General features: G+C 36.9%; 2 protein-coding genes and 1 long non-coding RNA gene across 16 annotated transcripts in view; 2 read left to right on the top strand and 1 right to left on the bottom strand.

Annotated features, from left to right (window-relative positions):
* Positions 1-8,883, top strand: part of LOC115215033 (dystrobrevin beta) — a 412,633-nt gene extending 403,750 nt beyond the window's left edge. For 6 of the 7 annotated variants that reach the window (XM_036505503.1, XM_036505500.1, XM_036505497.1 and 3 more), the window contains one exon: positions 8,017-8,883. In XM_036505503.1, the coding sequence (XP_036361396.1) occupies positions 8,017-8,151 (135 nt within the window). In that variant the 3' untranslated portion in view covers positions 8,152-8,883. Of the gene's footprint in view, positions 1-2,251; positions 2,330-8,016 lie in introns of all 7 variants that reach the window. The other variant, XM_036505502.1, reaches the window with a different exon arrangement.
* A 50,841-nt stretch (positions 8,884-59,724) lies between these two features.
* On the top strand, positions 59,725-127,246 carry LOC115215023 (protein AF-10). 8 transcript variants are annotated; one of them, XM_029784145.2, is made up of 17 exons: positions 59,725-59,979; positions 60,193-60,272; positions 79,093-79,147; positions 89,472-89,593; positions 92,051-92,154; positions 92,340-92,433; positions 95,711-95,851; positions 98,887-99,506; positions 108,493-108,687; positions 111,519-111,610; positions 114,975-115,067; positions 118,039-118,150; positions 122,175-122,266; positions 123,715-123,950; positions 124,063-124,156; positions 124,889-125,028; positions 126,045-127,246. In XM_029784145.2, exons 1-17 carry the CDS (start codon positions 59,871-59,873, stop codon positions 126,240-126,242), a joined length of 2,577 nt encoding a protein of 858 aa, XP_029640005.1. In that variant the 5' UTR covers positions 59,725-59,870; the 3' UTR covers positions 126,243-127,246. The 8 variants fall into 8 exon arrangements, with proteins under 8 accessions (XP_029640005.1, XP_029640006.1, XP_029640004.1 ...); XM_029784146.2 differs by having other exon boundaries at positions 79,081-79,147; positions 89,472-89,581; XM_029784144.2 differs by having other exon boundaries at positions 79,081-79,147.
* Positions 127,247-128,731: 1,485 nt separating this feature from the next.
* On the bottom strand, positions 128,732-141,185 carry LOC115214984. The gene is made up of 3 exons (XR_003881946.2): positions 141,174-141,185; positions 134,326-134,328; positions 128,732-128,868 (listed from the first exon to the last, which is right to left on the bottom strand). It is a non-coding gene; the product is annotated as an uncharacterized LOC115214984 (long non-coding RNA).
* Positions 141,186-144,179: the final 2,994 nt, after the last annotated feature.

The following is a 144,179-nucleotide window of genomic DNA, read 5'->3' as shown; positions in this document are numbered from 1 at the left end:
GTGTTTTATCTAAACCTCATTATTATTTTATCCAATCAATATATTATTTAATGATTTGCTTTTTAACAATTAAATGTATTTCTCTTCCTTGTATTATTATTATTATTATTAATAAGGTGGCAAGCTGGCAGAATCGTAAGCATGCCAGGCGAAATGCTTGGCGGTATTTCGTCTGCCGCTACGTTCTGAGTTCAAATTCCGCCGAGGTCAACTTTGCCTTTCGTCCTTTCAGGGTCAATTAAATAAGTACCACTTACGCACTGGGGACGATGTAATCGAATTAATCCGTTTGTATGTCCTTGTTTGTTCTCTCTGTGTTTAGCCCCTTGTGGGTAGTAAAGAAATAGGTATTTCATCTGCCGAGGTCGACTTTGCTTTTCATCCTTTCGAGGGTTGATAAATTAAGTACCAGTTGCATACTGGGGTTGATATAATTGATTGTTCCCCTCCCCCCAATTTCAGGCCTTGTGCCTATAGTAGAAAGGATTATTATTATGGCAGCAAGCTGGTAGAATCATTAGCATGCTGAGTGAAATGCTTAGTGGTATTTCACTCATTACTATGTTGAGTTAAAATTTTGCCGAGGTTGACTTCGCCTTTCATCCTTTTGGGATTGATAAATTAAGCACCAGTGAAACACTGGGGTCAATATAATCAACTAGTCCCCTCTTGCTAAAATTTCAGGCCTTGTGCCTAGAGTAGAAAGGATTATTATTATTAATGTACGTAAGTTGGTGAGCTGGCAGAAATCCCAGCTCATTGGACAAGATGCTTAACAGTTTTTCTTCTGTCTTTACATTCTGAGTTCAAATTCCACTGAGGTTGATTTTTGCATTTCATCCTTTCAGGGCTAAGAGCCAGTTGAGTAGAGGGGCTGATATAATGGACTTCATCCTCCCACTAAAATTTCAGGCCTTGTGCCTACAGTAGAAAGTGTTATTAACTAGCATGAGCCTTTGAGTGCTGGATTTTTTTTTTTTTTTTTAATAAAGGGACAGTGGTCTTGCAAAATTATTAGCACACCAAAGTGCTTCCAAATTCTGCCAAAATTGTACCAATTGAGTTCTGGATAGGAGTCAATTTAATTGACTGGTCCTCCTCCCTGCAAAATTTACTACTATTATTAAAGATGGCAAACTAGCAGAATCCTTCAGACATTGGACAAAATTTCTTCTGGTTTTGTATGTTCTGAGTTCAGATCTTACCAAGATCAACAAAATGGGTACCAGCTGAGCTCTGCAATCAATATTATCAATTAACTCCCTCCCCCCAAAAGTGCTGGCCTTGTGCCAAAATTTGAAGCCATTATTATTAGCAGTCGTACTATAACATCATTTAAGTCTATGTCTTTAGGTTCAGAACATCTGTTATCTCCCTCCAGGTATCCTTCATATATAGGATTCATGGGTTGAAAATAAAAAAAGAAAAATATTTCTAAAGCTGGTGTAAGCAGATATCAAAGTTATCTACTCCACACACCAACCTCTATCTTTTCTGCTACATTTCAATATTATTATTTCTCATAAGAAAGGTGGCGAGCTGGCAGAGTCGTTAATATGTTGGACGAAATGCTTAGTGGTATTTCACTTTCGGGGTCAATAAATTAAGTACCAGTAAAATATCAGGCCTTGTGCCAATAATAGAAAGGATTATTTCCCCATAAGGCAGTGTGAGATAGCAGAATTGTTACAGCACCAGAAACATGCTGAGTGCCATTTATTCTGAATTAAAATTCTGCCAAGGTCAACTTTACCTTTTATCTTTAATACTAGTTGAATGCTGGGGGGGGGGGTCAATGTAATTAACTTATTGCTTCCCCTGAAATTGCTGGCCTTGTGCCAAAATTTATCACCAATGTTATTTCTCACCCAACAATCAAGTTGTTTACAATATTTCTATTGCATTTCTACCGAGGTTGTCTTTGCCTTTCATCCTTTCGGGGTCAATAAATTAAGTATCAGTTGCATACTAGGATTGATCTAATCGATTGGCCCCCTTCTCCCCAAAAATTCGGGCCTTGTGCCTAGATTAGAAAAGAATATTTCTATTGCTTTATAGGGCTTAACATTGGACTAGCATTCTCCTCTTAAAATAATAAAATAAAATAATAATGAAATTATTGTATACAGTGCTCAGGTGCACCATTACATCACAATATCACACACACACACATACTATGTTCTCATGCAACCTTTAACAATTTTTGAACTGGAAACTCCTTATTCTGACACAAGCTCCCTGTCTCTTTCAGTGTCCCTCTATCAGTATCACAGAAGTGTCTTGAATGAAGGACACTTGCTGCTATGTCTACAATAACCAACAAATTACTGTAAGTCTTATCTCTGAGTCAGACTTTGCGCCTGAGACACCATCACATTTTTAGTTACCAATAATAATAATTATTATTATTATTATTATTATTATTTTGCCCTTACCACTTTTCTTTTGTTCTGTATTTGACACAATCCCTTCAGCCTTTGACACTAGGTTTCACTTAATTAGGTTCATTTCCACTTTGTTCTATTCTATTTAATAGATGTCGTTTCCCCCCACCCCTCTTTGTTCCACAGATATATATTCTCACCTGCAATCACTCCTTCTTTGTTTCAGACACATTGTCACCCATATACACACAGTCGGTCACCCTGTCTCATAGATATATCTATTGTTATTTATGGCACTTCTGGTCTCTAATAAACATTTCATTCACTTTGAAGATGATGTCAACCTCCAGTTCATTGAGAACTGCTTACCTGTCATGCATGTTTATGAATAATAATGATGACAATAATCTGTTTTTGCATGTTGATATAACCTTTTTGATGTTTTTTTTTCTTCTCAGATGTCTACAAATAACAGGAAACTGATTACACACACACACAATGCTACTGTTTGTTACTTCACATGTTATAGAGAATTTTCCTAAATATAAATAGGTGTATATATAATATACATATGAGTGTGTGTATATACTTGCACATATGACTATAAACCATGAAAATAGAATTTGAGAATTTTACTATACATATATACTCTCACACACACGTTGATATTAACCAAATGGGAGATAAGCTTTTTAGTAAATGTAGGAGAGTAAAATTGTATTTGATTGAAGACATGTTTGTCCACATGTGAATGCTTCTTCAGGTTACACAGCAAAAGAACACACACTTCGTTAAACAAGGCCTGTGATCTGGTTGCATAAGAAACTTTGAAAGCATTAGAGCAGGGGAAATAATTCCAAGATTACAACAAATAGCTTGAACAGAGATTAACTAATGAATGGAATAAAATCTCCCAAAAGATGAAGGCCAATATCATAGGGTGCTAGTTAAATAATAGTGAAGGTGTTGGATGCATGGGGTACCTTATATGTGTGGGAGGGTGGAGTTTGGTTAAGTGTATAAATTAAACATATTTAATTGAATAATACTTACTTGGTTGGTGATTAATAAACAACGCACAATAGAGAAGAGATCATCACAGTATGAGGTGATGTGGTTAGGAGTGACCGGAAAGTAAGGTTGACTCCATCATTTAATTGAAGATTTATTTACATAATAGAGTGGCTACCAGTGATTATTTTTCCGTTCTTGTTCCTATCTTTGGTGACAAATTTTGTCTTAGTCTACTGGCATTGAGTACACACTGATAATTTCCAATGACACAGAAATGCATTCAACATTACATTTACCTCTGCTAGAATGTGTTCTATCTCTCCCTGATGGATACATATATATATACACATAAGGGAGATTACCACTAAGTGGACACCCATTATGCTAGAAGGCGACCCTCTATGGTCTTACCACTGAGAAAGGGGGTTGACTTCTAGCATAATGGATGTCCACTTAGTGGTCATCCCTCTTATGTGTATGTAATATAATTTTTCTGAATCTTCAGATTTTTCTATATGCTAGACCATTGGTTTTAAATTGATATTAATCAAATTAATATTCAGTTTTTCACCCTTATTATTTTAAATTATACACACACTGTTTTTGAACAGCATGCCCATGTAGATGCTGTCTGCAGGTAAATACTGCTTATCAAGTATTTACATTGAGTATGATACACATTTCTTTTACTTGTTTCAATCATTAGATTATCCGTGTTGGGGCACTGGAATAGACCCCAGTACTTTGGGGGTTGGGGGGGTTCTTTCTGTGAAGCCCAGTATATTTCTTCTATCAATCTGTTTTACTGGGCTCTCAAGTTATTGGGGAGATAAACAAGCCAACGCCAGTTGCCAAGTGGCAGTGAAGACAAACACACACATTGACATATATATATATTTATATTACAAAATACAAAGTTATATCTTGAGATCGCTAGTGATATGTTTCATATTAATTGGCGCGTCTCCGAAACGGCCCATAGATGAACTTTTATGTATTTTTGTAAATTTATCTTTTCTGTATTTTCTCTGGAATTTTAATACGTCATTGTATGTTTTATTACCCCAAATTTTTAATTCAACAAATTTTTACCAAATGTTTTATGATTTTAAGCGTAAATTCAATGTGTTATATGTGCAACATTGATTCTTATATATTTATATGATGTTTATATATTTATATATTATTATATTTTTAAACGTCAGACTCTATATCTGTTCTGTAGCTATAAATAAATATATGTATGTGTTTGATCTTTCTGTGGATTTTGTAATGTTCCTTTAGTTGCTGCTCACATTGCCTCCCCACGGATTAATAAGTATATATACACACACACACGATAGGCTTCTTTCCCAGGGTGCCACACAATGAGGCTGAACACACACCCATGTAGTCGGGAAGGGCATCCAACTGTAGAAACACTGCCAGATCAGACTGGAGCCTGGTGCAGCTTCCTGGCTTCCCAGACCCCGGTCAAACCGTCCAACACATGATAGCATGGAAAACGGACGTTAAACGATGATGATGATGATGATGAATTCAGCAGAAATAAAGTTTTGTTAGAAAAAACATCAGTTACTTCCACACAGAATTCCACTTGCAGGCAACCTACTGAGCTAGCATTTTTTTTTTTCTCTTGAATTTTTCAAATTGTAAAATTAATTTAAGGATACCTCTGTACAGTGCTAATGGTGGATGGCTGAGAAGTGTCAGTATTCACACTGATATAATACCATAAGTTACATGGTTGTACTAAATTTATTTTCCCCTTTAAAAACTGGGCTGTGTGCTGAGTAGCTTGCTTACCAACCACATGGTTCTGGGTTCAGTCCCACTGTGTGGCAAGTGTCTTCTACTATAGTCTCGGGCCAACCAGAGCCTTGTGAGTGGATTTGGTAGACGGAAACTGAAAGAAGTCCATCATATATATATATATATATATATCCATCAGTGCTGTAGGCACATGACAAACACCATCCGATCGTGGCCGTTCGCCAGCCTCATCTAGCACCTGTGTCGGTGGCACATAAAAAACACATCCGAAGACCCGGCAAGACTAGTCAGGCCATAAACCCATGGCCCCTACCTGGGACGTAGTCAGTCCACCTGTGCATACCTTCCTTCTTGTGACACTTGTGAAGACCTGTTGCAGAGTGCAAGTGAAAATCAAAACAAATCAAAATAGATGAACATCAATGGAATTGTATCTTTTGGTGGCACGTGGCACACAAGGGGCTGTCCGAACGTGGCCGTAGCCGGTGCCGCATCACGACTGGCCTCCGTGCTGTGGGCACGTAGCAAGCACCATCCGATCGTGGCCGTTGCCAGCCTCATGGCATGGCTGCAGTGGCAGGTGGCAAAAAAACACCACGAGCGTGGCCGTCTGCCAGCACTCGTCTGGCACCTGTGGCGGTGGGCACATAAAATCCACCACTACACTCTCGAGTAGTGGTTGGCGTTAGGAAGGGGCATCCAGCTGTAGAAACCACTGCCAGATCTGATGGACTGGTGCAGTTTCGGGCTCCACCAGACACCAGTTGAACCGTCCAACCCATGCTGCATGGAAAGCGGAGTAAATAAATGATGATGAGATGATGATTTGTTGTGTGTTTGTCTCCCCAACATTGCTTGACAACTGATGATGGTGTGTTTACATCCCCCGTAACTTAGCAGTTCAGCAAAAGTGACCAATAGAATAAGTACTAGGCTTGCAAAGAATAAGTCCTGGGGTCGATTTGTTCAACTAAAAGGATATTGCACCAAGTGGTGCTACTAAGTTCGACATGGCCTGTGCCTATACTGGCTGAAACCTATCAAAGTTATTTGCTATAATCAGTGATAAAAATAACTATAATTAAGATCCTGTAAGTATTACATAAACAAATGAATAATAATAATAAATATATACTTTATATTTTCTCCCTTCCCATTGCTCACCACTTCCTGTGTCTCTAGGCATCTCTCCCCTGAGCATCATCTTAAGACTGCTATACTTCATCTCTAACACCTTCCCATTTTGCAGTCAACACCCCATTCCACGCATCTTCATCCCTCACTCATAGCCATCACTACATACCTCTGACCCTCATCTCTGTTTCTGTACATCTCTAATTACTCTCACCCGATTCTATGTAATGCAAAGTAGCCGTGTATCTCCTGCCTTAGCAACACACCTGTTTCTATCCTTCTCTCATACTTTAGCCAGGTAAAAAGTCATTTTCCCCTCACAAGGCAGCTGCTTCTTTGTCTTGCAAGTCACCTGGTACCCTTCACTTGTGCCAGTGTCACAAAAAAAAAAAAAAAAAAAAAAAAAAAAGGCACACAGTACATTCTATGAAGTGATTGGCATTAAGAATTGCATCTAGTCATAGAAACCATGCCTAACGAAACAAGTGAAGAACACCACTGCCAAATAATCCAACCCAGGCCAGCATGGAAAGCTGGATGTTAAATGGTGGTGCTAGTGATGATGAAGATGTCAGGCAAGGTTTTCTTCCTGCAAGGATAGACTTAAAATGGTTCGAATTTCTGTAAAACTATTGTATGTGCAAGTGATTTTAATATATATCAAAATGAAGATTTAGGTCAACTATTGTCTGGTTACTTGAACAAATATTCCAAGTTATTTGGAAATTGTAAGCTTGGACAGACTTTTTACCATGTAAAAAGCACTCTGTAAAGTAGCTGGCATTAGGAAGGGAATCCAGCTGTAGAAACTATATTAAAACAGACAACTGGAAGCTGGTGTGGCTCCTGCATGTCAAACCATCCAATCCTTGCCAGCATGAAGAACGGATGTTAAATGATGATGGCAGATTAAAATTAATCCAACAACCAGACATTTACACCTGAGTACATCAATGAAAGAAAGATTAAATATTTTGTGGTATAAGCCAATAATTATTTATCATATGAGGAGGTCAAAAATAATATTATTATAGAAATAATAATGGTATTATTGAATATAATAATATATAATGAAATTATTGTATACAGTGCTCGGGTGCACCACAACTTGTCAAAAGTGCATATAAAGCATATGCAGTAATGTACAAATGTCTGGGAAGTGAACAGTGTATGAGTCAGATACATGCTTGCGTGTGTATGGAGGGGAGAAAATCAGGTGTAGTGTTGGCGAATCTCAGGAAGCATGGAAGTTTTGAAGGATGCAGTGCTCCGACAACTAACAACTGATATATTGAATATAATAATAGTATTATTGAATTGGAATTACTATTATTGAAATTTCTCTAAATTGTGACTTTGATATGTTTATTGTTATTGAAAGCTTGTTTATATGTCAACTGTCTTCTAAAAATTCTAATTTTTAATGAATACTTATAATTTAATTATAACCAACTATTAATTAGTATTGGCATTGTTAATAACTGATATAGATTTTATGTTATTAATTTTACCGTTTATATTGGATTCTTCCAATGCTGAATTGTCTTTGAATTTCCATGCTTCTTTTGTTCAGCAACCATTTTCTTTTTTGTTTTACTTCAAGTCTCTGAAATATAAAACAAATAATTCGAATGTTATTCCAATCTGCCTTCATTTGCAGTGATAAGAAATTGTCTGACAAATTCTATGTTTAACATCTTGTATTTTTCAGGAATTGGTGAATCGTTATATGACGGATGACGAGAGCTACTTGCAGTCAGATGCAGAATCTTACATCCGAACTGATGATGAAGAGGGTGGCAACACCGAATGGGAGGAATCAATGCGACGCTGGGTGAACAGATGATAGGTCGTCAACTGCCACACCTGTTGCTGATTAAAGAAGCCAACAACAGCTTCTGACAGCTTTAATTCTGGAAATTTCTCTCTTTTCCACCTGGTATTTCTGTCAGTCTGTCAGTCTGCCTTTTTGCACCACCACCCCACAAAAATAAATAAATAAAACCAAATAAAACCATGCTGATTCCAGCAAGGCCACACTTTAGAGCAGCACTGCAGCCGAGATGGACGACTCCCAAAATGACCAGTCGCCAGTCAGTGGTAGCAGCACCAGTCTTGTTTTATTAATGGACATTTCTGTTCCCTTTGAAAATACCTCACAACATACAACTACCGTCATTTCTACTTGTCTCTACACTTTTTGTCAAATTATTTTAAGCCACCGTTATCTTTATCACAGTTTCAGTTGAAGGAGGGAAATAAATCTGTCAGAAGGCAAATTGTAAAATGTATCTATGACTGTTGCAGAATGGAATGTGAGATGGAAGCATAAATAGCAGTGACTGAGAAGAAAATTCTAAGACATTTTTTAATGTTAATGTATAGAGGAGACATGTCTGATGATAACAACACCACCATAATATTGTGTCATGCAGTTGGCATTGATGGCTGACCGTAAAAGAGAATGTTGGGAAAGACATTGAGGTCTTCGGTAAAGAATACATTAATATTTCTGAGACTAAGTCCATTGATTAAAAATGCTGAAATGTTAAAAAAAAAGAAAATCTTAATTTTAACGTTTGTCACCCTTGACAATACATTTTTAGTTACAATGACATCATCATATTAAATTATGGATACCTGAAATTAAGTTTATAACTTATGGTTAGCATCCAAATGGAATTCAGTGACATTTACATATATAGGGTTCAGAAAAGTAGTGTGTGTGTATATATATATATATTATACACATGCATACACAAATGATACTAAAGAAAAGGTCTTCACATACACACACACATATATATATATATATATAGATGTGTGTGGATTTATTAGATTTGAATGGCCTGATGCGATAAGTTTCATGTGAATATATACGTAGTTATTCAATTGTAGCTTAGGTAATGGATTATGACTGCTATTTAAACAGTTAAAATGGAAGTTGTCCATGATCCAGACTTTGAATAAAATTGGAATAAATTATTTATCCACAAATGACGAGATGTCAAAAACTCATTCTTCATGTGTGTGTGTGTGCAGATATATATAATAGATAGATAGATATCCAGTGGGTGACACATTTAAAAATAATTATGTCCAACCATTCAGGATAAAATATTTTAAGATAAGTCTGAGCGCGAATAAAATATTTAATCCATAATCATTAATTCAATAAAATATATTTTATTGGATCAATAATTACGGATGAAATATTTTATATATGTAATTATGTGCTAGTAGACAGAGTTATTTTCTCCTACCTAAAGGTTTCGTGCAGTTGGCATTAATCAACCATATTTATTCATAAGTCTGAAATATTTCAGATTTATCGTATGAAACCTTAAGCTACAAGGAATTAATTCTGTTTACTGATGCACAATTACAACAGGCTTTACACATTTCCAACACGAGCATCTATTGAGCACTTTGGGTTTTGCATAAAATAGACCCACTCATTTACGTGTGTGTGTGTGTGTGTGTATATATATATATATATATATATATATACACACATACATATATATATGTGCACACACATACAAATATTCTATAATTATAATCAGGGGTCAGCTAATCGCTTTGCCATGCACTGAATTTAGAAATAGTTAAAATGCCTCTTGTATAATTTTACTTAAAAAGGTTATTTTAACGTGCCGAACTACTTGGTAAAATTATTAATGAATTAATTTTACCCTTTATTATTATTATTATTATTATATATATATATATATATATATAGTACAAAGTAAGATAGGGGTTATGGGTGTAATCCACTATGGGATGTCACTTATCCAATATACTGTTGGTAAAGTACCCAGATTCTTAATACATAATGTTTTTAATTGGAATGCAATTAATTCATTTATTGTATTAAACAGGTGAAGGTAAAGAAATATTTTTACCATAAATTTATAATACAGATAAGAAAATGGAGAAACAAATTCAGTTTGTTTATCAACTTACGGATAACATTATAATATCCGTAAGTTGATGAACAAACTAAATTTGCTTCTCCATTTTCTTATCTGTATTATATATATATAACTTGAATTTCTAAGCTGAAGAATTATTTTACGCTCAGGCTAGTGTCCCTTCTTTGGTTGCTATACTTCTTCACAATGGTTTGGTCATTCTATTCTCAAGCTTTATTCCCTTGACTAATATATTCACTAATATTCTTGGAATTTCAAAGCTGACTCTTTACTAAATCCACAAGGGAAGAGACTTAAGATCCTTTTACTCAACCAGGGGATATTCTTCCTCTTGTATTATCCCTTGAACCAGAGAATGTATTGATTAACCCAAGGACTGAACTCACAATCCCCAGCTAATCTACTGAATTTAATACTTTAATCCCCAACAACCAATGAAAATTAGGAGCTTTAAATCTAACATTTCCATTACAGTTGTAATTTCAATGGGTTTTTCTTCTTGAAAGCCCCACCCACCATGGGGGGGGGCATCAGGCTTTCAAAGAATCAGCGAATGTGTTGGGCCCTGATAACCCCAGTTGGCCTGGCATAAGGTTAACATTTAAGGGGGAAAAAAATAAAAAATCAACTGCCATAACGAAAATGTTAGGTTTAAAGATAATTGACCAACAGGAAGACACTGGGAAAGTAAATATAAGCATTGATTAAGTGGTCTGTTTAGTATTTCAGCTGAGAGACATGGGTTCAATATCTGGGTCAGTCAATATATAAACTCTGTTTCAGGGTTTATTAAAATAAGGAGAATAGCTGTGGACTTAAAGGGTTAACTTCTAGATTCTTAAATTATTGAATGTGCCGGGGGGTGGGGGCAGAAGGTATAGAGACTGAAGCATTGTGACTAGAAACAACCAAAATCAAGATATTAGTGGGAATTACTCAGAATATAATATGTAAATGTGTGTGTATATGTAATATACATGTCTGTGTGTGTGTGTGTGTATATATATATATAGGCAGTGTGGGTGTGTGGTAAGTAGTTTGCTTACCAATCACATGGTTCCGAGTTCAGTCCCACTGCATGGCACCTTGGGCAAGTGTCTTCTACTATAGCCTCAGGTCACCCAAAGCCTTGTGAGTGGATTTGGCAGGCGGAAACTGAAAGAAGCCAATCGTATGTGTTTGTGTGTATATATATATATATATATGTATGTTTGTGTCTGTGTTTGTCCCCTCCAACATCGCTTGACAACCGATGCTGGTGTGTTTACGTCCCCATAACTTAGCGGTTTGGCGAAAAAGAGACCAATAGAATAAGTACCTGGCGTACAAAGAATAAGTCCTGGGACCGATTTGCTCAACTAAATGCAGTGCTCCATCATGGTCGCAGTCAAATGACTGAAACTAGTAAAAGAATAATATATATATATATATACACACACACACACACTTCCTTAATGGAACATGGCAAACGCCAGGCATCAAAAATAAATGTACCTGAAATTCTGGTCATTGATATGGTACATTTGCTACAAACGTGGAGATAATCCTTGGAATAAGATAATCTAAACAAATCATATCAGTATAGTAGACCTCCTTAATACGACAACAATTTCTTTTGGATCTAGGTGTCTTCCATAGAAACTTATTTTCTTCAAAAATTTTTTGGATGTTTTTGCTTCCATACATTTTATTTTTCTTTCAAATATCAATTCTAAAGAATTTCGGAGATGAACTTGGTTTGAGACCTTATGTTGAAATCCAAGCAATTACATCATAGAAGAGCTGATCCAGCCATTTAATAAACATAAAACTGCTAAATTAATTCCATTAGGTGCCAAAATTTTCATTGCACAACTGCAATTCTGGCCCCTGATATAGTTCTTTGTGTTACTAAATGGCTAGAATAGTTTTTCTAGGATGTAATTCTAAAGATTTTGTGAAGAGATTTGATTTGTAGTATTTATTGTAAGGTATTATACTTCTTTCATCAGTATTTACTATAAAGCACTACCAACTCACTTTCTATGTGTATTATATATATATATATATATATATATAAACTAATAAAGAGAAGAAAATGCACAATACTTTTGTATTGTTATTAAATTATTCCAAAACATTTACACTATTACATATTGCAAAATACATACAGGTTTCACTTCACATAACAGATAATCATTGTTAATGTATGTGTAATATATATATATATATATATGTACATATTAACTGAAGGCTATCAGTTAGACATTGTATATTCCAATGTACAATTTCAGAATTGAAGTGAAACTGGTTTTGAATATGAACTAATGGTATTTTGAATCAATTTGATTGTAATGATGTATTCTGGGATAATTTAAGTAATTACAAAAGATATGCATTTTATTGTCTTTTTCTCCTCAGTTTCCTGCTTTGTGTGGGATATATTTTACATACATGATACACATAGAGATGCATTTGTATATCTGCATATCTTTGAATAGAATCCTATGGACACTATTGTAAAGAATTAGTTGTCATATTGTGGCAGGATCTGCTATATTTAATAGGATCTCATTGACAGAGAGAAAAAGAGAGAGAGACAGACAGTTGTGAGCAACAGAGATAATTCTATAATTCATGTTCTACTGGCAGATTATTCTCCTCTTCTGATCAGTACCCTTTTCTTTTTTTTTTTTCTTTAATCCCTACTTCATGTCAGCACTGCAATTTATCTGTGATCAGTATTGATAGGTTATGATTCCTTTCTCTGATACGAAGCTATGGAATTTGCTACTTGTGGTCAATACTGTAATAACAACCTAATCTCATTTTCTCAACCTGTGTATCTATAATGTCAACTAAACTGATTTGCTGAGACACTCCCACTAGCAACACTTTGATTTTTTTTTTTTTTTTTTAATTGTTAGTTCAGTATTTCAATATCAGACTGGTCTTTCAATTCATCTTTACCACATTCAACCAATCTACATGTACGCATCCACTTTGATAGCGTTGCACTAATTTCTGGTAGTATTTTTGTTTTCTAGCTCCAGTCATCACAATTTTAATAGGGTCCTGGCTCGTCACACACAGATAACCAGGATAAGCACACACACACACACACACACACATACACACACACGCTCTCCTATTAAAATAACTCCCGTTGAAAGTGATATCCTTTTTTTCTCTCCCTTTTAGTCTTGTACTAATCCTTGTCACTGACTTTATCTGGGGTTCATTTCTTTACAATTACTAAAGGAACAGTTCCTCAAAAACCTGTCAAAACTATGTTGTCTGAAGAATAAAAGGTATTTAGACAAAAGAGAAAAAAATATGAAGACTTAAAAAAAAAAAAACTGAAAAATAACCCTCGAAAGTGGACTTTTTTTTTTTTTTCTGAATTCAAAAATTAGTTTTAAAATAAAAAAAAGACATTTTAAAATCTCAAATTTAGTTCCTTTGTAATGTATTTATAATTGGATAATTGTACATTGAAACAAAAATAATAATAATATTAAGAACAACCTGCGGAGGAGTCAACCACCCACTTGTAATGTTAATGCTCTCTGGTCATTGTATAATAAATATATATATATATGTTTATTTAAAATGATATTGCTTTGAATATCTGTGTTTGTGTGGAAGGGGTCCTTTCAATGACAGCAAACTGGGTTGGGACATGTCTTTGGTTTGTGCGATTCTAAAATAATGGGAGGCAACCCTTCCCTCGAATAAGGCAGTGGAGGCAGAAATGAACCCAACACGGCTAGACATAGAAACCCTTACCAAAAAAAGCAAAACAATGCTGCTGTTGATGGTTATACAAGTGAGCTGGTTCTAGCCGTCGTTGCTGTTTAACACCAGGCAATCCCCAACCAAGTCCACCTATGATTCAAGGTATTCCATCTGTGGCCATCTTACCATATTTTCCAGCATAATGTATCTAGTCTATCAACATTATCCATCATTTTATTTCCTTCCTTTTCTGAGGTGGTTAGATGCAATTTGAGGGAAGTTTGGCTGCTATTTTTATGATGGAGCAATTCTCAAAGGTGTAAGTGCCCTGAGAGAAAAGTTGGACTTAAGCATCAGATGTGGTATGCAAGGGAGACGACTGCGTTGGTATGGTCATGTAGTGAGAATGGATGAGGACAGCTGTGTGAAAAAGTGTCACACCCCAGTAGTTAAGGGAACCTGCAGAAGAGGTAGACCCAGGAAGGCTTGGGATGAGGTGGTGAAGCACGACCTTCGAACATTGGGCATCACCGAGGCAATGACAAGTGACTGAGACCTTTGGAGATATGTTGTGCTTGAGAAGACCCGGCAAGCCAAGTGAGACCATAACTATGGCCTATGCCAGTGCTGTATAACCAGCCCATTTAAGAGTACCCTTCAATCATTGGACAATAAACTATACTTGCGAAGATCTGTTAAGGCAAATAAAATTGCTGTCATGGCCAATGACAGTACTGCCTGATTGGCACCCATGCCAGTGGAACGTTAAAAGCACCATTCGAGCTTGGTCGTTGCCAGTATCGCTGGGCTGGCTCCTGTGCAGGTGGTACATAAAATGCACCATTTGAGAGTAGCCAATGCCAGTACCACCTGACTGGCCCTCGTGCCGGTGGTATATAAAAGCACCCATTACACTCTTGGAGTGGTTGGCGTTAGAAAGAGCATCCAGCTGTAGAAACTTTGCTAGATCAGATCGAGGACTGGTGCAGCCTTCTGGCTAGCCAGCCCCCTGCGATGATGGTATTTTCCAGCATATTTTCGGGCGGCGAGCTGGCAGAAACATTAGCACGCCAGGCGAAATGCTTAGCAGTACACTAGATCACATTGAAGAGTAAAAGAGTGGGGGGGGGGAGCAGCAATAAAGAGGAACAGCAATGCTGGCCAAAGGACATGCCCAGTCCACTGGATAAAACAAAAAGACAGCAGAAGAGGAGGAGAGGCTGACATAAGTACATCAGGAGTTTTACTGAATTTCAGAAAGTATGGAATTCTTGAAGGATATAAGTGAGACTGACATGTTCTTTTATCTTTTACTTGTTTCAGTCATTGGATTGTGGCCAGGCTGGAGCACTACTTTGAAGGCTTTAGCTGAACAAGCCAAGTCCAGTATTGGTCTCTTTTATTGAATTGCTAAGGTGACAGAAACAAACCAACACCAGCTGTCAAGCAGTGGGAGACAAACACACTACACGTCCCACACAGTTTTCTGTCAACCAAATTCAGTCACAAGGATTTGATCATCTCAGGACTATTACAAAAGACACTTGCCCAATGTACTGCACAGTGGGACTGAACCTGAAACCATGTGGTTGCAAAGCCAGCTTCTTAACCCACACGGCTATGCCTGTTGCCTATAAGAATAACATTTTGACAAATGACAGTTGTCTGTTATTCTTTTGAGTCTGCATCTTTTCTCTGTTACAAACATCTTAGGGTCCGAAAAGGTATTGTTATAGACACCTTACACAATTTTTTTCTCACCAGTTTCTACAGCTGGATGCTCTTTCTAACGCCAACCACTCCAGATTTTGTAAATGAAGAAAAATTTGATAGCGGAAGGATTCCTTCCTTCTATTAATTCCTATTAAAACGCTCACAAACAATAAAACAGATTTGGATCACAGTCTTTTGTATTATTATTATCATTATTATTATTATCATAATCATCATCATCTAAGGTGGCGAGCTGGCAGAAACGTTAGCATGTTAGGTGAAATACTTAGCGGTATTTCGTCTGTCTTTACGTTCCGAGTTCAAATTCCGCTGAGGTCAACTTTGCTTTTCATTCTTTTGGAATCGATAAATTAAGTACCAGTAGTGTACTGGGGTCAATCTAATCGACTGTCCCCCTCCCCAAAAATTTCAGGCCTTGTGCCTAGAGTATAAAAGATTATTATTATTATATAAGGTGACGAGCTGGCAGAATTGTTAGCATACTGGGCGAAATGCTTAGCAGTATTTCATCTGTTTTTGTATTCTGAGTTCAAATTCCACTGAGGTCAACTCTGTCTTTCATCCTTTTGGGGTCAGTAAAATAAATACGTCAAACACTGGGGGGTGTCAATGTAATCTATTCACCTCCCCCCTCTACTAAAATTGCTGCCCTTGTGGCAAAATTTGAAAGCATTATCATTAGTAGTAGTTTGTCCATTGTCAACAATAACCAAGGACAACACATGGGAGAAGGCAAGAGGGTGTGGTATGTCCAGCTGTGGTCAATCAGTTCAATGCATGTTTGGAGGGCTCTACTGCAGGTCAGGTACTGGTGCTCTGCTGGAACTGAAGACAAGGAGTTGGCATTAGTCTTGCATAGTTTTCTTTGAATACTTGTACTCCTGTTCCGTTCAGAGGAGATGGCACCACTGTTAGTGCATCTTCACCAGACAGCGCACTCTTGTACTTGCATTTCCCAGGATCACAGTTAATCATCATCATTTAACGTCCGTTTTCCATGCTAGCATGGGTTGGACAGTTCAACTGGGGTCTGGTAAACCATGGAGGCTGCACCAGGCTCTAGTCTGATTTGGCAGTGTTTCTACAGCTGGATGCCCTTCCTAACGCCAACCACTCTGTGAGTGTAGTGGGTGTTTTTTCCCTGCCACCAGCACAGTGGCCAGACCAGGTTGGCAAACGGCCACGATCGGTTGGTACTTTTATGTGTCACTGACACGGACGCCAGTCAGGTGGCACCGGCACCTGCCACGTTCGGATGGTGCTTTTTACATGTCACCAGCACGGGTGTCTTAACTACAATTTCCATTTGAATTTTTATTTTGATGTGGATGTACTTGACTCAATAGGTCTCCTCAAGAACAGCAGGTCACTCTACGATCCAAGGTTAGTTAGCACAGCAGGCCATCCTGCGAGTCATGAACTCACTTCATTTGTTGGGTCTTCGAAGTCACAGCATATCTCCAGAGGTTTCTGACTTTCGTCATAGCCTCTGTGAGACTCAAAGTACGAAGGTCATGCTTGACCACCTTGTCCCATGTCTTCCTGGGTCTACCTTTACCCCGGATTCCTTCAACAGTTTGGGAGTGGCACTTCTTCATGCATCTCTCCTCATCCATTCCTTAATTGAAACCCTGGTTAAGTTTTAAATAACATGTCTATTCATTCTCCAATAACATTCTGATGCATTCAAATGTGAATATCTGATTGTGGTCGTCGTTTCCTTTGCCACTGGCAAACGTCCCTTCCTATGAAGGACAACAAAGATCAGAACAATTGTTCTGCATAAGCCTCATGGATTATTATCTGTTTGGGGCAGACATCAGCAAATAATCTTTGTTGATTTCTGTAAACAACACTCAAGCATGGCTGGGTGGTAAGAAGTTGACTTCCCAACTACATGGTTCCAGGTTCAGTCACACTGCGTGGCACCTTGAGTAAGTATCTTCTACTATAGCCCCAGGAAGACCAAAGCTTTGAATGGGTTTGATAGATGGAAACTCAAGCCCATCGTGTGTGTGTATCTGTACCTACCACCACTGCTTGCTAACAAATACAGGTGTGTTTACATCCCTGGAACTTAGCAGTTCAGCAAGAGATTGACAGAATAAGTACTGGGCTTTAAAAAAATTAAACTACTAGGGTCAATTTGTTTGATTAAAATTCTTCAAAGCAGTGCCCCAGCATGGCCACAGTCTAATGACTAAAACAAGTAAAAGATAAACAAGCCAGTACTTTTGGTCTGGTGGGAGTAGCTTTCATTGAGGAGACTTAGAATAAAGTTGCAACAATAGAGTGTAACAAAATGCCCTTACACCAGTGGGGTATATGGGCCTTGAATACATATTGTCTAAACCAAGGGTTCCCAACTGAGGCCCATGAGTAAAAAATTGTAATTTGTGGATCCATATATACGTTTTGTTTACTAGGAGAGGTACCTGTATTTATTGAAATTTTCAAGATTTGTATTTGAAATTTATGTTATGAATATAACGAAATTGTTTCATTGTTAGTTTTTACTAACATCATCATCATCATCGTTTAACGTCCGTTTTCCATGCTAGCATGGGTTGGACGGTACAACTGGGATCTGGGAAGCCAGAAGGCTGCACCAGGTCCAGTCTGATCTGTCAGTATTTCTACAGCTGGATGCCCTTCCTAAAGCCAACCACTCCGTGAGTGTAGTGGGTGCTTTTTACGTGCCACCTGCACAGGTGCCAGACGAGTCTGGCAACGGCCACAATCGGATGGTGCCTTTTACGTGCCACCAGTACGGAGGCCAGTCGGGGCGGCGCTGGCAACGGCCATGTTCAGATGGTTCTCTTACGTGCCACCAGCACTGGTATCACAGCTACAATTTCCATTGATGTTGATCAATTTCGACAAACAAATATATAATTTTAAAAATATACATGTGCCTATATGGGGTCGACAGATGATAAGATAGCCCTCAGTGCGGCCCATAAGCAAAATAAAGCTGGGAACCCCTGGTCTAAACAGATGAGATCAGCAATCAGATATTTGTTTGAAATCTGCAAGAATATATTAAGAATGGAGAGCTATATTACTGTTTAAATTTTTGCTCTTTTACATGCATCTCGTGAGTTAATAAGTTTATGCAGCTCTAATTGTTTAAAAGTTTATAATGAGAGCAGAAAATAATCCTTTAGCATTCAGATTACTCTGTCAAATCTAATGTTTGTTTATTCTCATTGTTTTTTTTTTAATTAATCCTGCATTATCTCACAGCTTTGAGATTTCAATGACATATTTAACTTTAGGACACCATTGTAAGGTATGTTTGAAAGAGATCTGGCCATTTTTAAGCATAAAACAGATTGAATATTTGGGCTGGATGTGGCCAGCTTAGATACTAAAGGGTTAAGCAAAACAAATGGAGCTCAAAAAAAGAAGAATTGATGCAAATTAACAACAGTTTATCATTACTATTGAGGCTGGCAACTATTGCAGTTGTTTGCCATAGTTACTATCAAGAGACAATGTCCTAGTTATGAAGAATAGATGTCATCATTATCATCATTTAATGCTGACAGGAGTTCAGCAAAAGTTATGGAGGTAGATTCTCTACAGATGGAGGCCCTTTCTGTCACCAACGCTAATCTGCTTCCAAATAATGTAATAACAAGACATGTTTACACGGAAGATTAAGAGCAAAGAACACCACTTGGCAGATGGTATCATTTGTTTAGAACTATCACATGATATCAAGGTAACACACACACACACACACACACACACATACATACACATATATATATATATATATATAAAAATTAGAAAAAAAACCACCTTTTATCAATTCAAAATGAACAATTAAATTACACCATCTAGAAAATTACATATAATAGAAATATTAAAATAACAATAATACACCGATGATTAAGTAAATTGCAAAATAATAATAAAAGCATATATATTTGGTAGAATAACGACACACACACACATATATATATATACATACATACATACAAGGCTTCTTTCAGTTTCCATCTACAAAATCCACTCACAAGACATTGATCAGCCTAAGGCTATAGAAGACACTTGTCCAAGGTGTCACAGTGAGACTGAACCTCGGCCCATGTGGTTGGATAGCAAACTCCCTACCACATAGCCACATCTGCACCAGTGGAAAACTTTTTTATATATGGTTTTGTGATTAAGAAATTTGCTTCACAACCACATGGTTAAAGGTTCAGTTCCACTCTTGCTCCAGGTTGATCAATACTTTCATCATCATCATTTAACGTCCGTTTTCCATGCCGGCATGGGTTGGATGGTTTAAGAGGAGCTGGTCCGGCCGAAGGCTGCACCAGGCTTCACTGTCTGTTTTGGCATGGTGCTTATGGCTGGATGCCCTTACTAAAACCAACCACCTTACAGAGCAGACTGAGTGATTTTCACATGGCACCAACACTGGTGAGGTCTGTTTTGGTATTGTTTTTTTACAGCCGGATGACCTTCCAAATGCCATGTCTGTGTTTGTCCATACAGCTTGGCAACCAATGTAAGTTTTTTGTTTATTGTAACTGAGCAGTTCAACAAAAAGAAACTGAGGTACCAGACTTAAGATTATGAGAATGGTAGCAGGGAAAAGAGGTTGTTAAAGTCGAGGTAGCAGCAATCCTAAGATGTATCTCAGGGAGGCACAGAAAGGGGTGAAGAGGAACGATATTGATGATGAGGGAAGGATTTTGAAAGAAGCTATTCCAGGGAGGTAACTGGTAACAAAAAGGAACATGAAATATGTGCAGATTATTCTCATTATTATGGCAACTCAGTAGTGCCAGAGAAGAATGGCATAGAGATGGGTGTTAGGAAGATGAGGGATGGGGGCTTGAAAAGGGCAGATTGTGTGCAGGGATAGAGTTTATGAACATAAACCTACTTTTCGGACCTCACCTTCATTAAGCTGGACAGGTCCTCTCAAGTACAACAAATCACCAGTAATCTAATCCAGAAGGCTTAACATCTTGGAGATGTGCCTTCACTACGTTGTCCCATGTCTTCTTGGGTCTCGCTCTTCCACAAGTTCCATCCATATTTAGTGATCAGCACTTCATTACACAACTATCTTTATCCATACACGTCACATGGCTAGACCAGTGAAGTCTTCTGCTCTTTCACATTACAACTGATTCTACTGATGCTCAATATTTCTCTCATCACATTCACACTCTGTTGTACGTGCTGCACATCCAGCCAAGTATACAAGTATGCTGCATATCCAGCCAAGTATACTAGCTTCATTCCTTTCTGGTCTTCACATTTCCTCTCCATTCAGGACTCGTGTCTCAATACAAACACTGCTGAGCTCTGTTTCACTTCTACATCCAGCCTCTATCAAACCACTACTGTCTCTGCATCTATCAAATCATCTGACCATTGCTTCATCCCAATACCCAACCACATCAATGCCCCTCCTCCACCCCATTTCTTGGACTCAATAGCATTTCAGATCAGCTGACTGGTCAGAACTCCACCAGTTCTGTAGTGACCTATTTCGTTACTACCCACAAGGGGCTAAACACAGAGGGGACAAAAAAGGACAGACAAACGGATTAAGTTGATTACATCGACATCAGTGCGTAACTGGTACTTAATTTATCGACCCCGAAAGGACGAAAGGCAAAGTATACCTCGGCGGAATTTGAACTTGCTTCAATATATATGCTTCAGTCCCTGACTTGTCACAACCAGCTCAGGAAATGATTGAAACCTCTCTCTTAGGCATGTCCACCTGGGTCCCACACAACAAAATCTCACAGCCCTAAATTTCCAATTGTTTACTCAAAGAGCAACAGCTTGGATAAAACCACAACATACAACACATGGAAAAAACTGCCCACGTCTACAAGATGAGCAGTGACTTTTTATTTTTTGTCCCTGCACCACCACTCCTGTAAAACTCAATGGAATTGCGAAGGTTGTCACTGAGCATCACAAAGTCTTCAAATTTTCCTGTGGTCCAAAGTGCAGCTGATCCTTTTGATCTCTTGCCAAAAATTCCTTTTAACTTGCTTCATTCTGACTGTGACCATGCTAGGGCACTGCTTTGAAGGGCTTTTAGTTTGACAAATCAACCCCACTACTCTAAAGTTTGGTACTTATTCTACCTTTTGCCGAACCACTAAGTTATGAGGGATGCAAACAAAGTAACACCGGTCATCAAGCAGTGGTGTCAGTGAGGACAAACACACACAGACTTCCATAGTTTCTACCCTCCAAATTCACTCAGAAAGCATTGGCCAATGTGGGGTGATAAAAGATGTTTGCCCAAGATGTACAGTAGGATTGAACTTGAAATCACATGAAAACTGAGCTTCTTAACTATATAACCATGCGTCTGTCCCTTACTAGTTTTGTGGGACCCTCCTTTCCTCTGCTTTTCAAATTATTGACCTCAAAATTTTTTTCATTTGCAGCAAGTTAAGATTCATTCTTTAATTTCCTTTCATTCTGGACAAATAGGAAAAAAATAAGAAAACCTACTTTTGAAATTAAAGCAAAAATAAATGGAGACCAGTCACCTTCCAGAAGTATTTTTGGTGATACTAAGGTTTTTGTTTAGAAACAAGGACACCCTAAAGGCTAACGTAAATCCTCCAAAGGAAACAAAGAAAAAGAAAGATAATAGGGTGGCAGCGGAATAAGCAACAAAAGGTGCGGGAGAGGGAGTAAGAGGTTGTGCACCCCAGCCCAAACGATATGTTCAGCCACGCCTTGCAGACATAACGGTAAAGGCGTTGCAGCAGGGAATGGCCAGCAACACTTATTGCAATAGCTACCCCACCTTTCTCAGATGGACCGTTGTGCAGGGCTGAGAACACCTGAGATCTCAAAGGCAACCGACACAGATAGAGGCCAGTCAGGCCCCTGTATTTAACTTCCTCTCCATTATGGGTTTGCGGTCAACGCAGCAAGGCCGGAGACGGTGAACGTAGTATCACAGCATTTACCAACTCTCATAGGAAGAGGGTTATTCCCGTTTTGTTTGGGGTTTTATACTTTTTCAAATTATTTCCTTAAAAAAAGAGAGAACAATTCTCGCAGGTGCAGGTGTAGAAAGAAGTTTCCTTCTCAGCAACAGGGTTCTGGGCTCAATCCCACTGCAAGTGGCAAATGTCTTCTACTATAGCCTTAGGCCAAACAAAGCCTTGTCAGTGAATTTGTTAAACGGAAACTGTAAGAAGCTTGTCGGGTATATGTATGTGTATATATGCGTGTGTGAGTGTCTGTCCCTCATTATCGCTTGACAACTGGTGTTGGTACGTCGTTACGTCCCCATAACTTAGAGATTCGGCAGATGAGACCGATAGAATAAGAACCAAGCTTTAAAAAAATACTGGGGATGATTAATTCGACTAAAAAATTTTTCAAGGTGGCGCCCCAGCATGGCCAGTCTGGTAACTGAAAGTAGTAAAATGTCTAGACGTAGCCATAAAACAATTCCACTCGCTTCCTTTCTTAACATAGAATCGAAATACATTGTGCAAGGGAGGTAACTCTAGTTTCTTTATATTGCCAACGCCAATCCGTTCTAATGCCAAAGTGTTTTCGCGAGTAGCGTCGGACAAAATGCTTCTCTGCATTTCTACCGGCACTTCGTGTTCTGAGTTTAAATACCGCCGAGGTCAACTTTGCCTTTCAACGTTCAAGTTCGATGTAATCAGTTAATCCCCTCCCCGTAAAATGTATTTGGCTACTACTTGAGAAGAGTGGTCCCGGTGCGCGCACTCGCGTACTCGCGCATCCGCACTAGCTAGTCATGACTAGTCGATCCTTACTTTGTGTTTTTGTGTTTTATTTACTTTGTTTAACAAAAATTATTTACTTTGCGTAAAAAAAATATTTATTTTGTGTTTTATTTACTTTGCTTGGTAGTCGTTGTGGGATCGACTAGTCACGACTAGCTAGCGCGGATGCGCGAGTACGCAAGTGCGCGCACCGGGACCACTCTTCTTAAGTAGTACCATGTATTTGCTTTGTGTGCATCTATCGACTTCGCTACCTTTAAACTGTCTATTTTTTAAAAATGGATATTTCTTGAAATTTTCTGAAAATATGGTTCAGATGGTGTAGGTTACAATTATATTGAAATTTGTAGTAATTTTTTTTTCAGGGGGTGTGCAGTGTGTGCAAAGAGTTTCGTATAATTCACACATTTGTTTCCTCATATTTATTGTTGACGTTACAATTACGTTTGTAAAAAAAATTATTTTTGAGGACTATTCTACCTATTTCTTTTGGATCTTTTCGCTTTGACCGGCAGATTTTTTAAATAATTTCTTTGTAACTAAACACTTTTAAACTTCTTATACTGATAGAATGTGTTACATAAAACATCTTTTTCTCTTGGCTTTCTTGAGAAAATTCTGTAGTTTGTAAGCTATTTGTTGTTTAATTTCTTGCATTTCGGCAATTTCAACCAATCAATGACGTCTATTGAGGTGAATACAATATCTGTAGTATTTGCGGTGTTATATCAATTTGTCATTGTTATTTATGAAAAAAAAGATACCCTTCCCCCACTCCTAACCATAACCCTAACCCCACATATATAAAAAAAAAAAAAAATTTACGGAAAGTGACGAAACCAGTACACGAAGTTTAAAAGTGTTTAGTTACAAACTAATTATTTTTAAAATTATTTTTAAAATCTGCCGGTCAAAGCGAAAAGATCCTAAGAATTTGTTAAATGAACATTTTTTTTTTTTGGCCTTCTTTCACGCACACGATTCGCTTATGATTATTTGCTTTAATCTGCAGATAATGGCGTCATGTGTCGGGAAATCAGCTGACGTGAATTTGACACTTGCAATACTTAAAACGAAAGAATACCAAAAATATTCGTTTAACAAATTCTCAAGGGAAATGGTGGAATAACCCTCAAAAATTATCACATTCTACATCAACGAAAAGTATGAGGAAACAAAGATGAGATGTATGAATTATCCGAATTTCCTTTCATCTCCTCCACTGGAAAAGTTTTTCACCACACATTACGTTATACTTGTAATCACCAACATCTGAAACGTATTTGTAGAAATTTTCACTTAAGAATACCCGTTTTTTTCTGGAAGTTATGAGAAAAAGTTGGGTGGGGCACACTTGTCTTGAATTTGAATTTCTTAACCATGCAACCACTTCTGGCCTTTGAACTTTCAGGATTCTTCTTCTCTACTCTAGGTACAAGGAATGAAATTTTAGGAGAAGAGGCTAGTCGATTAGATCGACCTCAGTACGCAACTGGTACTTGATTTATCGACCCCGAAAGGACGAAAGGTCAAGTCAGTCTCGGTTGAATTTGAACTCAGAACATAAAAGAAAGACGAAATACCTATTTCTTTACTACCCACAAGGGGCTACACACAGAGGAGACAAACAAGGACAGACAAACGGATTAAGTCGATTATATCGACCCCAATGCGTAACTGGTACTTATTTAATCGACCCCGAAAGGATGAAAGGCAAAGTCGACCTCGGCGGAATTTGAACTCAGAACGTAGCGGCAGACGAAATACCAATTTCTTTACTACCCACCGGGGGCCAAACATAGAAATGGACAGAACAACTGAAGGGATCAGTGAAACGATATGATTTTACATATAATGTGACTTTAAAAATTTAAATACAATATATAAAAATCGAATGGAATTAACAATACAAAGACAATACAAATGAAGCGATGATCAGGCCACGCTCCGACCCCACAAGCCCCGATCTACCGCTGGTACCTTTTTTTCTTTTTTTCCGTCTATTCACACGGTTCCTTGCACGCACAACACTCGTGCAACATGCTTCCGTCTCTTTTGGAACGTACACTCCGACAGACACCTCTTCTCCAGCCAAGCTTCCTTTTCAAATGAAAAGAAAAAAAATGATCGTAAGTTGTGGCCAGAGATAAAGTTGCCTGTCTTAATTCCTTTTATCCTAGTCTTCCATACAGCCTCTTTTGCTATTGCTACAACCGTGAGAAAACATTCTTACCTTCGTTCGTTAGAACTCCCGGTGGGTTAATTTTTATAATTGACTCAGTCGACAGCTGTACTTTTCCTTCGCCGGACAACAGGTGTTCAGCATTTCAGTTATCTCCGGACACTGAACAATAGCGTGAGGGACGGTTTCCCTGCCCCCACTCCCCGCATCTTGGACAGGTCGGCGACTGACGTTTACTATGTCTTGCGAGCTTATCCCAAACGGGCAAGGCACCTCTGTAGCATTGCCAGGTTAATGACTCTTGGAAGTTGCTCAACGTTCTCAACCCAAATGTACGGTGAAACAGGCTGTCCAATTGAATAAATCCTAGACCTAGAGTCGACCCCAGGCCATCGTCGCATTCAGACTCTACCAACCCACTATATAAAATCCATGTGGAACCCCCACCGCTGGCGTTGCCCAAGCGCCGGAATAGCAAGAGAGCCTTACGGAACTCATTATGCCACTCACTCGACATCGGTCTACGAGAACACCAGGCTTCCTGTTCGCAAAAACTTTTGAACTCGGGGAACATTTTTCTGGCCAGCGGAGACCACACCCGTTCACTATCCAGGAGAATCCAGAGGTGCCTCAACCTCAACGCATGTCTGCGCATCATTAACCAAGGCATCCCTAAACCTCCCTTTAAAAGCTTTTGACGGCAGACAGAGCGTTTCACAAGTGGCGACCTGCCCTTCCACAAAAAGCGAAAGAGCTGTCTCTCAAACCTGATCAACCACGAATCCGGACAGGACACGACGGTCAGGCGGTAGGTAGTGACCGATGCGATAAACACATTGACCACCTCTGGCCTCCCTCTCAGGGATAGCCACCGCCAAGACCAGGTCTTGACTACTGCAGCAACCCTGCTCAATACCTCCGTCCAGTTCTTCTCTATTTGGAGACCTGGTCCAAACCAGACTCCCAGCAACTTAACCGGTCCCTCCGTCCAGCGCCCAACAACGCTGTCTGAAGGCATCGACTTGCCAACCCAGGTGCCGAGCTGCAAGCCGACCGACTTTTCCCGGTTAATCTTTGCTCCTGCCACCTCCTCGTAAGCCTCAATACCCACTTCACGTAGGCGTGCCACTGAGGTTACGCTGATAGTGATATCATCCGCGTAAGCCGTAACAAACTCCTCTAGACCTGGTTCTCTCGGGATGCCACTCAGTCTTCCCAGTAAAGGCTCGAGAGCCATCACGTACAAAAGTGGTGAGAGCGGACATCCTTGACGAACCGAGCGTCTGATACAGAATGGCTTCGAAAGGAAACTGTTCACCCGAACTATCGAGTCAATGTTGTAGTACAAAGCGATAAACTACCTGAGGAAGTCAAGGCCCAGGCTAAACCGCGCAAGCACAGTCGCCAGGTATTGATGGTCAACCCTATCAAGAGCTTTAGACTGGTCCAAATGTACCAATGCCCCACCTTTGCTAGATTTATTACCAACCCTCTCTATGGTATAGCGAATAAGATGGAGGGTATCCTGAATGGTTCTGCATGGGATGGCACATGTATGTGCCTCCCCGACTATACTATTCGCGACACGCGCCAACCTTTTTGCTAAGGCCTTGGCCCAAATCTTCACTTCTGCGTTTAACAGTGTGATGGGCCTGAAATTCTCTATAACGTCCCCCTTGTCCGGGTCCTTTCTGACCAACGTCACTACTCCCCGGCGCACAGATCTGGGGATAAGCCAATTCTGTTGCCAGTTCGCGTACGTCAGCCAGTAGTTGCCCGAACAAGTCTGGCATTCATTTATACAGCTCGTACGGAAGACCATCATGTCCCGTCGACTTACCCGCTTTACAGTCGGCCAAAGCCTCCTTCACCTCCACAGGCGTGATTGTCCCTTCGCAAGACTCCGCACCTGACCCCGAGAGGCACGGCAGCCCGGCAAGAAAGCCCTCGAGGGCTCTCCCACCACCAGGACCGCCGTCACCCATAGCTGGGCAAAGTACTCCCGAAAGGCCTCACACATTTTCTCGGATTCGTTTACCAAGACACCATTTTGATTCGTCAAAGACCGAATAGAGGAACTTATTTCCTTGCCGAGCTTCCACCACTAGGGCCCATCCAGCGGCCTTGATTCCTTCACTTCCTATTGCACGTAACTTAGCTCTGGCAATACTTTCCATGTGTTGGGCTTCAAGATGCTGGTTTTAACTCCAGTCTTTTCACCCTCGCTTGGTCTGCATTACCAGTCCTCCAGGCTTAACTAGACCATCTATTCTTAGCTAAACTTATGCTAAACCTAATAGACTCATATTTGATGACTCTTTTTAGAGCGTACCACCATATGTTATTAATGATGGTACCTGTTAATGCCCTCTGTATTAACATCTTGATCCGCTTTCTGTACTCCTCAATCGCAAAAAGGAACGTGGTTGAGTTTCCAGTAGCCAGATTCCTGACTATGCAACTTATCTACCGTCAGTTTACAGGTAACCATCTTGTGGTCACTGTAGCTGACTAGAAAAAACTGTGGACACTCGACTATGGACTTACCTGTTTCTCTAATTAAAATCCTATCTAGATATGTTCTGGAAGACCCGTCACTATTTGACCACGTCCACTGTGGTGTGTTCGGGTGTTCCAACCTATATGGATCTGCTAGCTGAAATTGACATAGCAGATCTCGTAAGCCTGTGTCACATTTTCTGTTCATGTTCGAGCTAACACAATCTGTGTATGCTATACATATTAAAGTCTCCTAACAGTACTAGCGAATGCGACGTGGCTAGGAACTTTCCCAGGTCACGAAAATATTCAGTTTGCGGGCCAATAATGTTTGGTGCGTAAATAGCGACCAGCCTGATTGTCTTGCCACAACTGAATGTCAGGTCGAGAACGACCAACCTGCCTTCTGGGTCAGAAAAAAACAACTTTTTTTAGGCTACTCGGTTTCTTTTTAGGAGGAACAACACCCCACCTCCCCGCCCAACTCGGAGAAACGTATTTCTCGTAGCCGTTCAGGGGGGGGGGCAGATTTCTTGGCCCCTTCACCCGGGTTTCCGTTGCAATAATTACATCCAAATTTCTCGACCTGATGTCATTTAGAAAACGTCCTTGCTTCCAGCTTGACATCAGGCCACGAACATTTATACAACCAATGTGAATAGACATGACTTACCTTTTAGATCAGGGCGTCTTGTGGAGAGGGTTCTCCACCTTTTCTTGACTTAGGGTCGGAGATGGTAAGCCTTCAAACATGGACTGGTGAAAATCAAGTTTCCATGCTGAGACCGATTTTCTATATGTGTTCGACAACATATTGTAGGTTTTTTCGTCCAATTCGTAATTTTTATATTTCTCTGACAGTTCAATTAATCGAGTCGCTGATTTCCTGGTTTTTATTTCCCGCATTAAATCTTCGTTTTTACTGTATAGTGCAGCTATTCCTCTGTTCGTAACCCCCTCCGCTTTCCTCGGTCTGTCTCTCTTGGCTGTTTTGTTTTTTGGTCTCGGCTCGCTCTGCTTTTGCTGGTTCGATCCTTCCATTTTCCTTTTATTGTTTATTTTTTCTACTGGTTCTCTCTCTCTCTCTCTCTCTCTCTCTCTCTTTCTTCCCCCTCGCCGTCTGATTCTTCTACACCTTCTTTACAGTATTTTTTAATGTGACCCAGTTGGCCACACTGGAAACCCTCAACAAAAATGTTTAGAACTTCCTTCCCTACTTCCACGATTTCTGGGAGCTGTTCTAAATTTTTTCGGCCAGCCTGTAATATGATGTTAAGCGTCTAACCTGTCCAATAAGTATTTTCTGTGACGGTAGCCTGCCAGAGGTTAATATCTTCCCTGTTTGCCAGGACCGCCGCCATCAAGCACATAGGGTTCACTCCGAGCGGAATTCTAAGTATTCGCACTTTTGACGTTCTCATTCTCATGTAGATTAGGATTAACATAGTGTCGTCCGATTCTAAAGATTTTATAAAGTGTCTCTGTGCCGTTTCTGCATTCTTGAACCTCACCACGATGGTTCCAAACTTCTTCCCTCTGGCCAGATATGTAATGTCCTGCCAGATGGGTTTTAAACAATTTTTTGTTCACCTATTTTATCAATTTTCCGTGCTTTTAAGCAAAAGGTCTTAAAAATAATGATTTTCTTTTTTTTCCTCTGGTATTTGTACTTTGACAATTCCATTTTGTTCCGTTATCATATTTTAAATATTCCTTTATGTCAGTTGACAGCTGCCATGTTCCACCACCAGCCGCTGACGCAAAACTTTTCTTTTCTTCATTTTAGATGGTTCCTTTTTCTATTAGTGTTCGTAACACTTGGCAATGTTGGAAATTCGCTTTCCGACACATCAGAAACGTTGTCGAAAATTAAGCTTTCAATTTTCTTTGCTTCTCTTTTTAATCGATTCGTCCCCCGACGAAGTACACGAACTTTTCGGCACCCTGCCGGCAATTAATGTTTTCCCCCACATGGGAAAACCACAGATAGCTTTCGAAAGAAAACTATACTACAACTTTTTCAACAATAGGCACAGCAAGAAATATAACAATTAATAGAAACTCACGAACACACTCCAACAACAAGTCCTCAGCAACAGACGTACGATACACCACAATGCATTTCGCCCGGCGTGCTAACATTTCTGCCAGCTCGCCGCCATTTGATCTTTCAGGATTGAAATAACTGGCGTAAACTACGGATGTGTGTGCCATGATACCAACGACAACTTTCTGAAAAAATGGAATATTCCAGATACAGTTTTGATGAGGTTACATAGGAGTTTGTTCTAAAGATGTTCACGGATAATTCACACACCTCGATTTGTTTCCTCGCAGCTTTTTCAAAAACAGACATTTTTTTTCCGTAAATTTAATTTCACACCAGACTTGATTTCGGTATTAAAAAAATTCTTTCCCGCGGGATTTGGGGGGGGGGGCAATCGTCTTAGCTGTCGGAAATGCATTTTCTGTGGAAAATTTAGGGGGTGAGGTGGAATGAAGCGAATTAGCAAACGTCGCTTTGTTGTTCCTCTGGTCAGAAGCGAAACAAAGCGTTGCAGCAAGTAGCCATTTTTAAATAAGGCGCCAATTTGTGGTAGCAATGTGACGTAATATTATTGTCGTTTTTTCATTGGTTAATATAACTGCTCATATAAGAATTCTAAGAGTTACTTAAAGAATATTTGTATGTAATTTCGATTCTTTAAAGTCAGTTGAGCAGTTATAAAAACCCTGGATTTTGGAGAAAATTTCAGTGTTTGTTGGATGTCAGTTTGGCTTGGACGTGGTTTTTTGAACCTGTGAGTGGCTGCTTTGAGTGAATTTGTTGATTTTGTTAAACGTTGTTGTTAAGGGTTATTATTGGACGGTTCTTTCGATTTTTGTCTGTCTGTGTTGGGACGGACGGCGGGGCGGTCTGCCCCTCCCTGGGGGATAGATGGCAGGGCGAGGTATGTTTGAGGGTCTCAGTGTGTCGGATTTGTCAACCTCTGTGGGGGGAGCTGGAGGGGGCTGGGGGAAGATGGGTGAAGAACTGGGAACTACGTGCGCGCGAGCAACAGGGTCGGTGGAGGGGGAAATGGATCTGGCTGGGTTGCCAAGTTGTCGGGATTTCGTCGGGGGGGTCGGCGGTGGGGTGGAGTTGTCACCGCCGCAGGGGAGAGGAGAATGGCGTGAAGGGGGGCCCATCGCGTGCAGGGTTTGCGCAGGTGAAGGGGGAAGGTTGAGGTGGTCGGAGTGGAAATTGTTGAGGAGATGCAGTTCTCGAAATGAATGTACAAGCGGAAACTGAAGTGCTGGATCAACTAGCAGAAAACATTAAAATGGGAAACATTATTATGAGAGTGTGGGTGGAGGGCATAGCTCCTTGCTGTAACAAGTGTGGCCTGAAGGGCCACATAAGAGCTAACTGCCCTCCCCCATCAAAGGAAATAAGATTGGAACCACAAAGAGATGTAGAAATCGAGGAGGAACAGAATACAACGGAAGAGGAGGAATTACCAAAAGAACGGGAAGGATGAAAAGGAGAAGGAAAAAAGCAAAGCGTTCTGAACCCCAACCCACCCCAACACCACCCGCACCTTCTGAGGTCCACCCCTCCCCTGCAGACAGTGAACCCACCCGCTCCCCACCAACAAGAAAACAAAAAGAAAGAGACAGCAAACACACAATATAACTTTAAAAATCCTAGGCCCAATATTCTTGGTATTTGGAACTCAGAAGAAATACGGGAAATAATGAAAGAATGGGGGAAGGTGGAATAGAATGACAGCTGGGACAAGGCGGGGGTTAATGTTCGCAGTAATTTCTGAAGATCATGTAAAGGAACTTAGGGAGGAATTTTTAAAGAAAAACTATAAATTGGTTGGGCATAAAATTGAAAAAGAAAGAATAACTGCATTGGAAAGAATATTTGAATCTAAACTAGAGGACTATATGTATTTCATTCCGGTATAGGGAAGAATGACAGGTAAGTGATGCTAGCGGATGGGGCCGTTAGCATCACTTACATTATTTCATTTTCAAAATTTCATTTTTTCATACTTTGTGTAATTGTGATGTTTTATGTCCCCAATGTTTGTATTGTCCCCTTTATGGGTAATAAAAAATCGTCAGTGTTTGTTGGATGTCAGTCAGTTTGGCTTGGACTTGTTTTTTGAACCTGTGAGTAGCTGTTTTGAGTGATATTGTTGATTTGTTAAACGGTTTTATTGATTTTTGTCTGTCTGTATTGAGACAGACAAGGAAGAAGCGGTCTGCCCCTCCCTAAGGGAGAGATGGCAAGGCGAAATATGTTTGAAAATCTCAGTGTGTCGGATTTGTCGATCTCTGAGGAGGAGCTAGAAAGGACTGTAAAGAAGATGGATAAAGAACTCGGAACTACATACGCGCGAGCTACGAAGTCGGTGGAGAAGGAAATAGACCTAGCCAAGTTGCCAAATTATCAAGATTTCGTCAAAAAGGTCGGCGGTGAAGTGAAATTCTCACCGCCACAAAAAAGAAAAGAATGGCATGAAAAAAGAACCATCACGTACAAGGTATATGCAAATGAAAAAAGGAAAATCGAGTTAGTCGGAATGGAAGTAATTGAAGAGGGCTCTGAAAAGGACAGAAGAGGAGATAGTGTTTCTGGCAAGAGGTGTAGGATTCGACAGCGTAGTGGTCCAATCTTAAAACGAAAGAGTGGCTAGAAGAATGGCTGCAAAGACAGTGAAGTCGGAGAAGGTATTCCTTCTGCCCTCGTATCTGGAATGGAGCGGATTAGCAAACGTCGCTTTGTTGTTCCTCTGGTCAGAAGCGTAACAAAGCGTCATTGCTTCCACTAATTCAAAAATACATCAAACCTGGCTTAGTTATCTACAGTGGTTCTTGGGCGGCTTACAAAGATATACAATCATTGGGTTATCAACATTACATGATAAACCACAAAGAAAATTTGGTTAATGTTTACATTTTGACCCGGAAATGAAAATCCAAAATAAATATTGGAATTGGTTTAAAACAATGTGTAGGAAACGAGTATGAAAAAAAAAGCCCGCAAAACAACGGGAAGGTGGCGAGAGCACTTCGGAAAATTCACAAGATCCGAGCTTTTCCCTCGTAACCTTTTGGGTTTTTTTTCAATGAAATTTTATAGAAATACCTTTCAAACAGAATACATTACGATTATAAAGAAATTTGTGGGGAGGAGAGGACTTCGGGAAATTCACAAAATCCGAGTTTTTCCCTTATAACTTTTAGGAAAATGGGGGTTTTTTCAATGAAATTTTAGATATCTTTGAAACGACATACATTATGACTATAAAGGGCGATCTTTCGTTACAAAACACATGTGTTTATTTACATTTGTGAAGATGATCGTCGATTTCCGTAAAAAAATATTATTTTTTTACATATGGGGTCTTTTGATGTTGGCGTGAATCGGAAGATTTGATGTGCGTGCGTGCGTGTGTATGTGTGTGTGTGTTTGATGGGGTGTGCGAGACACACACACACACACATACACACACACCTACACACACACACACATACACACAGGCATACACACACACACGGAACACCAACTTCTACATTAGACAAAAAAAATTAAAACAATATCTATGAATCTGATCATAAAATAACCAACAAACACAAAACACACACACACACACAAACGGAACGCCAAGATAGATAGATATCTTTTTATTATGGCCACACAAGGCTAAACACAGAAAATAGACAAAATACAATGTAGAGTTTTTTTTCGAGGTGGGATGGGTGGGACACACAAAGAAAAAGTTCGATCAATAGGGATCTTGGGTTATGTGGTGTACAAAAAAAATGAAGAAATATATAAAGTTCCCCCAAAAAAGAGGGGGAATCGATATTGTTCACAGTTTAGGTGTAGCCTTGGAAAGAAAAACCTACAAAAAAGACGAAGACTCAGGCAGTTCAAAATGTACATAAGAGTAAGTATCTTGCCCCTCGTTATAGATTTATGCTTAAAATGGTGTCGTCTTTCATTTCTGACCATTCTTGCCACAGTTACCCATTTTTTATTGAAACTTTCATTCGACAACACTTTCCTCTCTATTTTCATCCTCCTTTTCAAGTGGTACTTGAAAAAGTTGACGAGAGACTGACCAGAGAGGAAAGTGTTTGTTTGTAAGCCTTTCAAACGCGTCCCCCACACACGCGATGTCAAACGGTAGGGTAGCGTTCCAATCCCCTACAAACAGTAAAGGTTGAGAAGTTCCCAGGAAAACCTCAAAACATCTGAAGAAACCCACCCGACCCGTTAAGGACGGTGCATACACTGCCATCAGATGAAATGCACACCCATTTCTGCCATCCACGTCCAAGACAACCAGCCTACCCTCCGGGTCTAGGAATATTGATCTTATTTTTACATTTAGACTCTTTCTAAAAAGCACCACGGTACCACCACCACCCATGTTTGGCAGACAGGGAGAAAAATAAATGTCGAATTGTCCGCCAAACATGGACGTGAGAGCCCATGGGTTACTGAGTCTGGTTTCACTGATAGATAGATAGATAGATAGATAGATAGATAGATAGATAGATAGATAGATAGATAGATAGATAGATATAGATAAATATTTTATAATTATATACATAATTATAGCAAGGGATTGGCTTTACGCCTCACCACACACTGTAGAAATAGATGCCAAATACCCTATTAACCACCTTAAAATCTCTGAGAATAACACACTATATTGTAGGCGAGCAAAAGAAAAATAATGAACCAGCAATTTTTCAGTTAACTGCATACAAGATCCTGTTTCAAGTTTAAAGTAAAGAAATATTACCTACTGCTCTCATCAGTGACAGTATTCCATAGCATAAATTTATGAGTATCTCAAAATATGCATGCAAGCTACAACATCACATAACCAATATCCATCCACTCTCATAGAAATATACTGCAAAGTAGAATTCATTTCTTTCTTTCATATTCATGTGTAGTGTGGCAAGATTTAGGTCGCAGTTAATACAGTTTCAATCAGGGAGTAAATTTTTCATATATATATATATATATATATATATATATTTTCATTTAGAGATAGTAGGCCCCTTCGTCTCATATTGGCTACACGTGTTTCATAAGGTACCTCATGAAACACGTGTAGCCAAGTTATAAAATAGTAGATATTTAAAATAAAAATTCTTTTTTATATGGTGAGATGAAAATATATATTTCTTCATTGAAAATAATTTGAACGCCTGTTATGCCGGAATTTATATTCCCTAACAAATAAAATTAAATATATATATATATTTAAAACAATATATGAAGCATAACCATGTCTTATATATTGGCTAATTTATTCATATCTATATATTTTCAATTGTGACCCTCTCTCCATAAGAAATAAGATTTTGTAATTGTGCTCTTGTAAGTTTTCCTTCAGAGCTGTTTGTGTAATTCTTGGTGTCAATGAAATCAATGCTGTTGATCTAATGGTACTCCATGTTTTCTAAACAAAGTTAAAATCTTCAGTTCACAATACCAGATGAATTCAATGAAATAGCAGTTATTTTAAGAACAAGCTAAACTCTCCTGAGCTAACCCCAAGGAGTTGGTTTTTCCATTCACTATATTACATATGTGAAACACTCCAGATTTTTTGTTTTTGTTTTTACTTTGTAGAACACTTCTAAAGTATTTCCCCTCAGCTATATTGTTGATATTCATAATCAGCATCACTACATTCCTTCTATATCTTTACATATGGATCACTTTTAAGTCTTGAGATGAGAGTTTTATTGAATCTGAAAATAAACTGGTGGCTTTCAGAATAAGATAGCTGCTTTTACCTTCTACTGGAGCAAGGAGATTGGTACTTGTCTGTAATTAAAGACACACTTCAGGAATTTTTCTCATTAACAGTAGTGATCTTAAATGTATGTTAATTAGATCAGTAGAATTAGCAGTAATAGTTATGTCTGATATTCTAATTTTGAATCCTGCTAAGAACAATTTAACCTTTTGTTCTTCTAGGGTGAATTCTTTAAATACTGGGGTCTTTGATTATTATACTCTTCCCTACAAATATGTAGCTAAGTGCTTCTATTAGAAATAAATATTATATTGAATGTATCAGTTCTATGTATCCCTAATATTAGAAATTTGGTTTCTAGAACAGTTCCTGGTGGAGACACTTTGCAATGATTTTGGGTAATTGTCTTCAGTGACAACAAAACTGTGTTAAGTCAAAAATTATTTGAAAATAAACATGTACCCTTTGCAACAAATACATTTTAGCAGATAAGCTTCCTAAGTACTTGTCACGTAACACTGTGCAACACTCAAAAAAGTACAAGAGATCTGTGGCTATTTTTATATGCAAAATGATATGGGAAATCCATAACTGGCCTTCTTTTTGTTGAATTAGGCAGGGTTTCTACAGAATTGTCACTGTATACCCTTTTTGTCATTGTTATTAAATAAAATTCTCTACCACATTGTAAAATGGGTTTCAACCAAGGGCTAGAGATTCAATGTGATTCAAAGCTTGTGTTTAATGTTATTTTTTATCTTTCAAATCTTATTTGTTTTCAACAATGAGTGCAAGACAGTGCCAAAATGATCCAAACAGATTCTGTTATATCTGTGGGGAAAAGACTTTTGCTAAAGATTGTTACTTAGGAGACCAGGATAAGTCATGGCCTCCTCATGTGTGTTGCCTTACGTGTGTGAAGACATTGAGTGCCTGGTATGTGGGAAAAAATGTTCACATAAAGTTTGGTGTGCCGATGATTTGGCATGAGCAGAAAGATCACTCTAATGACTGCTATTTCTGTCACCATGACTTTACAGACTGTACTACATCAATGAAAAAGAAACACATTGTCTACCCAAATTTGCAATCAGCAATGCAGCCAGTAGAGCACTCTGGCAACTTTTCATAGATGCATCCAAGGACAGAATCAAAGCTGTTCTGTTACTCAATGGTAATACTCTACCTTCTGTTCCCATAGCTTATAGCACAACCATGAAAGAATCATGTGAAAATCTGAAAGCAATTCTAACAAGCATACAGCATGATGACCATACCTGGCATATTTGTGCAGATTTTAAGGTTGTGGCCATGCTTACTGGCCTTCAGCTTGGCTATACTAAATTTTGCTTCTTCCTGTGCTTATGTGATTTCAGAGCAAGAGCAGAACATTATGTACACAAGGATTGGCCGATCCGAGATGAAATTGAGCAAGGAAAACGCAACATCATGCACAAACCACTTGTGAAAAGTGATAGAATTTTTTTACCACCTTTGCATATTAAACTTGGTTTGTTTAAGCAATTTGTGAAAGCCTTGGATAAGGAATCCTCCACATTTGCATATCTTGCAGAAAAGTTTCCTTCCCCGAGTCAAGCTAAAATTTAAAGGTTTCTTCATAGGTCCCCAAATTCGAAAAATTGTACTTGATGAAACCTTCATCACACATCTCAACAGAAAAGAGAAGCTTGCCTTTAAGTAATTCAAGAAAGTTTGTGATAACTTCCTGGGCAACCATCATTCAGAAGACTATGTGCAAGTTGTGAATGATCTGCTGAGTCATTATCATGATATGGGATGTAACATGTCTCTAAAAGTTTGTGTGCTTCACTCTCATTTGGATTTTTTTGCGGAAAATTTTGGTGACGTGAGAGATGAACATGGCGAAAGATTCCATCAGGATATTTCAGTGCTGGAGCGACGATTCAAAGGAAAATGGAACCCTGGCATGTTGGCAGACTACTGCTGGGGTGTAAAAAAAGATTACACTCTGCACAAGAGGCTTAGAAGGACAAAAGTTGTTTAAACTGACAGGTGTGTTTTTAATTCATAACCAATATACGTTTTGTTATACCAACTAAATTTTTGTTTTGTTTTTTGTAACTTTCAGTATTTGCAATGTTGTGTCCAATACGCAATATTATGCAATATATTATAAAACATATGGTTCATGGTACAGGAAAACGGTGCCTAATCTGGAGAAATAAAGGTCAGAATCAGAATCAGGACAATTTTTTGACCCAGAAACAAGTCTTACTTAACTTGTACTTTTTTTTAACCTGAAATTTGTTGCACAGTGTTACCAGTAAAAGTATCAGAATAGTACATTGGCCTGCCAAGTACAAAACACATACACTATGTATAATACCATGTTTTTGTGTTATAACAATTTATATATTTATTGGATTATTTTGAACTCTGTATACATTGTGAACCTTTTTCTTTTACAGTTGTGCCCAAATGTTTTCTGTAATGTTATATAATGTATTTGTTTTTGTTGTTCTAACTGCAGGAGACTCTTACAGCAAGGCTCCTGCTGAGTTTTGAACTATCGCTCTCAGGTTTCCCAGCGCAGAACCTTGATCTAACATATCACCACAAAAAGTAAAGTGTCACCATAAAAGACATTAGCACCTACAAGAATAAAGCACAACCAGTCAACACTGGCTGACTTATGATTGATGCAGTAGACTTCATCAAAGGAAGTGAGCTAGTTTTCTTACCAAACAGTTTGTCGAAGGCTCTGGAAAAGTTACAGTTAAAAAGTTGGCAAATTCAACCCTAGACCAGAGTCACTCAGAATTCCACACGAACTACGTCACTGTGCTCAGTGATCTGGTTTCTTTCCCTTTCACCTTCTCTCATTTAACATGTTTATATCATCATCATCATCATTTAACATCCACTTTCCATGCTAGCATGGGTTGGATGGTTCGACTGGGGTCTGGGAAGCCAGGAGGCTGCACCAGGCCCAGTCTGATCTGATTCCAATTTTGATTTCACTTGCCTCAGCAGGTCTTTGCAAGCAGAGTTTTGTGTCCCAAGAAGGAAAGGTATGCATAAGTGTCAACAAAAATCACCAAGCTTAAATTGTAATGTCGAATAACATTATGGTTTAAATTTCTTGTTATTATTTCGTCTTCAATGGTCCCGCACTACCATAACAGAAGATTCCTAACTGTTTGTCGTTTCATGAATGTTGTTCCATTAATTTCTTTTATATGCATATGTAGTGGTGATTCGAAACTTAATTGCTAGGTAATCAGTCAGACACCATGATCGAACCATAATAGTTCCATGTGATCATTCTATTAAGTGGTCAATCAGTTTGAAATCATCATGTGATTCAGTCTTCTAGAATCTTCTTAAAAAGCTGCTTTTGGCACCTACACTCTTTGCAGAATGTCATGGCAGCTGAGTGACATGTGTCTCCATTCTTGTCAACCAGGAAGATGGCCAAGACAGAAGACTCAGACAAATGACCAAGTATCTCCATCATCATGGAGATAGCACAATTAATTCCAGATATGTTAGGCAAACAGCATGTTACCATACCAATAGCTTCCTGTAATCTCAGAGCAATATCTCTCTCCCAGTCAGTAATTATTGCTGTTGCTAACTATAAATGGTCAACTAAGTTTATTTTTATGTGCGACAATAAATTCTTCTGTTAAATGTTTGCGAGTGTTGTTCTGTTACTTCTTCACACACATATTTTCATTCATTAACTCAATCAGCTACCATAGCGGCATTGACAAAATGCCATACTATCCTCGTGCCAACAGAGCCACTAGTAACTCTCTATTCAAGAAAAAGCTCGAAGAACCATTAAAATGGACAGCTGTCATTCATATCCTCAACATTTGGTGATATTCAACTCAGAAATAGTCAGAAAAAAGTTGTTAAAATAGACTTGACTCATTAAGTAGGTGAACATCAACTCAATACGACTATCACAACGACAAGATCAAAGGCTGCACTTATAATTCTTACCACCACAACACCTACCTCTGTAAGCTATGATGTTGAGAACATTGTTTGCTTTGGTGCATGTTTCATCTTGTTTGAAATAGCAGTCAAATCTAGCCTTCAACACCGAGAAAAGTCTCTAATTTGAATGAATGATTCCAGAGTGAAGTTGATCCTGAAATCCTGAACCTTTCCAAGTTCGCTATAATGGCTACTATCTAATCTTTCCATATCCTTTCATTTGCATGGTTCAAATTAATTTGTGCTTTAAATATGGCCACTTCACGTGGTATTATGGGTATTCGAAGAGAATATTTTTAATGCAGACACTTATCTTCTTACCTTCATCTCTTCCATTTCCTCTGAACTGGTGAGTTTTCTCAAGAGGACCAAAAACAGAATTCAGCCACTGATAGACGCACGCAATAGCATCTGCCTTGTTATTTCAACTCTCATGACCAAAGAAATCTAGTCGGTTTGGCTGCCAGCTTCAATTCTGTTCGAATTGATTTCATATTAAGTGTAATGATACACTTTTATTGGCTAATGAATGATGTGAAAATAATTTTCGCTATGAATCAATAAATAAAGAGTTACTAGCAATTAAAATTTGAAAATGTTGGTGATTTTAGCCAATTGTAAGCCATAAACATATTCATGCCTGTTTCCATAGTGACAAGCGGAACATGAGAACTCTTTTGTCTGCAAGAAAGCACTTGTTGACAAATATATTGAAACAACTTTTGTTAACCTGAAAGGTGGTGCCCACACTCAACAATTGGATAGTACGTGGGCCTCTGTGAAGCGAGGTACTAAATGATGCTGTTGCACTCACCGTTGTATGGTAGATTGATATCTCTGTGAATTTATGTGGTGCAGGAGATACAAAGTTGTGATTTGGTGAAAAATTGACTGAATGTATTTCTAACTTTCATTTTTAGTTTTAAAAATATTTTGTAGTGTGTTGTTCATTGCATGCTTAAATGTTTGTTTTTGAAGCGTATTTTGTTCACTCCTTTATTTTCATTTATAACATATAAACATGTTCATCTTTTAGAACATTGTCATTTTATAAGATTTTGCAGGCAAATTCTTAAATTAACATAAACATTTATTTACATGAAAGAAAACTACCAGAGAACTTTCATCTAATTCCTCCAAATCTTTGTGTTAAAACTATAGCATACGCTTAGGGAAGTTCCTCTCTCTCTCTCTCTCTGTTATATATACATAAATACGAATGTAGTAGATAACATCTAACCTTCAGCCGCCCTTGTGGACCCTGTTGTGTCCACTACTCTGGTTGGTATTGGCGCAGTTTGTCTCTTGCTCTGTTGTGCGCCAATATCCAACCCAACCAATCACAGACTTCTGACAAGGTCACGTGAAACAGTCTCTTCCAAACTTCCCGTGAGCTGATAGCACAGTATAGAATGCTAGCTTTACACCATCTCGAGGTCTTTCAGTTCCAGACCTTTTAAGATCTAGCCACTGACCACACAGGACACAGCCAGTTCCAGCGACAGCACAACAGCAGCCACATGGAGACGCAGCAACACTCGTCCAACAGCATATGGCAGTCACTTTCTTCGTCGCCTCCGTCATCTTAATGTCGTCAACAACATCTCTCTACGTACACAGCAACTAACAACCGTCGCACATGTTTGTGAATTACTTCACCATGGTTAACAGCAAATACAACCTGTGAGAACTCCTGTAACAAGTAACCGGCTCTGCATCGTAGCCACGACTTCTCGTACGATATGTACTTCAATCGGCTCTGCATTATTGCCACAACTTCTTGTTACAGCACTTCAACTATCGTGTACCTTGACTACGAACTGGTATTTATCATCCTCGTGTCTGAACATTCTTCTAGCATCCTATTATAGACTCTTTCAGTGCTCTGTACTTAATGCACACACATACACTTTGTATACATGATGGCCTGTCTATTATTATGTATTTATGATGCATACACACACATGTTAACATATGAATAAAATCTTCTCTTAAACATTCTACCCGGTTGTGTTCCTCTTTTCCTTCTGGCACTTATACTAATTTATCCTTTTCATATTTATTGTATCGACCATGTGATGTACTAAAGGAGCTATTCTCATCACCTCTCCTTTGCACAGTCATCTACAAAACTGTATTGAAACCATTTGTGGGGAAAAAGTGTAATGTGTTTATCGCATGTAAAGTGTTGTTCATCACATTTGCATTAAATGCATATTGAAAGCTTAAAACTACTTGTTTACTCATTTCTTTTTGTCATTGAGGTGGTTGTGAGGCGTGCTAAAAATAACGGCTAAATAACGTTTTTTGGATAATTCTTTTAAGTTCCTGCTATCGCATTAAATTCATATTGAATGCTTCAAACTACAAAACGCCATTTTCAGGATATTGACGACAAAATGTGCAGTCACACACAAAATGTCAGCTTCCAAATCCTGCTTCCTGACTAGGTGAAAAATAATCAAACTTTAAACCTCTATAACTTTTCTAAAACATTTTTCTGGAAAGTGTGAAATAACTCCAGCAATTCAGCAACAAGACAGTGAAGGAGAAAGCAAAGATGAAAATGAAGAAGATGTAAGAGAAAGAATTTCTATTGATCAGTTAATTCAGCCAGCAGGTGAACTGCTAAAAGGTCTAGAACAATGCAGTTTTATAAGTGAGCAAAAAAATTATGAACATGGTGCTCCGACAACTAACAACTGATGCCGGCAGTTTGTTCCATGCTTCAGCAACTCTCAGCATGAAAAAATGTTTCCTAAACGCTGCAGGATAAACTGATCAAAGAAAGGCCAAGATATACGAAACAGCTTAGCTTGCAAGATATGTTTTAAAAAACAGCTAGAAAGTGTACGACAGAAGAGTCATCACTTGAAAATTTAGTGCTTTCAACATCATCTCGCCCAGATGTGCTGCCGCCATCATAATCAGTTCCTGATATTTCACTCACCTTACAAGATGATGAAGATAGAAGGCCTGACAGCCCTTCACTTCAAGAAGATGCCAATCTTGATATCCTCTCACTTCAGTGATGATCTTTGTGTACGTCAACAGAACTTTACCACTCATTTTACCTGAGTTTTATTAAGATTTAATTTAACTTCATTTGATTTCATTAAAATTTCATTTGATGTTTCTCTTTTCCTTATTAATCAACTTGCACTGATTCACAGGGTATTTTACCTAACCTATCATTCTTAATCAATCAATAATCCAGCACTCACCAGGTACCAACAATGCTGGATAATAAGTAGTTAACTGTATAATTCAACATCATAATCATCATCATCATCGTTTAACGTCCGCTTTCCATGCTAGCATGGGTTGGACGATTTTGACTGAGGGCTGGCGAACCAGATGGCTGCACCAGGTTCCGATCTTGATTTGGCAGAGTTTCTACAGCTGGATGCCCTTCCTAATGCCAACCACTTTGAGAGTGTAGTGGGTGCTTTTTACGTGCCACTGGCATGGGGCTCAGTCATGCAGTACTGGCAATGACCTCGCTCAAATCTTTTTACACATGCCACCAGCATAGGGGCCAATAAGGTGATGTTGGTAATGATCACGCTCAAATGGTGCCCTTTTACGTGCCACTGGCATGGAAGCCAGTTGGCTGCTCTGGCAATGATCATGCCCAGATGGTGCTCTTGGCACCCTACTAGCACAGGCACAAGTGCCAGTAAGGCACTGGTAATGATCATGGATGAATACCCCTAAAGACTTAGCCAGGGCCGGCTCAAGGTACCGGCGCATTACAAAGACAAAGAAATTTCCATAACTGTCAGCTTATACACATGTAAGTTCAGCTTGCTCAGGGTGCCAGCAACCTTCGGGCCAGCCATGGACTTAGCAAACACCTTGATTATACTTCACAGTTTACTGTGAAAATACAGCATATCAAGGGCACTGAAAAGTTTCTTTAGCAGAAATAGCAGCTAACATGAACCAGGCAGCTGTATTTCACGGCCCAGCAGAAGCTGGCAACACAACATCAAATTGCAACAAAACTGTTTTGTACACTTGATTTCACAAAAAGACTCTCAAGAACTTTTTCTGTGCATGTTATGTTTACTTTACATTTTATTTTTATTAAAAAATGAAAAAAAAGAAACATGCCTTGTCCTGTGGCTGTGTGGTAAGAAGCTTGCTTATCAACTACATGGTTCTAGGTTCAGTCTCACTGCATGGCACCTTGGGTAAGTGTCTTCTACTATAGCCTCGGGCCGACCAAAGCCTTGTGAGTAGATTTGGTAGACAGAAGCTGAAAAAAGCCCGTCATATATATATATATATTTTCCGAATTATGAAATCTAAGTTACAGAATATTTTAGGAGAAAACCGTCTGTTCTTTTATGTTCTTTTTTAATGGTTGTTGGTTTCCTACAAAAATACAATGCATCTTAATTGCTTTGGGGTGTTAAATTCTTTGACGTTTCTGTCTTTTCTCAAGGGCTTTAGGGATATTAGCAAAGTGATGACTTTGACTCAGAATTGAAACTGGGTCGTGGATTCGGCTCACTGGAAGATTACCTGTCTCCAGGGAAAACATTGCTCTTTCAAATTTGTTGTTGAAAATTAGAAGCATTGTTGCATTCTTATGTTACGTCCCTTGCGTCACATTCTATCCCGTTTTCTTTCTTTTTGTAAGATTCTACCATGAATTGAGTTTTAAATCTAAATTGGTAAATCAACTATGATAAAGTGGCAAAAGTGTGCTTACTTGATGGGCTACAAAAATAGCAGCCTAATTTCCCTGAACAAATGATTAAATTTCTTACCTCTCTTTCCCCTTGGGTTTATATATATATATATATATATAAAATATATATATATATAACACTATGAAATGGTCAAAACTTTTTCACAGGAACTTAGTTCGATTTGAAAACCCCACTAGAATGGGAGAAAGCGCTAATATATGATCTAAGTTATATCTATATATATAAAACTGTAGTTGTGTGAGTGTCTGTCCCCTTCGATTTAGATTCCTAACTACTCCCACATTTTGCGGTGCAGTTTAACCAAATTCGGGTATCTTATAGTCGTGATTCATATCGAGCCCGTCTGGCTATTAGCGCGCGTCTACGATGAGTCTATGATTTAAAAAATAATTTAACATAATTTTTTATTCCATTTTAATGCATAATTTTTCGTGTGTCGATGGCGGCGGAGTTGGCGTCCACGCTCAAACACCTGCACCTGTGTTTGCTTCTCCCCCTTCTTCCCTCCCTCGTGAAGCTGTGGGGAAGGGAGTGTAAGGAAATCAACATCGTAAAGCGTTGTCAAGGAGACCAGCGTTCTATTAGAACAACAACTTCATGGCTTGAAGACACCAAAACAGAAATGGCTAAGAAAGCCCGAATTGGCATCTATAAGGGAAGTAACTTTCTAAAAATGCTTATATAGTTATTTCCCTTACAAGCCCGAGCAACGCCGGGCGATACTGCTAGTGATGTATAAAAACATGTAATATACAAATAAATATCTGTAAATATAAAACCATCCGAATTTCTGAGTACCTCATTTCTTCTAATATATATATATATATATATATATATATAATACAAATAAGAAAATGGAGAAACAAATTTGGTTTGTTCATGAACTTACAGATATTATAATGTTGGATTATTTATTCATTTTACAAAAGAAAACATCAAAACATACAAAAATATTATATAAATCAATAGATAAGATAATAATAATACAAATACAGATTTTAAAAGTCATAGTATAAATTAATGAAATCCTAAAAATTACTTCTTACAGCTGTTTTAGCCTATGGTCAAAAATGAATCTAATTTTCATTGTCTATAGATGTCAACATACTAAGGTTACAGGCATTTAAAAAATATAATACTTATATATTAAAAAAACCATAGGCCTCGTCAGAGGTTGTAATGAACTTTAAAAATATTAATATTAATATACTAAACATGATACACGTATAACTTAATACATAAAAAATAAACAATAAACAAATATATATATATATATATATATGGATCTTTTCCTTTTGAACGGCACATGTCAACACAATTTCTAGCTAACTAAACACTTTAAAACTTTGTATACTGGTAGAATGTGTCAAAATAAAACATTTTTTTCTCTTGGCTTTCTTGAGAAAATTGTAATTTGTTTGTTTAATGTAGTTTAATTTTTCGAATTTTAACCAATGAATCGCCTCTATTTAGCTAAAATCATTTGCTACCATAAACATACATTCATTGAAATACATATATATATATATACGTATATATCCATTCACATATACACAAGCATACATGCATCCACGTGAATGTACATACTCTCACATAATGTCAATAAATACATATATACACAGTCCCTCTTACAATCCACATATACGCACACATATACACATTCAAACAAACATACATACACACACACATATCCATACGCCCATGTAAATACACATACATTCCTACATCAATAATTTACAAATACCTACAAAATAAACTTTATAAATAAGTATGTCTACAATTAAACAAAAAAAACTAGATAAGAGTTAAATAATTATATACCTAACATTTTTATTAAATAAATACACAAAACAAAAGTTAGCCAAATCCACAAGCATAGTCATAAAGGCAATTGAATATATGAAGAGACCCATATCCACATCAGTAGTAGCTAGACTAGATGCATGCAAAAATATAAACATATACATATACATGCACATACACACACTTACACACACATCCATACAAATACATATATACATACATATACTTACACATACATACACACACTCACATATACAAGCCATTACATTCACAAATATACACTAAGATCATCTACAGTATCCAATATACATAATATAACACAGAACAATAAGTGAAAACCCTACACATACATTTGCATATATATATACATAAATATACATACATAAATCCACATATCCATAGACTGAACCAAATACTAGTGCATTCATGTAGGCATTTATATGCAAACCTACCTTACACAAAGCTTAATATTAAACAACAGATGTAAATGTATACCAATATACATATACATACAAACATATACAAGTATATATGGAGTATACATATATGTACACATTTATATATAACCCCACAGGTAATTATACAACACAGTTTAAATATGTAAAAACATAATACCAATACAAGTATAAGTCAGACTACATGCATATACATACATACATACATGTACACACACATACACATCTATAAATATATATATAATGTGACCGCGTGTGTACCGTTGGCGATTTTTTTTTCCCTCTGTCTTCCCTTCTACTATGTTTCCAATGAAGAACTCCGCTCGAAACGTTAAACCCTCCTTCTTTCCTTCTTTCCTGATCGTCCAATAATACTATATTTGTTCCACATCCTTGCGTTGTTGTTTTTTTGTGCTTTCCTGTTTGGATTAACTTTATATACATACATATATATATATATATATATATGTGTGTGTGTGTATGTGTGTGTGTGTGTGTGTATATGTGTATATATATATATATATATATATATATATATATATATATATATATATATATATATATTTAAAAAGGAGATGTGGAACACGAGTTGTGATATATAAAAAAAGGAAATGAAGAAAATGCTGACAAAATAATTAAGTAAGGGAGAGTGTATTTAATTAGGTGAAAGTTCTTTTTACCGGTTGCGCATTTGTTATGCTTATCAAAAGATATTTTTTTAAGAGAGATAGAGTTCCTTTCTGATAGATTTTTTTCTCTTATCTGACTTTATGTTGGGTTTGCTGTCTCTTATATGTGAAAAAAGAGGCTCCAGAGTTGTTTAAGAATTGCTTGGTTTCGCGCCTAAAATTTCTTGTGGACAATGGTCAATACAATTTTGATTGGTCATTATAAAGGGTTACGTGAATGTTTGAATGGAAGTTGGTGTTGGGGTAAGAAAATAGGCTCCAGAGATGTTAAAATTTGGCTAGTGTCGCACCTAAAATTTCTTATTGGTCATAATAAAGAGGTCACGTGGATGTGGTCATAATAGAGAGGTCACATGAATGTTTAGAATGAATGTTGGTGTGGGTGGTGTATGGAGTTTTCGAAAATAGCGTTGTTGAAAATTCTTATTGTTCAGGCTGGTCAGTAGACGTCATGTGGATATTTTAAATAGCTTTTTAGAGCGTAGTTAAGGAGTGTATTTTCCGCTTGACTGAATTTGAGCTGGATAAGTAAGTTCGTTTAGGACAGGAAGAGCTATATGTATGTATGTGTACGCACGTGTGTGTGTGTGTTTATATGTATGTTGGGGCGCGTGCGCGTGTATATATGTGTGCGTGTGTGGGTACAATTTTCAATATTTATAGTTCTGCTGGCCTTGAAGCAACGTGTTTGTGTGAAGTCAATATTTACAGTCGTTTCCAAAAAATAGCGTTGGATGTTTTGCACCCGTATCAAATTATGTGTATGTGTGGAACCATATATTTGCATGTGTCATGGTGTTAATATCTGGGTAAAAGTGTGTGTAGGGTGTGTGCAGGTGTAAGTGTGTTTGTTGTGGGTTCGTGTTAGGGGGATGTGTTTAGAAGTGGTCTGTATTTATTAATAAGGTGGGATTCCATGGTTATTCGCTGGGTATGAGTGGCATTGTCTTTAAATTTGTAGAGGGGAAAGATTCTAAAATTGGGATGAAGTTGTGCGGCACAGGTATCAATATGTGCACTAAGTGCCATTTTTCTGTATTCCTGTATTCTTATTTGGGATCTGTGGACAGTCATGCGTTGGCGGAGGCTATTTTTAGTTTGGCCTATGTAGTGTTCATTACAGCCCGAGCAAGTTAAGACATATACTAGATTTTCTGATGCGCATGTGAAGTGTTTTACTGTGAAACGTTGTCCTTGTTTAAAAAGGAATTCCGGACCTTCTATTAGGTTGATGCATATACCACAGTTGGGTCTATTGCATTTGTTTACTGCGGGTTTAGTTGTTGTGGTTGGCAGTACTTTGGCATTTGTTAGGATGGTTTTCAATGATTTGGGTTGCCTTTTGCTCTTTATGATTTCGTGTGTTAGGAGGATTTGGTTCATTCTATGGTCCTTTTTTAATACAGGAATGTTCTGGAGGATGGTGTCAAAAGCTTCATTGTTGAGGGGGTTGTGTGTAGAGATGTATGGTAGAGTATGGGGTTTCGCGCGCCCCAACATACATATAAACACACACACACACACACACACGCACGCGCGCACACATACATACATATAGCTCTTCCTGTCCTAAACGAACTTACTCATCCAGCTCAAATTCAGTCAAGCGGAAAATACACTCCTTAACTACGCTCTAAAAAGCTATTTAAAATATCCACATGACGTCTACTGACCAGCCTGAACAATAAGAATTTTCAACAACGCTATTTTCGAAAACTCCATACACCACCCACACCAACATTCATTCTAAACATTCATGTGACCTCTCTATTATGACCACATCCACGTGACCTCTTTATTATGACCAATAAGAAATTTTAGGTGCGACACTAGCCAAATTTTAACATCTCTGGAGCCTATTTTCTTACCCCAACACCAACTTCCATTCAAACATTCACGTAACCCTTTATAATGACCAATCAAAATTGTATTGACCATTGTCCACAAGAAATTTTAGGCGCGAAACCAAGCAATTCTTAAACAACTCTGGAGCCTCTTTTTTCACATATAAGAGACAGCAAACCCAACATAAAGTCAGATAAGAGAAAAAAATCTATCAGAAAGGAACTCTATCTCTCTTAAAAAAATATCTTTTGATAAGCATAACAAATGCGCAACCGGTAAAAAGAACTTTCACCTAATTAAATACACTCTCCCTTACTTAAATTATTTTGTCAGCATTTTCTTCATTTCCTTTATATATATATATATATATATATATATATATACATACATACATGTGGAGGCGCAATGGCCCAGTGGTTAGGGCAGCAGACTCGCGGTCATAGGATCACGGTTTCGATTCCTAGACTAGGCATTGTGAGTGTTTATTGAGCGAAAACACCTAAAGCTCCATGAGGTTCCGGCAGGGGGTGGTGGCAATCCCTGCTGTACTCTTTCGCCGCAACTTTCTCTCACTCTTTCTTCAGTCGGCCTGCTCACTTAGCCAGCATGGTGGCGTCATTTAAAGGCTAAAACAATGCGAAACGCATTGTGACCATCAATGTGTAGCAACATTGAGAGAGAGAGATACATTGAGAGAGAGAGAGAGAGAGATACATACATATAACTATATATATATATATACATATACATACACATGCATACATACAAACCTATACAATCATCACATACACAAATGTGTACTGATATCTCTCCATAAGATCTAACATACATGAAAAATAACATAAAATAATAATTGAAAACTACCACATACATGTACACAAATATACATACATAAATATATATACACATATCCATCTACACATATACAAATCCACTAGTGTACTCAAGTGGGTTTGTACATTCTCACACACTTTATACATAAATATATGGATATATCTACAAACAAGTACAAGTACATAAAGAATATACAAAATTGTACACACAAATAAACACTTATATATATATATAAACATATTCACATACATATACATATATTATACACATATACATACATATACAAATAACGATATGCCCATAACCCATTACAATTTCTTTACTCCTAAGTAAAAGTGCTCTTTATAACTTGTTGCATTTATTTCAAAGGGTATTTTATAATAAGTACTATTTATATCTGGAGAAAGTACACCCAATTTTATGAAGACATGAAACATTATGTTCCTTAAAATTGTTAATAATTGGTAGATTAGTCCTAATTATAAAGAAAATCTCATTAATGCATAATGAGCATTTTCTATTTTTATAATTATACGCTGGTGCAGATATAAGTATTTTCCATTGTAAATTATAATTTTTTCTTTTATCCTTAAGTTCCCATATATATGTACTTAACCCTTACTCCTATTTCTATTTTTAAAAGTATATCTGTGATAATTAAGTCTCTGTTTCAAATTATTCTTAGTAGCCCCAATATTGACTCTCTTATCATATTATGTACTTATATATTGATATACTACCTCTTTCCTCATGCATCATTCTTAAATACACAATTTTTTCTAATCCTCCAATTGCACCTATTAATTTGTTGTAGATGCTTTACTTTATTATGATTAATTGTTACTGCATTATTATCATTATTTTTATTATTAATATTATTATCATTATTACTTACTATTCCCATATCCACCTGCAGATTATTATTGATATTATTGTTCTTATTTCTGTTATTATTATTATTACCTATAGTGTTATCATTACTAATTCTATTAATATTATCCATGTTAATAATACTCGTTATAGTATTTCTATTACTATTATTGTCATTTCGATTAATATTATTAATATTGTTATTATTATTATATCTTATGGTATTGTAAGACACGTTTGTGTTACCTAAATTATTTTTTCTATTTAGATAGAAATAATCAAGTTTTTTATTATTAATTGAGGATATGATGGTGGCCAGATTATGAGTTAGACTATATCCTATTCTTATAGTTTTATTATTAATTATCTCCCAATGTTTGTTCTTTCCTTTTCCAAAATGCTTGTTTATTAAATTGAAAATATTTTTTACTATGTTATTTTTTATTTGCATAGCATAAGGAATTATTAACCACAGTGTATCTATTACATTATTTTGATTATAAGGTTTTTCTATATTATTTATAATTTCCCTATTCTTATTATTTCTTCTATAATTAATAGAATTTTTATTATTATGATTTTGACTAAGTGCTTTATTGTAGTTATTGTTATTATAATAATTCTTATTAACTTTATTATTTCTATTATTATTATTAATGTTATTATTATTATTATTATTATTATTTAATATATGATCTCTAATCTCATTTATACTATTACTAGTATTATTTTTATTCATATTTATATTATTTTTGTGATTATTCTTTTTATTTGGATTATTGTTATGCATGTCTAACCGGTGCTTATTAGTAGTTGTTAATTTATTCCTAGTATTAAGGTATATTTGGGATATATTTCATTTTACCACTATATCCTGCTCTATGTAATGCGGAGTTATACTTTTCACTATGTCTATTAAATATCTCTTCATTCGAGGAAAGGTTAGAAATCCTTTTACTTATGTTTAGTAGTAGTGCTTTTTTAATTTGTGGAGGGTGATTATTAGAGTTATTCATATATCTTAAATTGGAATTTTGTTTCACATAAGGTTCATGGATCCAGTATTAAGGTTACAATTGACATCGAGATAATTAATAGAATAATTTTCATTTTCTATAGTAATGGATAGGCCGAAACTCTTAAAGAATTTATGTAATCGTTTCTTGAGTATTTCTAGTCTTCTATTCGAAAGGTTCCTAACTAAAAATAAAGCGCCGTCTCTATAGAGGCTGCCATTCAATTCAGGGAATTCTCTACTTAAATTATCTAATAAATAAATTCCTACTAAATCCATCGTTTCCGCTGAATCTGGCAAACCCATTGTAATGTCAAATAAGTCAGGCGTATCCTTTCTAGCCCATAATTTATTATCAAATTCTATAACTGATTTTCTTGCTATCAAAATTACCTTAATTTCCTTCATGCTAATATTAGTATATTTTTTTGCAAAAATTAAAGCTTTGTTAAGTATTATTGGGTTAATTGATGAATAATAATTTTGGATATCAAATTGGATTAATTTATGGTTAATACTGGAAAACCATTCCAATGCACCTTGTGTGTTCTTCCATAAATTAAGCTTAATTTTATTTCTAATAATAGGTATATATTTATCCAGAATTAATTTACTTAATTTGCCTATTCAAGTCTACATGTACAGCTCTTTTTTCATTGTTCCACTCCTTGTACATTTTGTAATAAGTTGGGAAGAAACTGCTAGAGCAGTGATTCAAGGCTTCACCTCTAGGTAACTGTCAGGTACCATGACCGAACCATAATAGTTTCATGTACTGCCAGTTGGTTGATGTATAGATCCACTGTAATTGATTTACCAGGTCTCATGAAGCGATGGACCACCGAACAGACACCTTTAGCTTTTTTTTGGTGAATATTCTTTTTTCGATTGTGTTTTGGCACTTTGTCTCTATCCAACCACCATGCAGAATGCTTGCTATTGTTGAAAAGAATCCATTTTTTATCACATGTAACAATACGATGCAAAAATGGTTCACCTTTATGCCATGACAGCAAGTTTCAAGAAGACATGTCATTTGATGCTCATTGAGTTCCTGTGTTACCTACTTGTCCAGCTTCTTTACCTTGCCGATTTGTTTCAGATTGTCCAATACATACCTTGCTGCTAACTCACGCGTAGTTTGAGATGTATCCACTTCCACTACAATTTCCAGCTCATCATTATCCACCTTGGTCTCAGGTCTATGAAACCGTCATGTAATTCAATCTTTTTCTTAAAAGAACCACTTTTGGCAGTTACATTCTTTGCAGAATGTCGAAGCAGCTGATTGACATGTGTTGCCATTCTTGTCAACCAGGAGAAGGCCAAGACAAATGGCTCAGACAGATCATCATCATCATCATCGTCGTTTAACGTCCGTTCTCCATGCTAGCATGGGTTGGACGGTTCGACCAGGGTTCTGGGAAGCCAGAAGGCTGCACCAGGCTCCAGTCTAATCTGGCAATGTTTCTACAGCTGGATGCCCTTCCTAACGCCAACCACTCCGTGAGTGTAGTGGGTGCTTTTTACGTGCCACCTGCACAGGTGCCAGGCGGGGCTGGCAACGGCCACAGTCAGATTGGTGTATTTTATGTGCCACCGGCACGGAAGCCAGTCGAGGCGGTGCTGGCATCGGCCACGAGTCGGATAGTGCTTTTTACGTACCACCAGACCAGGGATCCTGGCTGGTTCAATTCGATTTCGATTTCGCTTGCCCCAACATGTCTTCACAAGCAAAGGGGGTTGGCATGGGTGCCTGTCGTACGGTCGCATTGGAGTATTTTACGTGCCACGGCCACGAGTCGGATAGTGCTTTTTACGTACCACCAGACCAGGGATCCTGGCTGGTTCAATTCGATTTCGATTTCGCTTGCCCCAACATGTCTTCACAAGCAAAGGGGGTTGGCATGGGTGCCTGTCGTACGGTCGCATTGGAGTATTTTACGTGCCACGGCCACGAGTCGGATAGTGCTTTTTACGTACCACCAGGCCAGGGATCCTGGCTGGTTCAATTCGGTTTCGATTTCGATTTCGCTTGCCCCAACATGTCTTCGCAAGCATGGGGGGTTGGCATGGGTGTCTGTTGTCGGATGAGGTTCTATATCGACTTCGCTTGCCTCAACCGGTCTTTGTGTCCAAGGGAGGAAAGGCATTCATAAGTGGGCTGGGCTCACTTGTCCTGCCTGGTCTTCTCACGTACAGAATATTTCCAAAGGTCTCGGTCTCTGGTCATTTCCTCAGTGAGGCCTAAAGTTCGAAGGTCGTGCTTCACCACCTCGTCCCAGGTTTTCCTGGGTCAACCTCTTCCACGGGTTCCCTCAACTGCTAGGGATTGGCACTTTCTCACACACCTATCTTCATCCATTCTCGCCACATGACCATACCAGCGCAATCGTCTCTCTTGCACACCACAACTGATGCTTCTTAGGTACAACATTTCTCTCAAGGTGCTAACGCTCTGTCGAGTATGTACACTGACATTACACATCCATCGGAGCATACTGGCTTCATTCCTCACGAGCTTACGCATGTCCTCAGCAGTCACGGCCCATGTTTCGCTGCCATGTAGCATGGCTGTTCGTACACACGCATCATACAGTCTGCCTTTTACTCTGAGCGAGAGGCCTTTAGTCACCAGCAGAGGTAAGAGCTCCCTAAACTTTGCCCAGGCTATTCTTATTCTAGCAGTTACACTTTCAGCGCACCCACCCCCACTACTGACTTGGTCACCTGACTCAGACAAATGACTAAGTATCTTCGTTGTTACGAAGATAGTGCAATTGATTCCACATATGTTAGGCACACAGCATGTTACCATACCAATAGCTTTTTGTAATCTCAGAGCAGTATCTCTCTCCTAATTAGTAATTATTGCTGTTGCTAATTATAAATGGTCAACTAAGTTTATTTTTATGTGCGACAATAAATATCAGGTCATTAAGAATGGAAAATCTGATTTTTTTATTCACTAAGTTTGACGATTGGTAACTCTAATGTTTTATCCTGACAATTCTTTGTTTTACAACATTGGTAGACCTGAGACAAAGGTGGATAATGATGAGCTGCAAACTGTAGTGGAAGTGGATACATCTGAAACTACGCGTGAGTTAGCAGCAAGGTATGTATTGGACAATCTGAAACAAATTGGCAAGGTAAAGAAGCTGGACAAGTAGGTAACACAGGAACTCAAAGAGCATCAAATGACATGTCTTCTTGAAACTTACTGTTTTTTACTGTCATGGCATAAAGGTGAACCATTTTTGCATCGTATTGTTACATGTGATGAAAAATTGATTTTTTCAACAATAGCAAGCATTTTGCATGGTGGTTGGATAGAGACAAAGTGCCAAAACACAATCAGAAAAAGAATATTCACCAAAAAAAGCTAACGGTGTCTGTTCGGTGGTCCATCGCTGGTGTCATCCATTACAGCTTCATGAGACCTGGTAAATAAATTACAGTGGATGTATACATCAACCACCCGAGATTGGTCAACAGAGACAGGCTAATTCTCTTGCAAGACAATGCTCGACTACATGTTGCACAAAGAACGCTACTCAAGTTGCGGGAACTGAACTTGGATGTACTCTATCATCTACTATATTCATCAGACCTTGCACCAGCTAACTATCACGTTTTCTATGCATTAGACAACTTTTTGCAAGGAAAAACTTGAAATCTGAAGAAGATGCAAAACAGCCTTTCATGATTTCATCACCTCTTGCTCTCCAGAATTTTTTGCTGCTGGCATAAATAAGCTACCGATAAAATGGCAAAATTGTGTTGATAATTTAGGTGCATACTTTAATTAACTGCATTGCTTTTTGTTGAGATAAAGTAAAATAAACTTTCAGTTCAAAATCAGACATTTCATTCTTAATGACCTTATATTTCTGTTAAAAGACGAAAAATACATATAAAAGATAAAATTATCGAGAAAAATCTCTCATAACTACCTCATCAAGGAAACAAAGAAAAAGAAAAGGGTGGAAGGAAAGTAAGCAGTAGAAGATAGGGAGGCGGAAGTAACGAGTTGTACACTCCAGAACAAATTGGCATGTGTAGCTGCGCCTCGTGGCCATGATTGCAAAGGTGTTGTCGTGGAGAATGTTCAGTGACACTTGCTGCAACAGCCACTCCATCTCACACTGCTCATTTCTCAGATGGGCCGCAGTTATCCCGATTTTTCAAAGGAAATCAGCAGTGCGAGGTCCGAGAACACGTGAGGTCTCGACAGCGACCGCCATGAACTAATAGTGACCAGTCATGCTCCTGTATTTGCTTATCTTTCTCACCTTGGTGTTACAGGTGGCAAGCAGCCTGAGTTTACAGCCAATGCAGCAAGGTTGGAGCCAGAGAATGTGTCACAGATTAGGGATCAGCCATTGGGGATCTTACTAACCATGCGTTCAAGACTTACTGGTTCCTGTTATGATGGGAAACCAGCCGTGTTGAGGCCCCGTCTAATTATGTCATTTAGATCGGTATGTCGGTGGGAACGGCCTGCGCGTGAATTTTTTTTTCCCACAAAATTCCGAACCCCAGTAATGAACTCATTTGTATACAGCCAATCAGAGTTCACCTTGAAAATCCACACACTGTGCAATGCTACAGTACAGCCAGTCCGGCACAGAATGGTGTATGCCACTTTGTGAGTACAGCATAGCAGGTCTCACCTAAGCACCACATTCCTCCTCCACCATCCTCATAGGTCAATTGAGCACCATCTCTATAGAGCGCTAACATGAGCTACCTATGCTCAGACTGAGATTAGTGATACTGCATGTACCCATTGAAATATGCAAGGAGGACGCAATATGACACAACGCCATATTCATTATGATGTTTCCAGATCAACACCAACATTTTGAATTACGAATATACAAAATCAGTCAAAAAATTAGGAAACTACACTCATTTACATTTTCTAGTAAATTATCAAATTGTCAACACTTATGGCATCCGTTCACTTTAAACACTAAATTTCACATTTGTCATCCTTGATAAGGCGTTTAGAACAGATTTTGCTATAACGCACATTTTCCACTGAACTCAACTAGAGTATTTTCGTGATTAGGTGGACACTAGTTTGATAGTTCAGCTCTGATGGGCTGTATACAAATGAGTTCATGATGAGTCAGGAACTCTTGTGGGAAAAAAAAATTGCGGCCCGCACTATGGCTGCAGGTTAAATTCAGCGACTATCTCTCCACAACGGAATTTGTGCAGATCACACTCATAAAGACCGAGGCGCTGGACCACTCTGACATGGGTGTACTCATTATCAAGAATACCAGTTGACGAGAAAGACACCAAATTGAGTCACGATTTGCTACTTGACTGTGAAGTGAAACAAAGGTAGGTAAAGCAGTGCTAGTCTAAGGATGTCTTAGTACGCCTGGAGACAGATTTACGCTGAATGCTCACAGGTGTTGTTCAGTTACTTTTCAATGCAAATAAGAAAAGTATTTTCATTCACCAATTCAATCATAGAATAGCAAACTCCATAATAACAATATCCCTCGGGACATATACATGAAAATATAAACAATACGGGTTTAGTGTGGTCATCTTTGTCTTCACACGCAACCTACCTAATATTGTAAACTACCAACAAAGAGTATATGACTAACCACCATACAAAACTTTGTCTGGAAGCAGGTGAGAGTTGGCAACAGGTAGGGCATCCGTCTACAAAATCTGCATCAGCCAATTCCACCTGACCCATGCAAGTATGGAAAATTGGATGTAAAATGATGACAATAATTACTTAGCTCTGTTTTATATGGCATTAAATTTATGAGATATATATTTCCACTTGGATATGAATTAATAATATTCTCAGAAGAGCATGTAATGATGTCCACAGCAATGTGAACTGAGGATTGTTGAATGAAGTGTATTGTCTAAATACATAATGAAACGGCTGTGAAATGGACTGGAAGGTTGTAAGTTGATTATCCAATATTATATCTTTGCAACTGTTTGTTTCTACTTAGTAGGAACTAGACAAAAACGATTTTGTGGTTTAATTAGAACAGGTGTTTCATAACCGTGCAGTTCTTACGAAAATGGTGAGAACAGCTTTATAGTATACTTGTCACACCAAGGATGTGTGGAGAAAATTTCCATTTGTTGAGTCTTTTATTTGTTTTTTTTTTTTTGATGGAATGATAGTTAAAAGTGTAAGGTTTTACTTCAGCACATTGAAAACATGGTAAGGAAGGATACAAAATGAAGAGCTTCGCAGCTTACATTAAAAATACGTCCCATAAAAAGATTTGAAATATTGCAATGGATCTCTCTAGGAATTAGAACCTAAAGTTCTAAGAAATGGGTGGTTCTGCATGAAAGTAAGTAGTGTGGCCCTATATCGTGTGGGATAAAATGCATCGTTGAAACGTTCCTACCATTTCTAAAGGTTCCCATGATGTAAATGAAATAAATTGCTTTTACCCAGAAACAAAACTAAGTTAAAATCAGCCCACAAGGAACTTGCCTAGTTGTAAATATTAACTTTTGATATAATATTCACATCGATATAAAGTCATATAATTGTATTCATCCCGGAGGGATGTAAGGCAGACAGCTCTAGCAGTATTCGAACTTAGAACGTAGGTGGAAACTAGACACCAACAGGCATTTTATCCAGTGCTTACCTTTCAGCCAACCCAGTAACTTACATATGAGTAAACATTTCGGATTCAATGAAAAACACTGAATTTTGTCAACATCTTCCTCATAAATAAACACTAATCGCATATAGAAATTTTTAATAAAATTGAAATGCTGCAATGACGTTATGAGTTCATTATCTTTTGAACTCAATAGCTAATACAGCTTATTTAAATAATTCCGCCTTAAAATAAAGGCTACATTTCATTTTATAATCACCTTCGTAGTCAATTGATATTGATTTATGACGAAAGTATAACATCTGAGGTTTACAGAAATGAAGAAAATGTGGGGGGTGGGGGTGGAAGGAGGGGGTGAGTCGTTCATGCCTTTCACGAGAATGGTTAAGTGAAATAAAATAATTAGGAACTGAAATAGGGTCGCATTCACCCGGCGGTTTACCTTCCGATGTTCAGTCTACCGCCAATTATATACAAACGTTTCTTCAGCTTTTTCTTAGCACCACGGCCTAAGCCAAACTAGTGTACTATCCCCCCCCCCCAATTAAAAATAAACGAGGAAAATGACATTTTTAAGTAATTAGACAAAGACTGAATAATATGACTATCTTCGTTAGAGTGATAGTTGACCTTTAAAACATGAGACAACGATACTTTAATGTAAATAAATCGAGTAAAGGAAGCACAGTTTGTTCATTACAAACTGTCTAATTAGCGCCATATTTCAGTGATTGCTATCACGGATAAACCTTGTCTTCTTCAAGGCCCAGCCTTTTCATTATATTACTAACTCGATAAAATGCTACCTTAGATTGAATCTGAGCCGAAATACAATTTGCTTATTTTAGTAGAATGCTTTCTTTTGCTGTGAATAAAGAATGAGAGAAGCGTATCATTCACAACATATCCCAGCATGCCCGGCCGCGTCGCCGTGCGCATGTGCAACGACCTTGGCCCGGTCAAGTTGTCGTCGTCGTAGAAAGCTAGCTGGCAACTTGGTTGATGGTGCCAGCAAAACACACGATCAAGCATGGCTTAGACCACTGCTTTAGTTGTGACTTTCTTTATCGTTGAACAATTCCAGAATGAAGGAGATGGTTGGTGGCTGCTGTGTTTGTTCTGACGAGAGAGGTTGGGCGGAGAATCCCCTGGTTTATTGTGATGGTCACGGGTGTAATGTCGCCGTACATCAGGGTAGGTTTTTGTGTGTGAATGCATGAATGGAATATATAAATATAATGTTTGTAATATATACACATATATATATATATTATATTATATTTCTTTAAGTACATCAATATTGATTTAATAAATGAATTTATTTATTTATTTAATAGGCAGATTTCGTTATTGATTTGGAGAAGTTAATAAAGTGTTTCTCAGAGTGTTTTTCTTTTCTCTCGACAGCGTGTTATGGAATTGTGCAGGTGCCGACAGGTCCGTGGTTCTGTAGGAAATGCGAGTCTCAGGAGAGAGCAGCACGAGTGGTAAGGCGGCCATTTTGAACTTGCTTAACGTTTCTGCACGGCGCCCCACACGTGGTGTTTTGGTGAGGGTGGGACGAATAGCTCCACTGCACAACCCCGTCCCTTCTCAGCTCTCCTCCAAGCTGAAATCTGATGCTTTCACTGACAACCGCCTTGCCTCCACTGACACACAAACACACACACACAAACACAAACACACAGACACACAAACACACACTTGCCCTCACCCAATAATAATATACGTATATTATTGTAATCATGTATTGTTTAGTTGTGTCTATACGTATGTATTTGTTTGTTTTGTTTGGAGGTGTGTGCACTTAATATACTGTGGGTAGGTGTGTGCACCTATATATTATATATACCGTATGTATATTTACATACTGTGTGCGTAAAAGTGAATTTGTACGTTTGTGTATACATAATACCTACAATTTTTTTTGTTCATTTATCTTGCTTGTGATTGAGAACTCGACCCTGATCAGAACCCATTTAAGATAATTATTATTAAATAATAATAATATATATATATATAAATATATATATATGTGTGTGTGTGTGTTCTGTAGCTATGTGAATAATTTTGAAACGTTTTGTCAAGGGTCAATTTTGAACCGTTGGAAGGGTGTGGCAATATCTACTCCACTTTAATCCGAGTCGGACTTAAATCACCTTTCCTGCTCTACTAATGCCATTTTATGCGCGTACGATATTCATAGTTTCTTTATATGCATAAATATACATCCACGCACGCAATCACACACACTGATGTATACGTTACGTACGTGTGTATATATATATATATATATATATATATACATTCACACAGATGTATACGTTACGTACGTGTATATATATATATATACATTCACACAGATGTATACGTTACGTACGTGTGTGTGTGTATATATATATATATATATATATATGTATATATATACACATTGACACACAGATGCATACGTTACGTACGTGTATATATATATATATCGTAATTATTTCAGTAAAATAAAGTAAATGTAATTTTGAGTAGAGTTGTGATAATGCAGGAAAGCTTTTAATGTTATGGAAGCCAGTATTACTCGTTCTTCCTTCTCTTTATTATACACATCTTCCAGCTTTAAACCTTAAAATGTCTTCTGTCATTGATGGTTGAATGCTTGGCTAGCAGCGGACGTGCCACTATCTCCGCCAGATGCTTCTTCCATTTGCCACTTCTCTTCTCTTCTTCCTCCACATCATTACCTTTCATTCGGTTACATCGTTTACTTACGCAAGTCACCATCAACGTTTCTACATTTTCCTTGTGGAGATAACGATTTCGGTGAGGATCTAGACTCCTTTGTGCAAATTTTCGTCAGTTTAAAACCCTCGAATCAACCCTAAACCCACCGTAAACTTTTCCGTCTAATATAGATAGAATACGAGACGGAATGAAGTTAGCTTTCGCTCCTTTTGTTGTCATCTTCATCAGCCAAAACATGGCACCTTGTGTAGGGAAGAAAAACAAAAATAAATAATATTTAAACACGGTCGTCGTTGTTTACATTCAATAGTTGGAACCTAGATGATGTAGCGACTGCTTTTTATATTAATGTTGTTGTTTTACGGTTTTTTAATTTTTTTCCGTTTGGCGGAAATATTTCCCAACCAGATTTCTTTTTTTCTAAGGTTGCTGTGTTTGCCGTTGGTCAGCTTGTTATGGTTGTCGGTAGGAGAGCTGACATAACGACTACTAATTTCCTCAGTAAACTATCGCTGAGCGTGTGTGTGTGCGTGTATATATATATATATATATATGTGTGTGCGTGTATATATATATATAATATATATATATATATATATATATATATATTGTGTATATATTATATTATATATTGTATATATAATATATATATTGTGTATATATATATATATATTGTATGTATATTATATATATTGTGTATAATATATATATATTGTGTATATATTATATATAGTATGTATATTATATATATTGTATGTATATATATATATATTGTATGTATATATTATATATATATTGTATATATATTATATATATATATATATATTGTATGTATTTATATATATATATTGTATGTATATTATATATATATATTGTATGTATATTATATATATATATTGTATGTATATTATATATATATATATTGTATGTATTATATATATATTGTATGTATATTATATATATATATTGTATGTATATTATATATATATATGTATGTATATTATTATATATATTGTATATATATTATATATATATATATGTATGTATATATATATTATATTATATATATATATATATTGTATGTATATATATATATATAATATATATATTGTATGTATATTATATATATATATATATATATATGTATGTATATTGTATATATATTAATATATATATATATTGTATGTATATTATATATATATATTGTATATATATATATTATATATATATATTGTATGTATATATATATTGTATGTATATTATATATATATATTGTATATATATAATATATATATTGTATGTATATTGTATATATATTATATATATATATATATATTGTATGTATATTATATATATATATTGTATGTATATTATATATATATATTGTATGTATATTGTATATATATTATATATATATATAATATTGTATGTATATGTATATATATTATAATATATATATATTGTATGTATATTGTATATATATTATATGTATGTATATTATATATATATATATTGTATGTATATTATATATATATTGTATGTATTATATATATATATATTGTATGTATATTATATATATATATATAATATATATATATATTGTATATATATATTATATATATATTGTTTGTATATTATATATATATATATATATATATTGTATGTATATTATATATATATATATATATTGTATGTATATTATATATATATGAAGATGGATTTCTCTACATTATCTTGATATCCGTCTGTAATCTATTTATTTATCAAATGTGTAATAGTTATAGCGTTGTTGTTAAACCGTTTGTAGTAGCTCTGCTTTACTAGCTCGTATAATAATAATAATAATAATGATAGTATAGTAGTAGTAGCACCAATGGATAGGGACTGAAGCAAGTGTCCTCCCATCTCTCGAAACAGCATACATTTTTATTAAACACTTCTTGTCTTTGCTTTTAACTGATCGTTCAAAAAATATGTGCAGAGTAATCCTAGTGCTTTTTTACTGTGCAAAATGAGGAAGTAACTGCGGCTTGGTTGGCAGCCTTAAGCAAAAGAATGTGAGCGCTATTTACTATTCAATGATCATCTAAGCCATGCCTGCTTTTTAAGATTCTTTATTATCACCACTTCGTCTGTCTCGGTGAAAGTATTTCCCTTAAGGCATTTGAAAATATTATAAAAATACGTTTTAAATCTCAGTTACTGAGGCTTTAGAATGCTTTTTACGTCATATAATCTGTTAAAGCTTTTGAATTCTGAAACTTATTTCGGTAATGAGGTCTTCGGTTAGAAAAAGGAGAGAGAGGATCTCCTGCCGTTATTGAACTCGGTAAATGGAAGGGTGAACCTAAATACCAGAATATATTCTCATTCGGTGTGCCACCGATCTTGCCATCCAACTTCCGTAATTATTTCAATAATGTAAACAGGATTTCATATTTACGTATTTGAATTTTCGCTCATAAATTATATCTTTAAAAAGTATTTCAGTGTGTTAACTTTTATCAATTATATAACAAAGAAATGAATATGGTATTTTAAAATATACCAGTTTCATTGAACTCTGTTTTGTATAACGATAAAATTAAATATAAAAGATGGGCTAAAAATGCTTGTCAACCAGTTAAATTGACCCAGAATTCTTTTTGCTATTGGTAACCAAAGTTGAAAAACAATTGCTCTGCTGATCATTTTACCGTCAGCTGAAATGTTCTTACAATGTTTGTGCAGTGTTGAATAACTAGTATCAATACCAAGGAGATAACCAGTCTAGGACCACATTCCACGTAGTACCATTTAGTGATTGCTCACATAGGTGCATTATGGCAATCAAGGCCTGTTTTCGCCTGTCAGTCTATACTGTTATTTTGAATGACAAAGGAATTCTTTTTTTCTGCTCAAAAGTAGACTATATGAAGCATGTATAAAGAGTGATACAGCTTAATAGTGAGATATGAGTATTAAGTGTAAAAAAGGAGCAGTTAAATGACACATTAAATCTTCCTGTATGCAACTAAGTATTTTCGGAAAGTTACTATAGAATACAGCTAATGTAGATACAATGATATTTAGGTTTGTGTTGAGTTGTGGAGCCACAGATGTAATATTCTGGAGATATATTTATAAAGAAAATAGTCTATACATTTGTTGATCTGAAGAAAGACTTTCACTCTATAGTTAAGTGGATTCTAGGAAAACTAAATCTAAGAGCCCATTAGTGTATGTATGTATATCTTTTATTGGTTTCAGCCAGAAGCTGAAGCCCTGCTGGGGCACAATCTTTCAGTGTGATTTTTTTTTCTGTGTTGTTTCTGGTGAAGAAGCAAATTGAACAGAACTGTTCTTTGTGATTCCTGCCGCAATGTGGTACCTTTGAAGACTTCCACATCTACACCTCAAATTTCTGAGGTTGTATGGCAGAATGTCGAATAGTTATGGACCATTGAAACTCTAGCTGATACAGTACTGGGCCCTTATTCTAGATAGAGAAGATGGGATCTTTGGTGTTCTGCAGTGCTGTCCTGTTGTAGGTTAGTATAGCTATCAATTCCAAAGTTGGGAGCTAGATCTTCCACGATCTTCCATATGTACATCATTGCATATTTTGTGTGCCTTCTCTCTAATAGAAGAGCGTCAGTTCCTTTAAATTCTAGTAGCTCATCTGTTGAACTGAGTCAATTTTCTTTGTGTATTGGCTCCAGATTGCTTTGAGTTCCACCATCGGTTTGACACTCTGTGGTAACCACAGTTAGCAGTAATCCAGACAACTGAGAATGAAAGTTCTCCATAGAAGTATCATAGTCTCCTTCCTCATCATCATCGTTTAACGTCCGTTTTCCATGCTAGCATGGGTCGGATGGTTCGACCGGGGTCTGGGAAGCCAGGAAGCTGCACCAGGCTCCAGTCTGATCTGGCAGTGTTTCTACAGCTGGATGCCCTTCCTAACGCCAACCACTCCATGAGTGTAGTGGGTGCTTTTTATGTGCCACCGGCACAGAAGCCAGTCAAGGTGGTGCTGGCATCAGCCACGCTCGGATGGTGCCTTTTACGCGCCACCAGCACAGGTATCACAACTACAATTTCCATTTGATATTTATTTTGATGTTGATGTACTTGACTCAATAAGGTCTCCTCAAGCACAGCAGATCATGTGCCACCGGCACAGAAGCCAGTCAAGGCTGCGCTGGCATTAATCACATTTGGATGGTGCTTTTTATGTGCTGCCGGGTCTTCCTGGATCTGAATAATCTTAGAATCAATCCAGATACCCACCTGCATGGTGTTACCATCTTGGTAATATGCATATTGGAATGTTGCATCATTACTCATTTGGATTCCCAGGTCAGACATCAACTTTGACTCTGGGATTACACTACCTCCTGGTCTTGTGTATTCTGATTGTTTGTTTGTGGGCTGATAGTGGAGTGCTTGAAACTTCTCAGCATTTAACTGCATGTTATTTTCCATTAACCCACTTGCATATTGTATTCAAGTATTTCTGCTAGTTTGGTCACTTGTGATACTTTCGTATCATCAGTATACCTGGTGATAGTGGCTGAGGTCATGTTTTAGAGAGCCAACACAAACAGTAGTAGTCCCAGTACAGTTCCCTGAGGGACTCCGCTGAGAATTGACCTCTTAGAGAAAGCATTGTTGGTTGCAACTGTCTGGTTTCTGCCTTTTAAAAAGTGATGCAGCCACTCTCCTTATTCTCCAGTGATATGAAGCTCACACTGTAATATATCGTCCTATGATCAGCTTTGGTGAAGGCAATAGCGAAATTGAGATATATCGCATCCACATTTCTGTGGTCGAGCTCTTGTTTCAATATCCAGTCATAATGTTGTAGTAGATGTATGAGGCTGCTCCTCCCAGGACAGAAGCTATGCTGTGTGTTTGTGAGCAAGTTACTTTCTTTGAGGAATGTGCTCGGCCTTCTTCTGACAATGTGTTCCATGACTGCTAACATGTGAAATCAGAGAGATAGGCCTGTAATTTTTAGCATGTGCTTTCTTTCCTTCTAAATGGATAGGACATATATTTTCTTTTAACATTTTGGGAAGTTTGCCACATGCAAGGAAACTTTGAAAAAGTATCTGCACACCTTGTGTGTCTATAAAAGAACAGCTAGAAATCCATCTGGGCCCATTACTGAGGTTAGGGTCATCTCATCAGTGGCCTATATTACATGTTCTTACAGTGTGTTGATGTAATTGATGGTTGCCTCTTTCCCATGTCGATCTGCAGAGTCAAAGAACTCATGAAGCTTACTTATTTGCATATTTCCCAGTGGAGATGTGAAGACACTTTGGAATTGTTTATTTAGTACTTCACTTAGTCACCTATTGTTCAAATGGAGTTTATTGAGGTAAATTTTCTGCATTTGGAGCCCTTCCTGTCACCAATCCTCACCTGTTTCCAAACACATTAATATTTCCCTGTGGGTAGACATATTTTGGCAGAATATTGGAAATGAATGGCAGCGACACTCATTTGCAACTATCATGTAATGTCAAGAAAAAGACACACTGACACACTCACACATACATATACATGTGTGAGTTTTTATTTCATCTTGTCTTCATGTGTATTAACTGATTGCAAACAAGGGATATCTTCGTAAATAATGACTTATTCATATGGTGTTGTTCGTGTCTAGTTCTTTGCATAACCCTGTCTTGACTGTTTGTTGTTCAATAGACTGAGATTATTAAGTCGAAGCAGGGGCAGCTGAAGAAGGGGAATGTTCCTTGTGTTGTATGTCTTGTACTCTGTTTTTTCGTTGTTTAAAAAAGTCCGTTTCCATGTTTTGTTTTTATGTTTTCGTTTCTCGTTGTGTTCTACGTTTATTTGTGGTGTCCTGTACTCATATATGCATGTATATATACATATAGATGTAGGTATGTACATATATGTATGTATGTATGCATATGTTTTATTTATTAAATTGTTATTATATGATCGAACGCCATGCGTCCTCTTCCATGTGAGATTATTACTTTGTTTGGAAATAATTAGTTCGATCCAACCATAGAAAACTCTGCTCCAACATTCTTTCGTTTGACCCCTGCAAGTTTGAAAAAGTAAATCTTAAGATGATGGTGGTGATGATAGTGTCCTACTTCTCAAAGAAGAATCTGTTGAGTTGCAGAAAATGTTTCAGAACTTGTAAAAGAACACAAAATTGGATTCTTGCAAAAGTCAATGGAAATTGTAGTTGTGATCCCTGTGCCGGTGGCACGTAAAAAGCACCATCTGAACGTGGCCGATGCCAGTGCCGCCATGACTGGCTTCTGTGCCTGTGGCATGTAAAAAGTACCAATCGATCGCGGCCGTTGCCAGCCTCGGTTGGCACCTGTGCCAGTGGCACGTAAAAAGCATTCACTACAGTCACGGAGTGGTTGGCGTTAGGAAGGGCATCCAGCTGTAGAAACACTGCCAGATCAGACTGGAGCCTGGTGCAGCCTTCTGGCTTCCCAGACTCCGGTCGAACCGTCCAACCCATGCTAGCATGGAAAACGGATGTTAAACGATGATGATGATGATGACAGGATCATTTGTAGAAGGCATACTGGTGATTTGAAATCCTTGTATTGCTCAGAGGCTTTCTGTTACCAGGGTTTCTAAGTAATGTTAGCAATAGCTATGGCAGAAGTATAGTTCCAAGAGAAAAGAAGTTTAGTAATTGAAAGTGTTGTTTAGCTTTTTGTATGAAAGTTGTACTGTACGATGCAGCTGAAAAGTGCACTTATGCATGGAATTGAAAAACGTGGAATACCTAGCAATGGCTAGGCAGAAATGAAATAAGTATGGTAAATTTATCATCATCATCATTTAATGTCTGCTTTCTATGTTGGCATGGGCTGGATGGTTTGACAAGAGCTGGCAAGCCAGAGGATTGTTCCAATCTCTATTGTCTGTTTTGGAATGGTTTCTGTGGCTGAATTCCCTTCCTAATACCAACCATGAAACAGCATACTGGATACTTTTTTTGTGGTACTAGCACAGGTGGGGTCACCAAGTAACTTGCAAGAAAAAGACTGGGAGGGGAAGTAGTACTGAGGAAGGTGGCTTAGCACCAGTTGATGAGAGGGTAAGAGAATAATAGAGGAATAGTCTTGCTATATTTTTTATCTTGTTTCAGTCATTTGACTGTTGTCATGCTGGGGCACTGCCTTGAAGGGTTCAGTTGGACAAATCAACCCCAGTACTTCCTTTTTCTTTAACCCTTTAGCATTCAAACCGGCCATATCCGGCCTAAGTATTTTACCTCCTTTTTGTTCAAAACCATTCAGATCCAGCCTCTTACCCTGTCCTACAATATTATTCCCAAAGTAAAGAGTCACATCGCAGAAATCTCACAGCTATGAGATAATGCAGGATTAATTCAATGCAATGTGAATAAACAAGCATCACATTTGGTAGAATAATTGGGAATACTAAAGGGTTAAACCTAGCACTAATTCTATCAGTCTCTTTTTTCTGAACATTTACAGCTAACCAATAGCAATTGTCAAGCGGTGGGGTGGGGGCACAAACACCTACCTGCACACACACAATAGTTTGTCCATCTGTCTGATAATAGTTTAGATGCAAAAGAAAAACAAAAATAAGAGGTGGTAGAAAACTGAAGATAGCTTCATTTTGTTTTGCTGTGGCTGAGTTGGTTTGTTCTGGTAGAGAGGTATTTGTTGCAGGCCACACATTATGTTCACTTGTACCGGAGTTGTTATGCTGATTTATAAGTATCCATTTTGGCTTCTGATACTGAAATTTGTAAAGATTCAAACACCTTTGAACTCCTGGTGTTAGCTTTACTCATGTAAAACCTCCAGGAAACGTCACTCTATGAATTTAGATTGATTTTGCTGCCGCTCAAGGTTGCTTTTAATGCATCTTTGAATTTTTTATGTGGCGTACCAACATGGTGCTCTCCATTTGTAACCTTAGAATAGAAGGTTGCCTGTGGTAGATATTCTGTTAACATGTCCAGCCCAACATACCTGGATTTGCTCAAAAGCTTAGCAAACAAACCAAGTATTTTGCCATGAGAGTCTCTGTATTGGCATTTTACCTTGCCACTTCATGCTTATAATCTTCCTTATGAAGATTCTGTGGGAGGATTGGAAATAATAAAAAATTTTTAGCATGGGTCTGGTTTGATGTCATACGGGAGATGTGGAAGGATAACAGAATTGTATATGCAGCAGTTTTCTAAAAGCTGCGTTTTCCTTACCAGTAAGTGATGGCACATCAACATCAATACAGGCGTTTTAGGAGTGCACTTCCAAGATATTTAAATTTGTCTACATTTTTCAGTATAATCTCACTTCCATTCCAGGATGTATACATTGTGCATGTTCTGGAATTGGTTGATGCAATATCTCTATTTTTGCTTTATTGATAGAGAAGCCAGAGTTGTTGGAGACTCTGGAGAATTGTTTAACACATGGTTGCAGTGCTGGACTTATTTTGTGCAAGCAATTTACATCATCATCATTATCGTTTAATGTCCGCTTTCCATGTTAGCATGGGTTGGACGGTTTGACTGTGGGTTGGCAAACCAGATGGCTGCACCAGGCTCCAGTCTTCATCTGGCAGAGTTTCTACAGATGGATACCCTTCCTAACGCCAACCACTCCGAGGGTGTAGTGGGTGCTTTTGTGTGCCACCAGCATGGGGGCCAGTCAAGCGGTACTGGCAACAACGTCGCTCGAATTTTTTTTATGCATGCCAATGGCACAGGTGCCAGTAAAGCGATGCTGGTAATGATCCCGCTCGAATGGTGCCTCCTACATGCCACTGGCACAGAAGCCAGTTAGCCGCTCTGTCAATGATCATGCTTGTATGGTGCTCATGCCCGTCATCATCTTCAAATAGCAGTTCAGACACTTTGATACTTTGGTTTTATTTACAATCTGTCAAGATTAAACAGTTTGCTGTCTTTCCTGTACCTAATGTTAATTTCAGGTGGTGGTCTATAAACCTCTAGCAACATGGCAGAAAACCTGATATTGAAAAGAGTAGGTGCTATGATGCAACCCTATATCATACCATAGGTGACAGAAAATGATATTGATATGTTTCCATTTCGAAATTGAACCAAATCCTATGACTGGCACCCGGCCATTGCCAGTGCCACTGGACTGACTCCTGTGCAGGTGGCAAGTAAAGAAACACTGTTTCGACCCTGTGCTTGAGGAGACCGATTGAGTCAAGTACATTGACATAAAAAATCAATGGAAATTGTAGTTGTGATCCCTGTGCTGGTGGCACATAAAAAGCACCAACCGATTGTGGCCGTTTTCCAGCCTCCTCTGGCCCCTGTGCTGGTGGCACGTAAAAAGCACCCACTACACTCATGGAGTGGTTGGCGTTAAGAAGGGCATCCAGCTGTAGAAACACTGCCAGATCAGACTGGAGCCTGGTGCAGCCTTCTGGCTTCCCCCAGACCCCGGTCGAACCGTCCAACCCATGCTAGCATGGAAAATGGACGTTAAACGATGATGATGATGTTCCTAGCACTCACCAGTATGCCATCATGAAACTGGTGCATCTTATTCACAAACATGGACGGGCAACTATTAGCAAGGATTTTCCTCAAGCCACTACAACACACATTGTCAAAAGCCTTCATGAGATCAACAAAAGTTGGATACATGACTTTATTCTGCCCTGTACACTTCTGGTTCTGTCTTACTGCAAAGATCATATCAATATAATGAAAATCATATTGGCCTTTTTGGTCAGAGTTTGTTGGTGGTAAGATAGTGAATGAGGGAATCATGGAGTATTCTTGCCATGGTTTTGCTAGCAATTTATAAAAGGGAAATACCTTTATGATTACAACATGACTGCCTGTCACTTTTGTTCTTATACAGGTGAATAATTGTAGCATCCTTGAATTGTTGGGGAATGTTACCTATTGACCACATCAATGAAAATAGCTCAATTTTTCAATGAACATTTCATCACCATAAGCATATATTTCTACAGGAATTGAATCTGTGCTTGGTTCTTTATGAAAAGACAGTAGCCTGATAGTTTCACTGGCTTCAAGAAGGGTGGGATTTTCATTAAGGTTGCATCGAAGGAAAACTACACTAGATTGTTTGTAGATTCTTCATTTACTTGCGACGGTCTGTTTAGAACATTTTGGAAGTTCAGCCCATCTTTCATGTATTGCTTCTTTGACTGTGATACATGCATTTCAATCTGCTGTGGAGATGGGTGAAACACCCATGTGAGCTGGACCATAGATTGCACAAAGGCTTTCAAAACATTTTTGTGTATTATTTGTCATCAGACTTCTAAGGCATTTTGAAATGATGAATATAGATTCCCTGCCTTCTGCTTGCTCTGAGGAGTATCTCCTGATTTTAAATTCCACCTCCACTGTAATAACTGTGAACCAGTGTTCAGTGCTACATTCAGTTTCAAACATAGATCTTGCTATCTGCAGGTCACTGAGATTGTGCCTTCTCACAGTTATATACTCCAGCATATGCTAGTATGTGGAATAAAGTTGTGTCAAAGATATTTTGCATCTTGCTGGAATGCAAAAGTTTGTCTTGGCATTCTTTAAAGGAAGAGCCTGCCACATAGTGACCTGTGTCATTGAAGTCACCAAATGAAAATATATGATCTGAAATTGACATGGATGACAATGTAGATTCAAGATCATGGTCATGGTGGGAACATATTCCTCTTTGTGGAATTCTCAGTGGCGTTCTGTTATTAACTCCTTTGGGAACAAATTCCAATTAAGCAGCAAAAGAACTTTTCATAGCAAAAGCCAACACTGTTTAACTGGCTTCTGTATTTCTTTATCCTACCAGTAGAATGTGTAGCTAACTTGTCTTGTTTTTTCAGTCCCTCTTTTTCAGCAAGTCAGTCTTCATTAAGTCCAGGTTCAAGAGCAATTAATGCCATTAATTTTTCTGATTGCACATGTGGCATGTCCATTGCTTGCTGTAAATCAGGCAATATGGGGTGAAGTGTGCTTTATTTAGGGCTCCTTCCTCATATGGGATGAGCAGTACCCTTAGTAGGTATCACTATAGAGCACCATAAAAGGGAGACTAGCATAGCTTGACCATGCAGAAACGCTTTTTGTTTGATTGTGTTCATGTCAAAATACATTTTTTTCTGTGGAAAATTATCATTTCAATTTTCTGGATGTGAACTTTCTTCTTATACAGTTCTGATCAAAATCTGATACTTATGTACCATGCCCAGGTCCTTTAATCATTCTGGTATCTCCACCCATTCACCAAGTTTGTCCCCTTTTTCTTTTTTCCTGACTGTTGATCTACTAGATTGCTATAACTCGATTTGTGTTGAAAATTATAGTCATGAAGGGGACTTTTTTTTGCTTTATTTTGATATAAAAATCAATGGGGCAGAAATTGTTGTATTGAGAATGTTGGTTATTCCCTCACTGTTTTAACGTGTGTAGAGTGACATCCAAATTTTACCTAGCAGCTATTCTTGTACATGTAAATTTTGTTTGCCTTTGAGAAATATTTTGCCAATAAAAATTTTATTGTGCAATGAATATAATTTTGTAGTTAAAGTCAGCTGTTATGTTCTTTTTTTTCTTCTGATTTGTGGTAGTATTTACAAATTCATTTTAGGTTTTTTATTCTCTCTCTGGGTTACAGATGTTTTTAATGTCTTCAAATTATGTTTTTAAAGCTTAAGCAAGGAACAAGTTTTCAGATTTTGTTTGTTTTTTAATCTAGGTCTACATGCAATTCTAAGAAAGGTACTAGGTTGTGGGATGTACTAGAAACCACTGCTAAATCTCACTTAAATCACACTTTTTCATTTGAAAATGTTTTCAAAATTATTTTCCACCAAAAAGGCTTCTCCCATTGTTTTTAAGAGTGTAGTGTGAAAAACAAAATGGCCAAAATTGGTCCAGAGAAGAGTGAAAAGGAGGGGTGTGTGAAAAAAAAAATCATTTTTTTTTCACAAAAAAACTCTCCTCCTCTCCATAATTTCCAAGGCCATGATAGAAAAATCCCTGTCAAGACAGAAAATCCAACTTATGTGGGTGTCCTGATTTGAAACACCATTTATAGCCATTTTTAATAGTCCATTAAAATTTTATTGAAATGGTGTCATGTCCCAAAATCTCAGGTCCCTGTGGCTTGTACTTTTGGACTTAGCTAGTCTGAAAACACCACGAAATTGACTGTTACATGTAACAAAATAGGCTTTACATAAATATTTAAATATTTGTCAAAAACAAGTTTCCTTTCCAAGAACCTGAAAAAAAAAAAAAAAGAAAAAGGGGCAACTGCTGGACATTATTAATATGTGTAGTTTGAAGATATGACAGCATAAATGAAGCTAATTTAGGCCAGTTAGGCAAGATTTTGACCAATCTGCTGACCATTCAAATTGTCATATTTCCTAAATATCTAAATTTCACCAATGAGGTATCAGAATGTTTCTTTTTCAATGCTGTTCATGAAATACAGTAGAAATTACTTTTCAATATTTTCAAAAATTCATAGTGATACCTACTCTTAGTGGAGGTGCATGGTTAGGATGTTGGACTTGTGATCATAAGATTGTGGTTTCAATTCCTGGATTGGGCAATGCATTGCGTTCTTGAGAAAAGCATTTCTTTTCATGTTGCTCCGTTCCACTCAGCTGGTAAAACTGAGTAATCCTGTGACGGATTGGCATCCCATCCAGGGAGGAATATATACGTCAGAAAAACCTTGTACCGCGTCTGTTGTAGGCTCCTGCTTGTGCTGCAATAATCCACTTGGTTGTTAATATTGCTATCTTTCAGATGCCAGGTGTATTTTGATAATGCTGTTGAGTTCTTCATGCATTTATCTTGAATGTATGTAAGTGTTGTGTGAAGCAGACGTTAAGTGTGTTTTGGTGGTGTTTCTGCTGTTGTATACTTTGGCTTTATAAACAATATAAACAAGGTCTTTCAAAAGGCATTTTTTAATACAGCAGAAGTATGCACTTCTTACTGTCTTGTCCATATTAGGATATCACTCTCTCTCTCTCTCTCCTCACACTTGCACCTACATGTTGTCATCTTTTGTTTCATCTCTCTCTTGTCTTGGAAGCTACACGACCTCACTAATGCTGGTGTGATTAGAAAACACACTCAGTGCATTCTGTAAAGTGGTTGGCATTAGGAGGGGTATCCAACTATAGAAGCAATGCCAGCATAGACATTGGCACACAACAGTCCTCCTCCTTCCTGTTGGTTTCTATCAAACTGTCCAAACAATACCAGCATGGAAGATAGATGTATTGAGATAACGATAATGATGTGCAGCTGCAGTTTGCTGCTCCACCTCTCTTGATTTTCTTCACAACTTTCTGTAAAATGCATATTTTGTAATGAAATTTTGCAGAGGTACATTTTCAAGAGTGTTGTGTACAATTATGTCAGTACAAATTCTTTTGTTTAAGAGTTTCAGATTGTTGTCTTCCTACAAATTTATTTCTTTGTTGTGTCTGGGGAGATTCATTTTCTTTTTGTGCCTTATTATTTAACATACTCACCAGTAAAATTTCCACTTATTTCTTATTTTTATTTTCTTAAAATTTTCATTGTGTCTTGCAACCTTTTCAATAAATTATTGAAAAGGTTGCAACATGCAACGAAAATTTTAGGAAATAAAAATAAGAAATTTACATGTACAAGGATAACTGCTAGGTAAAATGTGGATGTCACTCTACACACGTTAAAACAGTGAGGGAATAACCAACATTCTCACTACAACAATTCCATGCCAATTTGGGGCTCCAGAAGACCCAATTTAGTGCGTTTTTTCATAGAACTATATTTTTACTTAGTAAGTAGTTTGTCCATTTCTTGAAAATGACTCTCCCCAGACACAACACAATATGCTTCAACACACAAACTCATATAAAGAATCTTACAAACCAAATCCAAAAACGAAATATTTCTTTGTTATTCTCTTTAAAATGCTTGTTCTGTTATGAAATTTTGCAGAAATACATTTCCACGAATGTAGATTATGATTATGTTGACAAAATGAAGAAAAATGCTAAAATAACAGAATTTTGTGGTAATAAAATCGTATTGGGTAATGTGGTTTGAAACTCTTCTCTTAGATAATTTTAATGTCTACTTTTCCATGTTTGCATGGGTCTGACAGAATACTCTTCCAGTTGCCAACTCTCACTTGTATGCAAGTAAGGTAATATTTCCCTTAGTCCTTGAAACAATGAACAGATCAGTGACCAGATATGTTTACATTGATGATTGTTGACAAATTGCAAAATTTTTGTATGAATGGTGACTTTATTTGCAAATGTGCACACATGGGGATGCAAACACCCTCCACCTAATGTAAAAATATATACACTGGGATTTTTTGAGTTTTGTCATTATCATCATTGTTTCACGTCTGTCTTCCATACTGGCATGGGTTGGATGGTTTGACAGGAGCTGGCCAGGCAGAAGACTGCAACAGGCTTTTTCCTCTGTTTTGGCATGGTTTTTATAGTTGGATGCCCTTCCTAACACCAACCACCCCACAGAGTGGACTGAGTGCTTTTTATGTGGCACCAGCACAGGAGAGGTCAGTTTGGGCATGGTTTTTACATGGCACCAGCACTGGCAGGGTCACCAAGTAACTTGCAAGACAAAGAACCTTTAAGAGGGGAGGGGGCATTGGAGGAGGTGGTCTTGTGACAGACTGAAACAGGTGTCTTGCTGTAGAGATGGTACATGGTTACCTGGCCAGAGAGAGAAAAAGAGAATGATCATGTATGAGGACAGAAACATGTGTGCTACTGTAAAAGAGATACATAGTTACTCAGCTAGAGAGAGAAGCAAGAGAGAGAGTGGAAGACAGCAAGAGTGCAGGTGAGAGATGGTTGCAAAGTGCCTGGGCATACCCAAAAGAGCAAGGATCAGAATATAGATGGGATGATAGAGTAAAGGAAGGGAGAGGTAGATGGTAGCAAGTGCCAAGGCATACCTTCAATATAGGGAGGTCATATTATAAGTGGCAGGGTGTGGGGAATGCAGTGACTGGTGAGAACCTGGGTATATAGAGGGAATGGGGGTAGCACAATACAGTGAGCAGGGCAGTGGGACATAATCATAGTGTATGAAAGAGTAAATGTGGAGAAGAGATGTAGTTTGGTTTGTTTGGATAGGGTGTGTGAAAGATTTGTTGTTACTTGTGGGTGAAACACACAGTGTGTCTAGAACTCAGTTCTGCTGACGTGGGTGAGTCTTCTCTAGAATCTCATATCGCCAGACATCTTGGTCCATTGTCATTTCCTCCTTGAGCCCCAACATCCTGAGATCAGTCCTTGTCACTTCATCCCATGTCTTCCTGGGTTTCCCTCCACCTCAAATACTGTTCACTTTCTGTGACTGGCACTTCTTTATACAGCTGTCTTCGTTCATATGCATCACATGTCCAAACCAATGTAGTCTTCTCTCTTGCATGCTTCATTTGATTCCTCTTATGCCCAACTTTTCTCTCAACACATTTGTACTTTGTCCTCTAATGTTGCACATCCAACAGAGCATACTGCTTTCATTTCTCTCCAGTCTATGCATGTCTTCTGCATTCAGAGCCCATGTCACACTACCATGGAGCATAGCCGTTCGTACACAGGCATCATACAATCTACCTTTCCCTCTGAGAGAGAGTCCTTTTGTTGCCAACAGAAGTAATATCTCTCTGAACTTCCTCCACCCAGTTCTTATTCTAGAAACAATACTTTCAGAACACCCTCCACCATTGCTAATTTGTTTACCTATGTGACAGTACCTATTTACAACCTCAAGAGAGCCTTCTGGGCATTTGGGAGAACCTAAGTCCTATCTGCTCTTGTTCCTGCACATCTGCCACATACAAAGGCGATTTATCTGTTAATTTACTTGTGATTCCACTGTACCTCTTATTGTGTCCATAGCTTACACTGGGTGCAGCAAATGGAATTACTGACGGAAAGAGAGTCTTATCTGCTTTCTTGGTATGAAGAAGCATTGGTTGGCCTGCAGCTATAGTAGAAGACAGTTGCTGACAGTTCCATACAGTGGGACTGAACCTCAAACCTCCAAAGTGACAATTTAAGGCAAGCATGGATTCCATTGGAATTTTTACTTCTGGGATAACTGACAATGCAACTGCTTCTCCCATTTGAGATCTGTGGTCACACAAGTTCTGCAATGTTCTGCCCAGGGCCTCCAGAATTCTCTTATGAACCATCACACGTTCCTCTCAGACAATCACTTGGTATTTGTTGAGGTGTCTAGTCCTTGAATTTTTGGCAATTTTCTAATCAGGTACATTACTTATACTCAAATTCAGGAGGAGTTTCAAAGCAGAATGTGCTGTACAAACCTTAAGAAGGACAGTAGCATTAAAACCTGAAGAAGCAACAGTAATAGATATGCCTTTACATTGACTCATTTAGGCAAGAAGTAGATTGATCTGAAATGTCTTTCCAGTTTCACTGTAAACATCATCATCATCATCATCGTTTAACGTCTGTTTTCCGCGCTAGCACGGGTTGGACGGTTCGACTGGGGTCTGGGAAGCCAGGGGCTGCACCAGGCTCCAGTCTGATCTGGCAGTGTTTCTACAGCTGGATGCCCTTCCTAACGCCAACCACTCCGCGAGTGTAGTGGGTGCTTTTTACATGCCACCTGCACAGGTGCCAGGGGGGTCTGGCAAGGAAGAAAATTCCAGTTTCTTGTCAAATCCCGTCAGAAATTGCTAAATTGCTTCTGGTGTGTAGTAACTTTGAATTTTTCATCATTAGCATATGCTATTAATATGTCAACATTGTATGATGCCTCTTTCTGTTACTAGTTTATTAACTTCAGTTTAGTTACATTAAGAGAAACTGGGTTTTTGATGTTCTTATTGATTTATATCCTTGAACTTAATGATGAGGGCTGCATTATACATTTTATCTACAATGGGGTACATCTATTGGATTTGATACTTGAAATCTTTGGTAAGATCATGATATTTGAGCCTAAGGTGAAACACACCAGATGGTTCACAACACTTTAAACAGCTTGGTGAAAAGAACCCTAAGACACTTGACTGCTTATAAGCATAAGCTTTTAGTTATGTTACATCTCAGTAGGCATAATTTTTCAGCAATCTAAGTAGTTTCTGGTGCAAACTTCTCCATCTACTCCTTGAAGATCATGAAATGAATCTCGGTCTTGCACTTTATAGAGAGGAATTGCAGAAAGAAACATGTTGACTGGTGTGAACAACATACTCTCTCAAAATTATCTAGATACATGTTTTGGTAAAATGGATATTAGCATTCTCCTGTTTTTCTCTTTTTTTATTTTGCTATTGAAAATAGCCTTTTAATAGATACTAAAAAAATGTGCAACTAACTATTAATCAGCTTTGCTTGATGAATAAAATGTTAATATAAATTTTTTTTTAAATGCTTCTGTTGGTGGCATATATATTTGCATTGCTTGGTCTGTCAGTTACCCACAATTTGTTGAATATATCTTTATATAGTTTTTACTCTGTTATCTTGTCTTTTCTTTTTTTGACATTATTCCAGAGATGTGAACTTTGTCCTCAAAAAGAAGGTGCTCTCAAGAGAACTGATACTGGAGGTAAGAAATTTTGTAGTTTATTTTCATTATTTAGTTTGTGGGATGAGCAGTGATTTTGGTGATGTGTGTGTTATGAAGATCAGATAGGGACAAATTTAGGAAGCTACAGAGAGTATTTCTTAGGATGATTTGTAATTTGATGTTATTTGTGTTAGAAGCTTTAGAAGCTTAAGAGTAGCTAACTCTTTGTAAACTAGTGTTATATTTTTCTTTAGAGAGATTACGAAAAAGACGAAGACAGGTGGTGTACAAAACAAACAGATGTATTAGTATAACGCTCAGGAATAGAAAAAGTCTTTTACGTTTCGAGCCTACGCTCTTCTACAGAAAGGGACACAGAAAAAACAAGGAGAGAAACTTGGGTCTGATGTGTGCTAGTGTATTGTCATGGGATTTGTCTGACATGTTTATAAATTATGTCCTATTTGTATTTTGGCACTGATGTATACAATGTCATTATGAATTGTTTTCTAGTGTTGTTATGCCATAGATTTATTTCAAGTGATTATTTATCTGTTCTCGTGAATCTGTTAAAGAGACCATAAATGTGAAGTTTTGTTTATTGATATGTCTAGCATCCTAAGAAGTAGTTCTGCATTTTCCTTCAAGGATGTTTGAAGTAGGGATTTTTAAATTGTGAGTAGATTGTCTTCTTGGTTAGGGTAATGTGATATTTATTTTCCATTTGAAAGTCATACAATATTTATTTTGAGAGTATACAGAGATTTTGGTAGATTGGTAGAAAGAGGAACATGAGCATTTGTTACAGACGAATAGATTTGCTGAATGCTTCTTTTTGGATTTTGGTATTAGTAGACTTATTGTACCTAATTTGTGCACATAAATATATTATGTACTTTTTTTTTTGTGGTACAAAAATATCAAAACACTATTTGCTTCATTTTTAAATGATCATTAAGCCATCGACATCAACTGTTATTTATTATGCATTAGTGAAGGGGATAATCTGTTTTGAATTTGGGAAGGCGTTGGCAGATCAGAATTATTTTGTGTCTTTTGGATTGGTGTAGGATAGTGACTAACAGGTAATATTGCTAGTCCTTTCGTTGTCTTTTTGATTTCCTAATGTGCTTTAAAAGTACTGTTATTATTAAGGTACCAGTGGTGGGATGAGCTGTTGCACTGGTGTACACACACACACACACCATTGATTTATGTTCACTTTATGTGATAGCATGGGTTGGATTGAACATATAGAGGCATTGTTCATGTAAATGGGTTGAAGGACTTCATCGTGTTTCATTTTTTTGCACGGGTGCCCTTTATTAATATTAACCACTTTACAGAGTGTACTGGGTGCTTTTGTTTTCATGATACCAATACTAGAGAAGTGTCACATTCTCAACAAGACTGAAGACACCTAATAACTCTTACATCTCTGCTTGTTTGACAGTATGTGTGTGTGTGTATATATATGTATCTGTATATATATAAGGCAGGATGTGTGTGTGTGTGTACATGATTGTAGTTTATGCACATCCACAAATTAGCACGCATGTCGCTCAAATTTTAGGAGGACATTTGTCATGACCCTAGCTGTATTTTCGTCAAATTAATTTCCCTAGTGATACCCGTAAATAATTTTGAGCCATGACTTCTAAATTTTTACGGCGGAGAAACCCACCATTGTTTACAAAGCAAATATGAATTAAGTCCCCTCTTAGCTACAGTCTAAAGAGAGGGAGAGAGCAAGAGAGATAACAGATTTTTAAAATTTCGTCTTTTTACAGGCAAAAACAGACAGACAGGTGTTATGTATGTATGTATGTATGTGTGAATGGCTTCAATCACACATACACACACACGAGCATGTATGCATACAAAACACATGTATGCAATGTGTGTGTGTATGTGTTGCTCATATATATATATATATTATATATATATATATATATATATATATATATATATATATATATATATACATATACACACAATATAAACGATATTCTCCGTTTCTCCAAAACTAATTTCCAAATTAGCTGAATCTGTTGCTCTACTCATAGCGATATATAGCTGGTCGTGCGTGAACATGGGAGAGAGCAGAGGTTACCAGAGCAAAAGACCTACGTGTTGACTGTAGACACTCTTCTTTGCAAACGATCAGCTATTATTTTGTAAACAATGTTTCGAAACTGTTCATGTTTTCAAAAGGAGAGATATGACTTTCACATCTCTGCGGGAGAAGGCAGGCTTCTCTATTCCTGTTACAAAACTTATTTCCGGGTGCCAAATTTGCTTCAACTGATGGTATTACTCGAGTAGGAGGTGGTGGTGGGACAGTGGCAGGGGCAGAGGCGTGCAAAAACATGTATGCAATAGGTGTATGTACATATATGTTTGTGTGTGTGTGTGTGATGCCCATATATATATATATATCATCATCATCATCATCATCATCATTTAACGTCCGCTTTCCATGCTAGCATGGGTTGGACGGTTCAACTGGGGTCTGGGGAGCCCGAAAGCTGCACCAGTCCAGTCAGATCTGGCAGTGTTTCTACAGCTGGATGCCCTTCCTAACGCCAACCACTCCGAGAGTGTAGTGGGTGATTTTATGTGCCACCGACACAGGTGCCAGACGAGGCTGGCAAACGGCCACGCTCGGATGGTGTTTTTTATGTGCCACCGACACAGGTGCCAGACGAGGCTGGCAGACGGCCACGCTCGGATGGTGTTTTTATGTGCCACCGACACAGGTGCCAGACGAGGCTGGCAGACGGCCACGCTCGGATGGTGTTTTTATGTGCCACCGACACAGGTGCCAGATGAGGCTGGCAAACGGCCACGATCGGATGGTGCTTGTTACGTGCCCACAGCACGGAGGCCAGTCGATGCAGTACTGGCTACGGCCACGTTCGGATGGTTTTCTTATGTGCCACGTGCCACCGGCACTGGTACCACAGAGATACAAATTCCATTGATGTTCATCTATTTTGATTTGTTTTGATTTTTTGATTTATATATATATATATATATATATATATATACTTAGTCGTGATCTGAACACAACCACTTCTCACACAGAGGATCGGAGGCCCTTTTGGGCATTCTATTTTCCTTGCTGGAAGGGTTATGAAAAAAAAAAAAACAATCCATGTGTGGAAAAAATCGATAAACCGGTTCCTTATGGGATTTCCCAATCAAATTGTCTGCAAAATTGCAGCCAAAAGTTTACCAATTTCAACGGATTTCACTCAAATTTGATGTCGATGTTACTTAGTTTGCTTTGAAATAAAGAGCTTGATTAGTTTAATAATCCTAACTTAATCCTGAGCAAAGCCAGGCTATACTGCTAGTATATACGCACACACACACACAGAGGATTGCCTAACACAATATTTGAGAGCAACCTATTTAGAACGAAAAGCAGAAACGCATAGCTTTTACAAATAATTCATTGTTTATGTTCAGTAGCTGTTTCAGTAGAAAACATCATTTATATAATTGCATTATTAACATATATAATTAGTTAATTAAAAGTAATGTGTTACCTATATCATCAGGAGAAAAGAATTTTAAAAAATTGTTTTTCATTCTTTTCTCCTGATGATGTTGATAACACACACTTTTATATTAGTTATGTATGCAAATTTCATAATTATATAAATCAGTGGTCCCTAAACTTTTTTGGAGTATTGACTCCTTGGTACACAAGTCACATTTCTAGTGTGTGTGTGTGTGTGTGTGTGTCCTGCTGCCAACATAGACCTCTTTCTGTAGCAATTTCAAGACAACTGTATTTCACAAATATAACTTAACCTTATTAAGCCCATTATTTGTTTATACAACATGAAAGAGTAAATTAGCATTTCACTTGTAACTATGTTGTTTTCATATTTTCAATGCAATGGATGTACATTGTGCATCTGGCTGAAAGGTTCTAAGAAGTAGTTTTAGATCCTAGCTTTCAATAATTTTCAGCCTGTTTTGTTTGTTTGAGAAAGAATCTGGGCAGCTGCATTGAAGCCCTGATCTACAAAATATGATGTTGGGAAGGCAGTGACATACATCTTTACTTTGTTCCACAGTGTAAGGTAGCAGTCTGAAATGTCCTTTTGCAATCAGAAATCCTGACATGCTTTTTTGAACTCTTCTCACATAGAGCCTCTTAATTTTCTCTGATGCACTGTCTTACAGTCTGGAATTCCTCATGCCTTTCATCCTCACATTGTTAGCAAATCCCTTTCCTACTTCTTCCTTTTACTATGTAGATCTGACAACTAGCTTCTGGTACAATTTCCTACAGCCTCTCTTTTTCCAGTCCTTCCAAGCTTGTCTTTTCATTTTATACCTCTTTCAACCTCACTGTTCCACCTCAGTAGGTTGTTCTCTAAGAAGTTTGTTATACATCTCTGTCTTTCTTGTCAAACCTTTAACTAAAGCCTCTCTAAATTTTTGATTGTTTGCTGAATCTCTAGGTTTTCATATCTACCTTTTCCAGATTGGTCTATGTCTCTGGGTCCTTGTAGCTGTAAGTCTGAAGTTACCAACTAATGTTGGGTAGTACATTCTTCACCAGGGGAAGTTTTTGCATTCACAAAATCTGTCTATCCTGTTTTCAGTTGAGAATGTAGTCAGTCTTGTGTGCCAAACAGATTGATTGGTGATCCAGGTAGCTGTCAGATTTTGTGAAGTTAGTGTTACTGATCATCAAGTCAGTTGCATTACAGAACTCCATCAGCTTTGTTCCTTCCTCATTTCTAGAACCAAAGCTGTAACCTCTATGTATACCCTGGAATCCTTTGGAATGCTGCTGGATCTCCATTGAAGTCACCAGCCATGATAATAAGTTCATTGTCATTTGTCATTGAGGTAATCTGCAAAATGAGCTCATGAAATTGTCCTGTTTGTCTGTCAACTTAGGCAGAAATTGTTGTTTATCCAAAACTAGTATCATTTCAGTTATTCTATCACATTCTGACTGCCTCAATTAATTTATCTACTCATTTCTCAGCCAAAAGTATGCCTAGGCTGTCCACTCCATCACTACTGTCTACCTAGTAGAATTTGTGCCTTTGTTCTTTGTCTGTGCGGAGTCTTGTGGAGGTCCTCTGCCATCTTACCTCTTGCACACAGCACATGTCTACAGGCCAAAATGGATTGTAGCAGCTCTAAAGTTGTGGAGTTGGCAGGAAGAGTGGAAGGGTAGTTGGGGAACTACTGTCAGCAATTTAAAGGAAGATTTGTGTGAACACTTTCAAGCTGGCAGAAGGCTCTTGCAAATGCCTGCAAGAAGAAGGGAAAGGAAGAGAAGAAGAATGGGGAAAATGAGGGAGTTGGAGGAGGGGTTTCTGGTTTGTTAGGAGAGAAGATGCACAGCAAACAATGACCAAGAATGTCTGTATAACTCCCCCCACAAATATGTTTCATATCTATATATGTAATATAATACATGCACATACATACATCCATGTGCACATAAGTGTGGGATGGCAGAAACAAGTAGACCCATACATCATATGTAGAGGAAAAGATCATGAGTTGCTAGGGGAACAAATTGTATATCTTCATTAAAGATGGTGGTAAGAGTTGGGTAGGTGTTGGGAAAGTGGGTGAAAAGTGCAGACACATATGCTGTATTCTCTACCTGAAATTTCTAATGACTGGAAAAAGTGCTCTAATGAAATAAAATTATTATTAAAAAGCACCAACTGTTCGTGGCTGTTGCCAGCCTACCCTGGCACCTGTGCAGGTGGCATGTAAAAAGCACCATCCGTACGTGGCCGATGCCAGCGCCGCCTTGACTGGCTTCCGTGTAGGTGGCACGTAAAAACCACCAACCGATCGTAGCCGTTGCCAGCCTCTCCGGGCATGTAAAAGCACCCACTACACTCACGGAGTGGTTGGCGTTAGGAAGGGCATTCAGCTGTAGAAACACTGCCAGATCAGACTGGAGCCTGGTCGAACCGTCCAACCCATGCTAGCATGGAAAACAGACGTTAAACGATGATGATGATGATGATTATTGTGATATTACCTTGGTGTATGATTTACAGCAGATAGGATATTTAATTGTCATGAATGATGTGAGTTTTCTCTTTAAGGTGGTGAGCTGTCAAAATTGTTAACATTCCAGACAAAATGCTTAGCAGCAGTTTGTTCATCTGGACATTCTGAGTTCAAATTCCATTAAGGTCAACCTTGCCTTTCATCTTTTTGGAGTCAATAAAATAAATACCAGTCAGATACTAGGGTTGATGTAATTGACTTCCTCCTCCCCTCAAAAACTGCTGGTGTATCAGTTAAGCATGATGGTGAGGGTGGGAGTTTCAATGTTATCAACTAAACCCCTCCCCAGAATTTCAGGCTTCATGCCTTTAGTAGAAAGGATTATTATTTCTATTACAACTTTATAATAATGATTTTAATATTTTCTTATGAATTGCAGAATATTTAATAAAGCCAATAGAAAGTATTATCATCTTTCATCATCATCATTTAATGTCCATTTAAATACAATAATACTTTCCTTCAGCTTTATTAAATATTCTGTGATGTTAGATTCATCTCTGGTTTGTAAGAGAACATTTAAACCATTATTATGAAGTCATAATAAATATAATTAGTTTATACATTTGCAAACTGCATGATATTTGCTGTTTGGTGTGAGAAAGAGAGAGAAAATGCAAGAGAGTTGAATTTTAAGACATATTAACACAGGAAAATAGTTTGGACTTGGCTGAAATTGACAATGTTTCATGATAGATTGCTAGCACAAAAGTTGAACAGTAAGCAGTGAAATGCAACAGTATATGTATGTATGTACGTATGCTCCATACTGACACAGTTTGGATAGTTTGACAGGAACTGATGATTCTAAAGATTACATTGTGCTCTGATGTCTGTTCTGGCCCTTCTTAATGCCAACCAATTTACAGCTTCTGGGTCCTTTATTTCATGGCACCAGCACTAGTGAGGTTGCCATGTAGTCTGCAAGACTAAGATTCCCTTTGGGTGGGGCTACAATAAAGATGGAGATGGCTTTATGCTATTGAATTAGGGTTCAACGTGTGAAAGGAGCCAGAACAGAACTGGTTTCTTGTAGTTCTACCACAAGAAACCAAGAGAGAGGGTTGGTGTGGTTAGGTTGGAGCTAGAAAGATTTTATAAATAGTGGTGGTGAAGTGTCAGGGTGGACTTTCAAGATATAAGGTGAGCAGAAGTGAGTGGGGACAGAAGAACAGGAAGTGTGGGTGGGTAGGGATTACATGAATGAGAGATAGAGAAAGGGTGAGAGGGTGAATATAGCAGATAACAAATGTTGAGGGATAAGTAGTGAATGTAGGGAAGAGTAGGTGACAACTGTAGAAATAAGATATGGTTGAGTGGTGGCCACTGATATATTTGAGTTAGTGGATAGGTAGAGGAGATATCTACTTTAGAGTGTGTAATTCATAATTCAAACGTAATTGCAGAGTTCTTGATGCATAAAGTCTCTTATAGCTGTGCATATAGTGCGTAGGTCATTGAGCAAAGATTTCCATATAACCCAACTATTCTGTCATATGCTTTTACATGTACAAAAAAAAAATATAGGCAGTTTTCTATTGATGCTGCATATATTGCCAGTCAGTTGGGAGTTCTGATTTAAAAACCCTGGTTTGTTTGTCTGTTCTGAGTATAGATCATAGAAACTCATTGCAATATCTATGTTTGCAGGGCTAAGCCGTAAACACAAAAGTGGTGCAATCTATCTAATGGTGCAGTATATAATGTTGTAATATATATTTATTGTATCTGAAAAATATACCCACATTGGATTGTATTGATCTAATATCCTCAAAATATAGCAAAAGCTTGCTTGTAATAATTAATAATAATATTGAGAAAATAAAGTTGGTATTGTTGCAGTGAAACACTCTTTTATGATTTTCATTTTGATAAAAATTTATACAATGTCAACAATTTGTTTCTCATGAAAATGGAATGATTTTAAATGTTTTTTTTTTATTATCTGAAAATTGAAACTGCTGTTTCATTTTAAGATTCCCATTACTTTAAATTTAAAAACAAAAAATGAAGACTTTGAATGTTTGCTTTATAAGAGACCATTTAAGTAAAATAATGCATAATACAAAAAAAGTTAGATGTATTTTTTAAAAATCCATCCTTAAACTATAAATGCTTTGTCCTCCTGTGACATTATAGTGTGTGCTTCACTGAAAAAAACTGAATAGTAAAATTGAGTAAAAACGTATTTAAGCACTCACCTATCAAAATCAAATTGATTAAAAAAAAACATGATTGTGTGATTTCCACTGTATTGACTTTACAAATGTTACACTTTTAAGGCCTAAAACTGTAAAGTGCAAAGGTCACTTTGGAATTAACATTTTCTCCCATTTAAGAAGTATGAATTTTTCCAAAGTATTTTATACAGTAATTATAATAAATCTGACTAAACATTCCTTTTTCTATACATTGAAATACTATAGAAAGTCAGTATGTATTGTAGTCTAGAACAGTGTTCTCTCTAAGCTGTGTGCTTATGTGAATGCTCACATTTTATAGCTGGGAAAGGAGGAAAATATACACAAGGTAAGGTGAAATTGAACGTTTTTAAATTAAAAGATTTGAGTGGTTTTTACGCACATAGATGTGCAGAAATTAGCATTGTGTACAAATTTTGGCACAAACCTACAGCAGTAAATTAGGGGAAACATTGCTCTAAAACTAAACTGTTTCATTTCCCAATATTTTATTGTCCATTATTATTGGTGTGTTGTATACACGAGTGCATATTACAAATAAATATGGTATTCTCTTAAGTTTTCAATCAGTTCTTATGTTACTGGCTATATTACTACTATTATTGTATTAACCAAAGTTAGGTTAATACATTGTTTGGCATCTTCTTCTCGCTCTTACTTTCACATGCCTTTCAGACATCAGATGATGGAGTGTTTCTGCACAGTAGAAGTGACGGGAAACTATTCAATCTCTCACGCCTGCGTGCCAAGACCAAAATCAGAAACGTCCTGATCAAAAAGATGTTATTTGCTGATGATGCCGCTCTGGTAACACACACAGAAGAAGCCCTCCAAAGGCTCATTAACTGTTTTGAGCAAGCATGTAACGACTTTGGCTTAGCTATCAGCCTTAAGAAGACCAACATCATGGGCCAGGCTACATCGGACATCCCAAACATACATATTGGAGACCACAGATTACAAGAGGTGGAGAAGTTTACCTATCTGGGCTCTACCATCACCTACAACCTATCCCTTGACACTGAGCTCAATATACGCATTGGCAAGGCAGCTGCTGCGATGGCCCAACTCTCCAAACGGGCTTGGGACAACAATAAGCTGACCAAGACCACGAAAATGAAGATCTACCAGGCATGTGCACTCAGCACTCTACTGTATGGAAGCGAGACCTGGACGCTATACACACGCCAAGAGCGTCGCCTAAACATCTTTCACCTGCGCTGCCTCCGAAAAATCCTCCGCATCAAATGGCAGAATCATATCCCCAACAAAGATGTCCTCAGGCAAGCAGGAATACCAAGCATGTTTGCACTCCTCACACAAAGACGTATGAGATGGCTTGGGCATGTTAGCCGTATGAAAGATGGCAGAATCCCCAAGGACATACTCTACGGAGAGCTTGCTAGGGGTACTAGGTCTGTGGGTAGACCGATCTTACGTTACAAGGATGTTTGCAAAAGGGATATGAAGGCCTGCAACATCAATATTAGCAATTGGGAAGCAATTGCCAGCAACCGTGGAGATTGGCGATGTACCGTAAAAGAGGGAATACAAAAGAGTGACAGAGAGAGAGAGGAGAAATGGAAAGAAAGGAAGAGACGTAAACAAGAGACTGGCACTACAACCAGCCAGGAACAGTCTTCGCTACATTTGCGGTACCTGCCAGAGGGAGTGTTTGTCCAGGATAGGACTACACAGCCACAGCAGGAAATGTATCAGGACATGAAATATAAAAGCCGGACTAGACTACTTCATGTGCAACTCCATTGTCTCCCGAGACAGAAAGGATGCCAATACAATTGTATTAACCAATGATTATGATGTTACTGGAAGAAGTTTGGATGCAATTGTAATTTTTATTGATAAATATTTTCATAATTATTTATCGATAAAAATTACAATTGCAACTTATTAGAATGCTCATTATTGAAAGCTTATTCCTGTTATCAGAGGAGTTTTCAATAAAGATAAATCTTCTACTGACTTTGAGTGTGTGTTTCTGTATAAATATCTATGTGTCTGTCTGTATCAGCTCATATTCCAATTTTACTTGAATTTGGTGCAATAATTCTTACTTTTCTATTTTCTAGGGTGGTGTCATGTTGTTTGTGCACTATTTATTCCTGAAGCATGGTTTGCTAATGTACAAACTATGGAACCAATTGTATTAAAGAATGTACCCCAAGAAAGGTTCAATAAGGTTAGAGACAAAGTAATAACTGTGTTTTTTATTCTCTTTACAACTCAATATTTTGTAATTTTTCCAATTTATTCTCATTTGAATTTTGTTTTAAATGCTTTTGTTTAAATTTTGGACATCATAAAATGTTTTTGTAAATTGTTTTAGCTAATTGGTTAAAACAAGGTATGTTGGTATTGAGCTTTTTTGCTTTAATTCCACATCAACATTGACAATGTGATAATTTATCTTTACCTTCAATTCATGAAAGAATCATCCTCATGTGATTATTGAAGATGGGATTGTGTGACAACAAACACAATTTTAATGAAGTAGTGTAGAGATATAGGTGCGAGTATGGTTGAGAATTTTGCTTTGCAGTTAAATGTTTCTGGGTTCAAGGCACATTAGGCAAGTTTCTTCTAATATAGCTTTGGATTGACTAATACTTTGAGAATGGAGTTTGGTGGATGGAAACTGTTTAGAAGGCTGTCATATGTTTGTGTATGATGTATGTATCATCATTATCGTTTAATGTCTGCTTTCCATGCTAGCATGGGTTGGACGGTTCGATTGGGGTCTGTGAAGCCAGGAGGTTGCACCAGGCCCGGTCTGATCTGGCAGTGTTTCTACAGCTGGATGCCCTTCCTAATACCAACCACTCCATGAGTGTAGTGGGTGTTTTTTACGCCCACGATCAGTTGGTGCTTTTTACGTGCCACCAGAATGTAGGCCAGTTTGTATGCTAGCATTTATGTGCTTGACAACATTGATAGATAAAGATAACCAATATTGTTTTAGAATGGCAACTTAGTCAATCAATAAAATGGTTCCAGACAGAAATATATACTGGGATTGCTGTGATTAATTAAAATAAAAGGTGGTGCCTTATCATGGCTACATACAGTCCAGTGACTAAAATCAAAGAAATAATAGAATAATATATAAAACTCAGGTGAAGTTAAGGTCCACTGATTTCATTACATTTGAATAAATAAATACTTGCAAAAAAAAATTTTTTTCTCGTTTCGTTTTCTTAGTGAACTCCTTTACCATAAGTTTATTTTGTAAGTTGGTGGTAGAGGGTATTTGGAGAAGAAGTTCATCAAATAGGACATGAGAGAAATTAATTAGTTTGATGAAGCCTTATCATTTAACATCTACTTTCCATGTTGGCATGGGTTGAGTGAGTTGTTATGATCTGAATCAGTTCTTAATTGGTGTCATTGCCCTCATAGATGATTCAGGAGTACACATCTCATAGTATATTTCAATTTCTACAGTTCAATGTTCTTCCTACATTAACTATTTTACAATGGACAGGGGTACATTTTATCATGGCAGCTGTATTATAGAGCTTGTGGTGTCCTTAACAAAACAAGAATAAAGGCTTCTCTAAACCCTACAGCCACTGGGCTTGTTCCACAACTACTTTACAGAATGTATTTGGTGCATCTCATGGCACCAACATTAGTGAAGTTGCCTTTTATTTTCACAATACAAAATGGTCCTCACTACTTTGTCTTGTCTGTATTTTTCAAGGTGAGTAGGAAAGTAATTGCAGAATATGAAAGGGGAAACAGCATGGCTGGAGTGACAATATGGTAAAGGAGAGAGAGATGAGAGACAGTATTGACTGTGAATAAAGAGAGGGAAAGATGTGAATAGTTGTGGGTTGAAATTGAGGGAATATGATGGTTAATAATGAGCTGGGGAGGGGGGAGTGCTTGGGAATGGCAGCTAAAAGTGTAGGAGGATAATATTCATTAGTGGAAGAGATTGTGAGTGATAGGTAGTTAAGATAGCTATGGAAGGGAATGTCAAATGATGTCAATGATGTGTGCATGCACACACACACACACATGTCTATGTGAATGTTTACATTTGTACTTCTTCAAAAAAAAATCACTGAGCTACATATGGTGATCCTACTCTCATTTCCTTGTCAACAAATCATCTGTTAATTATGAGTCTTGGAAGCTGTGTTGAATTTCTTGAAAATCAGGTTGGGGTTAGCAACAAGAAGTACATCAGGCTGTAAAACTAGACCTCAGTAATATATGTAACCCATGCTAGCATAAAGAAAAATGGACATAAAAATGAATGAGGTTCATGATTACTAGCAATTGTTCATATTTTCGTACCTGTTCATGTTAGCTTGAGAAAACAGGGAAAGAAAAAAGTAAAAGGGTCATGTCTATACAATGGTGTACACTGTAATATTTGACTACATTCTGCTTGTTTTGTCTGTTTTTAATTATTTTCAATTTTTTACTCTAAAATCATATTTGATCAAATTTAATTTTTCTTTTAAGTAATAAAAATTTCTGTAACCTTTTCTACTAAATATATTTACTGAAAATTTAATAAAGGTTATAAAATTATGTGTTGTTGTTTTCAAATGAGTGAGTATAATTGGATAATTAAGTATGTAATATAATTTAAAAGTAAAATATTGATTTTCTGAATATTTATATATTTGTCATTCAGGTGTGTTATATTTGTGAAGAACAAAGTCGTGAAAGTAAAGCTGCTACAGGGGCTTGTATGCAATGCAACAAAAATGGATGTAAACAAAATTTCCATGTCACCTGGTAAGGTTGTGAAAGTCCATACTGTTTCTCTTTTAACTTGAAACGGTTCCATTACAGCCTAAATTGCAATACATACAATTGAAATAGTCTTGAATTAAAATAAGAATTTTGTAACTTGATTAGTTTTCACTAACCAAAATTTTGTTTTTGTTTGATTTCTATCTGAATAATTACATTTCTTTCAGTGCTCAAGCACAAGGTCTTTTATGTGAAGAAGCTGGAAATTATGGTGACAATGTTAAATATTGTGGATACTGTATGTATCATTATAAAAAATTGGTGAGTCATCTTATTTTTTATGAACATATCCAATATTTCTTTGAAGATTTTGTTCTATTTTTGAATGTTCAATTACATGCTTCCTCAAATAGAAGGTTGGTTTTATCATATTTGATTTGAATAAAAATGAAGGTGGTAGCAAAGTTATTCTTAAACATTGTTTAACCCTTTTGTTACCATATTTCTGTTGAACTACATTGCATTTGTTTCAATTAATTTTGAAAATAAAGAATTTGGTAAAATGTCTTGGCCATTACTAAGCTGGTAATTGGAAGATAAATTAACAAGGAATTTTAATGCGAAATTTTAATTTAGATCACTTTATATAAAAAGTTCATATAGAAGCAAGAGCAGCCTTGGGCTGGTAGGTATCAAAGGGGTTAATAATCATATTAAGATGTTTGAAACAATCTTGATACATACAAAAATACCTTGCAAATGAACGGAGTAAATAGCTTTATATGCATGTGATGGACTCTGTTGTTGTATTCAATGCAAAGGGACCGAAGAATTTTCCTTTTCTTTTCCTTTCTCAGGATGATCTTGTAAAATGTAGAGTAATCAAATCTCTTGGGCAGCCCACTGAGTTACTTGTTTAAAGTGGTAACAGCTTGTATGGGACCATTCACACTTTTGGTACTGCTGACACCGACAGTTGGTGCAAGTATGCCATGAGACTGATGAACAGCAGACCTCACTCGGATAGTTGTTGACTCTTGTGAGTTCCTCTGCCCTTTGATGGGTCATGTTTTTTACCCCACAGGGTGTCCCGTAACTATCCTCTTTAGCAAGTTTGCTTGGTGAGGTTGCCAGTTTAGTCAACAAGCCAACCATGTGACAGGCTGTATGAGGTTCTATGCATGTATATGTACATATTTGGTTTGAAATATTAATTATATACAATTATACTTGAAATTAGTGTACTTTAGTATTTTCTAAAAATTCTTTTATAATTTATTTTAAAAAGTTATAAAGATCTTTTGTTAGTTTTTAGCATTAATATTGCTTTTTCCAAAATCTTGTATTACCCTCTGCTCAGTACTGTTATAAAATTAGTTTCATTGTCATAAGAAGTTTAATTCCTGTTTTTTCATATTGGCATTGTATTGGACAGGTCTGCATTTTGCCTTATGTGAGGTTCTACATTCTGAGAACAAACTTCATTATTTCCTTAGTGTTCCTTTTTTTATAGTTATTTTCTGCTGTTACTGTATAGTATTTTTTCTCTCAGCACTCCTCATTCATTCACATCCATACCAGTGCAGCCAGTGCTTACTTGCATATGTAGGTCACTTGCTTTTCTTGCAAATTTTTTATTGTATGTTCAAAAATCAAATTTCTCTTCTGTCTTTGAACATCTGCAGCTACTAACTTCTTTTTATATCTAGTGCATTTAACCCTTTAGTGTTCAGATTACTCTGTTAAATGTAATACTTTTTCACTCAAATTGTTTTGAATTAACCCTTTTGTTACTAACCCGGCTGAAACTGGCTCTGTAGTACAAATGTCTTGTTTTCATAAGTTTTGATTTAAAATCTTCCATCAAACCTTAGTCACAATTTATGTTCACAACACTAGCTTAAAATAATTGAAAGAAACACAGAACATCTCAAAATAAATACAGTGACGAAAGGGTTGATTATGCATTATCTTATAGCTTTGAGGTTTCAATGATGTGATTGTCTATTTTTAGAATGTCAATGTAGGTTAGGTGTGAGAGGCTAGATATGGCCAGTTTGAATATAAAACATGTAGAATATCTGGGCCAGATATGGCCAGTTTAAACACTAAAGGGTTAAAGTTTTGGTTACCTGTGTGTGTGTGCCAAAAATGTAACTACATTTTTGTGTGCTTAGTTTTTGACTGTTACACAGTTTTGATTTCCTTTGTACATCTTTCTTTGATATTGAACAAAAATTTGATGCTTTCTTCATAATTAGCATGGAGGTCTTTAATATGCCTGTAGTTCTCTTTCTTTTTCAGTGAATAGAAACCAGCTAATATAATGCACATATTTTGTATAAACATGGCTGAGTTAAATAATTTCAAACCAAGTTCTGATTTTATTTCCTATATTAGTTACGAGGAAAGTGCATTTCACGGAGAAGTATAGAATAGACTTTAATTTCAATCACATTTCAGACATGGCCTACATTGTTATTGTAAAGAATTTATGAAATGAATCTGATTTTGGAGTAGAAAATACATGTTATACATTTTTAGCTCTCCATATACAAACAAAGCTGAAGTCAGACAATAGCAGAAAAATGGCTAATCCACAATGATGGGAAACTCTATATGCCCAATGTGTCAGTTTTCCCTCATTTTTATCCTGTGATATATTTAATGCTATATTTGGTTATTTGCAGCTAGAGAAAGAAAGTATCATTAATTAGTGTCTGTCATCATCATCATCATCATGTGTGTGTATGCACATAAAAAATAAAATCATCATTTAATATTTATTTTCTGTGCTAGCCTAAGTTAGATGAATTAATAGGGTTCTATGAGCCAGAGGCCTGCTCTGTGCTCTGGTGCCAGACTAATTCATATTGCATTGTCTAACACTTCACTCTATAGTGGTTAGATATCAGGCAATCTGTGAAGTTGGCCAGACATGCATTAAGTGGATTTCAGATATAAACATTTAGGGGATTAAGAGATTCCACACGAAACCCCAACAAACTCTAAATATTGAATTATCTTTTTCTAAAATATTTGAAGTTTCTAATTTTTATATTTATACCACTCCTGCCATAGATAGGATATTAACAGTTTGTTAGGTGAATTTAATGTTTCGTTCAAATCAGTTTTATAAATTTATGAAACTAATACTGGAGAATATGTCAGAAATATGATGAAAGAGAAAGTTTATTCAGTATTTTTGCTATATGCAATGCTCTGCTTTTTAGTTTCGGTAGAAGAATTTACCCTTCATCTTTATCACTAGTTAATCTCTGAGGATCTCAAGTTAATCTCTAATTGTACAAGATTACCTTTTTTTTTTAATAATTAGATTTAGAATTAACAAAAATGAAGTAGCAAACAAGTTGAAGCAGTTACTTGAATGTAAAATTAAAGTAAATAGAGAATCAATGACTGACAACCAATTTCCTGCAAATTGCAGCAATTTTTAACTAACAAACACCATCCATGTGTCCGTTATCCTCTTTCTGTATACATCATCATCATATTTGATTAATTTACAGCTATTATCTTTGGTTATGCATTTTTTTAACATGGTACATTTGTATAGATTGATGCTATATTTTTTTAGACTACTTTATCATCTTTTCAGAAGAAAGATGCCAACATCAAAACCATTCCAGCATTTAAACCAATTTCTTGTGAGACTAGCACACCAGAAACTACACCAGAAAAGAATTTTCCTTCTCGGTTGGAACGAGAAAAGGCTAAGGTACATAACTTGCCATTGTTACTATTGAAAATTATTATTATTATTATTGTGCCTTCTTTTAATATTATACTATCTTCTAGAATAGCACCACTGTAATATATAAAATTAGGTCTGTGTTATGATTGCATTTAATAAAATTAACTATAGGTAGGATATTTAATTTCATATATAACAAGGAAATTATAAACCTATAGATTAATAATTATAGAAATAAATAATAAACCAGAAATGTAATTGAAAACCTCAAAAAATAAATAAGAATACTCTTCTAAATTAGCAGAATAATAAGCTGGACTATAATACTAAGGAGTTCATAGGAACCCTTAAACTTGACGTATTAAGCCCAAACCCAGCAATAAATACCTAACTGACTGAGGTAATCTTCAGGTCATGAGGAAATATAACCGTTTATAGTAATACCAACACCTAAAAGATTCCTATTCAGTCAGTCTCATAGTTTTCTTCAGATGATCTTCGAACAGCAGCAAACAATGACCCTGAAGAAGCTGCACCAACAATTAACATCAAGATGCACACGTAAACGTGCAGCAGATGCAGCCAAAATGTGTAGGTCCAAGGGAAGAATACTGCAAATAACTGTATAATGAAATATGGATGCACACTGACATTACACATCCATTGAAGCATACTGGCTTCATTCCTTGCGAGCTTACACATGTCCTCAGCAGTCACAGCCCATGTTTCAGTGTCATGTAGCATGGCTGTTTGTACATGTGTCATACATGTCTATATATATATATATATATATATACATACATACACACATACACACATATATATAGGGTGGTGCAAAAGTAGGTATACACTCATGAAAAAAGAAAACTCCTACAATACTTATTTTTATCAAAAAAATTAAAAGTTACAATAAAAAGATTATTATTGACATTGCAGAGGAGGATGTATTGTCGGCCATTGACAAGATGAACCCAAACTTTGCAACAGGCCCCGATGGGCTCCCAGCAATTCTGTTAAAAACATGCAAGAAAGCTAAGAAAGCTCTTGCAAAACCGCTGCAAATGCTTTTCTTGAGTTCCCTTGAATGTGGTACATTTCCTTGAACATTAAAAGAAAGAATAATCTGCTACGTCCACAAAAGTGGAAGCAGAGCAGATGCTATAAACTACACGCCTCTCTCTCTGACCTCAGATGTTTGCAAGATCATGGAACGCATTGTCAGAAAAAGACTGACTACGTTCCTAAAAGAAAATGGCTTGCTAACAGACATGCAACGTCTTCCGTCTTGGAAGGAGGTGTCTAACACAGCTACTACGGCACTTCAACTGCATACTAAAACAACAGCTCAACCACTTAAATGTGGATGTCATATATCTCAACTTTGCCATGGCTTTTGACAAAGTTGAGCATGGGATATTTCAAATTGCATGACCATGGAATCACTGGTAGACTGGGAGAGTGGCGCATGATTTCCTGTAAGGCAGATGTCAGGCTATCACAGCAAATGGTGCTCTCTTTGAAGTGTCACAATCCTCAGCAGAGTCCCCCAGGGAACAGTGCTGGGACCACTACTGTTTGTGGTAGCTCTCTTGGACATGCCGTCAGCCTTAGAGTCAGTCACACTCACCAGCTACACCGACGGTCAAGGATCCTACCAACATCCTAAGACTGCAGAATGACCTGAACACTATATATACGTAAGCAGATGAGAATAATATGCAGTTAAATGCTTCGAAATTTCAAGCACTCTGCTATCAGCCCACAAACAAACTACAACTGGAATACATGGGACCAGCGGGCAATGTAATCCCAGAGTTAGTCAGTGTGCAATCTGGGAATCCACTTGAATATTGATGCAACTTTCCATGTGCACATTGCTCAGATGACAACACTATGCAGGTAGGTGGCAGGTTAGATCTTTAGATCCTTCAGGACTAGGAACAGAGACACAATGCTTCTGCTTTGGAGAACCTTTGTCCTCAGTTGTCTGGACTACTGCTCCCAACTATCGTCACCACAGAGCGTAAAACTAATTGTGGAACTAGAGGCAATCCAATGCCACTACGCAAAGAAGACGGGCTCCGTAAAACACGTGGGCTACTGGGAGAGGTTAAAGGAACTGGCACTTTACTTCCTGGAGAGGAGATGTGAGAGATGTGTAGTGCTATACATATGGAAAATAATGGAGGGTCTAGCTCCAAATTTCGGAATCGAAATCTACAACAATCCCAGCATTGCACAGTACCAAAGGTCCCATCTTCTCCACTGAGGATACGAACCTAATATTGTAAGGGCTTGGGATTCAAGGGACCACAGCTTTTTAATGCCTTATCACAGAACATCAGGGATCTACAAGGTGTAGACATGGAAGTCTTTAAAAAATGTCTGGGCAGTTTTTTTTATCTGTAATACAGGATGAACCCAAATCATGGCAGGAGATACAAAGAAGAGCAGCAATGTCCAACTCGCTACTTCACCAGAAGCAATACTGGAAAAACCCCAGATGCAGTAAAGGCGGTAGATCAGCATGGCCTCACCCTCTGGCTGCAACTGGTAAAAGATAAAAGATAATTGTGATAAATGTATTATTATGATAAATGACACTGAAGATATTAAAAATTAGGCTAACTAATTTAATGTGCCAATAATTTTAATGAATTAAGTATTATAACATTGATGTGATACTTACTTTTGCACCCCCGCTGTATATAAGTATGTGTGTGTGTGTGTTTATGTATACATACATACATAGATGCATGTGTGTATGAGTGAACATTGATGTAACTATTATTGTGCATGGAATAAAAAATAAATCCCTCACTGACAAAAAGCAAAGACATTCTGCCATAAAATTTGGTCTCATATAAGTGAGGGCTTTTATGAGCATTTGGCTTATATTGTTTGAACTCATTCTTGCATGGGACAATGGTGTTAAATGGATATATTATGATATAAGAAGTGAAGGTTCAATATCTTAATTTCTGTTGTATCTGCTTTCAAAAATAAGCATTTTCTAGATAAATAAGCAATGCTAATTAAGTTTTTCTTTCTGTTTTCAGCTCCGTGATATGAAAGCTGATAGTAGTTATTTCCACCCAAGTAATTTGTCTAATCATCCCAGCTCATTAACAAGTTCTGATCGGGAACGTCTTCTTCCTAATATTGCTCATGATAGAAGCAGACCTCCTAAATTATTGTCTACTCCACCTCAAGGGTCAAATCAGACACAGTCTGATTCCTCTCTCACAGCACCTGGAGAATTCGATGGATTTACTGAAGCTGAAAGTAAGAATCATTCTGTTCCACCTACTACCACATCATACGACAGCTGTAGAAGTGATTCTTCAGTAACATCACAACACAGTTCTGATCTAGCTTCCAAAGGACCTGGATCTACTTTGACTGCATCAGAAAATAAGCTTATTATGGATGCTCGCTTCACAGTGTTACCTGAAGCCAGTCGTTTACTTACTTCACCATCAAATGGATCCTTTACAACTACCGTTACAACTGTTCAAAATAGTATGGTTTCTTCTCAACCTCAAACAACATTTTCCAGTAACTATGACAGTTATCTTAGTGGTAACCATGTAAGTGCTTCAACAACCGGACTTAATGGTGTAACAACAGTTGTAAATAGCAGCCTTGAGCAGACTCAGGGGAAAAGACAGCGATCAAGGTAAAAAAATTACATATCTCTATCACATCTGTGTTTGTTGAAAGTAAAATGCTTTCTTATTGCTTGTCACTGTATTGGCATAGAGAATTAAACTTCAGTTTTGGTCATTAACAATCCTACTTATGGTCCCATTTATTATTAAGATATTGTTAATTTATTGTTTTATATATTTGCATATGTTGATAACGTCTCCTTTAAATTTTAGTTGTAACCAAGTTATGTAAACACATGTACACAACTCAATAGTGCTGGTTAAACGTTGCTTGGTTACCTTGCATATTTTTATATTGTGTATATAAATACACACAACATATACACATACATAGAAAAATGGCCAACATCTATTGAAGGCAGAATTAAGATTAATGTATTTATATTAAATATAATAACAACATAAAAATTAAGAACAAATTATTCTATTCATAATATTGATTACTTGCAAACAATTTTGTCATGGAAGAGTTTCGTTGGTTCGGTCATTTTTAATGCATATTTATCAACTTTTGGGAGAAAAAGAGGAAAAGTTGCTCTGATTGGATTCAAATTTAGACTATAGAAATCTGAAACTAAATACTGAACTGTTCTATCTCTGTCAATATCCTGGATTTTTTTTTCTTTTTCAGAGACTAGGAATTTGAAGGGTGTATATAAAATTGTATTATTTCTAATTTGAAAATAAAGTAGATAGCAACACTTGTATCATTTTAGTGTCACACAGATATGGTTATCAAAAACTAATTTTATAACTATGATTGAGATCTTACTCAAATTAGTGACTATATTTTGGGCATAAAACATATTTGTATTATGGGAGTTCAATGAGGAAAGTTGATTGACTAGTTAATGATAATAGGTTCAACGCTTATGGGAATCATGATCATCAGTATAGCTGGAACATAAATAACTACATATAAATTCTGTGTTATATAGGTATAAATCTGGGTATGGTACTTTGCATGTGCAAATGCTAATTGTATTAAATTGAAAGAATGAATTCTTGTCCTATGAGTAGTAGTATTACAGTGTTGGTCATATTAAATTTGTAGCAGACTGTAGTCTTTCCTGGTTACATGAAATAAACCGAGGTTTTATGGGACAATTTAAATGACATGAAGAATTTAAAGTTTCTATGAAATAAATTTATGTTCTTTTAACCGCTATAAAAAAAAATACAGTTTCATAATTACTGAAATAAATTTCATTAAAAAGTTGAAGCACGTGAAGAAAAAGAAAATAATTACTACATTAGTTTATTTATGTACATTTAGCATTTATAATACAATTTGAAAGTAAAGTAATTTTGTCATAGAGAATTATGGCTTAAAATTCACACTAGCTAATTCTTCATACTAACTATAATAGTTCACAACAATTCAAATAAGTCTTGTTGGATTTTTATCATAGACATGGCATAAAAAATAGCCAATGTCTCAAAGGAGTGAGTGTCATGGAGTTTAGTAGCATCCCACAAACACTAAAGTTTTCCCTAAAATCCAGGGTTTTTATAACTGCTCAACTTGACTTTAAAGAATTGAAATCATATAAAAATGTTCTTTAACTAATTTTCAGAATTCCTATATGAGCAGTTATTTCAACCAATGGGGAAAATGACAATCATATTTCTTCGGCAATACAACATTACATCATATTGCCAGCTACTACGAATTGGCAGCCACTATTTGAAATGGCTGCACACTACAGATGTAAAACATTGATAACGCATTGCACATGTCAAGGGAAATAACTTTACTGAAAGTAACGTTTTCAAAGTGAAGATAAATTCTCTACTATACTGTGCCTTGCCTGGGAAACATATTAAAAATGTTGGAGTGAAAATTTAGTAATTCACTAGTTGAGAAAAGTTATTTATCAGGGTAATATAAAGTTCATTTGCAAGTTCTTTCTATAACTTTGGATAAGTGCTGAGAAAAAGGCTGAAGAATTTGTTGAAGGCAAAGTAATTTTTAGAGCATGAATTTTTAGCTATTGCCTTAGTGATATAAAAATAACCTTAATTTTTCTATATAACAGACAAAAAAAAATGTGGTTTTTACAGCAGGTTTGTTGTTGGTAGAGACGTTTTATTTGAGATGGACAGAATGTTTTGGGTCAAGTTATGAAGATCAAATTAAAAAAAAAAAAACAAGATTTCTGTCAAATAGTTGATTGAAAAATGAATGCATTTTATTTTTTTATTAATAAAACTAAAATATATAAAATGTGAAAATGTTAATTATCATTTCTTTGGACACAAACAAAAATATTAAAGATATGCAATCTAACTCATATAGATCATTATAGTTAGGGTAAATTATTTTTGTACATCATCATCATCATTGTTTAATGCCGTTTTCCATGCTAGCATGGGTTGGATGGTTCAACCGGGGTCTGGGAAGTCAGGAGGCTGCACCAGGCTCCAGTCTGATCTGGCAGTGTTTCTAAAGCTGGATGCCCTTCCTAATGCCAACCACTTCGTGAGTGTAGTGGGTGGTTTTTATGTGCCAGGGTAGGCTGGCAACAGCCACGAACGATTGGTGCTTCTTACATGCCACCGGCATGGAAGCCAGTAAAGGCGACGCTGGCATCGGCCACGTACGGATGGTGCTTTTTCCGTGCCACTGGCATAGGTGCCAGGGAAGGCTGGTAACGGCCACGATCAGTTGGTACATTATTTGAAATTCTAGCTTATAATGAATGCAACAAAAAAAAAAAAAGAAATATATAGTATTATTTTGGGTGTCCATTATTATTGTTTTCACTTTAGTACTAATTTAATTGTCTGCATATTTCTAATGCATCAAATGGCTGTTTTACTGTTTGTTTAAAACAAACTTAACAAATATTAGTCACAATTATAGCATTCTACAGCATGTCTTATAGTTATGAGGTGACAGGTGTCGTTAAAGTCAGTAAATGAGACTATTATCAACATAGATAAATACTCGACAAATCAGATATGGGATGTGTCGTACAAGTAGAATAGAGAGGTTTATGGTCAAGTCTGTGGCACTGCCCCCAGACCATATCCCTGCTCACCGCTATTCAGGTGGAGATGGGTATCTACAAATGCAAGTCCTGTGAGCCAGGGGCTGTTCCAGTGCATCTCCCTTGCCATCCTCCTTCGCAACACCTTTTCCATTTTATTTTGCTGGATCTATGAATGGTCTGAATTCTAGGAAATTGTATGTTCCTCACCTTAATGTAAAGTTACCCCTTATATGTTGCTTCCATCACCATACAGATGTAACAAACTGTTACGGTATCTGAAGTATTGACTTATAACATAGTAAGAACATTCTTACATGTGAAGTATCTGACCCATCATCATCATCATCGTTTAACGTCCGCTTTCCATGCTAGCATGGGTTGGTCGAATGAGGGCTGGCAAACCAGATGGCTGCACCAGGCTTCAATCTTGATCTGGCAGAGTTTCTACAGCTGGATGCCCTTCCTAACGCCAACCACTCCGAGAGTTTAGTGGGTGCTTTTATGTGCCACTGGTACTGGCAACAACCTCGCTCGAATCTTTTACACATTCCACTGGCACAGGTGCCAGTAAGGCAATGCTGGTAACGATCACGCTCGAATGGTGTCTTTTACGTGCCGCCGGCACAGAGGCCAGGTAGCCGCTCTGGCAACGATCACGCTCGGATGGTGCTCTTTAAGGCAACGCTGGTAACGATCACACTCGAATGGTACCTTTTAAGTGCCACTGGCACGGAAGCCGGTTAGCCTCTCTGTCAATGATCACACTCATATGGTGCTCTTTGCACCCCGCTAGTACGGATGCCAGTCATCGAATTTGATTTTGATTTTGATTATTCCCTGTTATTAATTCAATTTTTCATTGTTTTTAAGAAGTTACCTCCTCGGATTATTGTTTATATTTGGCAACTTGTTTTTCCTTTATAGCACTTTCATAAATTACAATAATCACTTTTAAAAAACTTGAGTGCAATTCAGATTTTGTTTCTCAGGGAAATCAGAAAGTCAGGAATGACTTAGGGGATGTGCTATATTTCACTTTGTTAATGACAGCAAGTTAATTTACCCTTGCTACTTTCATGACAAACTACTATTTTGGTCTTGTTTTCCTGTGGGTTGACCAATAGTTCCACAAGAATTGTTGTTAATAGAAACTTTTTATTTGAAATAGACAGAATGGTTTGGGTTAAGTTATGAAGATCAAATTTAAAAAAAAAAAAGATTTCTGTCAAATAGTTTGTAAAACATTAGTCTGATATATACTTTTAATAATGTAAGCCATGTAATAACAAAAATGTTGATTGAAAGATCAAAGAAAAATGAATGCATTTTATTTTTTTAATAATAAAACTAAAATATATAAAATGTGAAAATGTTAATTATCATTTCTTTGGACTCAAACAAAAATATTATTATCACTAGCACTATGACCCGGCGTTGCCTGGTCATACTGCTAGTGCATGCATATACAGCTGCATGCGTATGCACATACACGCGAGTACTGTCCAAATCTCCGACCAATCACATACGGCTAGCTGGCATTCAATTGGCGTATCAAGTTTCGGGCATTTTGATTGGGTTTTGGATAGAAAGTTCACAAAAAAGTCACTTCTATTGATTTTTTAATGGGTTTGTAGGGTGACTGGGGAAATGTAAAGATGTGCACGACCACCCTTGGACGGTTTTGAATGACCATAGAAAGTGCGAATCCTCTAACTGAAAAATTGTGGATTTGTATAAAGGACACACACACACAGACAGACATTTTGCCGTTTATATGTAGAGAGAGATATGCAATCTAACTCATATAGGCCACTATAGTTAGGGTTAATTATTTTTGTACATTATTTGAAATTCTTACTTATCTCCATTTTCTTCTCAGCTTAAACATTCTTGAAATTTAAAGTCCATATGAAATTATCATTAATGATATTGCTATCACAAATATCTTTATTATGAGAAGTATTTTGTTCCACATTGTAAAATGCTTAAATGTGAATTTCTTTTCTTTTAAAGTAAATTGAATTGTATATATCAGGTAGTATTGCTGGGGGAGGGGGGAGGGAAATAGTCTGTCCAAAGCAATGTTTTTATGGGGTTGGCATTTTTAGGGCAGCACACACACTGGCTAAGCTGCTGATATATATTAAATTTTCATGTATGATAAGTTCGTATATATTTTTGTTTTTGATTGAAATGAGCTTTGATTTTGATTATTTTAATTCCTGTATTCAATACACACATACATACATATAAATGTATATATATTTACTCTATTAGAGTGCTTTGACTCTCTCAGTCTTTTGACTTATTTCCACTGGTAACCATCTAAACCCAAATTACGATGTATAATAAAGCTGCCCAGACCCTGTTGCCACAAAGGTTCTTAAGACAATTTGCTAATAAACAACTCCCATAGATAAACATTTCCCAGTGCTTCAATTTTATTGAGATTTATATAAATTTCATTTATAAATACAGAATAAATGCTGATTAAGGTGCTATAATATTAATTTTATTTACTAGACAATGTAATATGTATATTTTTTAATACTGTAAGAAATTTTAAGTAAAAAAAGTCAAAAGCAGCATAAAACCTAGATTCAATCCACTGCCCAGTTTGACACCATCACTCAGTTTGTGGGTGTCTTTAAGTTGACTCTGTTGCAAGCAGTTAAGGTTAGTTTGTGGATATGAGGATAACTCCCTGCCACTAATCATAGAATCATTAGTACTGTTCTCTCTTCTTTAAGACATAAGCAAAATACGACATGGTAGCACTACAACCATGACAATATAGTATAGTCTGACATATCTTTTATACTTTCTGTTTCACATTTTGTGGTAAGAGATCTGATCTAACTGACCAAAGCTGCAGAAGTTTATAGAATACTGATTTTAACAAGTAATAGTCATTAAGTATTGTTTTTGTCCCACTCATACTTGCATAACTTGAACAAGTTTGCTTTACTGCTCATTGTCACCTGCTTCAATCTTTTGTCATTAGCATTCATCTTCAAATGACATTACATGTCATTTCTTTTTTTTTTTTTTCTCTTGTGTACATTACTTTCTAATATTCAACCACTCATTTCACTCACTTGAGCTGTTAAATTTTATATGCAGATTAACATTGTACTTCCACTATAGGAGGAATTACAACCGTGTTTCGTGGTCTGCTACCACAACAGCTCCTTTATAGGATCCAGTTAGCTCAAGACATCATCAGGAGGAACCACGTCCGGTTTCGGCCCCTACTCCTCTACCATTTTGATGTGGCAGCCCCCCCCCCCATTCAGAGCTGTCTTCAGCTCTGGTGTTGGGTGCATGTCTTCTTTCTTCTGTTCTCTGGCCTCTTCGATGTAGCATCAGTGAGTGTCAGCCGATGACTGACTGACTTGTCAAATTTTTCCCTTTAAATACCTGTCGCATAGGCTCCAGCAGGCAGCCCCAGCAAGTTGTCACATGACACTGTCTCACCTTAACTGGCTAGTGAAGGCGCGTAGTCTTAGCCCGCGCATTCTCTAAACGACCGTCACCTGTCAGTCAGTGAAGCTGATTCAGTGTCAGCTTGTCTCAACTAGTGATGTTATTTCCCGCCGGCATGTTTTGACTTTCAAGCCATTTTGGGCTTAAAAACTATACTTAAAAACTTTCTCCCCAGCCTCTACAGACATACTCAGAGTAATGACCCACTTGATACTCTATAGCATTAAACTTCTTACGATTCATCCCAATTAATTTTCTATAGAAGAAATCTGTTGCCAGCAGTAGTAACTTTTCTGTGAATTCCTTTCATTCCTTGTTTACTTGATTCAGCCATTCTAGATTAGCAACAATCAATTATATCTAGTAATTCATCTGAGGAGTTCATGGATCTCATTTTTATCTATTGCTCTTACTGTTAACTACTTGTACATAAAATGCATTTGAAGTTGTTTATGGTTTGGGTGGATTGACAGGATCTAGCAAGCCGGAGGGCTGCACCAGGCTCCAGTCATCTGTTTTGGCAAGGTTTTTATGGCTGGATGTCCTCCTTAATGCCAACCACTTTACAGAATGTACTGGGTGTTTTTTTATGCAGAACCAGCACAGGTGCTCTTCTTATGTGGAGCTTTTTTACATGGCACTGGCATGGGTGCTTTCTACATGCTACCAGTCCAGGTGCTTATTACGTGGTGCTGGCACAAGTACTCATGGGGTTGCCAAGAGGCCTGCAAGACAAGAGAGTGAAAGTGGCCGTGTGCCAGACAAGAGGTTGGAATATGATAGGGGGTCAGGGATAGCTCTATTACTACAAGGAAGATACTTGGCTACCTCAGTAGAACAAGGAAGCAGAGGGAGGTGGGACAGAGATAGAGAAAAAGAGAAAGAGACCAAGATAGGGTCTACTGACAAAGAGCAGAGGTAGATGAGTGTAGGTAGTACAGAGGGGATAGAGGAGATGTACCATAAGTGTGTGAGGGGAAATATTTAGAGACAGCAAGTGATGTTGTACTGGGGGGGGGGGCAGTGGCTGGTAGAGGTGTTGGAGAAATGGTTGTGTATGAGGCTTACCAGAGGACAGAATTTTGTGAGAGGTAGTAGGGTTATGGCTGTAAAGGATATGATTTGACTTAACTTGTCGTGTCTTCTGTAGCACAACAAATCACCAAATGTTTCACTCTCTTGTAATTTCCTTAGTGAGACTGAATAGCTGAAGATCCTTTCTCATCACTTTGTCTCACATCTTCCTTGGTCTCCTCTTTCCACAGGCTCCCTCCACAATCAGAGATCACTTTATGCAATCTTCTCTCTTTCAAACGACATCTCATGCCTCTTATACCCAATTTTTCTCTTAAATCATTTACACTCTGTTGTACATGCATACTGACATTATCCATCCAGCAGAGCATGCTGGTTTCATTTCCTTCAAACCTTTGATGTGCTATGTAGTCACAGCCCATGTTTCACTGCTATGCAGCATAGCTGTTCGGACACAGGCATTATACAATCTGCCTGTCATTTTGAGGGAGAGGTCCATATGTTACTAACAAAGGTAGCAGCTCTCTGGACTTTGCCCGGCCTATTTTTATTCTAGCAACTATGCTTTTGGAGCTTCCTCTTCCACTACTAATTTGGTTGCCTAGGTAATGGAAGCTATCTACTATTTCTAAGGATCCCCCCAGACATTGAGAGAATCTATTTTCTATATGTTCCATTGAGTGTGCAGCTTTTATTTCCTTCCTACTCTGGGATTTTGTGCTTATTGGTATTAACTAGTATTTTGGTAATTACCATATTGGTTTTCAGACTTTTGAACTTTATCTCATTCCATCAGGCTTGGGAAGTTTACTGCAGTTTTTGATTAAGTCTGTTAAGATACCAATTCATTAGCATGTCCTGAACTTGTACTATTGTCAGAAGGGATATAAGGAATTGTTGAGGCTAAAGACAGTACTGATTCCTAATTTGTAAATTAATGGTTTGGCACGTAAAAAACACCATTCGAGCGTGATCGTTACCAGCATCGCCTTACTGGCACCCGCGCCGGTAGCATGTGTAAAAGATTCGAGCGAGGTCATTGCCAGTGCCACCTGACTGGCCTTGTGCCGGTGGCACGTAAAAGCACCCACAACACCCTTGGAGTGGTTGGTGTTAGGAAGGGCATCCAGCTGTAGAAACTCTGCCAGATCAAGATTGAAGCCTGGTGCAGCCATCTGGTTTGCCAGCCCTCAGTCATACATCCAACCCATGCTAGCATGGAAAGTGGACCTTAAACGATGATGATGATTTTAATAAAAATGTTATTAGATATTATACACTAATTTGAGACTGAAACCCTCACCCCAACAAGTCTACTGGTATAGCCTATTGTTCTTTCAGACTAAAATTTGTGCTTATAATGTCTAATTAGTATTTCCCTAAACTAAATAGTATATAAATATTTGTTCATATTTTTTTGTTTACTTTTTAATTTTCTATATTTACAAAGTACTTATTCCTCTTCTCTGTTGTAAAGATCTGCAGAAAAACAAGATAAGAAAAACAAGAAGAACAAATGCCAGCTGTCGTCTAACAATAACAAAAGCAAAAGTAATAAAGATATTTTGGCTACCACATCACCATCATCTTCTTCAGACATGTCTCCCTCTGACAGCAAGAAAACTTTGGCGCAGAAAAAATCAGATGCTCCCATCACATCTGGTCCACTTGGGTAAGATTTAATTTTTTAGCATTGATGAAAGTGGTATAATTAATATTGAGACTAGCAATAATGGGAAATGTAAAAATGTACATTTACTTTCCTGAATTATCAAAATGGATAAAGTAGATGCTGCAAAATAGATAAATCATGCACTCTCTTCTTTGTTTTTGTTTTTTTTTGTTTTTTCTTCATTTATTTTTCAAAACAGTATTTGGAGATTTTAATTATACAAAAGAGAAACGAGAACTGTTTTTTCACTCCCTGCTTACATATGTGATGCTTCTTGAGAAAATATAATTTCTTGCATTATATTTTGCATAAGTGTTAGTTTTTATATGCCACATTTATATATCTCTTTTTCATATTTGTGAAGAACTGTATTCAAATATATTTAATCTTAACATCCATTCTAAGCTGCATTACATTATGTAGAAAGAGACCAATAAACAGTACTAATACATGTATTTGTTTAGCAAGATTCCTCATGTGAAATTCTGTGTTGAAACAGATTTTGTTGGGGTGGTGAGCTGGCAGAAACGTTAGCATGTTGGACGAAATGCTTAGCGGTATTTCATCTGTCGCTACGTTCTGAGTTCAAATTCCGCCGAGGTCGACTTTGCCTTTCATCCTTTCGGGCTCGATTAAATAAGTACCAGTTTCGCACTGGGGTCAATGTAATCGACTTAATCCCTTTGTCTGTCCTTGTTTGTCCCCTCTATGTTTAGCCCCTTGTGGGTAGTAAAGAAATATATATTTGGAGATGGTCTTTTTTTTCTGTAAATTAACTACATGCACTATATACTTGTTCTTCACTTCAGTTTTATTATTATTATTCTTATTTTAGTGTCCTTCATCTGAAATCTTTTGTCACACATCCTGTGACCTCTTCAGTGACTCTCAACAGGAGAAGACACATGGGATGGTAAGTTGCTGAAAAGATCACAGGATATGTGACAAAAGATTTCAGATAAAGAACACTAAAATGGGAATAATAATAATAAAGCTGAAGTGAAGAATGAATATATAGTTTGTGGTTAATTGGCAAAAAAAAAAGAAAAAGAAAATGACCATCTCCAAATACAAGTACTAACACAAATTTATGTTATGATAATAAGATTTATATGATAGGATGAATAAAAAATGTGAGCTATAACAATCTTAAAGGGAAGACAAGTAAAATCACTTTATCAGGCCACAAAATTTTGATTTGAAAATGTAAGACTCACATGTTCTCTATGAAACAAACCTTTAAAATTTTCTTAAACCTGAGGTTTTGTATAAGTCATAAGAAATTATATTTTTTCAAGACACATCATTTAGTGTGTGTGTGTGTGTGTATGTGTATATATATATACACACACACACACACTAAATATATGGTGGTCTGTAATTTTTTTTTTTTTGCATAGTTGGACTTTCTGTTTATAGCATAGAAACCTTATGACTTTTAAAGTGGTGTGCATAATATACTTATTCTGAAGCGCATTTATTTATTTTGTTTGAGAGGACGTTAAACAATGAAGATGATGATTTGGTAATTCAAGAAAGTCTAGTCAAATTTTTACATTCCACATCATTGCAGGTCCCAGTTTTAATTATGCTGTTTCCATCCACCATTACTGATCTAATTTTTTCTTATTAGGAAAGAAAATTATTTATATGTATTTTGAGAATGATTTTGGCTAAGTTTTCATGACTAAATAACCTTTTTATATTGCCAACTACTGGTTTATTATAACACCACCACTAGTGAAGTTAATTTATCAAACATAAGGCACAAAACTAATCTTAATAGAGTTAAATACAGTGATTGGGGAATTTTCTTAGTGGTTAGGTAATGTCATTCTCTGGTCAAACAAGCAATTTGGACAACTCTTAACATTTTAGTCTTGTTAACTATCGTCATGGCAATGTAATCTTCAGTGCTTCTTGCTAGCTACTTATTATATAGACATGTTCTTAAAAAAGTATTGATTTTATTTCAGTCTCTATTTGTTTTGAAGTATCATCTTTACTATGATGTAGAGAGAGCTACATTTCTTTTGTGAGTGAAGCCCCCTTCCCACACCGAAAAAAAAAAAATGAAAGTAAAATAGTATTCTGTGTTTTTGTCTCAAAGGTTTTTCCTTGCTTATTTAATGACAATAATGAAGGGTACAGAGAATGTTTTTAAAATATTCTGAAATTTTTTGTTTTGCTATCACTACAATATGAGGTACACATCCAGTGTACATTAATATGAGTAATCACATAACCAACATGACTTATACTGCATAATTTCTAGCACTGGCCTTAATTTACAGCTGATACCATAACCTTTCATTGAACTAAAGTTTATGAAAATACTTAATCATTATCGTGGTTCAAATTCAGGGTTTTTAAATTGCTTCCTGTCAACTGCACTGTCCAAATCTACCACTTAATTTTTACATAACTTATATTGGTTTCATTTTAAATTCAATTAATTCTGCCTGTTTTGGGACATATTATTATTTGAGCTTAAAACAATTACTATAACTTAAAACAGTGGAAATTTTTGACAGATTTGGTTGCAGTATTAATGCATTTGAGTGTTTTATATCATGCATATACAACTGTGGGAATTAGGACCAGAGCAGGCCTCCCAAGCTCCTATGTTCATGAAACTATTTAACTCTCCTCTATTATATTTATTTTATTGACAATTGAATGGTAACCTTCACTTGGTATTGGTTTACTAAAGTTATATGCTGGCATTTCTATTTTTTTATCATTAATCTTTTATTTCTATATTTACTTTCGTATATAGCTTTTATCAATTACAATAATAAATTTTATTTTATTTTATTTTTTTATTACAGGAATCCAAATTATAATGTGTTTGGTGGTAGCCCTTATTTTCAAAGCTTAAGTGCATCTGGACCTGTGTCGATTTCAGGTTTTAGCCAAACAAGTAAGTCCCTGTCTTTTAATGTTTATCTTTTTTAATTTTCTTATGTAAGTTCAGATAATTTTTCAAATCCAATTATTTACATTTATTGGTTTAGATATCTTTATAGCTAAATGTTTTCCCCTCATAGAAAATTAGAGAAATGAAATGAGAATGGTACATGCTTTTAGATATCATGAATTTAAAAATAAAAAATTGAGAAATGACATTTGAGCTGTAAAAGACTCGTGGAAATTATGGAAGTTGTAAAAATTATTGTAATGAACTATTTAAGTTTCTTCAATGGAAACTGGACAACAGATAGTATCACATCACTTTTATTCTTATCATTGTTTGGTTTATTTATTGAACTCTGTGTCAGTTATTTGGAAAATATGAAAGAGTTAACCTCTAATAAATTACAGGTATTCCATTTGCAAGTGTGATTTGAACTGAGTGACTCAGTTAATTTATCTGGACAAGTCTTGTAGTTCCTTTTCTAATTCATACTGAGAGGTCTTCATCCCCAGTCACTGTCAGAAAGAACAATATATAGGCCATCGATTGGTTAAAATTCGAAAAATTAAACTACGTTAAACTTACAAATTACAATTTTCTCAAGAAAGCTAAGAGAAAAAGATGTTTTATTTTGACACATTCTACCAGTATATGAAGATTAAAAGTGTTTAGTTAACTAGAAATTGTGTTGAAAACTGCCGTCAAAAGGAAAAGATCCAAAAAGTCTAATTCTTCAATTCCATGTGACACGGGTAATGCTGGGTATCTCTGCTAGTATATAGATAGATACATACATATATATATCTCATCATCATCCAGTGTTTTAAATCCAGGTTTTATCCCTGTTAACGAGGGTGGCTGGATCTACCTCAATGCCATAGCAACTGCAGTAGGCAGGTGCAGCCACCCCAACCTTTGGGCGGACTGGCTGGTGCCCATTCTCCTTTGCTATCATGAGGCTTTTTGGAGCTGGATTTTCTGCGGGGAGCATGCCCTTGCTTACTCCCAACCTCAGTTTCTAGTCATGAGTGGTCCCTGTGACCAAGGCCTCTACTACGATTTTTAAGAAATGTAGTGAAAAGCTAGCTAAGAAAGGCAGGAACACTACTCTCTGAGGCCCTTTTGGAACCCAACCGCACCTATATATATGTGTATGCATGTATTGCCATGATTGATCTCTAACTCCACAATTCTTTTTATTCTCTCTGTTTATTTCTTCTCATTCTTTTCTGTTGAAGAGCCTAGGCTCAAAACGTAAAAGACTTTTTGACCTTCCCAAGCATCAAACTAACACACCTGCTTGTTGTTTATACACCTGTCTTCATCTTTTGTTTTTCTGTAAATTTCAACTATATATGCATATATATATATATATATATTATATATATATATATATATATATAGGTGTGGGTATGGCTTTGTCATAAGAAGCTTGCTTCTCAACCACATCGTTCCTGGTTCAGTCCCAATGTGTGGTACCTTGGGCAAGTGTCTTCTACTATAGCCTTGGGCTGACCAAAGCCATGTGAGTGGATTTGGTTGACGGAAACTGAAAGAAGTCTGTCCTAAATATATATATATATATATCATCATCATCATCATCATTTAACGTCCGCTTTCCATGCTAGCATGGGTTGGACGGTTCAACTGGGGTCTGGGGAGCCCGAAAGCTGCACCAGTCCAGTCAGATCTGGCAGTGTTTCTACAGCTGGATGCCCTTCCTAACGCCAACCACTCCGAGAGTGTAGTGGGTGATTTTATGTGCCACCGACACAGGTGCCAGACGAGGCTGGCAAACGGCCACGCTCATATATATACATATTTGTGTCAGGCCAACCAAAGCCTTGTGAGTGGATTTCTTACACAAACTGAAAGAAGACTTGTATATATGTGTATATTTGTGTGTGTTTGTTTGTACCCCCACCATCGTTTGACAGCCGATGTTACTATGTTTACGTCCTCGTAACATAGTTGTTCGGCAATGGACACTGATAGAATAAGTACTAGGCTTACAAAAAACAAATCCTGGGGTCGATTTGACTAAAGGCGGTGCTCCAGCATGGCCACAGTCACGTGACTGAAACAAGTAAAAGAATGAAAACTATACCATTTTAATCTCAAGCAATGCTGAGTATCTTTGCTAGTATATATATATATATACATATATATATATTTATATTTATATATATTGTATGTAACACCAAGTAAATTAGGGGTTATGGATCCAACTCACTAAGGGATAATATTTATCCAATATACTGTTGGTATAATACCCTGTTATTAATACACAAGTGTTTTTAATTGCAATGCAATTAACTTACTTATTGTATTAAATGGGTGAAGGTAAAGAAATATTTTATCATTAATTTATATTGCAAATAAGAAAATGAAGAAGCACATTAGTTGGTTCAACTTTAGGACATTAAAATGTTGACTTATTTATTTATCAAAACGACAACCATAATAATATACATATAGTATATTATTCAATGCATATAAGATAAGAATACTAGTAATTATTAAAAAACATGAATATAAATTATTAAAATCACTTACAGCTGTTTCAGCCTATAGATAATAGTATCTCATTGTACCTATATTAGTCAAGTGTATTGAGGTGATAGGCAGTTGAAAATGAGGTACTTATATATATCTCTAGGCCTCGTCAGAGATTTTAAAGTACAATCATAAAAATATAAATATAAAACAAAATACACACACATTTGAATATATATATATATAAATATAATCCATATCCATGAGTACATATATAAATATTCAATTATTACTAATATTAACATAAACCCTGTACAACAACATAGAAAGTGTAATTGTAAATATTATTGTTGAATTAATAAATAAATAGTTGGATAATTTAGTGACAATAAAATTTTATATGGATTTCTACAGTATACACTTAATTGTATATATGTGGTTTTGATGGTTCATCATTAAGCATGTATCAGAAAAACTGATGAATTTTAAAATTAGAAGACTGAATGTAATAAGAATGTAAACGTGCATCGCTGGTATAGAAAGAATGCTTCTAATCTGAATGACGACACCATTCTTTACTCAATCTTGATTGAGTTAAGGCTTGAACCAGTAGACGCTAAACTCATCACAGCAAATGAACTTTACTTATTTTGAATCTTCCTATTGACTGATTTTACTGATGCAGACTATCACCAATTTAAGAAAATTTTACCATAAAGTTTTGAAGTTGATCAAAATAGCGTAGACTTCAGTTGTTAATTTTCAGACCTTGCCATCTACTTGTGGCTGGCTGTAAAATAAATGTCAATAAGTGTATATTTGTTTTTGTAATTAAAATAGTTCACTTCCTGTTCAAATTTTGTTTCTCATTCAGATTTGGAGAATAATGGTATATTGGCAACATCAGTTGTTACTGGATCCCATTTAACTTCAAATTTAGAAACATCTACATCACCAAACCTTACTCGTAAGTAAACTTCCTTGTTGTGCATAAAATATTTTATTATATAGATGTGTGCCTAGTAAATATGTGTACATGTACACATAGATACAGCTGTTATTGTAAGTCTTTGCCCTTGTTCTTGTATATTTTTCTGTGATCTGCTAGACTGATTATTTGCCATGCTCTAACTCAAACCAGTGCCATTTCATGAAGCATATCTATTCTATGTAGTGTACAAGAGAGAAGACTATGCTGTTTTGGTCTTGTGGTGTGTATGGGTGAGAAAATTTGCATAAAAGAAGTGCTGACCACTCAAAGTAGCAGGAACTTGTGGAAGAGGGAAATCTAGAAAATCATGGGATGAAGTATTGAAGGCTGAACTCAAGGTGCTGAGCCTTATGGAGGAGATGACAAAGGACTGAGGTTACTGGCATCTTGCTGTGCTCAAGAAGACCCGTCTACCACAGCAGAATTGCTATCCTAAATCCACCTTAGTAATGCTTATATGTGCCGGGCTCTGCTCCACCTCCATTCTATCAGCTCATCAAGCATTTTCCCCTCACATCTCATCGCCTAACACTCATTACTTCCCTATGTATAGTACTAATGAGCAGCTCTGATCACATGAGAGCAGAATAGGCACCATACTACATCCTTTCCTATAGAAACTATGCCAAATCAGGCAATAGAGCTTGGCACTACCCACTGGTTTTCCTGCTCCTGTGACATCATCCAATCCATGCCAGCATGGAAAACAGACATTAAATGGTGATGATGATGATGATATATATATTCACTGAATGTGGTACCTAAGACTAGTTGCTAAATCACTATGTATCAAGGACCTCCTGAAGGAGAAAAGCCCCTCAGTCCTCTGCCAACACGCTCAATTAGAACATGTAGTTTTTGTTGACGACATGGATGCTAGGATCTTATCAACACATAAAACAGACACAACACTCAAACAGATTGTGGAGACCACATATAATAGAAAATAGACCAACAGGAAACGTGAATGGAGTAATGACACCCCTCCACTTCACCACACTATGCAACCTGACAACTAAAAACAGAATGAAGCAAAATAAATGAATGACACACGCAAGACACACATACTAAAAATGGAACAAGAAAGAGAAGAAAAAATAAAACACCATTAAAATGATTTTAATCAAATTCGATGACTGGCGTCCGTGCTAGTGGGGTGCAAAGAGCACCATACGAGTGTGATCATTGACAGAGCGGCTAACCGGCATCTGTGCCAGTGGCACTTAAAAGGCACCATTCAAGCGTGATCGTTACCAGCATCACCTTACTGGCACTTGTGCTAGTAGGGTGCCAAGAGCACCATTCGAGCGTGATCATTACCAATGACGCCTTACTGGCACCTGTGCTGGTGGCATGTGTAAAAAATTCGAGCGAGGTCATTGCCAGTACCGCCTGACTGGCCCCGTACCGGTGGCACATAAAAGCACCCACTACACTCTCGGAGTGGTTGGAATTAGGAAGGGCATCCAGCTGTAGAAACTCTGCCAGATCAAGATTGAAGCCTGGTGCAGCCATTTGGTTCACCAGCCCTCAGTCATTCATCCAACCCATGCTAGCATGGAAACCGGACGTTAAACGATGATGACGATACGCATACTAAATACAAACACACACACATATACAGACATTAATACATTCATAGATAGTGATCCATACTACAGAAGGCAAAAATGGAATAAACAGGATAAGGAGAGGTGCTGATGAGTTCTTTTGTCACAGAATTTGTGACAAAGGAACTTTGATGGACATAAACTAAAAATAATGCAAGCAAAAACTAAAGTGAAGATCAAATAAATAATGTGTGTATGTTTAAGTGGCAAAAAACAAAAAAAGCCCCACCGTCTCCAAGTATAATAATACAGCATTAAATGTTTTTTCTAGAATATAACTAAATTTAACATAGGTTTAGTTAACAAATTTTTGAAAGCATTGCAATTTCTTTTTTTTTTATGTTTTGAATTTGTATTTTATATCTTGTGTAAAACACCATTAAAATGATTTTAACAACATAGATAATAGACAATAAATGCTTTAATTGCTACCTCTTGTTCATCTTTATACCAGTTGTTGTTAAAGCAAGACTATGACTGAAAAGTATTCCTACTTTTTTTTTTTATTTCAAATGTATAGAACATAGCACAGTTATTTAATATCTTTTAAAGACATTTGTTTGTGACCTGGCTGCTAATTCTAGCTGGTCAAGCTTGTTAACTCCAGAAATGGGAAGATAAGTTTTAATGATAAAAAGTTGAACTGAAATACATTTCTAAAGTTGTATTATTGGAATTAGTTATAACTTTAAAAAATTTATTTATTTACTTTTTCCACTTATTCTAAATAAATTTAGAGCAGTTGTATACTGTCAGCTTATCGTGACAGTCCTGTAAAGGGAATCACACCACTGCTATTTAGCCCTAGGAAGCATCGACGCCTCCTGTCGGCTTTGACACATTTCCTGTGTCCCTTTATGGGACTGTCACGTTAAGTTGACAGTATACAACCACTCTATTGTTCCACCACTGCTCATATCTCTCTGAGATATTTAGAAATTTAATATTTCTAATTTTGGGGATCAGTGAATAAACTTCACTGAAAATATATCTATTTACGAAGGCTTTACAAGCATCTTCAACAAGCAGGGCCATGCTACACCAGACTGATGATGAGCAAGACTCTGAAACATGCATGTCTCTGGATGCAGGCCTAGCTGTTGGGGGTGCTTGTCTCTCCTTCTTAAATATAAGGACACAGGAAATGTGTCAAAGCTGACAGGAAGCGTCGATGCTTCTTAGGGCTAAATAGCAGTGAGTGTGATTCCCTTTACAGGACTGTCATGATAAGTTGACAGTATACAACCGCTCTATCGCTCCACCACCGCTTATATCTCTCTGAGATATTTAGAAATTTAATATTTTTAATAAATGAAATTATTTTCTCTATTTAACAGCTCCACCATTAGCCAATGAAGGCACGTCTCCACTCAGTGTTGGCTGCCTTTTGGGACCACCAAAAATTTTCCCTTCGATTAACAGTGAAAAGCTACTAAATGAGAATGTAGGGTGAGTGATTTATTTATCCATTTATTTTATTTTGCTAATTGACACTTTTCAATTATCTGTTGAGTTTCTTTCAATGTTTGCTTGATATAGAAACAAATTATTCATTCCTCACAACTGAAATTTTATACTCAAAAAAACTTTGGCAAATAACTAGCTGTTTGCTGTAAGTGAAATATTTTAAGTGTTTCCAGAAGGATCTAAACTGTTACTTGATGCTGTTTCTACATACAGTCCTCTCGAATGATCTAATCAGTTTTCACAAACCTTTCATCAGTCTGTCATTGTCAGTCAGGCACAGAAAATAGTCACTCTCTTTTGCATGGCTTTTCTATGACAAGGTATTCAAGATATAATTATTTTGAGCTTAGTCTGCTGTGTACATTTGTCTACATGCTGGTTGTCACATAATCCACTGACAAGTTTATTGTCTGCAATTGAGGAAGTGTTAAGAATGATGATCTAACATTTGGGCCAATGCTTGTAACTGTTGTGATATTAGCAGTACCTATAGAAGCAAACTAGGATCTGGGCTGTCTCCATGTAGAGCCAGAAACAGGAGACCATATACCCCCCCCCCCCCATCCTCCCAGGACATGGTTGGGCTGTTGCTGACCAAAGACTCCTCTCTGAGTATGTCGCTTTGGGAAGGGTGTGATGGGTAGCAGCATCTGTCAAAGGAGAGCCACAGGCTGACTCTCCTCCATCAACCAGCAACTCTCCAAAAGTGTACGAAGAAGCTAAAGAAGAACCTCTCATATTGTTATGGCTAGATGGAGCTGGCTGTGGAGGCACGGTTCAACTATAACTTAGAATCTGTGGCAGTCTGTTGCAGTTTCATCTTTAGATCCTGTCTGTCTTGTCTTTTATGTACTGCAGAAGCTCTTGAAACCTCAGTGCATGGGTCACCCTGCAAGTTGTAATCCACCTTAATCAAACCTATACCATCAGCTCCCTGACTTTGGATTTTCTGTTTCTACTGTTTGTCTTACTTTCCTGCTTCTTCCTTCCATGCTTAAACCAAAATTTGTCAAGTCCAACAGCAAGAGGATAAGGATAATGGGAGCAAATTTAGGTGATCTACCTGTTGGTGGGTGGCAGGTGTGTGATGTTGCTTTCCCAAGACCCAGTGACTACTCAGGATTCTTACCACCTGGTTGAGTAGCTGCACCCAGTGGGTCATCATCCTTCTGCAACCAACTGAAACCCTAAGGCCAAAGCGAAACTAACTGTAGGAACATGGAACATGAGAATCCTTTTGGACTCTGACAACTCAGACTGATCCAAAAGACAAACTGCATTTGTCTCTTATCTCCTCAGGCTCAACATTGACATTGCTGCACTGAGTGAAACATGACTTTCAGATGGAGGAAAGCTTGAAGTGGCAGGCGCTGGAATCAACAACTGTTTGGTCCTATAAAATCATCAAATGGCAGACAATGTTAACATCCTAGACTGCTGGGAGGAATATTTTTGTTTTGCTAAATCGCAAGTCAACAACAGCAAAAGACTTTCTGAGAAAATCCCTTTCTAACCTTTACAACTTTGGATGAAGACTACTCTGTTGTATCAAGAGTTCCTGATGGCAGTGAAATGTTTGAAAGTAAATAAAGCTCCAGGACTTGATAACATCCCATTTGAATTGCTGCAACTTGGTGGTCTGCTGCTGCCAACTAAACTCTTCTAAAGATGTCTTTAATGATCTTAAAGATGCCGTCATCATTAGTATATTCTAGAAAGAAGATAGAAAATCCTGCGGAAACTATTGTGAATCTCCCTACTTGCTATTGTAGGAAAGTTCTTTGTTTCAATAATCTTGAACCATCTCCAGATCATCATGGAAAGAGTCCTTCCAGAATATCAGTGTGGTTTTCGAGCATCTCATGAAACTATAGACATTATCATCTGTCCCAGGCAAACATGATTGTTGAGAGTAACAAAAATCCCTTTTCCTTGTCTTCTATGATCTGGAAAATGCTTTTGACAGTGCACCAAGACCAGTCATGATGGATGGTCCTTGTTAATTTCGTCTCTCTGATCCACGCTCTCCATGATGGTGTGACTATGCCTTTTATCATGATCTCCTCTCAGAAGAACTCCCAATTACATATGGATTGAAACAAGGTTGCATATTTGCTCCTATGCTTTCCTTCTTATACCTTACTGTGATGATCTGTGAACTGTCTTTGGATCAGCCAGGTGTGGATATCAGATATTGTTTTCATGGAGAACCCTTCAACCTGGTGAATTTTCGGTCAAAGAAAGTCACCAGTACCAAGTGAATCTCAGAACTCCAGTATGTTGATGGCAACATGGTACTCAACCACTCATGTTTAGAACTGTATCAAGCTGTCGATAATTTCACCAATGCATATCAACATTTTGGGCTCACTGTAAATACTAAAAATATTCAAATTCCCACCCAACTAAATCTGAATTCTACCCTTTCAGACTTTGACATCATCATTTGAGGCACACTACTGGAGCAAGTTACCTTGGAAGTGTGCTCTCTGCCTAATGCATCTCTGAGCAAAATGTGGAACAAAGAATCAGAACAGTTTACTCAGCTCATGGTACACTAGCCAAACGTGTATTCAAAAACAAAGATTATAGTTTACCAAGCTTGTTGTTATATCCCATGCTTCTGTATGGTTGGGAAACTTGGGCTTTGTATCATTGCATCAAAAAACGTGTGTTCTAGGTGAGGATTGTCCTCATTAGCCATGTTCACTACTAGCATTAATAGTCTGAATATTCGTCCAGGAGGAGAAATCAATCCTTGGATTCAAGGGATGAGCTGCTACCACCAACAGCAGATCCTCAATGTTCACCATATTTTTTTTGTGTGTGCGTATATATATATGGCTCGCAGGATGGCCTGCTGTGCTAGCCTTGGATCGTAGAGTGACCTGCTGTTCTTGAGGAGACCTATTGAGTCAAGTACATCAAAATAAAAATTCAAATGGAAATTGCAGTTAAGACACCCATGCCGGTGACACGTAAAAAGCACCGTCTGAATGTGGCAGATGCCAGCGCCGCCTGCACTGGCCCCTGTGCCAGTGGCACGTAAAAAACACCCACTACACTCACGGAGTGGTTGGCGTTAGGAAGGGCATCCAGCTGTAAAAGCACTGCCCAATCAGGCTGGAGCCTGGTGCAGTCTCCATGGCTTACCAGACCCCGGTCAGACCGTCCAACCCATGCTAGAATGGAAAACGGACGTTAAATGATGATAATGACACACATACATACACCATCATCATCATTTAATGTCCATCTTTCATGCATGCATGGGACAATTGACAGGAGCCAGCCAGGTAGAAAAACTACCCTAGGCTACTGTTTCTGTTTTGGCAGGGATTTTATGGCTGTATGCCCTTCCTAACACCAACCACTCCACAGAGTGGATTCAGTGCTTTATACATGCCACTAGCACAGGTGAGGTTAGTTTAGGCATGATTTTTACAGTTGGATGCCCTTCTAAATGGCAAGCATCTGATTTTGGTATGTCAGCATCAGTTGCAGTTTATTGAAATACATGCAAATATAAAAGTATTTGAAATTTTAAAAGTAGCATAGGATTAGTAATCTAGATTTTTATCTTTTGGAATTTGCTCACTATTTTCTCAATTTAAAAAATAAAGGCTTTCAAAATTAAGTGTTTGAAATTTTTTTTACTTTTCCAAAAATGTGTCATCTTTAATTATTCTGTTAAATGTTTCATTAGTTTTTGGTTTTTTTTGTATTTTAATATTTATATTATTTTGTATTTTATATTTATCAAATAATAAGGCGGTAAGCTGGCAGAATTGTTAGCATGCCATGTAAAATGTTTAACAGCAGTTTGTCCATCTTTATATTCTGAGTTCAAATTCCACCTAGTTAGACTTTGTTTTTCATCCTTTCAGGGCCGATAAAATAAGTACCAGTTGAGTACTGAAGTCAATGTAATCCACTTATCCTCAGCAATTGCTGGCCTTGTGCCAAAATTTGAAACCAATATTTATCAGATAATGTTTCATTTCAGAAATGGGCTTGTTCAGTCTATGGAACAATTATTGGAACACCAATGGGACTTGGGGTCTCAGTTTTTGATGGAACAGGGTCAGCATTTCGATAGTAAGTTGTAACTTTGTTTTAGTAAAACTTCAAGCAAAATGTTTTAAAATATTTTTCTTAAAAAATCCAGAAATTGCTGAAAAAGGAAGATACCACTTATGTTCTATTCTATAGGCATGAAAAGAAATATTTCCATATCTGAATCATACGGGAGTTGTGCATCATGCATACACTTGACCAGGAGAACACCTTCTCCATCAATACATCGGACACAAATTGTGTTGTTAACCAGCTGGAGAAGGTGTTCTTCTGGGGTTAAAAATATTGTAGTAACATCGTTCCGTATGGAACAGCCATGTTGAAGTGACAACAAACATGCCTTTTCAGGAATTTATAGAGATTTTAGAACTAGCTATTTTGCCAGTTTACAAATTATTTTTGTTTTGTAGGGATAGTCCAAATTTTAATTATCTATTACTATTACATTTTCATTAACTTAAATGAACATATAAATTTTCTGCCATTAAATTTTGTATTACAACCACTGCACCAAGGCACTTTTAAAGGCTTCTTATTTATGGTGAACTTTTAACAAAACTTTTAAAATTACAACAGGAAGAAAAACTTTATCATTATTGCAACACATTGGAAAATTTAGATGAGAAATATATTCCAAAACATTAATGCACATTGGGCTGAACTTAGTACTGGCAATATGTTCTATGTGGCAGTATGTTGTGCTGACTTTGTCAAATGATTCTTCTGGTTTTGAATCATTGATTTAAAATTTTACAGAAGGCATTGTTCAGAATGGGGAAAAGCCATGGATTTAAAACTTCTTATACATCTAATGGTTGTGAGTGATTAACTCTCATTCAAAAGATCTTGAAAATAAGACACTTTTTGAAATTGTCAAATAATGTTTATGAAGAAGAGGAAGAAAATTTAAATGCAAATCTCATGGAAGAAGCAACTCCATGAAATAGTTGGGGTTTTTTTTTTTTTTTTCTGTGATTTGCAAGAAAATTTTAAATACTAATTTAAACATTGAAAGAAGCATGGAATTTTAGCAAGCCTTGCAAACTTCACTTCATTTTACAAACACTATAAGAAGAGAAAGGAAAAATATTTTTTCCAGACTATATTATTTAAATATGTAACCTGCATCGTGTGTAGTAGGGTGGTGGACTGCATTAAGCATACCCTCTGAGGTATTGTATATTTATATATCCACACATTTTTATATGTGTATTTAGATTTGAAGCTTTATCCTCTTGTCATGCTGAGTTTTCTTGTCTATGTCACCTTATCCAAAATAAGTTAAGGGATTTGATTAGAAGGTTAAGGAGCAATGAGGGAATAAAGTACTTGTTTTAAATGAACTAAATTTAACTAATAATATACCTTTAGAGTATGAAGCTGTAATTTTGAATTGTTATTCCATCTGTGGAGCTGTAATATTTGAATTGTTATTTCATTCTTCCTTACAAAATCTTGTTCTGTTGCAGTTGCTTCTCTTCTGAGTTTCTTGCATCAATTAAAAACAGAAAATCGACGACTTGAAGACTGTATTAAATCATTAACAGCTCGTCGAGACCATCTGCTTGCTTTGAATGCCCGACTTGCATTACCATTGAGTGCTCTCAACACATCACAGCTACTAGCAAAAGCTACTGGTTCTCCATGTGCTTTATTACAACAGCCCTATCAGAATCCAGGCTGCACTGAAACAAACCTAGCTCAGGTAATTGCACCCAGTTCTTTATATCGTTAAATGTGATATATTGTAATGTATTATGGATTTTGTTTACAATTCAAGCTTGTCTCTATCTTCTCTGTGAATTCTTCTTTTCCAGGATAGCGTCAGTAATAGTCATACTCCATCTCATCATAGTCCTGCTCAACAGCAATCATCCACCCCAGGACGAACGCACATTTCAAGTCCAAATGGTAATCCGATTAAGATTCCGTACTCATATTTTTAAAAATATTTCTTCATTAAATTATTAAATATTTAGTTGTGATCCCTGTGCCAGTGGCACATAAAAAGCACCATCCGAATGTGGCCGATGCCAGCTCCGCCTTGACTGGCTTCTGTGCCGGTGGCATGTAAAAAGCACCAACCAATTGTGGCCGTTGCCAGCCTCGCCTGGCATGTAAAAAGCACCCACTACACTCATGGAGTGGTTGGCGTTAGGAAGGGCATCCAGCTGTAGAAACACTGCCAGATCAGACTGGAGCCTGGTGCAGCCTTCTGGCTTCCCAGATCCTGGTCAAACCGTCCAACCCATGCTAGCATGGAAAACAGGCGTTAAACGATGATTATTTAATAAAACTGGTAATTATGACAGTTCTACTACTCTTTAGTCGCTATTTGCCTATAGTTTCTATTTTTTCCAAAAGTAGTTAAAACAAATACAGTTATCTTCTGTATTGCATTTTCTAGAAGTATTGCAGTGTATCTTTGAATGTTTTTGAAAGTAAAACCAATTGTAAAGCTTTATTTAGTATTTTAGTATTGAATGCTGAAAGATGTTGAATGGATTTGATATCTGGTTATCTTGAAAATATTTTAACTATTACATCAGCTACAAGAGATCAATTCATCTCTGTTTCAGTTTCCTGTTCTGAATTGTATTGAAAGCGTCATGATTAACTCGTGTGTATATTTATACATTGTAGGTTCATATCAAGGAAGTAGCCACAGTCTTCAGCAGTCAGGTTGTAGTCCTATACAAACTTCACTTAGTCGGTCTTCAAGTGTGCTAGTAGGATCAACTTTGGACTCCTCTCGACTTCAACATGACTTATCCAGTACTCCAGTTAGTCATTCATATTTTAATTTTTTTGCATATCAGTTTGGTATTTATTTTTGTGTTATTTCATGTTGGAAATGTTTAATGTTTATATATTTGTATTTTCTGCAACAACTAACCTTTATTTGGTCTTAGAAATTTACCTTGTTTGTTTTAGACTTTAATTCGTTCTACAGAGCAGCTATTGCCACACGCACATTTTAAAATTAGCAACATTTACCTAAAAACAAAAAGACAAGATCCACTTCTGTGTGTGTTGACTTAATTTTAAAAATAAATTCTGATTAGTTGATATTATTGGAGTTATCTCCTTAGGTTTTTGTTTCCAGATTTTAAACACTCTTAGAGGAAGTTATTGTCTACTAATTGCCTGGATAATCTCAATTAATGAAACTTATTCAAGTCTTTATATTACTGGCGAAATGGAACCAGATATTTTTAAAATGCTTCTAATGGAAGTTACAATTTGGCTAGAAGTTATTTTGTAATTCAGTGTCAGATTTGTCCTTTCTCCTCCTTTCAGTGTATGGAAACATTTCAGTTTTATTTATTTAAAATTTCAAGCAGAAAAGTGATATATAAAATGAATAACTTTTTTTCTTTTAAATTGTTTTATTTAATGGGTTTTAACTTAAGTTATTAACATTATAGCTGAAAACTATTATACAAATATCTACTCCATGGTGACGTATTTAGATTTCCATCCATTTGCAATATTACCATTCCTTTAAACTGGCAGGAAAAAATTTTTAAACTATCTTGGATAACACTATACTATAATTAAAAATTTTTTTGACTGTTACTATTAATTTTCCAGTTAAAGGATTTAGAAATTTTAGAGGTTAGGGGTTCTTTTTCACTTACAAGGCTTCTCTTTTAAAAAAGGCTAAAATGCTACTGTTGTATTTATTGACTAGTCCAACTATCTGAATTTCAGTTAGGTTTTTTTTAATGATTTCGACATGTAAAGCTATTTTATATATAATATTTTAATATTTTTTCATTTTATTTCTGTTTCCTAGGACCAGCATTCCCTCGTAGTGTACCCAGTACTGCAACAGTCACAAGCATCGCTCTCACAGGGACCAATTCAAAGTTCTAAATCAACCAACTCTCCAAGCAATCTAATACCACCCACATCATCTGCACCATTCAATAGTACAGAGGCTCAAATTTCCAATAAAACAAGTCATGACACAAAAATTAAAGAAAAGTCCTGACATTATATTTTTTAGGTTGATCTCTTATCTGGTAAACAACATAGCACCGAGTTTCAAAGGGTTCTGATGTTGCAGGACCCAGGTGGTTATACTGATTAGTCACTATCCCTCTGTAGTGGATTCTAATCTCATCTCATCTATGTTATACATTGTTTCTACTTTGACATTATGGTGATTGCTTTGTGCTTGACACATCAGTTTTTACCAACGTTTCATCATGGGCCATACTAGTCACTATTGTTGGTCTCTGTCAAAGAAAATAGAACAAGGTATTGTTTCAAGTTCGTTTCTGAACTGGGAAAAAAATTTCATCATATCGAAACTGTGCGATATGAGTTTCTACCTCCAACTTGGATTTTGTGAAATGGATATTTCTAACCTGGATCTCATGTGATTTCTTTTTGTAGCCTGGCTCATTAGAGCAAAGCGATTACATTTATTTGCAACTGGTTGTTGTCTAGGAATGTGCATCATTTCAATTTACTGGTTGGTTAAAGAGGCATCTGTGCATGATATAGTCACTTACCTTGCATATTATCCATCTAACAACTACATCTTCCCTTTCGGTAGAAAACTTCATCCCACCTTTTTTTTTTTTGTCCCTTTTAGTCATAATATTGAGGATTTATTAAGGAAGAATCATGACTTAAATCTTTAGGATTTTAAATTTATAAATTTAAAATATATGCAACAAAATATTGATACGGCTTATGAAGTCTGAAAAGTAAAGTTAGTCTCTCATCGGAAAATGCATTAGAATATTGGCCCAGATTCAGTGGATTTACATTTGACTCAACTGTTCAGCTAATTTTACACCTTTGTGACATCCATGTGACTAATTACTTGTTCACATTTGACAACAGAGTACCTCCTGTAAATAACTGTTGTAATGTGGCTAATGTCATTTCACCATTGGCATTGTTAATAACAGTTAGCATAATAACAGTTTCCAATTCATGTGTTTTTTTTTTATCTATCACATTATTAAAATCTGCTTACTTATAGTTGATTTTGAGAAATTTTTTTTGTCATGCTGCTAGTTATTAGCAGTTATAACGAATTAACACCTAACGAAATACAGATATGTATTATATTGTTAAACAGTGTTCATCAACTGCCAGGTCCAATCTCTTTAGGGTGTTTTAATTCCCTTGTTGATAACAGTTGCTTCAAACATAGGAAAATACACTTAAAATAGCCAGATTTAGTTGAAATATTTCTTTATGCTAACTCACACCCTGGTGTAATAAAAGCTGTAACTTCTGAAGTTTAATAATCATCATTGTATCATTGTTATCTGAAATGCAAATGGTGTACTCTTCCCTCCATATTAATATTTTTGTTTTATTTTCATTCAATAATTTTATGAATGTTTGTTTGCCTTTATGTATATATATATATATATGTATATATATGCATATATATATGTGTGTGTGTGTGTATATATATATGTATGTGTGTATATATATATGTGTGTGTGTGTGTGTATATATGTATATATATATATGTATATATGTGCATATATATGTGTGTATATATATATATATGTGTATATATATATATGTGCATATATATATATATATGTATATATGTGCATATGTATATATATATGTATGTATATATATATATGCGCATGTGTGTCTGCATATATACATATAACACACATATACATAAAGTATATGTGTGTGTTTGTGTGTTTTATGCATACATATAATGTATATATTTTTACTCTCTTAACTGCTCCACTCCATTAGCTGTGGCACCTTTGTTAGTGGTACTTTTAATTTATTCATTTCTGTGGCCCGCTCTATGTTTGGTTTTGGTGAATGAGGGAGTTAGATATCACAACCCTCTTGCCATGATGTAGGTTGATCAGAGATCTCAGATGAAAGAATGTCTAAGTGTTTTTGCAATAAATCCACATATACTCCTTGTTGATCTCTTAGGTTTTTGGCAAAACATTGAGAAGTTGTGAACCTTTGAACTGTTAAACTATTGGGTCATTACTCTAGATAGAGGCCAGGGAATTCACTACTCTGCAGTGGCACCAAGTTTGAAGATTGATATAGCTTTCAGTTCCAAAGTTTAGCACTAGACCTTCCAGGATCTTCCACATATATATATATATATATATATATATATATATATATATATGTATGTATCACTACATATCTTTCATATCTTTGCTCCAGGGAGTAAAGCTCTAGTACATTCAACTTCTCCCAGTGGCTCATCTCTTACACTGAATAATCTTGGTGGGGCAGTGCTGCCCCAAGTTACACTGTTAGTTAGACCCTAATGGGTAACCATAATTGAAAGCAGTAGTTCAAGCAGCTGTGAACAAATGTTCTCCACAGCACCAACGTGGTTTCCTGTTTTCTTGTTCTAAACAAACTCAGAATCTAGCTAACTAGTTGCAAGCACATTATTTCTGTCTTAGCAATATGTGCCTGAAGTCATCAATTTGAACTACATGTTGCCTTCTTCACCTTAGTTGCATATTGTGCTTAGGTCTTGGTGTAATTTTGCATTATCATCAGGGTGCATGATACATCTGATTATTTCATATCATCAGCATAGCTGGAGAGAAAAGTTGACTGTATGACTGAGAGCATGTCTGAAAGAGCTCCCAGTAGAGTTCCTCAAGGAACTCTCATTAGAATTAAGAATGTTGTGTGTGTGCATGCACATGCATGTATATATTGTACAAAGTACATGTGTTTGAGTTTATATACACACACACACATATATATACACCATCATCATTTAATGTCTGTTTTCCATGTTGAACCGCACCAGGTTCCATTGTCTGTTTTGGTATGGTTTCTACAGCTGATGCCCTTCCTAACACCAACCCCTTTACAGAGTGTACTGGCTGCTTTTTATATGGCACCAGCACTTGTGCATGTGTGTGTCTATGTGTATCTGTTATTGCTATAAACCACAGTTTAAGAATATTTATTTAAACCTCCGTATGGTCTGTTACACTCCTGTACATATACCCATGAGATGTACTGTTGTTACTATGTAACATAATCTACATAATCATATGATGCAGGTGCACAAGTTGTCAGTCATAGTGTACACTTGCTGTGTTTACATATATGGATATAAGTATGATATAGATGTATATCCTATATAGAAAGTGTGTGTGTCTATCATCGTTTAACGTTCGTATTCCTTGCTAGCATGGGTTGGACAGTTCGACTGGGGTCTGGGAAGCCAGGAGGCCGCACCAGGCTCCAGTCTGATCTGGCAGTGTTTCTACAGCTGGATGCCCTTCCTAGTGCCAACCACTCCATGAATGTAGTGGGTGCCTTTTACGTGCCAGGAGAGGCTGGCAACGACCACGATCGGTTAGTGGTTGTTACGTGCCAACGACACGGCAGCCAGTCAAGGCGGCACTGGCATTGGCCACATACAGATCAGATGTATACATATATATTTATACATACACTTGCACACACAAACACCACAGGCTTCCACAGAGTTGCTGTCTGATAAATTCATTCAGAAGCCATTGTAGCTACAATTGAAGACTCTTCCTTAAAGTGTTGTCCAGGGGGACTAAACCTGAAACCGCATGGTTGTAATTTAAACTTTGTCACACTATATATATATGCATAAATTGTGTGTGTGTGTGTGTGTGTGTATGTATATATATATATATATATATAAAAATTTTAAATGAGGGTGAGAAATTAGATATTAATTTAATTAACATCGATTTCACACCAGCAATCTAGCATATAAAATTACTGAAAGTTCAGTAAAATTGTATTATATACATATTAGAGGGAAACCACTATGTGGACACCCTTATGCTAGAAATGGATCCGCTCCAAGCAAAACTCTAAGGAAGCTGACTTTTTTTTTTTAATATAAACATATGTTTGTATACTTGTACATACATACATATATATATATATATATGTATGTATGTATGTATGTACAAGTATACAAATATATGTTTTATATTAAAAAAAAAGTCAGCTTCCTTAGTGTTTTGCTTGGAGCTGGGCAATTCTTAACTGATGCCGAATATGTTTTTAGTTTATACTAGGGAGTGTTGACCTTGGAATGGTGTGTTTTAGTGAGGTATGTGTTTTTGAAAGCTAATTTAATGATTGCAATGGAAATATACTGTTAATGTATCTATGTATAAACGGATTGGCACTATCCTTAACTGGGCTCATGTTTACATTATCCATAGAGTTGATTGAAATTCTAATAGTGAAATGAGGAGATGATCTTTGTACTGTCTCTGTGGACAGGATTTAACTGATATTGTTAGAGATAGGTTAAAGTTTGGAAATAAATTGTTCTAATTTGTAAGTCAAATTTCTGAAAATCTAAGGTTAGATATTGTGGATTAGAAATATATGGAAATTTAGAGACAAAAACTAATGCATGTACCTATGCACATTATATATGTGTGTGTATGTGTGTAAGCCCAGGCAAGGCTGTGTTTAAGAAGTTCCCTTCTCAACCACATGGCTTTAGGTTCAGTCCCACTTTGTGGCACCTTAGATGTGTCTTCTACTATAGCTCCAGGGTGAACTGAAAGAAAGCTATTGTATGGTGTGTGACATGGTATCATAATTGTGAGTCACTACCATATAAGTAACGTCCTTTGTTTTCAGTCTTCAGTGTAAACAGGAAAGGCATCAAGCAAGCTCTTCAACAGCCTACAGTCCTTCCTGTTGTCAAACCATAGCCAAGACTGGAAGCAAATAAGATCACTTGTACGATGTGATACTTGTTCATATGAAGTTAAAAAAAGGGTGAAAGAAATTTTAATGAGAATCAGTTCTGACGAGAGTGATGTTGATTAAAATTTGGTTTGATATGAATATAATGCTAAAAGATTATGTAAATGTGTGTGTGTATATATATATATATATATACGCGCACACACACACACACACACACATATTGGCATTAGGAAGGGTATCCAGCAATAGAAACCATGCCCAAACAGACAGTAGGCCTTGACGCAGTCTTCTGACTTGCCAGCTCCTGTCAAATGCTACAGGCAGTTTCATGTGGAAAATGCTGCAATTTTTCAAGTCTTCCTCTTAAGAATGTAGGATGAGGCTATGTGAAAGAGACTACACAATATTTACAAGACTTCAAAATGTTTTGGTTATTTTCTTGACTTGGCCTTGGTGATTTTGCAAATATTGATAAAAATAAGTCCACACATGAGTTGCTTCCCCTCTGCTGTGTATAATAATCTGTACACGGGTTTTTTTTTTTTTTTTGAAGCCTCATAAAAGTTTACGTAATCTCATCTAGTTACATCCAGCATGGAGGCTAGTTATCAACAGTTTTAAGTGGTATGCTTAAATGAGTTTTCCACATGAAACCATTGGTAGCATTGTTTACTAATGCACAATAAAATAAAATATAGGGAGATGTACATGCCTAGCAAGTAGCCTGATCTGAGATCATGTGCTGAAACAAAAACAATTGCAGTGTAGAAGGTGTTTATAAGCCATTTAAAAGCACAAAAAAAACTGTTAGAAAGTTGTCAAAGTTTTTTTTCCGTGCAGCAGGTCGCGGTCTCAAAGCAACGAAGATATTTTGACAAATTAAATTTAAATGTTGAAGTGAATCCAACGGTTTTTGTGTGTTTTTAAATGGCTTATAAACACCTTCCACAATGCAAAAAAATATATATTTATTCACTAAATGTGGTGTTGAGTACTTATTGGCCACTTTCGTGAGTGTGTGTGTGCATACACACACATATATATACACATAGATACTTACATAGAAGTATATGAGGTAAAGCAAACATTCAGGAGTGGCTATGTGGATGAGGAGTTTTGAGTTCAGTTTCACTGTGTCATACCTACGAGTGCGACACAAGGCTTGTGAGTGGTTTTGGTAGAAAGAAATTGAAAGAAGCTCGTCATATATGATTTATATACATGTGTGTGTGTGTTTGTGCAAGTGAGTTCATATTTCTCTTTGTGGTCATGTGTTTATGGTTATAAGCAGTGACGGCATCATTTGCCTGTATGACACCATAAAAGCACATCTGGGCTTCGACGTGTTGCTCATTCAAATGGTATCATTTGTTTCCAGTTCTCTGTGTATTTATGTCTGAGGTGTTTGTTATTTGATAGACTGAGAGATTACTACCTCATTTGGAAACTGGTGGCAGTTGGTATCAGGGAGGGCATCTGGCTATAAAAAAAAATTTGCTTCAGCATATTGTCTGGCCTGTGCAAGAATTGGAAAATAGACTTTAAAACACAGTGATGTTGATAACGATTATGTGTGTGTGTGTATGCATGCATAAATGCAGCAATATAAATTTCTTAATAGTTCTATTTTATAAACCTTGGCTCAGATGAAATCAAAAGAAGAGCAAACGAAATGAGTTTTACTGAGAAGCTGGAACTAGTATGAACGAACAGTAATGTTGGTATAAATTTGGTTAAAATTTAGTTTAATTTGAGAATGACAACACACTAATTAAGAATTAAATTATGTAATATTGTGTTATTGACCTTTAAGCCACTGTTACTCAGCATAAATAAAATAAATACCCAATATTGATATTTTTAAATACTCATCTAGATACAGTTACTATGTAAATATTTACCTGGATGCCTCATTGTACAAAAATTCAACATGACGATTGCTTCCCAATATTATGAAAGTACTTGTGTATATACAAAAATAAAAGAAATAAATCATGAAAATCCTATGAAATTGGTATTTAATTGACTTATATGTGTATATATTACATGTGTGCATATATATATATGTGTGTATATATATATGAATGAGTAAATACTTATATTTATTTATATTTTGTATGTGTCTTAATCTATTTTCATATATGTATGTGTATATATTTATATATACATGTATATACATATATATACATACATACATATATATATATATATATATACATATATATACATATATATATATATACATATATATACATATACATATACATATATACATATATATATATATATATATACATATATATATATATATATATATATATATATATATATATATATATATATATATATATATATATATACAAATATATATGTAAACAATAATGATGATATAAGGTCATTACATATTTTGTCTTTATTGTAGTATATTTGACTTACAGATGTTTCCAGTAGTCATTATAGGTTTGTTACTGTTTGGTTAAGAAAAACTGGATGACCTAGGACACAAATGCTACTTTCATCAGTCATTCCTGAAGGAATGATACAGTTATATATATTTACATATATATATATGTATACACACAATTTTTCAAATATTTGCATAAATATCACCAACTCAAAACATTGGCTAACCTCTGATTTGTAAAAATTTGACCTATGAATTAGAACAGTAACCTCTCTAACTGATAGGTCGTGTCAATGGAACTTCTTCAAAAATCATCCTCTTATAATTTCATTTAACAACTTTGATAATGCAAACACAAGCACATTTAAGGAATGTCTCAATACAATCATGTATACACACACATTAATATTTTTCCATTACAATCCCTACATCTCTAAATTACTTTTCAAAGACATGTAACCCCAACCATCCACAACTTTTCCAGGGTTAGCACACCCTTGTATAAACTGCAAGCAATTTATAATTACCCACAGTCATGTGCTGTCAACTTTTGATATAATAAAAATACCTATCCACTCTACCCATTGCATTGAGTTCTGTATCGGATAATGTTTGCACTAAGTAAAATATGAAAATATATTTTAAAATTCTTACATTAGGGGATATATGATATATGGCACCATTCGAGCGTGATCGTTGCCAGAGTGGCTATCTGGCCTCCGTGCCGGTGGCATGTAAAAGACACCATTCGAGCGTGATCATTACCAGCGTCACCTTAAAGAGCGCCATCCAAGCATGACCGTTGCCAGAGCGGTTATCTGGCATGTTCAAAACAACATTCGAGCATGATCGTTACCAGCGTCACCTCACTGGCACTTGTGCCGGTGGCATGTGTAAAAGATTCAAGCGAGGTCATTGCCAGTACCGCCTGACTAGCCCTGTGCCTGTGGCATGTAAAAAGCACCCACTACACTCTCGGAGTGGTTGGCGTTAGGAAGGGCATCCAGCTGTATAAACTCTGCCAGATCAAGATTAAAGCCTGGTGCAGCCATCTGGTTTGCCAGCCCTCAGTCAAAATCGTCCAACCCATGCTAGCATGGAAAGCGGACGTTAAACGACAATGATGTATATATGCTTTTATTAAAGCTACAAAACTGTTACTCAAGAGTTTCATGTTCCCAATTGTTGGACAGTTAAATATCAGTATATTACTCTCTTCAAACCAGTTATAAGATGTTTGTCTTTGAAATCCCCCATGGCAGATAAACTGTTAACTCAAGAAATGAAAAGTCATTGTTGCCATATATGTGGAACTGCCAACTTTCCAAATGCTGCAAGATCTTTTGTATACAACTTTGGATAGAATCGGAAACATCTGGCACAAACGTTTCTCTGAGAAAAAGAAAATGTTCTAAACATTTTTGGCACAATGAGGACATTGCAATTCATCCAATGGGTTCAAAACAATGATGACCCCAGGAAATCTTGTGAAGGCCATCACCAAAGAACTTGAAAGTGTTGGAGTAGCCAGAATTGATGTATAAGGAAATTTGGTGCCAGTATGTACTGAGTAGAGGTCAATTCATGCCTGCAAAGATACAGGAAAACCATTGGATCTGTGCCAAGTGCTCATTTAAAAAGGTTAAAGACCCTCACGGACATGGCATGCTTTGATTCTTCTTAGATGAAAAGTACTTCAACCAGGAGAAACAACATGATTATGCCTAAATCTTTATGATGTCTCCAGAGTGATGCACTCTATATTTCTGGCAACTGTAATAGGTTTTAGGAGTAGTGTATGTCTAAATATATATACTAGCACTATGACCTGGCAACACCGGGTCACAGTGCTAGTGCATGCATATACAGCTGCGTGCATGCACACATACACGCGAGTACTGTCCAAATCTCCGACCAATCACATACAACTAGCTGGCATTCAATTGGCGTATCAAGTTTCAGGCATTCTGATTGGGTTTTGGATAGAAAATTCACAAAAAAGTCACTTCTATTGATTTTTGTAATGGCTTTGCGGGGTGACTGAGGAAATGTAAAGATGTGCACGACCACCCTTGGGTGGTTTTGAATGACCATAGAAAGTGCGAGCCCTCTAACTGAAAAATTGTGGATTTGTATAAAGGACACGCACACACAGACAGACATTTTGCCGTTTATATATAGAGAGATATGTGTCTGTATATATGTATACTCTGGGGTCTTGAATACTCATTCCTGCTTATTAATTTTTCAGATCTTTTACGCCCACCTAATTAATTTTAAAGATTCCCCCCAATTGCTTTTATTCCAACCCTTCCTCCTTATTGAATTTTGCTAATCTATCTCCAGTGAAATTTTATTGAAAGCCATTCATGTTGATAAAACAACTGGAGAATCTAATAATAATTTTATTTTACGTTAAAGACATTATATTAATATGACACAAAAAGAACATTACAAGCAATACCATATGTTATAAAATAAATAGGATATATATAAACTAAATAACTAATTCTGGTTTTAGAAAAAAAATCAAGGTTGACAGAAAACTTTAAATAATGATTTCTCATTGAGGCACAAGGACAACAATTTATGGGAGAGACTAGTGGATTAAAGCAGCCCAGTACATTACTGGTGCTTTATTTTATCAACCCTGTAGGAATGAAAAGTAAAGCTATCCTCAGCAGGATTGAACTCAGAACATGATGGGCCATAACTATATGCTACAAGGTACATTGCTCGATGCTTAGGCACAAAGCCAGCAATTTAAAGGGGAGGGGAAAAGTCAATTAAACTGACTCCCATTACTAGTACAAAACAACAAACCCCGGGGATATTTTTTCACTGACACAAATTGCGAACCAGCATGACAAAAAAAAAAAGAAGAAAAATGACAGGAATGGGAAGAAAACCTAAAGTGTTCTACTTGTTTTCAAAACGCATGGAAGAAAAATATTTATCCACCGTATATGTTCCTGCGGTTGAGCCTTCAACATTTTAGGGCATTGATAACCTTTAACCCTAAGAAGATCAATCATTTCGAGATACAACACACCTGCTTCGGGACACAGAAAACAAGGAAATTGCTATCAGAAAATATGCTTTACAACCAGCCAGAGTTTATAAAAACTCGACGCTGTAACACATGCTTGGGTTTACTGCTACTCCGCACTGAAGTCAACAAATCTTCATTTTCAATTTCTCTACCAATCACCAACACAAACTAAGAACTGTTTACAGGACAAGCTTTTTACGGAATTAGGATTTTAATTAATGGTCAATATAAAGTTTGAGACCCTTAAATGAAAACAAAACAAAAAAAAACAGCCTTCAAGGTGTAAAAAAAAAATGTGTAGAAAATGAATATGATGAAAAAAAATAATTGTGCAAAAGAATAGGGGTGTGGGGGGAAAGGACGTTCAGAAAATTCACAAGATCCGATTCCCTCAATTTTACCGAAAAATTTTCCTAAGGGGTAGCGAGAGGACTGCCGGAAATTTCACACAATCCGTTTTTCCCTCAAAACTTTTAGGAAAATGGATATCTTTTAATGAAATCTTACAGAAACACCTTTCGGATCTTTTCGTTTTGACCGGTAGATTTTAAAAATAATTTCTTTGTAACTAAACACTTTTAAACTTCGAATACTGGTAGAATGTGTTACATAAAACATCCTTTTCTCTTGGCTTTCTTGAGAAAATTCTGTAGTTTTACACCTAGTAGACTGTTTTTATTTTCACTTTGGTGACCAGGCGCTAGACTAGATCCTGAAATTTACGAGGGCAAAATACAGATCATGTTTAATTTTCCGACAGTCCTCTCCCCACCCCTTCGGAAAAATTTTCCCCCACAAATTTTTTTATAATCATAATTTGTGCCATTTGAATGGTATTTCTATAAAATTTCATCAATACATATCCACTTTCCTGAAAGTTATGAGGGGAAAATTGGATCTTGTGAATTATCCGAAACTCCTCTCCCCACTCCACCCCCTTTCGTTTGTGCAATTTTTTTTTTCATATTCGTTTTCTACACATTTTTTCACACCTAGTAGACTGGGGTTTTTTTTTTCGTTTTCGTTAACGGGTCTCAAACAACATCAACACGGCTGGGTAATTTCTCTGAACTTTTTTCATAACATCAGGGCAGAGAAAAGAGTATTTCGTGGTGCGACGTATGGAAATTATTCTATAGAAGAAAAGTAAGCACTTGCTATCGTGGTGAACAAATGCAAAGAGGAGTATGATTCTGCATTAGAGCGAATGAAAGGGGAAAGTCATTGGGATGCTAAAAGGAAACGCCATGTCCCAGACACATCGAAGCAGGGATATCTCGCCAAAGCAGTTCGTTTGTTTTACTCCAATTTAGCTGGTGTCAAAAGCTCTGATCGACTATTTGATTCTGTAGTTAAAGTAGCCAAACGCTGCTTTGAAAAATATTTGAAAGGTGAACTTGACTGCGCCGAAAAACACCTAATGAAGTATTTCAGAGTCGCTGGAGGAGGTCGTAAAACAAAAGTACCAGGCGTGAAAGACGCATCGTTTGAATGGTTTGTGGCTGTTAGAACATCGCTGCATGTGAGATTACCACAAGCTCTTTTCCTATTACAGGCTGGAAATTTTATGAGGAGTGAACTCACCAACTGAGGTAAGGCCTTGTTTTTCAAAAAGCTGGATGAAAGGTTGGCAAAAAGGGGTATAAAGTATCACTGAGATTCCCAAACAAACACATTTCAGTCTCCAAAGAGCAATGAGTTGAGCACATTCAGGATTATTTGAAGAGCATTTGGAGTGTGCGTTGTTATTTCCTCGACAAATTTGGCGTAGATCCTCCTAATTATCAATGGAGATCAAATGCCCTTGCAACGGAATGAAAATACCGGACAAGTTACCTTATTATTCAGAAATCAAGATAAACGTTCGTCAAAGAAAACCACCATTTGTCTGGGGAACATATCACAGTGTTCACCCAGGTTAGCAAGGATACCAAAATCCATCTTATCCCAGAGTTTGTATTTAAAGGAACTGGGAAAAGACCACCACTACGGAATGCCCTGCCTACAATGAAATATTAATGGTCTCCTAAAGGTTGTTATTGATTAGAACAGCTGCTCTGTATCATTGGAAACCTTCCGAACCGATTCAAAATGTCTTCACATGCAGACTTTGCCGTTTATGTGCTCGGTGATTACATGGTGCATTTGATGCCGGGGGTGAGAGACGCCCTCTGGAAAAGGGGTTATGCGCTAGTCATCATCAGCGGTGGCATCACCGGATTTGTTCAAGTTAACGATACCATAAATCCTCGAGTATAGTCCGCCCTAGAGTATAATACGCAGGGGATTTTTAGGGGGCTGTACCTCTGAAAAACCTAAACCTTGTGTATAATACGCACCCCTTCTCTAACTTGAGTCAAGGAGGTCTATATAAAGTCATTGCTTTGTAAAACTGTATACGGTAACGTCCTTTATTATTGCTTTCTTGCCTTCTTTATCTTTGGTATCTGTTTAATTTCATCTTTATTTCTTCTCCATAACCTGACATTGCTTTCGTCAACATCAAATTTTCTTCTGGTGACCCTATTACCATGGTCTTCAGCATATGATATAAATTCAAGTTTAAACATAGCTGAATAAGATCTACGAGGCATTTTATGGGCATGTAATGTATAAAATGTTTTATTGGAGATTAATGTACAGGTTTAAGTCCCGCATATAAAAAAAACCCTAGTAAAGACCCACAGTAGTTCAAGCATTTAATACTGGTATTTAATTAAGTATCTATTGTTTGACACAGTAATGATGCAAACTGCCAATACAAACAGCAGGATGAACTATTTAATGCTGAACTATTAAGCATAATTCGTGCGTAATTAACCCAGCAGTACCTAGTCGAACAAACACTTCCACGTATGCGTAATACAATAATGGGAATGTAAATATGTTTGCAAATTGTTTTTGTTACATGTTATTCTGTGTTCTGAATACTTTTATTTTATTAATTGTTGATTACTGCAAGTTTTGGATGATTCTTTTATGACTTCATTGCTTTCAGGCTTAGCTTAAGGTATTTTCATGCTCGACATCACAAAATACGTCTGAATAAACATTGCCAGACAGCAAATAGAGACTCGGACATTGCTTAGAAAATATTATTCATTATTAACCTCGTATATAGTATGCACTAGGGAATTTGACCTTTAAATTTTTTGGGGGGAAATGCGGATTATACTCGAGGATTTACGGTATATACTTGCACAAACAACTGAAAGCAAAGTATCGTGAAAAAGAGAAAGCAAAGATGCTAGAAAAGTTAGTTCAAACTCTGAATAAAACAGTCACGCCCAATCGATCTGAGATTATGCAGATGCTACATCAAGCACATGCAAATTGCAAGATTAATGTCCAAACTGCTTTCAAGTCAATGTGGACCACAAACGCCTTCGATGGCTCTGACGATTATAAGGTGACTGAATGAATCATGCACCTCGTTGGTTCATCGATGCGAGAGTTTCATCTTGAGATAATGTCAAAACTCTGCCCAAATACTATTCAGAGAGTCATTAAGAACTTAATTCCACCAAAAGGGGTCAAGCCTGCAAACAATATGGCAGGATTTGACAGTGACGGCATTGAGGAAAAAGCTGCCGAAAGTGAGCCATCTGGGTTATCTTTTGGAGGTGATTGAACCCATCTGGAGAAATCCCTATGGAGGTTTTGCAGGAGCCAAAGCATGGTCGGCCAAATATGATGACGGGAAGCTCTATCTCTCTTGTAGGAATCAGCAGTGACGATCAGGCTAATAAAGATGCCCTGTTCCTTGAAAATATACAGAAAGTGTTGGATGAAAACGAGACTTTTACACTTTTGTCAAACTCATGTCAACTGTCAGTGAAGCTTGGCGATCCGTAAAGAATCGAATATCGAAACCGAGAAACCTGCAGAAGGATAGTGACGGAAACATCACGAGTCTATCATTTATACCTCTTTACAGGGAGCTATGTTTTATTGTGTACTAGCAGAGATACCCGGTCTTGCTCAGGATTAAAATGGCATAGTTTTTTTTTATTGTTTTACTTGTTTCAGCCATGTGACTGCGACCATGCCAGAGCACGGCCTTTGGACGAAAAATTTGACCACGGGATTTATTCTTTGTAAGCTTAGTATTTATTCTATCAGTGTCTTTATATATATATATATATATATATATATATATATATATACACACACACATATATATATATACTAGCAGTATAGCCTGGCATTGTTCGGGTTTGTTTTTTAATTGCGCTTAAAACGGCAGACTTTGATGTCGCATTAACAAAGTTTTGACATAGTTTCAATCTATGAATAAAAGTGTAGTGTGGCGATGCTCGAGTTTTCTCTGAATGTGCTGCAAATGTGTAATGCCGACTTCCATTGTTGGTATTGTTGGTTAATATTCCTTCTATTAACATTATGGAGAAAAAAAATTACCCGTAGATTTAAAGCAAAATGAAGCTCAAGTTTCGAACTGCACTGAAAATCTATTAAGAAGTTAACACTGCAACAGTGTTCATTAAGAAAAAGTACAGGAAAATCCAAAACGTTAGTAAGAACAGTTTGTGGTTACAAAAATCCCCAAAAATGTTATTTTGAAGCCTAACGGGTGGGCAACACGAATCGTGGTTGTACCTGTAAAATGAATAAAATCGACTATTTTACATCACGTATAACTAAAAAAATCTATAAAATCAAAACATACCCATTGAAGGTTTGACTTGAACATCGTAGATAGTAACAGCATGCAGATCGCACAAATGATACGACTGCCATACCCACAAATAAGAATCACTTAAACTGACAAAAAAGAAACGCCGTTACCATTGCATCTTCTCATTCAACTGAGAATGATGACAAGACATCGATTCAAGGCAGCAGTTATGCCTCAACAACTTCATTCCCACAGGCTGATTGTAGAGATGCTTCAACGGAGACATGTTGATGTATGTTGCATACAAGAGGTAAGGTGGAGAGGAACTTCAGCCAGAGTCCTCACAGGCAAAGCACATAGGTATAAACACTTCTGTGAAGGTAATAGTGATGCAATAGGGGGTGTGGGCATACTTCTTGCAGAGAAATGGGTGGATAAGGTCATAGAGGTAGTGAGAGTGTGCAATAGAGTACTTAAACTCAGGCTAGTCTTGCAGACTTGTATAGCTACAATTATCTCTGCCTATGCCTCACAAGCAGGCCTACCAAATGAACAGAAGGATCGCTTTTATGATATTCTTCTGCAGGCTACCTCAAAGACGAGTGACAATGATAATGATTTCATCTTTGTGGCTGGAGATTTTAATGGGTGTGTTGGACAGTAACCTGGTATCTTCCATGATGTACATGAGGTCCATGTACATGAAATGAAGAAGGAACTAGGCTCCTGAAGTTCTGTGATATAAATAACCTATTGATCTGCAACACCAACTTCAGGGAGCCAGCTAGCCACCTGATAACCTATCAATCAGGTGACTCTGCTAGCCAGATCGATTTCATTCTCACCAGACAGTGGCATGCATAGTTGCTCTTAAACACAAAGACCCTCCCTAGTAAAGAAAGTACCCACCAGCATAGACTAGTTATTAGTGACTTTAGACTCAAGGCCAGAAGGATGCCAAAAAGCAGACCAATCTGGAAAAGAAGGATTTGGAAGCTAAAGAATCCTTCACATGGTCAGAGATTTAGGAATATCCTTACCAAGAAATTTGATGATAGGGAGGAGGAACTACAGTCCTGTGACATAGAAGGCAGCTGGGAATTCCTGTAAAATAGCTTGCTGAGTTCCACAAACCAAATCTGTGGCTGGTGCAAAGTCCTTTCCAGACCTAGTGTAACATGGTGGTGGAACAATACTGTAGACAGGGCCATTAGAGCAAAGAAACAGGCTTGAAATGCCTGGAAGAGTGGGGATAGCAGGAGAATGTATGAGATGGCCAACAGGGAAGCTAAGAGACAGGTGTATGTAGCCAAGGGAGAGCAGGAAAGAAGTTTGGCAATGTTCAGCAACATGAAGACCAAAGAACTGAAGTATTTCAAATTGCAAGACAGTGTGTGATGTCATAGGAGAGAAATGTATCCGTATGAGATACAGTTTGGTTTTGTTCCAAGCAGAAGCACCACTGATGCTATGTTTCTGGTGAGGCACCTGCAGGAGAAATATCTAGCCAAAGTTAAACCTCTGTACTTGGCTTTTGTTGACTTGGGGAAAGCCTTTGACAGAGTCCCTCGATCCCTTATCTGGTGGTCAATGCAGAAACTGGGAATAGATGAGTGGTTGGTAAGAGCTGTACAAGCCCTGTACAGGGATGCTTATGGATGAGGAGAGCTGAGTGAAGAAGTGTCACTCTCTAACAGTGGAAGGAACCCATGGAAGACAGATACCCAGGAAGACATGGGATGAGGTGGTGAAGCATGACCTTCGAACGTTGGGACACACAGAGGCAATGACAAGAGAACTTAGAATTTTTCAGCATTAAACTGCATATTATTGTCCTCGGCCCATCTGTAAATTGAGTTCAACTCCTGCAGCAGGTGTGCAACATCACTAGGGTTCTGTATTTTCTGCGAGACTTTCATATTTTCTGCATAGCTAGGAAAAATGGCTATCCAGACAGCTGAGAGCATATCTGAGAGGGCCACTATGAAAAGCAGTGGTTCCAAGACAGTGCCCAGTGGAACACCGCTCAATATTTGTGTTTTCTTTGAGGTGACTCTATTGATCACTACTGCCTGACTCTTATCTTTCAGGAAATCATTTGACCACTCTCCAAGTTTTCCAGCTATGCTAAAATCATGCAGTTTGTGGCATATCATACCATGATCCACCTTGTCAAAAGCTTTTGCAAAGTCAAGGTATACTACGTCCACATTTGAGTTGTTGAGTAATTGCCTCAACACCCAGTCATAGTGCTGTAAGAGCTGGGTCAGGCAGCTCCTACCCGGTCAAAAGCCATGCTGGGTATCAATCAGCAAGTTGTTTTCTTCAAGGAATGCGATTAGTTTCCCTCTGACTATCCGTTCCATGACTTTGCTGATGTGTGAAATAAGAGAGATAGGCCTAAAGTTTGTGGCACCTGCTCTGCTTCCCCCTTTATGGATTGGGTATATTATTCTCTCCTTCAGTTTGCTTGGCAGTCTACCATTTGCAAGGAAGCTCTAGAAGAGAATCTGTAGTGGTTTCGCTAGGGCACACTTACACAATTTGAGGAGGATTGCTGGGAAACCATCAGGACCACCAGTTCAATTTGTGTCCACCTCATCTATGGCTAGTAGTATATCTTCTTCATTAATGTCGATGTAAGCTTGTATCAATATCTGCTTAGCACACAACATTTAAAAAAAAATTCCATAATTACCAATATGTTATTTTTATTATCCAAATGTATACCTTAAATTGAATGTTTGAAGCACCCGTATATGCTAATTTCACTTGCTTCTTATTAATCTCTTTTAACTCATTGTATCGTTATATGTGCTGTAGGGGCAAAGGTGTTCAGGATTAGGGTTACGCTGAAAACAGGTGCTGTGCATATTTTTTACTTCCGCCTGCTTTAAGATTTTTTTTCCCTAATTTTCGTACATACACTATACAGTTACTGATTCCCAGCCACCCCACTTTCTTCTAACCCATCTGCTTATATGAATTTAAGCAAATATCCAACCCACCCGTTTATTCCAGCACCCCTCTCCCCTATTATTAGGGACCTAAGAGTAAATAACTGGTTTTAAAAAATATTAAGGCAGACAATCTAGAAAATTTTAAAATTTTATAGTTACTGCTATATAAT

This window comes from Octopus sinensis, linkage group LG8 (genome assembly GCF_006345805.1).
Source record: "Octopus sinensis linkage group LG8, ASM634580v1, whole genome shotgun sequence".
Taxonomy (NCBI): domain Eukaryota; kingdom Metazoa; phylum Mollusca; class Cephalopoda; order Octopoda; family Octopodidae; genus Octopus; species Octopus sinensis.
This window is presented reverse-complemented; position numbering and strand designations above follow the sequence as displayed.

Excerpts from the sequence above, each read along its gene's own strand:
- LOC115215023 (XM_029784144.2), top strand. The coding sequence starts at position 59,871 with ATGAAGGAGATGGTTGGTGGCTGCTGTGTTTGTTCTGACGAGAGAGGT. Across the intron at positions 60,273-79,080 it reads AGGAGAGAGCAGCACGAGTG|ACATTATTCCAGAGATGTGA; the intron begins GTAAGGCGGCCA and ends TTTCTTTTTTTG. Across the intron at positions 111,611-114,974 it reads TTCAGGTTTTAGCCAAACAA|ATTTGGAGAATAATGGTATA; the intron begins GTAAGTCCCTGT and ends TTTCTCATTCAG.